The sequence below is a fragment of the Mytilus edulis genome, chromosome 7 (assembly GCF_963676685.1).
Source record: "Mytilus edulis chromosome 7, xbMytEdul2.2, whole genome shotgun sequence".
NCBI lineage: Eukaryota > Metazoa > Mollusca > Bivalvia > Mytilida > Mytilidae > Mytilus > Mytilus edulis.
In genome coordinates this window covers 4,017,726-4,161,904 of record NC_092350.1, presented here as the reverse complement: position 1 = coordinate 4,161,904, position 144,179 = coordinate 4,017,726, and the positions used below count along the sequence as shown (strand labels likewise).

At 32.1% G+C, this 144,179-nt stretch overlaps 8 protein-coding genes and 1 long non-coding RNA gene across 9 annotated transcripts; 2 read left to right on the top strand and 7 right to left on the bottom strand.

The window, feature by feature from the left end:
* Positions 1 to 16,297: 16,297 nt before the first annotated feature.
* LOC139482599 (putative leucine-rich repeat-containing protein DDB_G0290503) lies at positions 16,298 to 19,710 on the bottom strand. The gene is made up of 2 exons (XM_071266512.1): positions 18,762 to 19,710; positions 16,298 to 16,677 (listed from the first exon to the last, which is right to left on the bottom strand). The coding sequence occupies exons 1-2, from the start codon at positions 19,651 to 19,653 to the stop codon at positions 16,298 to 16,300; spliced, it is 1,272 nt and encodes a 423-aa protein (XP_071122613.1). The 5' UTR covers positions 19,654 to 19,710.
* Positions 19,711 to 30,410: 10,700 nt separating this feature from the next.
* On the bottom strand, positions 30,411 to 32,582 carry LOC139482598 (toll-like receptor 4). The gene has a single exon (XM_071266510.1). It carries the CDS (start codon positions 32,580 to 32,582, stop codon positions 30,411 to 30,413), a length of 2,172 nt encoding a protein of 723 aa, XP_071122611.1.
* Positions 32,583 to 47,054: 14,472 nt separating this feature from the next.
* Positions 47,055 to 49,559, top strand: LOC139482597 (toll-like receptor 6). Its single transcript, XM_071266509.1, has one exon. The coding sequence runs from the start codon at positions 47,055 to 47,057 to the stop codon at positions 49,557 to 49,559; it is 2,505 nt and encodes an 834-aa protein (XP_071122610.1).
* A 1,795-nt stretch (positions 49,560 to 51,354) lies between these two features.
* LOC139529761 (uncharacterized) lies at positions 51,355 to 57,494 on the bottom strand. The gene is made up of 3 exons (XR_011665885.1): positions 56,420 to 57,494; positions 55,135 to 55,215; positions 51,355 to 53,880 (listed from the first exon to the last, which is right to left on the bottom strand). It is a non-coding gene; the product is annotated as an uncharacterized lncRNA (long non-coding RNA).
* Positions 57,495 to 67,796: 10,302 nt separating this feature from the next.
* Positions 67,797 to 68,156, top strand: LOC139482595 (toll-like receptor 6). Its single transcript, XM_071266508.1, has one exon. The coding sequence runs from the start codon at positions 67,797 to 67,799 to the stop codon at positions 68,154 to 68,156; it is 360 nt and encodes a 119-aa protein (XP_071122609.1).
* A 6,880-nt stretch (positions 68,157 to 75,036) lies between these two features.
* LOC139529760 (uncharacterized) lies at positions 75,037 to 85,595 on the bottom strand. Its single transcript, XM_071325638.1, has 7 exons — positions 85,023 to 85,595; positions 83,503 to 83,687; positions 82,592 to 82,658; positions 81,610 to 82,150; positions 80,147 to 80,317; positions 78,393 to 78,477; positions 75,037 to 77,115 (listed from the first exon to the last, which is right to left on the bottom strand). The coding sequence occupies exons 1-7, from the start codon at positions 85,459 to 85,461 to the stop codon at positions 76,066 to 76,068; spliced, it is 2,538 nt and encodes an 845-aa protein (XP_071181739.1). The 5' UTR covers positions 85,462 to 85,595; the 3' UTR covers positions 75,037 to 76,065.
* A 3,947-nt stretch (positions 85,596 to 89,542) lies between these two features.
* Positions 89,543 to 91,061, bottom strand: LOC139529759 (uncharacterized). The gene has a single exon (XM_071325637.1). It carries the CDS (start codon positions 90,900 to 90,902, stop codon positions 89,886 to 89,888), a length of 1,017 nt encoding a protein of 338 aa, XP_071181738.1. The 5' UTR covers positions 90,903 to 91,061; the 3' UTR covers positions 89,543 to 89,885.
* A 14,970-nt stretch (positions 91,062 to 106,031) lies between these two features.
* Positions 106,032 to 108,206, bottom strand: LOC139482594 (toll-like receptor 3). The gene has a single exon (XM_071266507.1). It carries the CDS (start codon positions 108,204 to 108,206, stop codon positions 106,032 to 106,034), a length of 2,175 nt encoding a protein of 724 aa, XP_071122608.1.
* A 27,849-nt stretch (positions 108,207 to 136,055) lies between these two features.
* On the bottom strand, positions 136,056 to 138,229 carry LOC139482593 (uncharacterized). Its single transcript, XM_071266506.1, has 2 exons — positions 137,196 to 138,229; positions 136,056 to 136,260 (listed from the first exon to the last, which is right to left on the bottom strand). Exons 1-2 carry the CDS (start codon positions 138,227 to 138,229, stop codon positions 136,056 to 136,058), a joined length of 1,239 nt encoding a protein of 412 aa, XP_071122607.1.
* Between the last annotated feature and the right edge of the window lie 5,950 nt (positions 138,230 to 144,179).

Genomic DNA, 144,179 nt, shown 5'->3' with positions numbered 1-144,179 from the left:
TCCGGCCAATAACGCTTATCCATATTCAAACAACGAAATTAATAGAATTGAATGAGCTAATTATCTTATTGATTTATTGCATCAAAAATACATTTATTTGTTTAGTGTGTCTAAAATGTTCGTCAGTTCATTATTTACGGTTCGTTAATTAAAAGATGGGCAAAAGATACCATAGGGACAGTCACACTCATTGATCGAAAATAAACTGACAACGCCATAGCTAAAAAATTAAAAGACAAACAGACGAAAAAAAGTACACAAGACACAACATAGAAAACAAAAAACAAAGCAACCCTTACCCCATTAAAAATTGGGAGTGATCTCAGGTGCTCCGTCGGGGTTGGTAGATCCAGCTCCACGTATGGTAACCGTCGTAATGCTCATGTTAATACAAACCCGATAAATATTCTAATTCGGTAAGTCACATTCGTGATGAAAAGGGAGGTGGATTGTAGTTACGACATAAGGAACATATCCAATATCATCTGTGAAACGGTAATTCCATAACGGTCCCCCAATTCATGGTGGCGTCTGTAAAATTTACACAGGGATGATGTCTACTTCACAATTTGGAACTCTTTAATAGTTTCCTTGTGAGCAGCAGCCATCTATCAAGGATATCATGATATGAATTAAAAGCCCTGGAATACCGTATCAATTGGGATATATATACTCTGTATGCAGGCGCAGCTGAATGTTGCTACATAGAAATGGAAAGTTCACAATTAGGAAACTGAAATGATCTCTTTTGTCGTAAATGTTTTCAACCGACCATCATTGCTAATTTCTAGAAGTAAGTCAAGATATGAAGCATCCGTATGATTGCGATTGGTGCGACTGTCATACAAGTGGGATATTTAGCGCTATAAAACCAGGTTCAATCCCCCATTTTCTACATTTGGAAGTGCATGTACCAAGTCAGAAATATGACAGATGTTGTCTATTCGTTTGATGTGTTTTTCATTAGATTTTGCCTTTTTGATTAGTGACTTTTCCGTTTTGTATTTTCCTCGGAGTACAGTATTTTCGCGATTTTACTTTTTACATGTAACTGTATCTGTTGTGTCCCTTATCTCTAGTTCGATGGGATAGATGCGTTCATCATGGTCAACGAAGTTTTAACTATTTAGTGAGAGAACATCATCTATATATCCATGCAACTATATACCAGTATTCCAACATACGAAATAATATGCTTTGATCCGCCTCGTAGACTTTGGTCATATTTAAACACGTGTTCCCGTTCAATATTTATTCCATGGTTATTTTTCAACAAGATTGCACAACCCATCCTTCTTCCCTTTAACATACACAATTGCTGCTGTTTTTAGTTTATTTTTCATATTACATGGCGAACAGATTCATATGTATTGAATGTTACAATTATATTGTTATGTATCATCAAATATGTCAGATGCTTTAACAAAAAAATGTCTATCGTCATGACGTTCCGTTCTATATAGAAAGTGTGTTGGATGCTCGGTTGGATGTCATCATCAGCATGATTCAACTGGCAGTGATTTATTCAAATATCGTTCATTAAACTGTTATGGATTTGTCTAGCAGCTATACATTGTTTTGCATTCACAGTTGTTTCCCTTCAGTGACCAATTGTCATTAAGATTTAACTTGTTAGCAAGTTTGTTGACGTCAGTTGTTTGTTGGTTTATATTGCTGAATAGTGTTGAATAAATGCCTTGACAAATAATCAGCCAAATTTCAAATTTACTTGTTGTTTGTTGTTTACATAATTCCTACTTGAAATCAAACAAAACAAATATGTAGATGTATATTCATTGCGCACATTGAACATACAATAAATCAAATGAGTGTATCAATGATTTTATTTACTTATGGCCAAATAAAATAAAAATATGTATGATAAATAAAGGTTATGATATATGAATAACGTTTGGACAGCTCAATATCTGTATCTTATTCTAGAATTATTTCTTTTATAAATCTGTTTTACTAGTAATTATTCACTAAAAGTTATTTAAATCAACACAACTGACCTATTTGTTTTGGGTTTTTCCTCTACAGTTAAAAGTGACCGTTGAAGCTACTTCATGTGCATAATAGATTGATAATTTGCGGTGATGACACAGTAATGGATTTTGATATGATAGGGAGTAAAATTCAAATTCTGAGATTGATTTGAATAGACATTGTTTTTGTAATGTCTCACTCTTTCTCAATAATAAATGTTGATGTATGTTATGTGTTTAAAATAGCACATATATTCTGTTCCAACAGTACCACATATATGGGTACCACCTAATATGTGTAAAGGTAGTTATTTGTACAGAACAGAGATATTTACTTTATTACATAATTGTGTTATCAGTTATTCAGCTATTTTTTCTTTACATTCTTATGATTATCAAGTGTAACAAAATCTTACCATTATCAGACTGTGATATCAAATATGTTACTTAAAAAATCCAGGAAGTGACATCAACAGATTGTAAAAAACAAAGGACTGAATTTTATACCTCATAAGATATATCAATGAGAGATATCAATGATTTAGATCTTAGTTCGAACCAATTATCTGCTACTGAAAATGATTCTGTCGGTAATTATAAGTACTTACAGGAACTGAATTTTGGAGAAAAAATTGAATATTTATCTAGTGAGTCATTTACGTGGTAATATAATATTGCTTCTCTTGACATGTATATATTAAAATGTTTATCCCGCAGAAATATTTCTTACAGTAAAAAACTTAACAAAACTGGATATCAGAAGTAATATGCTCCATCCAATAGACTTTGATAAGGATTTTATTTATCCCGACATTGTATTTATTGTTCTGAGGGAGTTGTCATTCTTAGAAATTGATATGATACCTGTGCCACAATTTGTTAGGATTGGCAACCAATTGACAATTTGCTGATAGTGAACTCATACAACGTATATACAAATAAATGTGAATCTTGTTGTTAAGTTTAGATTAACGTACTTCAAAATTGCCATTAAAATATTAAGCGTGAAACTCGTGCTTGCACAATTCCCTCGGAAATGTGAGTTATCTTAGTTTACGTAAGTAACGTATCGGACGTACGTGTATTTAGTTAGTTATCAAAGGTACCAGGATTATAATTTAGTACGCCAGACGCGCGTTTCGTCTTCATAAGACTCATCAGTGACGCTCATATCAAAATATTTATAAATCCAAACTAGTACAAAGTTAGGATCCAAAATTCCAAAAAGTTGTGCCAAATACGGCTAAGGTAATCTATGCCTGGGATAAGACACTATTTTTCTTGATTTTCTGATATAAAAAGCGTGTATTATTTGCAATACGTTTATTTTAAAAAAGAATGCTGTTTTACAAGATAAAACAAATGCTCGTAATATTGTGGAAATGTAATACGTGCTCCCTTTGCGTTCGTTCGTTCGTTTCGTCAAAATGTAAGAAAGTTCTATCAACATGGTAAGATGTAAGAAAGCTCTATCAACACGGTTAGATGTAAGAAAGTTCTATCATTACGGTAAGATGTAAGAAAGCTCTATCAACACGGTAAGATGTAGGAAAGTTCTATCAACACGGTAAGATGTAAAAAAAGCTCTATCAACACGGTAAGATGTAAGAAAGCTCTATCAAAATTGTAAGATGTAAGAAAGTTCTATCAACATGGTAAGATGTGAGAAAGTTCTATCGACACGGTAAGATTTAAGAAAGATCTATCAACACGGTAAGACGTAAGAAAGTTCTATCAACATGGTAAGATGTACGAAAGCTCTATCAACATGGTAAGATGTACCTTAGTAATTGACTATATATTAAACTTTAAATAACTGTCCAAAATAACAAAATACAATTGAAATTGAGTATGAAGAAAGAAATAATGAATAGGTACGATATAGAGATTATAAAAGTCACGTGTAAGTTATTCATTACATCAATTTCATCAAAAGAGATACTATATATATTTTGCTTTGTTTAAGGACCATTAAAAGGTTGATAATTTATTTAACTATTTTGAATACTTGCTTTGTCTCTTGTGTATGAAATTTCATAGTTTTTCTGCAAAATTAAGAATCAGAATACTATATTAGCATGCATGTCCCCATTAAAAATTACACGGCTATTTCCCCATAGAAATTTCAAATATTTTGTCATTTGATAGAGTAAACGGTTAATAAATTTGTTACCAAGAACATACAGGAAGTCTCTTCATGTTTAGAATCAATATACTATCTTAAATAAAGTAAAAAAAATAAATACAGTTGTCCTTTAAATTGATAACAATTTGAGATGATTAAATTCCATTTTTTTACCTTTGTGTCCTACATAAAGTGGTGTTGACTTGCAAAGCAATTGTTAGAAACCATGTGAAAGTTTTTGATATCCATGTCACAAAATGGTGAGGATTATTATTTATGCATATACAACACTTAACGAAATTGGATATCAGAAGTAATATGCCTCAACCTCAGAATTATGATAAGGAATTCGACTATCCCGATTATGCGTTCCATGTTTTGAGATAATTAACTTTCTTAGGGATTAATATGATGCCTGTGCCAATCTTCGGAAGCGGATTCAGTCAAATGAAGAAACTTCGAAAGTTATACTTTCAAACTATTTATTTAGTGCGTCTATCAAATGAAACATTCCTGAAGTTTTCATCGTCTGTAGAAGAGCTTTATCTCAGAAATTGTCGATTAAACTTTGTTAAAACAGAATATGACGCTTTGGGTCCGTTTCCACATCTATGTGTACTAGATTTGTTTGGAACATTTATGCACCTATCGCGTGCCTTACTTCTTTTGCATCCATACCGTTATAGAAATATGACCACGATCAACTTAAACCATGTCAGCGACCTAATCATTGATAGTGACGACCTTCCGTTTGCTCTGACAATAACATCCGATATAAAGAAAAACCTGAAAACAATTTGCATAGAAAATCTAGATTTATCCCAGAATAGAATAGTTGATTACACACATGGCTCTTTATTTTCCTTTGATTACCCAGAGTGCCTAAAACATCTTTCATTGAAAGAAAACAGGCTTTTACTAGCTCATATAAAAAATCACGGAGAAATTGACTCTTTTTTTAGAAAAGCTTTGCGATTACAATCTTTAGATTATTCATATAATTTTGTCAACTTCTTCATAGAAAATTCAATGACCTCAGACTCTAATTTTAAAAGTTCTGGTGGCAGTTACGTTATGTTACCAGCTTCATTAACAAAATTTGATATCAGTTTCACAATAGTTAATACTTTACGCTTTCTATTTATAGTTCCGAAAAAATAATAAGCTTACTTATTTAGATATATCTTATACAAATACAACTGTTACCGTGCTTTTTGTTGAACTACGGTTAGAGACATTCATTTCTGCTGGAACAAGATACAGTTTTGGTTGGAGGGAAATGGACCGTTTTCAAGAGACCAACTTAAAAAAATTAGTATTGAAAGACGCTACTCTATCTGATGGAATTAAAACATACGGAAACAGGTTTTTCAAGAAATGTCAATCAGTCGAGTCACTTGATATATCTAAAAATAGCATTTGGTATTTTTCGGACGATGTTTTCAAACTCATGCCAAATTTGTCAAACCTTTATATAACTGACAATTTTCTCCATTCTTTTCCAGAACAACTGAATACGCAAACAAACATAAAGGTACTTGATGTTAGAAAAAATCTCCTTACGACTATTAATTAACTCATTAGAAATTGGGTAGATCAGATGCATAAAACTCATGGAATGACTATGTACCTGGGTGGCAATGCATTTATTTGCAACTGTGACAGTTAAGACTTTATACGGTGGATCCATATTACAAACGTCGATCTGGACAGTCGGTCTTATAAATGTCAATTATCAAATGGAAGCGTTACTGATACACTTACTGCCTACAACTCTTTTTCTGAATTGTTTGCTGACTGTAAGAGTACTATGTGGTTAACTTTTGCTTCAACATTGTTATCTACATGTGTTACAATCTCGTTATTGCTTCTGTTTTATATTAAGAGATGAAAGATTGCTTTCTTTATTTATGGAGTAATTCGGCGTACTATTGAAAAAAAGTTCGAAAGACATACCAGTACGACGTGTATATGTCTTATGAGGGAGAGATAATCATTTGGATAAAAAAAATGTCTTAGCACCAAAACTTGAGGATGAGTGGGGACTGACTATGTGTATAAAAGATCGAGATTTTTTAATAACAAAAGATAATATACTAAACTGATATTCCCTATGAGTGTTCATACATTTGGAATTATGTCTATGTTGTACAATGGCCGAAAGGGAAAGAAGATTTAAATGATACATGGAGACGATTGAAGATGTTGATAACAGATTGCCAAGTTCAAAACAATCAAGTAGCTTAATAGACATTTCATCATTAGGTGACAACATTATAAGACGGATGGCCAAGTTCAAAACAAACAAGTAGCTCAATAGAGATTTCATCATTAGGTGTCAACATTATAAGACGGATTGCCAAGTTCAAAACAAACACGTAGCTCAATAGACATTTCATCATTAGGTGACAACATTATAAGACGGATTGACAAGTTCAAAACAAACACGTAGCTCAATAGACATTCATCATTAGGTGACAACATTTTAAGACGGATTGCCAAGTTCCAAACAAACAAGTAGCTCAATAGAGATTTCATCATTAGGTGACAACATTATAAGACGGATGGCAAAGTTCAAAATAAACAAATAGCTCAATAGACATTTCAACATTAGGTGACAACATTATAGGACGGATGGCCAAGTTCAAAATAAACAAATAGCTCAATAGACATTTCAACATTAGGTGACAACATTATAAGACGGATTGACAAGTTCAAAACAAACACGTAGATCAATAGACATTTCATCATTAGGTGACAACATTATAATAAGGATGGCCAAGTTCAAAACAAACAAGTAGCTAGATAAACATTTCAGGACAGGTGCCAACATTATGATTTATTATCATTCGATCGGAAATGTTTGTATAAACGTCATGGAATTATAATTAGTCAATGAATCTGAAATTGAATATTTGAAGATTTTATGACGTCAGGAATATTTTTGTCGAGTTTATATGCTTTCTCAACAAATGTTCACTTTTTTTTAAATCAATCATTCATATTCATATCAAACTGTTCGATTTTTAGTAATAGATCAACCAGTCAATGTTGTATGCAACATTTTACCAAATTCTGTAGAACATGTAATAGCTAAATATACTACATGTAATCTGACTTTTATTTTTCTGTGTCGAAACTATTATTATTTCCATAAATACTGTGTTATTGAAACACAATGATTCCGTTAGATATTGCACACAACACAGGTAAATTGACATACATATTATCATACCGAATAACACGTCGCTTAGGATACAAAGCTGTCAATTTTATGTTTCGTAAGGACACAAAACAACCTTTTTATCAGGTCTCTCTAAGATTATCTTAAATGATGTAATGAAAATGACACATGATGTACAGTCTTCTGATTCCTCATTGTACTATACAAATTCAGAGAAGTTTGTTTATACTTGGTACAGTATTCTTTAACTTTCAGATATCTAAGATTACAATAATAGCTTACACTGTTGCTCTTTTTCTTAATGTAACCATAAATGTTTTAGACCATATGATGTACTTATATGTAATACCCACTTTCAAAGAAAGTTGACCATTGCAAGGTAAAATTCACATAGTTATGAGGATTTAAATTGTTCTGCTTCAAATAGTGTGTATGATTTTGTATGAGCTATATACATCGAGGAAACTCTACAAAGACTCATTTTTTGAATTAATAACCATCGATCTAATGGTAATGATCCCAATAACAGTCAATTAATCTATAATAAAATTGAGAATGAAATGGGGAATGTGTCAAAGAGACAACAACCCGACCATAGAAAAAAACAACAACAGAAGGTCACCAACAGGTAAGCATTTTAATCAGCCTGGTCATTCATTTGTTTCAATGAACGTGCGTATCATAGAGAAAACAAATGACCTTATATTGAATTCATCATATCGTCTACATAGAGAAGACTTTTGAATAAGAGAGTTGGGAACAGCCATTCACTATGGATGCAATGACAAAATTGATGATGTAGTTAATTTTTCTAGTCCAAGATGTAGTACAGTCAATAAATTACAGTTCTTTCAACACTTTTACTCGATGAAATATTATAAGTCAGTGTCACAGATGTTATTCACCACCTGCCTTTTAACCGTGACAATTGATAGTTTGTTATCGTCTGTTAAAAATTAAACTCATTAATTCACCAAATCAGTCCTTAATTATACTTCAGTCAATTATCTTAACTTTATTTACTATTCTAAGTGGCCCAAAATACTTCCGTTGTTGATTCTAATTCTGTTTTGTATAGGTTCATTGTAATAGTCAATGGAAATTGCTAACAATAGACTATTACAATTCATTACAATTACTAATAGACATTTCATCATTAGGTGAAAACATTTTAAGACAGATGGCCAAGTTCAAAACAAACAAGTAGCTAGATAGAGATTTCATCATTAGGTGACACCATTATAATAAGGATGGCCAAGTTGAAAACAAACAAGTAGCTAGATAGAGATTTCATCATTAGGTGATAACATTATAATGGATGCAATGACAAAATTTATGATGTAGTTAATTTTTCTAGTCCAAGATGTAGTACAGTCAATAAATTCAGTTATTTTTAAACTTTTACTCGATGAAATATAAGTCAGTGTCACAGATGTAATCCACCACCTGCGTTTTAACCGTGATCATTGATAGTTTGTTATCGTCTGTTTAAAATTAAACTCATTAATTCACCAAATCAGTCCTAAATTATACCTCAGTCAATTATCTTAACTTTATTTACTGTTATAAGTGGCCAAAAATACTTCCGTTGTTGATTTTTATTCTGTTTTGTATAGGTTAATTGTAATAGTCAATGGACATTGCTAACATTAGACTATTACAATCCATTACAATTACTTCCTTAAATGAGGATAAACGTATTTTTTTCTAAAGTAGAATCCGCCACTTCAGGTTAAGATGCTTTTAATATTACCAACAACCAGATCTGCTCACAAAACTGTACATGATTACATCAAAAATTCAAGCTATACCTGTAGTTTCATATACTTACACAAAGTATCATGCATCCAAAATGTTCAGCCATAACAAGGTTTTAGAGGCCTTTAACCTCAGAGATGTGCAATCCAATCCTCCGAATGGTTAATATGCATCGTTAAAATACTATAGTCAGGCTAGTCATCATTATTACTGACAACAATTTCATAGTTACCGATGACACAACAAGAAAATTGATAGCAAAATCACCAACATAAAGAATTTCCCAGCCCATCAACTGGAAGAAGAACTTCAAGTAACTGAAAGAAGAAGTTGACGACTATGGTAGAAAATTAGTGAAGCACGAACCAGACGAACCAGAATTGGAAACTTTGTCTGAAAGGATCAACTGTAGTCCGAACCAAACTTTAGAGTCTGAACTTGTTATCAATCTCTTATCAACCATTTTATACGAGTCTGATTTATGCACAATGAGTACCAATGAGACAACTCTCCGTCCAAATCACAATTATAAAAGTAAACCACTATAAGTCAAGGTACGGTCTTCAACACGGCGCCTTGGCTCACACCGAACAGTAAGCTATAAAGGGCCCAGAAACAATTACAAGTGTAAAACCATTCAAACGGGAAAACCAACGGTCTAATTTATATAAAGACTATGAATGTGTCAATGATTTACGTTAGTAATGCCGAATTAAAATTGAAAATCTGATAGAAGGCAGTTGTAATATTAATAACGAAATAGTTAGCAGGAATCCACCTAGACACTAGTAGGAATGAAGTAGGAATCTACGTAGAATCAAAGATTCCATATAGAAAGTAGGCGGACATGGCAAATGAACAAAATTCTGACTGGAAATTTTTATTTTCCTACTACTAAAATCCTACTACCTAGGTGGAATTTTAAAAGTCTGTATGGGTTTATTTCTTATTTCAAAATCTGATTTGATTATACATTTTTCTACTACATGTACAAGATTCCTACCATAAAATCTTTCTATCTGGAATCTTTTTAGTTATCTTGAACTGGATTCTTGTTTGCTAATGACACAATTTTTCCAGTGTTTAATGCAAGCAAGTTTCAGTTCACAAATTCAAAAGTTGGAGGTGAAAAGAATGAAAAGTTGTGTTGGAACACAATGCTGCAAGCTAGGGTCACACAGCTACATTATAGAAATGTAAGAACATATGACTTATGAAGACTGAAAGTAATTTTTATTCATTTAAAATTATTTTTTTATATGCTTGCTAAAAATATTTAGTAATCAATTAATTCAACAATAGTGTATAATTTCACTTATCTATTCACTTTTAATTTCATTTAGGCATATTTTTGGATAATCTTCATGTTTATATATAACACAATTTTTTGCTTACATATATTGCAGTTTCCTTATACATTTCAAAAATCCATTTTCTTAAAAATGAATGTATTCTATGAATTTCCTTTGTTCTTTGTTGTTGAGATTCATTAAATATTAAATCATTGACCCATGGCTAGTTGTGTATTTGTGAATATACACCTACATTTTGTATATTTTTATTTTTTTTCTGGGTTGAATTTTGAAAAATTCCTACCAGGTTTTCAAGTAGGAATTTCATTTTCCTACCAAATTATTCCTGCTAATTTGCATAATTCCTGCTAATTTAAATTTTTCGGCTAATTTCCGTGTGGATTCCTACTACTGTCTGACTAGAATATCGCTCTTTTCTGGTAGGAATTCACAGCAATATTCCTACTATAATCCGTGTACATTGCATATGGAACATTTCGTACAGGAATTCTACTATAATCATTTATTTAACGTCAAATTCAACCAACTTTACAATTAATTTTGGAGTTTCCCCATATTTGAAAGTGACGGTTACGGTTACTTCATCTGCAGAATAAATTGACAATAAACGGTGATGACATAGCAATATATTTATACACCAGGAAGTGAAAGTCTAATATTTCTTCATATTACTCTAAATTGTTTGTGTGATTTCTTTCCTCTCTTGTCCATGCGTTTTGTTATTTGATTTTGCCATGTGATTATGGACTTTCCGAATTGATTTTCCTCTGAGTTCAGTATTTTTGTGATTTTACTTTTCCATCAAGACCTGCTTACACTTTAATGTTGATACGATACCACATATCTTGCGTATACGTATCGAAATAAAAATAACCTGTAAATTACTGTCATTTAACTATACACTCCTAATTATCGTATATGTATGTAAATTTCGCTCAAACATATAATTACTGGTACCAGTGAAACATACAATCAACTTCACCAAAACATACGAAAATTACGCTGTATTTTTATTGATAAATTGTTAATCTAAAATAAACTCATGAAACAATCAAATATAGAAATCTATATATAACTCCCACATGACAGTACCAAACATCTAGGTACCGTACACTGCTCTAATCATACCAGCGTAGTTCTTTCTTGAAAAATTACGCCAGACTCAATATTATACAGATAGCTTTTCTATTATTTTGTTGGAAATTATTTACTTGTTTTCGAAGGTATATTTTATAAATGTAAAAATTGCATACGTAAATTGCATTAAAAGAATGGCACACATGGTCAAATCATTGTTTGGTTGTTTATAGTTTTCCTGTATTTTAAAGATCAATGTCAGACAGTGATCTTGTGTTATTGTTTAGCTCTTGTAAATTTAGGAGAACACACAATTCAGGTATGTCGTATGTAAAGAAAAACTATTCCTTATGTAAACTTAATAAGTTAATAAAAAATATTGTATTTCATCCATCCATGCAACATTAATGAAGCATGGAGACTTATATATATTTCAATGTATTTATTCGTTCGAAATAAAGCGTTGTTCGCGTTTGAAGCTGTTTGTTTTCAAGGCACTATTTGAAATCCTTTCGAGAATATACAGTTCACAAAATGACGAGGATTTCGATTTATTTAGCTATTGTATACATTTTTAAGATACATGAGTGTAAAAAAATCTTACATTTATCGGACTGTGATATTAAATACGTTATCAAAAAAACACAGGAAGTTAAACTAGCAGATTGTAAAAACAGGGGATTGAATTTTATACCTCAGAATTTACCAGGAGATATCAATGTTCTAGGTCTTAGTTCGAACCAATTAACAGCTATTGACAACGACTCTTTCGTTAATTATAAGTACTTACAGGAACTGATTTTTTGGAAACAACCAAATTGCATATTTAGCTAGTAAGTCGTTTAAAGGATTATATACTCTTGATACGCTTGGCATGTCTCATAACATGCTTGATTTATCAAAAGCATATTCAGCGGAAATATTTGTTCCAATTAAAAACTTAACAAAATTGGATATCAGAAGTAATATGCGCCAACCTATAGATTTTGATAAGGATTTTTTTTATCCCGACCATGTATTTAGTGTTCTGAGTGAGTTGTCATTCTTAGGAATTAATATGATGCCTGTGCCACAATTCGGAAGGGGATTCAGTCATATTACCAACCTTCATGAATTACACTTCCAATCATGCTATCTAGTAAGCTTGTCTAATACTACATTCCAAGCGTTTTCATATTTCGTACAGGAGCTAAGTCTTACAAACTGTCGGCTAAAGGCCGTAAGGACGGATGTTGATGTTTTGCTTCCGTTTCCAAATCTCCGTGTAATAGACTTTCATGGGACATTTATGCATCTAAGACGAGCATTGTATTTATTACACCCATTCATGCATTCAAATCTCAGTACAATTAACTTTGGTCATGTAAGTGACGCTAGTATTGATAGCAGTGAACTACCTTTTGTTACGACAATTACACTCGACATGATGAAATATCTGAAAACAATTTGCGTAGAAAATTTAGATTTATCAAATAATGGTATAGTTGATTACGAACCTTGATCTTTATTCACCTTTGATCGCCCTGAATGTTTACAAACTCTTAAAACAGAAACCGGTTTGTTATTGTTACTATGAAAACGATCAGCGATTTTAATTATTTTTGTGGAAAATCTGTTCAACTAAAATCGATAGATTATTCATATAATGCTGTCAACTATTTCATGGACAATTTTGGGAATTCTAATTTAGAGAAAGAGAGTTTTCATGGCAGTTACGTAACATTACCAAAATCACTAGAAAAACTAGATATGAGTAACACTATACTCACAACATACCCTGCAATATTGATTATAGTTCCTCTAAACAACAACCTCAAATATTTAGATGTATCTTCTTCAAGTACAAATATGCCATTAGTATTTCGGGACATTCGAGTTGAAACATTTATATCTACTGGTTCCTACAAAACTCCTTGGAGTGAAATAATGCGTTTTCCTGACCACAACTTGAAAACAGTTGTATGGAATGAGGCTTATCTTAATGAAGGGATAGAAGAAAAGGGAAACCAGATGTTCGGGGTATTAACATCTGTAGAGTCGTTGGATATATCTCGAAATAATATTTGGTATTTTCCAAACGAGCTTTTAAAACCAATGCCTAATTTATCAAATTTAAATTTAGGTAAAAATTTACTACCGCCAATTCCGGAACAACTGACTGATCATACTAAAATAAAGGTGCTTGATATGAGAAACAATCTCTTAACAACTTTGAGTTCAGTCGTTAGAAATTGGGCAGATAAGATGCAAGAACGGCATGGCAATGCATTTATGTGCAACTGTGATAATCTAGACTTGATACGATGGATTAACACTACAAAAGTTAATCTTGACAGTCATTCTTATAAATGTCAATTATCGAATGGAACCGTTACTGACACACTTACTGCCTACAACTCCTTCTCGCACTTGTTTGCGGACTGTAAGAGTACAATGTGGTTAACCTTTGCTTCAACATTGTTATCTACATGTATAACAATCTTTTAAATGCTAGTGTTATATAGCAAGAGATGGAAGATTGCCTTCTCTATCTATGGAGTATTTCAGCGTTTCATTGAGAAAAAAGTTCGGAAAAGATACAAGTACGACGTGTATATGTCTTATGCGGGAGACATTATAATATGGATAAAAGATGTATTAATACCAAGACTTGAGGCCGAATGGGGACTATGTGTATAAGAGATCGCGATTTTTTAGTTGGTGAGAGTCTTCTAGGCACTGAGACGGAATGTATTGAACAGAGTAGGTACATCATATTTCTCATCACACCTGAGTTCAAATCGTCAAACGATTGCTTGTTTGAACTCGATAGAGCAAAATACGAGAAAATAACGAAAAATCTGGACAAAATAATCGTGATTACAAAAGATATTAGAATTACCGACATTCCCCTTGAGTTTTCGTTTATTTGCAATTATGCATACTTTGTGCAATGGCCGAATGATCAAAGAGATTTAGATAATACCTGGAGACGACTGAGAATGTTAGTCACGGATGGGTCAGTAGCTAACAGACAAGTTACTCTTTAGAAACTTTAACCGTCGACTCTAACCATTTATTGTGTTTGTATTATGTATACGATTATGTTGTATCAATTACATATAAGTTCAATAAGAATGAAATTGGAGATGTAATGGTTTTATGGGAAACGTTTACAATCGGCTATTTACTCCTCTCTCTTTATCTCTTATACCATGTCTGATATCACAGTCTAATGTATGTTCAAATTTATTACAGAAAATTATAACACAAAATACTGAATAAACTATTATCCAATCCATTTTCTGATATCACTGTTTGAAATACAGTTTTTGATTGTAGGTTAGTCAACTGAAGTATGTGTTGCATATAACCTTACATAAATACGTTTCATGTTACATATTTAAACAAAACAAATTGTGTACGCATAATTAACCACTTTTGTCTGATTTGAATAGGATATGAGGAAGAAAAACTAAAATCAACAATACAACAGTTCAATAATGACCATAACCAATCTATTGTCCGATTCGGTCTGTCTTTATCCCAACTTTAATGCTATAGGTACACGTTTTCGTGGCTTATCAGATTTTAAAACACAACAACCTTCTTCTGATCTGTTGTGATCATTTCCTTTTCATTGTTGTGAAATTTTGTCTTTTGTTTTCTATGTTGTATTTTGTGTACATTGTACTATTGCTTGTCATTTTGTCTTTGTCTTTTTTGTCATGGCGTTGTCTGTTTGTTTTCGCCTCTCTTTATCTGGTTGTGGATTGGCATGGCACTGATAGATGTGTAACAAGAGATAACGTATATGTCAATGTAGCCTTTCAGTTTTAGATTTTGTGTTGACCTTAACTAGAATCAATCTAATAGGTTGATGAGATTTGATTATCCATCCGATAAAATGCGTTTGTCTCTTATGGTATCTAAAGACATGTGGCTTCTAGTATTGGTCAATTTCGGAATATTTTTCCTTTTCATTTATCCATGGTAACACATATACACATTATGAGGTTTCATATTTGTTACAATTGGTTATCATGTGATCTGGAATGCTGTGTCGCTAACGGCTGTTAATTTTACAAATACAGATTTGTTGAAATACCAATGAAATCGTGCGCTGGATTTTTAAATTATTTCATTCATCTTCCTAGTTCATATTTAGATAATTAGTTGTGGGATGCACAGTTTTATCTTACAGATTTCAATTTACCTTAATGGCTCAATGATGTTTTTATAGTTCAGTTTCAATGTTCGATTTAATTTTCAGATACAATAAGTAACAGATCATTTTTGGTGGAATATAATGATTATAAGGCGAATATTTTTGATCAGGCTCTTTGTTATTATAAGTTTTGATAAACGAATCTAATGTAATATACCTAAATAATATTATAATAAAACATTATCAACTGCGTGAGGAGATCACAGAGGATCAAATATGAGACTTAAAGAAGAGCATGCAATACCGTTTAACGATGGATCCTGCCATGGAAATCCTGGGAACTTTGGGGCAGGGTTACTAATGTGAATCTACAGACATGTTTTGTAGATTTTTTTTTTTTTTGCACAAAGGGGATCTATACTTTTGGCAAAACTAATTGCAATACTTATGTTTAAAGTAGGCTCTTTGTTGTAATTGCCTTACTTACTACAAACCCCAAAGAAGTGACACTGACAAAACTAGTCGGATACATAAGAATTTCAAAACATATCATGTCTGCATTGTACGCGTGTTTTGTGCTGTTATTACGATTTCTACCATTATCACAAGTAAACTAATTCAATTGAATAACTCCATTTTCAATATTCTGACAAATTAACCAATGTATGATCTTAACGGAGTCATTGTGAAAACAAAATTTGTTGTTTATCTAATTTGTATTATTGAGAATGCTGACTCGGACCCACCATAAACATACATCTCTGGACCATTTCTTACAAACACAGTATCATTGGTCTGTAGTCGTTCTGTAACAATGGCGGTTAATGTTATAATATACGATTGTGGATGCCTGTATGCCGTAGCTACTACTTGATTATTCTTGTAAACATAATAATATCCAGCAGCATTTGCATTTGTAGCCACATAAACAGATATAAGATATAATCCGGATTTCTCACATGTGAATTTCCCTTCATTTCTGATTGACGTTATGTCGTTAATTCCATGTGAAATATGAACTTGTTTAAACGGAATAACTGCTGAAGCTGCTACTGTTCCAACAGATGTTCTAGCCGATAATACAACTGAAAAAAAATGTTATGTTGTAAAGTAAAACATAGGCTATGACTAATACACATTATAGGATGTTCGATAAAAGATATAAAAGGAGATGTTGGGCATAAGTGAATAAGACAACCCAACAACAAACATCCAAATAATATTGAGGACAGCACATGTAGCCTTAGCAATAAATAGGTGTCTATACAATACAACTATCTGAATCATTCCGAGGCTTAAAAGGTGTATGGTATATTATTGAAGAAAGTAAGGAACAATTCTGATTAAGTCAATGCCCTAAAGGAATTAACTGTCAATCTTCTTATAGGTTATTAAAGTTGGTCTACATTGTGGGCATTCTAAGATATAAAAGCAACAACAAACATTGGAATCTAAAGTAGGTAATCCCGAATGACGTCACCTAACTAAGTTCCATAATGATTAAATCATTCCAAAACTTTTTGGTCTATTATATCTGCAGAAAAATTATCAATACGTTGATCCACTCCAATCTATGTTTCATTTGATATAGGTCATATATTCATACGAATGAGAACAGATGCATGTATTTGGTCAGTTGACGAAATCATACGAAGCAAAATTTAACAGTAAAAAAACAAACTGTAAAACTTGCAGCATTATTCTATAACAAGTTTTCGACAATAGGGTTTAGTCCTCATAAGTGTTTGGCTTTGCGTTTGAAAAACGAAGCATTGAGAAATCTTTTTTCGGACTCTGTTTTCGGTAATACCATTTGGTGTGTCTCGAAACTTATACATCCAGTTAATGTGATTGTATTATCTTTCTTTATTTGCTGGTGTGTTTTAGCGCGTCTGGCGTAAGTGTACCATTTTAGTCCTGGTATCTATGATGAGTTTATTTACAACCACTTGGTCGATGCCACTGCTGGTGGAGATTTATTTCCGCGAGGGTATCACCAGCCCAGTAGTCAGCACTTCTGTGTTGACTTGAGTTATCATTGATATGTTTATAATAATAAATTAACTGTTAACAAAACTTTGAATTTTTGAAAGACTAAAGCTTTTCTATCTCAGGAATATATCGTCTTAGCTGTATTTGGCAAAACTTTTAGGAACTTTTGGTCCTCAATGCTTTTCAGCTTCGTACTTTATTTGGCCTTTTAAACTTTTTTGATTCGAACGTCACTGATGAATCTTTTGTAGACGAAACGCGCGTTTGTAATGATAGCTGTATTCCTATATAAAACAAGGTTCACTACATCATTTTCTGCATTTGAGAATGCCTGTACCAAGTCGGGAATATGGCAGTTGTTTTCCATATGTTTGATGGGTTTTGTCATTTGATTTGACATTCGATTATAGACTTTCCGTTTTGAATTTTCCTCTGAGTTCAGTATTTTTCTTATTTTACTCCTCTTATACCTTTATAGCCTCCCTTTTTGTGAAACCGAAAAAAATCAACATGAAAAGCGAGTCTCACTTCTTAAGTAGACATAATCGAAGAGTTACCATAGCCAGTAAATTATCAAAATAACGAAAAACATGTTAACATTAAACAACCACTGACAAGGTCGCTAACTTTGGACATCACATCAGTTCTTACACAAAAAAAAAATCATTTTAAAAACTGAAAGCATAACCAGTTTAGACTACCTCAATAATCAGTTATGAAAACACGTTTGCATTAATTTAAAATTATACATATTTTTATTAAACCGTTATGAGGTTTCATTCAAAAGTTGAACGTCGATTTACAAACCGGAAATGGGATACACAATCGAGCGTCAATTTAGAAACTTACATGAACATGACATCATATCTGATGCTAATGTGAGGAACGGACGTGGATAAGAGGTCGGACGTCGATTCGAGTCCAACATATACAAGAGTTAATGTTTTTTTTACTAAATGCTTAAAATCAAAACAATTACATTTGCTGATTTTATAAGTGAGTTTCACAATCTACACTTATAGATGTTATTTCAATTTCCAACTATTTTATAAAAGAATGTTTTAGTTGACATTCAAATTGGATAAAACAAATTATTAGACTTGTCATACTAAATGTCTGAGCAAATTGCAAAATTCTTTTTAGGAATTGAATCTAACGTTCCTTCATAATAGCTTACCTCTATTTGACATTCTGTCTAATTTTGACAATGTGTCATTCAAACCAAACTGTAAATGCTGTACGTCATTCATCATGTCCTTTTTAACGGCTGTAATACTTTGGCTTATTGTACTATTCATATTGCTCTCGAGGTTATGCGTTTCATTTTTCATAAACACTTCCAATGATTTTAATTGATGGGTTGTAGCTTCAGCTTTATTCACTAAGGCTAAGACATCCTGCTGCCTACTATTGATATCGCTAACGGCCGTATTAAGTCTGCCATTTGATTTTTGTAGTTCGTTTTCTAAATGCGATGTCATATTATCAGTTGCCTTTATCCTATTCAAAAGACCAATTATATCTTGCGATCTGGCGTTGGCACTGGACATTATTGTTTGCATAGATTGTTCCGTGTTTTGCACTTTAATTTCTAAATGATTGGTCTTATTTTCTAAATTGAAAACAGTCTGTAAATCTGCCACACCCTTCAGCTGCTTTAAACCATCCATGTCATGTTGAAGACATCCTGTGGTATTCTCTGTGGTTGCTAGACGTTTATCGAGTTGTGCACATTGTAATTGTAAAGCATTGAAATCCTTTCGAAGAAAGTCTAGTTCATCTTGCAATCGGTTTGTATGGTTATTTAATTTGTCGGTTAGGTCTGGACCTTTACAATTACAACTACCTACACTGTCCACTTTACTGGTCAATTCCTGTTGAAGCCGCTGTACAAAGGTTTCTAGCTGTTCACGCGATTTTCGTTCTTCAACAAGTAAATTTAGAAGCGTTGTGAAATGCGTATCTGACATGCTGCTTCCTGCTAGGGGAAACTTTGTACTACTGTCCAGTAAAAATCCATTGATAGACACAATACGTAAGATAAATAATACAAGTATTGGTGAAAACATCTTTCTTTTACATACAATAAGAGGATGTGGTATGCTACACAGTGAGACAACTCTACAACACAGACCAAAGTACGTATACGTTTATAATTTAATGATTAAATCAACTGTTAAGATTATTGTACTACCTGTAAAACCATGTCAACACAAGAATGCAATACTTTATCAGTTTAAACTTGTCATATCTCAATATATGCTCACCTTAACTTATTTTCATAAATGAATAGGTATATTTGGATATGCTGTAATGTATTGAAGTGTTGCTAAATAATATTAACTCCAGATATGATATTTTATTCACGGTATTAGTTTTTCCTTTCCTATTTCTGTAGCCTCTCCAATTTTAAGATGAAAATTCCCAATTCAAAAGACAAAATCAAAAGCTAAAACACATCAAACGAATGGATAACACATGTCGTATTTCTGACTTATTATTTAACAAAATAACAGCAGAGATAAAGATAACGTTATTGATTTTTTATTGTTCTTTTCATTATCACCTTTGGTAAAAATAAGGGTTCTCATGTTTTCAAATTTCCATAGGAAACCATAGTTTGTTCATAACAAAATATTTATTCATTATTTGTGTTTTATCTTGATTAAGTCCTATATATACAAGAAATGAATATCAACTGTATATGTTACAACACTTCCCTGCGAAATTTGGTATCCAAAGGTCCGAAATATAGTGAGCCTAAATCTATCAATTGGAAAAACAACTTAAAAAAACTGATGGATTCAGTAGAGGATTATGCCAGGCAATTGGCTACACGTGACAAAGAAGACGTAGATACTCTTTCTGAATGGATAAAGGCTATCAGGTTGTTGATACAAATGCAATTTAAAACACTTAATGGTTCTACCAAAACCCACGCTACGTCAATTTGTCAATATTTTCCTAATTCAAAAAAATGTACATAGGTAAACAGGTTTTTATCTGAGCGTTACTGATGGGTCTTTTGAAAACGAAACGGGCTTCTGACGTATTGAATTATAAGCATGGCACCTTTGATATCTATTTACACAACTAGGTCGATGCCACTGCTGGTGAAAGTTTTGTCTCCTATGGTATCACAAGCCCAGTAGTAAGTACTTCGGTGTGGACATGAATATCAATTTTATAGTGTTTTTTTTTTATATAAATTTACTGTTTACAAATGTATGAATTATTAAAAAAAACTAGGACTTTCTTAGCCAAGGCATAGATCACCTTAACTGTATTTGACACTATTGTTTGGAAATGTGAATCCTCATTCAAGCTCTTCAACTTTGTACTTGTTTTGCTCTAACTATTTTGATCCGAGCGTCACTTATGAGTTTTATGAGGACGAAACGTTCGTTTTGCATATTTAATTATAATCTTTGATCTTTTTTATTCTTTTATTTTGCATGAGTCGATGATATTCAAAGCTGTAACTTAACTTCAACTTCGTAGTTTGTTTAGAAGAAAACGATACATGAGGAACTTTTTTTTATTTATAATCAAGCATTAAAAAACAAAAAGAATGTATGAAAAAACAGCAAACAAAAAATCATGCAAAATTATTGCCAAAAAGAATAACTAAATAGGATAATGAGACAGATAAAAGTGTACTATCGAAATTAACGACTAATCAAACACAATAAACATGGTGTAAACTGTAATATCGTGTGATCTTTCAATACCGATTAACATACTGATGGTAGAGTAACGACTCGAATAATATTTTCTAACACCAATCGAAACAAGTGTTGCATAAATAAAAGACAAATTGGTTGATTAGAGTGAGACCAAAAGACACAACAATATGAAGAGTAACAAAAAGACTACAATAAAGGCAACAGTAGTATACCGCTGTTCAAAACTCATAAATCCATGGACAGAAAACAAAATCGGGGTAACAAACTAAAACTGAGGAAAACGCATTAAATATAAGAGGTGAACAACGACACAACATTAAAATGTAACACACATAGAAACGGACTAAGCATTAGACAAAATCCTATGAGAATAACAAATATAACATCAAAACCAAATACATGAATTTGGGATAGATAAGTACCGTGACACGTCTTTTAATGTGAATTCACACTCAAAAATAAGAGAAAACAAACGACACAACGTTAAAATGAAGCACACACAGAAACGAACTATAATATAACAATGGCCATATTCCTGACTTGGTACAGGACATTTTTAAAGGAAAAAATGGTGGGTTGTATACTTATTCTCTCGAATCAACTGGTCTCGCAACATGTTCATGCGTTTCTCTCTTTTTAATCGATTGATGAGAGTTACACATCGAAGTTTTTGCTTTATACCTTCCTATATATTTGCCATTTGCACTGTGGTATGTCGAAGGCCATACGGTGACCTATAGTGGTTAATGTTTGTGTCATTTTGGTCTCTTCTGGAGAGTTGTTCTATTGGCAATCATATCACATCTTATTTTTTATATTGTTAGTTGTCTCATTTCTCACTTTATGCCACATCATCTATTCCCAAAATATGGCGGGATTGAACCTGTATAACGTGCTAAAAAACCTGCATTTTGCCTATCGAGACCGTGGATATTAAAAATTTCACAAAGTAGTAAAAATATTCAAGAAACAAAAATCGTAACATAATTTGAAAGCAGGATGCACAGATGTACGCTATTACAAACCAAATAGCAAGGTGATTGAAGCTGTGGGTTGGACACTGTCGAAATGGAAAGCAAACAAAATAGACACAACACGTCTAGCAAGTTACATGAAATCACATTATACAATTTGATTGAAATCAGCAGTATTTGTTAGAGAACAGTCTAACTTGTATGTTTATTGTCAGATCATCGAAAGGACACGCAATCTTAAAGATATATATATGTGAGCATATCTCGCCTGTAAACTAAGTCTTATGTTGGAAATAGTAAGAAAGTTTGATAGTGTTTTGATATGGGACTAGTGTTTTGATATGGGACCAAAATGTCATTAAATAACCTACCTCTATTTGATATTCTGTTCAATTTTAGTAATGTGTCATTAAGACCATTCTGTAAGTGCTCTACGTTATTCATAATATCCTTTTTCAAAGCTGTTCCATATTTTGACATTGAGTAAATGTATTCGTGAAATGTAATGCGATTGATTTTTGATATACGCCTCCAATGATTTGAGCTTATTATTTGTATCTTCTGTTTTGCTTACCAATGCTATGAAATCTTGTTTTCTACTGTTAATGTCAACGACGGCAACACCTAGCTTACTCGTTTCGGCTTTCAAACTTTTGTATCTGTGCGTCACACGTAGGTCTTGTGTGGACAAAATACACTTCTGGCGTATTAAAATTTTGAACTTGTTGCCTTTTGTTGGCTGTTGTTCGTGTGATTCTTTGTCAATTGTGTTCTCCAATTTATTTATATTGTAGTCCTGTGTTGTCATTTTGATTTTATATTTCACATGGCCATAAAAGTGCGAGGTTTGGCATGCCACAAAACCTGGTTCAACCCACCATTTTTTCCTTTAAAAATGCCCTGTACCAAGTCAGGAATATGGCCATGGTTATATTATAGTTCGTTTCTGTGTGTATTACATTATAACGTTGTGTCGTTTGTTTTCTCTTATTTTTGAGTGTAAATTCACATTGCGATAAGACGTGTCACGGAACTTGTCTATCCCAAATTCATGTATTTGGTTTTGATGTTATATATATATATGTTATATTTGTTATTCTCGTGGGATTTTGTCTATGTGTGTTACATTTTAGTGTTATGTCGTTGTTCTCCTCTTATATTTAATGCGTTTCCCTCGGTTTTAGTTTGTTACCCCGATTTAGTTTTTTGTCCATGGATTTATGAGTTTTGAACAGCGGTATACTACTATTGCCTTTATTTGTCATTTGATTTTTTAATTTCATTTTCTAAATGCAATGTCATATTATCGATTTCCCTTATTTTATTCAAAAGACCAATCATATCTTGCGATCTAACGTTTGCACTGGACAAAGTTGTTTGTATGGAGGTTTCCGTGTTTTGAACTTTAATCTCTAACATGTTTGTCTTATTTTCTAAATTAAAAACAGAATGCAAACCCGTCACACTATTTACTAGCTTCAAGCCAGTCGTGTCCTGTTTTTCTGTGATGGCTTCTGGGGTTGATAGACGTGATTCGAGCTGTGCAAATTGTAATTGCAAAGCATTGAAGTCCTTTCGAAGTAAGTCTAGGTCCTTTTGCAATTGTTCCGTATTGTTTTTTTATACATCCGTAACGTCTGTGTCTTTACAACTACAATTTTTAAAATTGTCTCCTTTGCTGATCAGTTCCTGTTTTTGCTGTTGTACAACGTTTTCCAGCCGTTCACGCGATTTTCGCTCTTCGAAGATGAAAGTCAGAAGGGTTGCAAAATGACCATTTGACATAATATTCTCTGCTTGCGGAGACTTCGTACTGCCATCCAATAACAGTCCATTAGAAGTCACAATACCTAATACCACAACAACAATACTAAGTGGAAACATGGTGTCAGTTCACCAATTTACGATTGGGATATAAACATATCTATTCGATTTTTAAAATAGATTGCGTTATCTACGGGACAATGTACAGTTTAACAGTAATTGGACAACAATGTGGTAATCTTGATTTACAAAATTATGCTTACTAAACTGAACAAATACGAGTACGAAAGTTTTATTTTGACTCAGTGTATATATAACATATAACAATTCCAACATAAGCTCTTTAGAGCAATACACCTATTCCTTTACATAATAAATACTAGTGAAAACCACATCACTAGTTAGGTGATAATTGGTTGGAATTTTGACGGCAACAGTAATGACTTATTATTCCGATTGTGAACTTTTCATTTTTCAAGCAACATGTCGACATGACATTTATACAAATTATATACATTTCTTAGCTAATGTGTTTCTTAAGGTGTGCATAGCTTAGATTTTATTGAAAACTTGGTTGCTGATGAATAAGCTTCGAAACGGCAATTAGACTCTTCACAATGTAAGACTATCATAACTAATGATTGTTTTATTATTTATTGTTCTGTTCGTCTTTTGCGGTTCCTTTGTCTGCAGATATTCATTGTCGTTTTTGGATATTGCATAAAAGGATGCTATATTCCGCGAAAAACGATCTAAGTGATCTGTATCAAGGTATTTTGTATCTTAAACATGCATTGTGGTATAAAGAACAATTGAATCAAACCGTTTTGTCAGTCAGTGATTAAAAGGAATAAATATACAAGGTGTATTGCTGTTTTTAGTCGTCTAACGTAATGTTCATCTTGTCTGTATGATGAACAAATGAGATCCAATGTTCTGAACAGCTATTTCCGGTTCATTTTCTTTAACTGTATTTCCTTTTTGTATAAAAAAAAGAAGGTGTGACATGATTGCAAATTGAGACAACTCTCAACCAGAGACCAAATGACACGGAAATTAGCAACTATAGGTCACTGTACGGCCTTCAACAATAAACTTAAAGCCACACACAGCTTTGATGATGATGAAATTAATTATATATTTAAATGAATAAATACAATTAAGGCTGAGACCTAGGGAAAAAAATATTGCTTTTTGATATCTGTGTCTGTTGTTTCAATGCAAAATCTAGAGTTTTTGTACATTTTCTAAAGAAGAATTTACATTTGTTCTGTTTACATGGTAATGGTGGCAATCCACTTTGGAACATTGCCGGTATTATATTTTCACTAGGTTTGATAAATGCTTGAACGGTAATCAACTGATCGTAGTTAACATCATTTAAATCGGGTACGACAGGCGAGAGTTTCGTCTGCAAAAGACTATTTAATGACGCTCAAATTATAAGGCGAAAAAGACCATATAAAGTACGAAGATATTTTAATTTTCTAATATTTTACCCTGAGTGCATTTATAAAGATCAATTGAAATTGCCGATTCGGAAGTCATTTAGGTGCACACTTGGTCTCATCCTTATTTGACTTTAAATGAATCAATAAATTATAAATATTGAAGGATTAAATAGTTTAGCAAAAGTTCCTTGCATATAAAAAAAAAGTGGTTGCTGTGTTTTTCGTTCATATTTTTGAACATTAATTGGGACGTTAGTTTTCACATCTTTTTAATTGTTTAACATTTGTCATTTCATGGACTTTTATTATAGCTGACTGTGCGGTATTGGTTTTGCGCATTGTTTCAGACCGTTGGGTTACATATAGCTGTTAATTATAGTGTCATTTGGTCTCTTGTTGAGAGTGTTCTCATTTGCAATACTGTCACATCATCGTTTTTATATATTATTCAACGTCGACCACATGGATGGGTTATTATACAACAGGTAGAAGGGTACCGGTGATCGGTATTTTTATTAAATGAAGTTGTATACTATTTATGAGATAATAAAAAAAATGTGTAATGTAATTCTTAAACAGATGCTTAAACACATACTGATTATATTGATATACTTTGATTCCGGCAAAATTCAAAATATGAACCATTATAAAAAATCAAGACGGTAAAACAGGTGTTACAATAACTCAACGATAAAATATCAATCATAAATCTATGTGGTGGAACAAACATTGCGATAAAGATCTTAAACAGCTGATCATGCCGTGATCTCATAATTTGTTAACATTCATCTAAAAATTAACAGCAAGTTAGAGTTCTATAGAAATTTTGTGATTAGGAATAAAAAATGGTAATGAAGGTTATAATGTTAGAGAACTACTATAAGTTAATTAGTACAGATTTCCTAAAACCATATTGATCTTGAAGGTGATGTGATAGTGCGTGAAAGTTCAAGAAACGATAGAGATGCAAAATGGACCGAAATATGTAAATAAGCCAATGGACTTTTTGTCAGTCAATATGCTGATTGTACACGTGGTATCTACTTGTTTCATAAAATGTGATTAAGAATTTGTTGTATCATTTTCTGTTCCTGCAGTTTTTGTAAAAAGTTTGTGAATTTCTAGTAAGAATGTTTTTACATGTTTTCTTTGTGAGACCTGTAACAGTTGATTGTACGGTATGGGTTTATTTTTTTAAAGCTGTACGCTGACCTTTTGCTTAGATTTCAACCGTGTCATCTGAACTCTGATTGGTCCTTGTCTCAATGGAAATTATGTCTCATCGTTTTAAAAAGAAAACATGATCATCACTCTAAGAATCCACTCCAAATGTCTCTTTTTTTTCTACATCAATAACCTATAGTTTTCACTATTTCAATAATTTCTTTTTTTATTAACAGGGCAGTAGAAAAAAAACTTACTAAAAGCTATTATCTTATATGCAGGATAATGTGTCTCCCGTCATCTTTTTCTCCTTTTAACCACTATTCTCACAACTATAGACAGTGTATTACTTACAAACACATTTCATATACCTTTTCAATATATGTTTGAATGTTCTATGCATAAAATAGTACATTGTGGTTTGATATTGCAATGTAAACACAATTCGAAAAATGTCAAAAGAATGTATTTCTGCAGTTTTAAAGCTAAATTCAAGACTACCTTGCTCATTGTTCATTTTTTTTTAAGTACGACCTAATGTTTTAATTCTTTATATTAATATAATTTTAAATTTTAGATATGTAAGTATGCTATCCTTCACGATGAATTTTTGTTTACACATCGTTGTCAATAAATGGAATTGTATGCGTGTGTCATACAAGTAAGAAGTTTAGATAAGTAAAAAATTAGGTCCAATTCACCGTTTTCAACAAACGAAACTGGCTGTACCAAGTCAGGCATATGGCAATTGTTATCCTTTCGTTTGTTGTGTTTTATATTTTGATTTTGCTATTTGCTTAGGGACTTTCCGTTTGGAATTTTCATCCATATCCAACTAAGTTAGACATCACGTGACTTTTGTGACGTATTATAGCCGCCATTTTGTATTACATTTCCCCATATAAAATGCATGGATGCTTCGATAAAGTTTAATTTTCTCATAAACCTGACCCGTTTTCTAACTTTTGCAAATCAATCCTTGATATTCAAACATATTTCTATCAAACAATGTTGGTCCTAACAGTTTAATTTTTGATTAAAGTCTACCACTTTAGAATTGTAAAAACATGCACTTTTCTCGTCATTTCTCCGTTGCCTCCATGATAAATTACCGATACCCATGTCTACTTGTACAACAACTAAAGAAATTCCGTACATAAAAAACAAACTTTGCAAATCGATTAAGTATATTAAAACATATATCTGGCGAAGAATACTACTTAAACAATTAAATTTCAAGTCAGAGTCAAGTCAAACATCGATTTAAAAAAGGGAATTTTTCGGGATTTTTCAAAATGGCGGATGATGTGATATTCGGATGCTGTATATGGAAATGTTGCATCAAGTCAAGGATTTGTATAGTTAGACTTTCCTAGAAGTTATATGAATACTTTCATGCAGAATCTCTGATGTTTCTGTTCTTTTCTTTATTCTTGATAAAAAAAAAATATTTTTTTGACAGATATCCTGGATATACTGTTACCAGAAAATAGTTTACAATAAAAATTTTCTCTTCATTTTTTAAAAGTGTTTTTCTGTATATTTTATCTTTCTTTAGAAATATATTTATACATTCCTTTTAGAAAAAAAAATGTTTTCATCCCAAGAGAAAAAAAACCCTATGCCCAACAATTATTATATATATAGATTATAAATATTCTATGCCTTTACAATTTCATCCCTTTACAGAACAGGTGAACTCTGACTTGGGTTATAATGTTACATAACAATATATTGTCAGGTAGACGTGTAAACCAAAAGCAACCAGGTGACATTAAATTTTGCGATATACAAAACTTTTCATAAATTTACAAATAAACTTTCTCTTAATTTCCCGTGTCAAATCAGAAGAAGTATCTTTCATAATAAACTTTAAGAAAATATGAATATTATGAAAATGTCTTTAAAAAAATAATTTTGCTTAAAAGATATTCAAATAGTTATGTTTCCATAATTATTTTAAAGAAATATTATGATTCAAATTTTAAATGGATTTTTTTTTATTTTATAGGAAATTCAGCGAGATTTCATTGCATACATATTTTTTTTTTTAATTCAATATTTTAAGCTAAATCCAGGCATTCAATGAATCGATATAAAGTTTAACATTTGTAAAAAATATTTTATTGTATACATTTCAACAAAGACGTATAATACGATTGCTCTGATTTCAACAATATTGTATACCCTATAATATCTATCGACAGAATTATCGGTCCTGAATAGGACTTATTTAGTTGGGTATGGGAGTTCAGTATTTTTGTTATAATACTGTTTATTGTGATCTAAATGTCTTTACTTTTCATTCGGCTAAATCTTACACTCACACAGAGTACATGGTTATGAAGACTGTTCCTAATAATCTGTACATAATGTAAAACATATTATTTAGACTTTGAATCAACGGATGTGAAGCAAGCAACAATCAACCGATCCCCTAGCTAAAACACATGCAATTACTAGATAAACAATTACAATAAATTTATTATTTATCAATTTGGTCGTTAAAAAAATATAAAGGAAAATTATCAACATTTTATGATAATGATATACGTAGTTTAACTGTTTACATATTTGTAAAATTTGACAAAGATTTTTCGAAAATGTCTGATCCATTTGTCTATTTGAACAATTAGTTATGTTTAAGCTATAACAACTTCATAACTAATATAGTATTTATTTATAATTACACGAGACAGCTTAGGTATATTTTCAAAGCTGGAAAATTAAATTGGCGAGAGGAATAACTAAACACTAGTGAAAGAAAATTAAAAATACAGATATCTGTATTATTTGTAATAAAACAATTTGTCTCTAGCAGCGTGTATTCTAAAATCTCATTTTATGTAGTCTGTTCCTCCAAATAAAGCTACTGTCATCTTTTATAATAAAATAAAAAACTATATTGAAGCAACTATAAATTACAAAATGAAGAAAGCGCAATAACTCCAATTTGTATTTACATATATGTAGTCGAGAGCCCAGATAGCGTATTAATTATTTTTCTGATAATGTAATGGATATTCAATATTACTTTGTTTTGTATCAGCATTTTGTAACATTCAATGTTACTAATTGTAAAGCATCGGGTGGTTTTCTTTCAAAATCAATACCTCTTCGTTTATGTTCGAAGCCATAAACATATGGTGAACACGAAATGTGTTGTCAATACAATAACTACTTTGTACGACTTATAGGTTGAAAGCGGACCCGATGTGTGGATGTGCGACGATTGGCCATATGAGTGAATGTAAAAACCCTACGTCATATGTGTTCGCATGATGGGCACGAATATATGTTATTAGGGTTGGACATATAAACATTAATTATTTGACGATGATAGTGTTAAGTGAAGGTCGGAATCATGTACCACTGTTCTTGATTCATCGTCATTAGGTGCTTCATCTATTTGCGAAATATTAAAATCTTAATCAAAATTAAATATTCCAAACCATGAAAGTTGTCCTAGTGTATTAGTCTAAGATAAATTAAATATATTATACAAAAATTACAAAGCAAAAATACAAGTGTTTATTTTCAAATCAAGGATTGTTTATGGCACAACAAAAGAGAGGAGGAAAACTAAAGACTGAGCCACATGAAACTCAACAAAAAACAAAGGTTAGTGTGTAACCCAGATTTGTTTTCTCTTAATCGATTAAAAACTTTGAAACAGGGGTATACTACTGTTGCCTTTATCTATAATAGAAATCTAGTATCATGCAGCCATTGTACTGCAAATTAAATTTATTTCATGGATATTGAATTTGATTTTTTATAAAGAGGTTTACTGGTAAGAAACAGAGCCATCTGTGAGAAAAATTGATAACTTCCGCCATGTATCATCCAAATGTTCAGGATCATTAGGCCATTGAACAAGATAAGCATAATTCCAAATGAAGGAGAACTCTACTGGAATATCAGTTATTGTTATATCTTTTGTGATGACTATAATACGCTCAAGATTTTTTGTTATCTTCTCATATTTTGCTCTGTCGAGTTCAAACAAGCAATCATGGGAGGACTTAAATTCAGGCGTGATGACAAATATAATACATCGGCTTTTTTTTATACTCGCTGCCTCGATATCTGCTAGGCTCGTGCCACTTAAAAAATCTCGATCTTTTATGCACATTGCCAGTCCCCACTCATCCTCAAGTTTTGGTATTAACACATCTTTAATCCAAACAACAACCTCTCCTTCATATGACACATAAACATCATATTGATAACTCTTCCGGACTTTACGTTCCACTGTACGGTGAATTATTCCATAGACCGAGAATAAAATCTTCCATCTCTTACTGTACACCACAAGCAGCAGTGATATCGTGACAAATGTAGATAATAGTGATGACGCCAAAGTTAACCACATTGTACTCTCACAGTCCGCAAACAAGTCGTTTAAAGAATTGTAAGCAATAAGTGTATCAATAACTGTTCCATTTGATAACTTACATATATATGATCGGCTGTCAAGATTAACCTTGGTTGTTTGAATCCACCTTATGAAGTCAATAGTATCACAGTTGCATTCAAATGCATTACCATCGAGATTTAATGTCATTCCATGAAGTTCTTGCATCCGATCTGCCCAGTGTGTAAGAGTAGAACTTACACGTGTGAGTAGATTGTTTCTAACATCAAGTGTGTTTATATAAGAGTGACCAGTTAATTGGATCGGAACAGACGGAAGTAGGTTTTGGCTTAAGTACAGATAGGTCAAATTCGTCATTGGCTTTAACAGCTCATCTGTAAAATACCAAATGTCATTTTGGGATATATCTAATGACACCACAGATGCTAGATATTTGAAAAACCGATCACCGTACTTTCTTATCCCATTATTTATGTGCGCGTTTTTCAGAACAATATTTTTCAAACTGCTATTTTGGAGTTTTTTTAATTCATGCCAAGCAAAATCGTACCTCGTCCCGGCAGAAATAAAAGTCTTAAGTTGAATATAAGGAATAGACATGAACAAAGTTGTATTGGAATAAGATATATCTAGAAATGTAAGGTTGTTATTTTCCGGAACTATCAACCATACTGCAGGTACGGTATTTAGTACTGTATAACTAATGTCTAATTTTTCCAGTGATGTTGGTAAAAATACGTAACTTGCATCAGCACTTAATAAACTCATGTTTGGAGTTACTGATTTCTTCATATTATAGTTAACAGCGTTAAATGAATAATCTAAATATTTCAATCGTATAGCTTTTTTGAAAAACAAATTTATCTCATCACGCTTTTCCAAGTTATAAAGAACAAACCTGTTTCCTTTGAATGAAAGATGACGTAAACATTTTGGGTGATCAAAAGAGAACAAAGATCCAAGTTCGTAATCAACTATTCCATTCTCTGATAAATCTAGATTTTCTACGCATATTGTTTTCAGATGCTTGATTATATCGGATGTAATTGTTAAAGAGAAAGGGAGGTCAATGAAATCTCTCATTGGGTAACTTACACGACCAAAATTTATTGTCGTTATGTTTGCGTAACGGTATGGGTTCAAAAGTTGCAATGCTGGCTTCAAATGCATAAATGTTCCAAAAAAATCTATAACACGAAGATTTGGAAACGGAAGCAAAGCATCAATTTCAGTAGTCACAAAGTATAACAAACAATTTCTGAGATTAAGAACTTCTACAGAGGAGGAAAATCTCTGGAACGTTTTATTCTCTAGACGTTTTAGATAACAAGATTGAAAATGTAATTCTTTCAGATTATTTAATCGACTGAATCCACTTCCGAATTGAGACAAGGGCATCATGTCAATTGCTAGGAAAGACAACTCTCTCAGAACACTAATTGCATGATCGGGATAATTATAACCTGTACCATTATCTGATTGATTCATATTATAACTTATATCCAATGCCGTTAAATTTTGAATTGGAAGAAATAACTCTGCTGAATAATCCTGAGATAAATCAAGCATATTGTGAGACATGTTCAGCACAGAAAGTTTGCCTAATCCTTGAAAAGTTTTGTTTGATAAAGAATTCAGTTTATTATTTGTCAAGTTGAGTACTTGAAGATCTGAAAAATTCCCAAAAGCATTTGTGTCAATTTTACTTAAATCATTTGAACTCAGATCTAATACGTTGATATGACTCGGTATATTTTGAGGTATAGTCGTCAGTCCACTGTTATTACAATAAGCTATCGTGACTTTCTTAATAAAATCGTATTGTATATCGCATTGAAATACTCTTGGTAATTCAGCACACTGAATAAAAATACACATTACTGAATAAACTATAAATCTCGTCATATTTTTCTCTTAATATCAGAGACAGTTAAACTGTTCTTGTTAATTATTAATATCGTTGTTACAACTCGCATTTTATATCCAACAAATACAGTTCAATAAATGAATGTAGTTAAATCAATATTCATTAAGGTTCAGCTATTCATTCGCCTAAATTTAAAGTTCAAGTTATAGAACTTCCTTATTTTAACTCGTTTACATGGTTCCCCTATTCTCTAAATAAGGCGAAAGAAACCGTAGATAATTTGAACTCGTAAATCGAAAACAAACTGAAAATTACCATACACAGATCATAACATAGAGAACGTAAAACTGAGGAACATGAATCAGACCTCAGAACCAGCGATAATCACCTGTATTCTGGTATTCATGTACTTCCTCTCATGTTGTGCGGCTCATGGTCAGTTTAATATTGATATTACTTACTTTTTTTAAAAATGTGAACAGGGTTTGATACTCGTAAATGCGATCTTATAGAATGAAAAAAAAAACGATTTGCGGTATGACTGCCAATGAGTCAACTTTCACAAGAGACCAACATGACACAGAAACCAACAACTACAAATCACTGTACGGCCTTCAACAATAAACAAAGAATATGCTGCATTGTCAGCTATAAACAGTCCTAGAAATGACAACTGTAAAACAATCTTGTCTATCCGCCTCAATTTATCAATGAAATACACTCGTCTCTATTCTTACACCAAAAACAACCATCATGACATGTATCAGACGTAAAAGAAGAGTCTATCTAAATCATCAGTTCGGAATCCCTTGTTGGGTCGCTTGATATTTTTGCTAATAAAATATCAAGAAATCAAGACCAAAAAATCATTATTGTATATATATGACTCTCAGGTATTCAGGATATGTGGTTTGGGTGCATGTGGCAACTGTTGTGTTTCGCATGTCAGTACAAAAACAGTGATACATCCTGTTAGGAAGGTCACATTAGAGAGAAGATAAAAAATCAGACATGAGTGTGGCAAATTCAAATTAAGCGCTATACAATATGACAACGATTAAGAGTTGTTTTTACAAATGTTAATCAATAAAAAGTTTCAAGAAATCTCGAAAACTATGTCTTTATAAGTGAAAAACAATTTCTGGATACTATCTTATAAGCATAAACCCAACAGTAGTATACCGCTGTTCGAAAGTCATAAATGATAGAGAGAAAACAAATCCTGATTACAAACTAAAAATGAGGGAAATACATCAAATATCAGGGGAAAACAACAAATCAACAAAAACACTTAACTGGACCAAAACACCAAACGACAATGCAACACACACAGAAAAGAACTGTAAGATAACAATTGCCATTTTTCTGACTTGGTACATGGTATTTCATGAAAACAAAGGTGGGTTGAGCCCGGTTTTGTAGCTAGCCAGACTTCTCGCTGTTATTGCAATGTTAAAGATAACACTAAAATGACAATATTACATGACAGGACAACAATGCAAATAAATGTAAGAACATAAACAAGCTGATGTCAAAGTGTTTTGCAAATCCAAGATAGTTGTTTTAGATTTATGAGTTTGATTGTCCTTTTGGTATCTTTCGTCCCTCTTTTAAAGAAATTTATCAACATTTTTTTAAATTTTAAGCATAGGGTGAATGTTATGTTAACTGTTAGAAAAACTACCTTCATTTTTAAGGGGTAAAATGAATAAACAGAATCTTTCTTTACAATAATTAATTATAGATACTATCTTATGATCATGAATAATGTTTTGTCCAAGGTTGGTGCAAATCCAGGATAATTTGGAAAAAAAAATTAAAATTTCAAAAAGTGATATTTGTGGCCGCCGTTGTCGACAACGAAATGTAAGGTCACTATGTCTCGTTTATTCGACAAAAGTCACCTGCTCGACAAAAAGTGATAAACAGGATTTTTATTTTATAAAATTTACTTCTGGATACTTTGTGATGTTGACAAACTAGCTTCTGGTACACATCCAGGATAGTTTCAGAAAGTTGTTAAAATTTTATGAAATTAAACCATAGAATGAATGTTATGAAAAAAAAAGTCCATTTATAAGTAAAAACGGATACAAAGGATTTTTTCTAACAAAAGTCGCAGACACGAAAAACAGTTACAATGTATAATGTGAGACCCAAACTTTCTTATCGAAACCCTTTTTCTTTATAAAAGTTATACAAAACAATTTCCTTTTTGCTTTTTGTTTATTTGTAAATCGTTTATAAATAAGTAGAAGCTTTCAACAGAAAGAAAATTGTGATGATTGAATAGAAACATGAGACTTAAGATACTAAGGAAATATTTAGAAATAAAAAAAAACTGAAAGGAACTAACAACGTCATCGGAGTTGTTAACTACAGTTTCTGATTAAACTTTTCTCTTTATCAAGTTTTTAATTTCTTTACAAACAGGTTTATGATATTTTTAGTAATTAAAGATTTACATTGAAAAGTGAAAGGTACAATTACAAAATCTGATATTAAAAGTTTACCTATGCAAATATTTGACTGTCAACTTCCTGATATTTGATACCTAATATTCGATACCTGAACTTGTCACCACCCTCTATTGTTAATGTGTTACGGACATAAAGATTGTGTCACCTTTTCAGAGTTATTTAAGATTCTTCAAAAGAATGGTAAAGAAATAAGGAAGAACACCACATGAATGAAAAAAGAAATGTCGTCATGCATGACATAACACAAATCGCATATATCATTTCCACATGATATCAATTGTGATAATTGGTAACATTTCTATATCACATTATTCCTTCTTTACTGTGTATAGTATTAGTTTGTAAATTTAGTTAATCTGGTTCATTACTGAATTTTAAGCTTAAGATCTACTAAACATGGTCATAAATATTGCAAATCGATTGAGCAAATATTTATCTTTGGTATTATAGTTTGTTATGTGTGATACTTATACTCATCTTTGTTGAAATTAATGTTTTTTTTCATACCATGAATCTGATGAATATTTCTTAATAATAATTTTATACACAATATTATACACCAATGTCTTATCCGTAACTAGACTGAAACTTAATTTACATCTTTTGTTTTATTTATTTAACAGGTTAATGAACAGAATGTTACACGATTCCGTTGAAACAGACCCTTACTTGCCAAGTAAGATCATTTATTTAAAATGAAATATTGAAACGTCGGGTACTAAATCATACAAATTTAAACTACTTTGATAAATCCTTGGGTTTCAAATACCAGTAACCATTTTCACCCAATCTTAAGTATAAATGTATCGTAAGTCATAAATATTCCTTAACATTTCAACAAATTATTTTATTCGTAAGATTAATTTTACACTTCAGATTTTTTGTGAAAAGGTTTACAGGCTTTCAGCGTCCCGGATAAATATAAATCGAAAAAAGCGCTTGTGACGCATTAAATCTACAACATGTCATTTTGATTTTTTAAAACAAATGATTGAGCTGGTTCATGATCATAGTTGACCTGGAGTGGTGATTGGGGTTTCGATGAGTTTACATTTCTCCAATAGGGAACTTAGTACTATCTGTTTGTATGTATGATGCCGTTTTGATTTATTTCCCGCTCAGAATTTGTGTTGTTTTCGTCATTTAATGGTATACTACTGTTGCCCTTCTCTGCGTATTAAAGAGCTATGTATTAGGAGGAATAAAAAAATACGTTTTATGATTTTTTGGCAATTTTTGCTGACATAGGCAAACAGTTTTGTATTAAAAGATGAAATTACAAAAATACCAGATCTCCAAGGGAAATTCGAAACGGAAAGTCCCAAGTTTATAAAATGGAAAGATCAAAAGCTTAAGCACAAAGGTAATATATCAGATCTTTTATTCTTTTTATTCATACGAGCGAAACATGATACACATATCGGTTAATAAAAAGGGAAGATTTCACTTTCAACGTCCCTATGTTCATTTAGTTGCTGTGTCACACTGTATAGTTCATTTTGTTATGTACATTGAATAACTGTTAACACCGGATTTACCGACTGGGGGAAATTTAGGATGAATTTCATATTGCAAAATTCATATATTTGAAACCGTATGCATTTTTTTCAAAAAAGATTAACTGATAAGAAGTTCAGGTATAGCATTCATACTACTCCTCCTTTTTATATATTAAACCACGCATGAACAATGATGAATTATCAGTTTCATTTCACGTTTGGTTTTTCTTTTGTTTTTTTCTTCATTTTATTTACTAGTAGTTGTTTCTTCTATAACTATAAATCATTTATTTTATTTTAATTTTATTATTCCCTCTTTTGATAATTTAACAATTATGTCTATTTATTTAGCATTAATCGGTATCTCAACATCCCAACCATATTTCTAGCAGGAAGTGTATATGATACAATCGAAGTCTTTTTTAAATACTGTTATTGATGTGAATTACTAGTACTCGGGAAATATATATCGCGTTTAATTATCCTATAAGTCAATGCAAGTACTAATAGTTCGAATGACGTGTATATAACACAATATTCGTATGTTTTCAAATCGCAATTGATATTTATAACAGTCGTGCCCGAAAACAATGATAGTATGTATCCTTTTTTGTTCTAAGGGTAACACCATCAAATTCGTAAGTTATTTACCATTAAATGTAAGAAATTGTAAATATCTATCTGTATTTAAGAATCATATGATTTAGTTTATTTATACATTTTTGATGGATGTCGAAAAGGTCAAATTCGTCACGCATGACTAAGAATGAATAGTACTTCTTTAAACTGTCACTTCTTTCCAATAAACATTTTTTTAACAGTTTGTTCATTATATTCTGACATAAGAGAAAACATGATAATATCCTTCGGCATCCTAGAATTAACGATACCAAGAGACACCGAATAACTATTAAATGGCTCTAATATGATTTCAAATGAAGAAACCATTAGTTTATTTCTCATGGTACAAAGGTTCATTATTAAATCTAAAGGTTTATAAACTAATTATTCACACAATAAACCTGTAAGCATTTCTTCATATAAGTTGCATTTTTTTCTTTTTTCTTTCCAGTTTATTACGTCAATTATTATCAATATTTGCAGAATGTAAAATGTAAAATCACAAAAATATTGAACTACGGAAAATCCCTAATCAAATGGCAAAATCAAAAGCTCAAACACACCAAACAAATGGATAACAACGGTCATATTCCTGACTTGGTACAAGCATTTTCTGGTGTACACAATACAACAGATGGAAGGTTTTAACGACATTGCCTGCCTATACAGCCCTTGTACCGTCGGTAAAAGTGTAAAAAATGTTGAATTGAGCATTGTTTTATAGCTAGCTTAACCTATCACTTGTATGACAGTCGCATCAAATTCCATTATATTGACAACAATGCGTGAACAACACAAACCGACATACAGTACTTGCAACCTTAGGCGTTACTGTTTTAGCGTTCAATCAGCGGTCATCGATCAGTCACCTATCAGTCAAGTTCGCGTAAAACTCACGTCATCAATCCGTCAGACTTATAGTAAAAGTAATTGACTGATCGGACTGATCGGACTGATAGTACCGATTGACCTTACTGACGGATTGAACTTTAATACGTCACATGATAAACTAATACAAATTACGGAATCTTAGTTTCGTTTAATCTAATTAAAATGGCGACCCGTGAAATACGAACGTTCAAGTACAACTAATAAATTTTTTATTAATTATTTAGCAAAGTTTTATGAATTGAAATGAAAAGAAATGTACAGATAAAATCTACATTAAAATATCATCATTAAAGAATGGTCTTTTTCATTATTATATTTTCAAACCCGGCGAGTTCTTAAATGGTATCTATATCGCGATTTTGATTTTATTATTTTCCAAAAATACTCCAGAAAACGAAATGAAGGGATCAGTTATTGAAAATTTTAGCCTATTATTTTCAATATTTTAAATTTTAGTATTCTTATAATCATAAAATTCAGTAAAAAAACTCACAATCACGGCCTTTCTATATTCTTGTCACAATAGAAGCCAAAAAATAACAAATTACAAAATATGCTGTTTTTTTTAACAAGAAATATGAATAATTTTGAACAATGCAAACAACATTACATTATATTTTACTGATAGTCTTTTTTGCCTTATTAAAAAGTAACCATTCCTAAACAATAAAAAGTACAAAAATCCAAAGGCAGTCAATATATTCCATGAAAATGAAGAATAATTTCATGTTTATTTAACAAACAAAAAACGTTAACTTTAAGCAAATTTATTCTTGAATTATTCACATTTTGTACAAAGTACATATGAAATATATTTATAACAACTCATTGCAATTGAAGTTACAATATTTTCAAATATGAGAAGGAATATTTGCATTTTAGGCAACGCGTACAAAAATTTAATATCTTTTTCCTTTAAGTAAACATAATTTATGAAGAACAACCAATCCTGATGAACAAAAAGTATTGAAATCATATGGCGGTTAATAATTTGTATCAAAATAAAGCAATAACTGCATTCTTATTCCACCAAAAAAAAGTTTAAGTATTTTAATTCTTATTATATCCTATTCGAATTAAAAGACTTGTCTTGAGATGTTAAAAATAACTGATTTTCAATAAAATAGTACTATCTTTAATAAAATCAAGAATAGTTTTGGTAATTTTAAACAATTGAGAACAAAATTTTAGCATGATTTTTCTGACATTCTTTTAATTCTATGACAAACAGCCTACTCTAAACTATAAAAAATACAAAAATCCAATGGCGGTCAATAATTTCAGTAAAATATAGAAATATTTGCATTTTAGGCAAGACGTACAAAAATTTAGTATCTTTTTCCTTAAAGTAAACATATTTTATGAAAAACAACCAATCCTGTTGAAAAATTGTACTGAAATCATATGGTGGTTAATAATAAGTATGAAAATAAAGCAATAACTGCATTCTTATTACACAAAAACTGAAAATGATTTAGAACTCAAGCTAGCTAAATTACTTGAAAATTATGAAATAGACCCCTCAGAATTATTAAATTCAGAAATTAAAATTTTAGAAAATGAACTTGTTCAACACAGAGAGAAAATAGTAACAGGTATTATGGCAAGAGCAAAGGCAAGATGGGTAGCAGAAGGTGAAAAATGTACTAACTATTTTTGTAATCTTGAAAAAAGAAATTATAATGAAAAGATAATTCCAAAATTAATTAATGATAATGGGGAGGAAATTTTCAACCAAAGTGAAATTTTAGAAGAACAAAAATCATTTTATGAAAAACTGTACTCCTCAACAAATCCTATTCTTCATCAAGAACATAAAAATCTATTTTTTGATGAAAATAATCCTTTTATCCGCAAACTTTCTGATGAACAGAGGTTACAGGCAGAGGGTAATTTGAATACTAATGAATGCTTAAAAACATTGAAAAATATGAAAAATGGTAAATCTCCAGGGATGGATGGATTTACAACAGAATTTTATAAATTTTTTTGGATAGACCTCCATGAGTTTATTATAAAATCTTTTAATTATAGCTTAGAAACTGGATCTTTTTCGGTTAGTCAGAAACAAGGAGTAATAACATGCATTCCAAAAGAGGGTAAATCAAAATTTCAATTAAAAAACTGGAGACCTATCACTTTATTAAATGTTGATACAAAAATTGCATCAGCTGCATTAGCAAATAGAATAAAACCTTTTCTTGGGGATATAATTAGTGAAACACAGCAAGGTTTCATAAAGGGGAGGTATATTGGAGAATGTACCAGGCTTATTTTTGACATTATGGAAAAGGCAGAAGATGATAATCTACCAGGTCTTTTACTTTTATTAGACTTTGAGAAAGCTTTTGATACTCTTGAGTGGTCATTTATAGACTTGGCTTTGTCTTTTCTAGGATTTGGTCCTATTTTCTGTAGATGGGTCAAGACCTTATATTCAGAATCTCAGAGCTGTATTATAAATAATGGACATTGCTCTCAATTTTTTAATATTGGTCGGGGTGTTAGACAAGGTGATCCTCTATCTCCATATCTCTTTATATTATCTTTAGAACTTATGAGTGCTGCACTTAAAAATAACCCAGATATAAATGGTATGAAAATAAATGATTCTGAGTATCTACTAAGCCAGTATGCAGATGACTCATGTCTCTTATTAGACGAGGATGAGAAATCTTTAGATAAATGTTTATATACTTTAGAAAAATTTTCTGAGTGTGCGGGACTTAGGGCTAATTTTGATAAAACAGAAGCCATATGGATTGGGTCAAAGATTCACTCAAGGGATAAACTAACAACTACAAGAAATTTGAACTGGAATCATTCAGGAAAATTTAAACTTTTAGGAATAAAATTTGATCTGTTCAGTGAAAATAAAACGCTTGTAAATTTTGAAGAAAAAATAAAAAAAATACAGAGCCTGCTAAATTCCTGGGTTTATAGAGATTTAACATATACGGGAAAGATCACTGTCATTAAATCACTTGCTCTACCTATTCTAATTCAATCATTGACAGTTTTGCCAAATCCTCCGGATGATAAAATAAAAGAAATTCAAAATATTTTTTTTAGTTTCTTGTGGTCAGGAAAACCAGACAAGATTAAAAGAAAAGTTATGATAGGGTTATTTGAAAATGGGGGGTTGAAAATGCCAGATATAAGATCCTTTTGTTATTCATTAAAGATGACATGGATAAATAAACTTTTAGACCCCTTGAATATATCCCCATGGAAAACATTGTTAATAGATCAATACAACAGATTAGGAGCAGACAAAATATGGTTGATGACCCCTGATGGTATCCAAAAGATTTCTTCAAATTTTAATAATTTCTGGAAAGATATTTTACTAAACTGGAATATCCTAAACACTGTCACTAATGGCACTGCTGAAGGGATCATGAAACAATCCATATGGCTAAACAAGAGTTTGAAAATTAATAATAAAACTGTCTTTTACCAGAGGTGGGTTGAATCCGGAGTTTTCTTTATAGGTGATTTACTTGATGAAAACAGTAATTTTTTTACTTTAAAAGAATTCTGCGAAAAATATAATCTTAATATTAATTTCTTGGAATACCATTCTTTGCTGCATATGATACCAAAAGACTGGAAAAATTTAATCACTACTTCAGAGAAAATTACTCACATATCTAACGATAAATTTGAATTTATAAAAAACAATAAAAAGTCATGTCAGTTCTTTTATACAAAATTCTTGTCAATGTATACAGAACGTCCTACAAAACAAGAAGACAAAATGTGTAAGGAACTAGGCACTCATATAGAAAATTGGGATTTCTTTTATAGTTTACCTTTTTGTTGCACTAAAAACAACAAATTTAGTATGTTCCAGTTTAAGATTTTACATAGAACTCTCGCTACAAATGCATTATTGCAGAAATACGGGTTAAAAGAAACTAACTTATGTAGTTTCTGTAATGAAACTAAAGAAACTATAAGTCACCTTTTCTGGGAATGTATGCTAGTTAGAAATTTGTGGTTAGAAATTGCAGCACTTTTTCTAGTTGAAAATAATTTAACTTTAATTCTTAATGTGGAAAATATTGTTCTTGGGTCAGAGTCTTGGGATATTTCCCTAAACTTATTCACTATTCTGGTTAAATATTATATTTATACATGTCGCTTTAATGCTTCATTACCGACTCTTAAAGGTGTCATAGCTATGATTAAAAATTCCTACCAAATAGAAAAAATATCTACCTCCTTTTACAGATCCCCTAGAGCAAGAGAGAAATTTGATAGTAAATGGGAATTAATTAAAAACTTTGTTCACATGTGAGGAGAGATCTTTCTATTTATGTACTTACTTAAGGCTTTATAATAGTTCATGTAGAATTAATAATATGTTGATGCACATCACAACTGGACAGTGATTTGTGTGCATCTTAAAAGTACTATCTATGTTTATTGCTATTGTTATATATATATATTGATATACTAGTTTTTGTTTGATTGTATCTGAATTATCTCCCCTTGACTTAGGTTGACATTTATTATGTGACTCTGTCCAACATGTTGTCCAATATGTTATCTGTTAATGATCTCTGGTGGCCTCTCCTGGTACCTCTCATGTTTTACATCACTGTATAGGCAGTGATGCATGTGGCTATAGGAGAGGGCTGATGCAATCATTAAACCTTATCAGCATATTCAGGTATTCTAATCCAGAGTGATAAAGGATGTGTATGATCCAGTAGAAAATTTAGAACAATTAGCATAACTAACTTTTTAATTTTAGACTGTTATTGAAAAATTTAATATCATTATATGTATTATGAATTAATTATATAATTATGTATCACAATATATACTTGGTGTATTTTCAGATGAAATAAAAATAAATTACAAAAAAAACTGCATTCTTATTCCACAAAAAAGAAGTTTAAGTATTTTCATTCTTATTATATCCTATTCTAATTAAAAGACTTGTCTTGAGATGTTAAAAATAACTGATGTTAAATGAAATAGTATCATTTTTGATAAAAAGAAGAATAATTTTGGTAGTTCTAAACAATGCGAACAAAATTTTAGTATGGTTTTTCTGACATTCTTTTAATTCTATTGCAAACTACCTACTCTAAACTATAAAAAGTACAAAAATCCAATGGCGGTCAATAATTTCAGTAAAATATAGAAATATTTGCATTTTAGGCAAGACGTACAAAAATTTAGTATCGTTATCCTTAAAGTAAACATATTTTATGAAAAACAACCAATCCTGTTGAAAAATTGTACTGAAATCATATGGTGGTTAATAATTAGTATGAAAATAAAGCAATAACTGCATTCTTATTCCACAAAAAAGAAGTTTAAGTATTTTCATTCTTATTATATCCTATTCTAATTAAAAGACTTGTCTTGAGATGTTAAAAATAACTGATGTTAAATAAAATAGTATCATTTTTGATAAAAAGAAGAATAATTTTGGTAGTTCTAAACAATGCGAACAAAATTTTAGTATGGTTTTTCTGACATTCTTTTAATTCTATTGCAAACTACCTACTCTAAACTATAAAAAGTACAAAAATCCAATGGCGGTCGATAAATTCAGTAAAATGAAGACATATTTGCATTTTAAGCAACACGTACACAAATTAGATACCTTTTCCTTTAAGTAAACATATTTTATGAAAAACAACCAATCCTGATGAACAAAAAGTAATGAATTCATATGGCGGTTAATAATTTGTATCAAAATAAAGCAATAACTGCATTCTTATGCCACAAAAATAAAAGTTTAAGTATTTTAATTATTATTATATCAAATTTAATTAAAAGACTTGTCTTGAGATGTTAAAAATAACTGATGTTAAATAAAATAGTAACATTTTTGATATAAAGAAGAATAATTTTGGTAGTTCTAAACAATGCAAACAAAATTTTAATATGATTTCTTTGACATTCTTTTAATTTTATAAAAAAAAAAGCTTCTAAAATATAAAAAGTTCAAAAATCCAATGGCGGTCAGTTATTACCATTTTCGTAGGAAGAAGTTCATGTTAGCAGAGACATATAATACAATTATGTATTATATGTCTCTGATGTTAACAATATTTAATACAAAACTATTTATCAACACCAACAATTTAACGCTCTAAGCATCTTATACTGTTATACTATTTTTACTTTTTTATTGCAACCAATTTTTTTAAAAATAATCGTGTAAATTAAGGTCTCTCAGTAGAGGTCCGCGTTCATCGATTGTAAACACTGTTGAGTTCGGTTTACATAAGAATTTTAAATATATACGCATCCGTCCGATCCATGCATCAATTTAATTTACTAATCGATCGATGACCGTTGTCACGGTAACTCTCACATATGTTATTTGACTTATCTGACGGATCCTATGGGTCACCAATCACCGATCACTCATCGATCAGTCAAACATCCGTCACCGATCATTCACCGATCAGTCAAGTTCACGTCAAACAGTAACGCCTAAGATTGCAAGTACTGTAATAGATAAAAAAAAAAAGTTTAAAAAATACAGCAGTCAAGATTTTTGTGAAAAAATCTTACTCACTTAAACACAAACAAATATTTAAATTAACTCATCATAGATACCAGGATAAAGTTTTGTTTTTACGCTAGACGCGCGTTTCGTCTAAAAAAGACTCATCAGGGACGCTCGAATCCCAAAAATATAAAAAGGCCAAATAAAGTACGAGGTTGAAGAGCATTAAAGGACCAAAAGTCATAATAGTTTTGTCAAATACAGATAAGGTATTATATTCCTGAGGTAGAAAAGCCATAGTAACAAATAGGAACAAAAATGGCAAATAGACCAATCATACATTGTATTAGCACACATTAAAGACAAGAATACATACATTTACCATAGTACAATAACAAAATAACGGGATGTATAAATACAGGGCCACGTCATATATGTTACAAAGCATCATGAACAATAATGACAGGATTTACAAGTACCACAAGTATCTAAATCACAATAAAAACATACAAATATTTAACAAGAAGCACGGGCACAAAAAGTCATATATCAAATTCAACAACCTCATTCATTGCTTTCTTATTTTTGAATTTGTATTTATGCATGCCAATTTCACTCATAAATGACCGAAAGACCTTTAGCACTTGGACCGAATGGCCAGACTAACATTGATTCTAATGTAGAACCGCGCGCTAATTAAACAGAGCATGCTTTTTTTATTGCTTTAATGTATTTATTTATTACGGAAACAGATTAATATAAACACTTGTTGCTTGTTTCTGAATCCATTTTGTGAAATTGAATATAAAATGTACTTGTATGATGCATAATAAAATATTGTTACCACCAATGACACGTGTCATACAGACAAAACGAACATATTATGTTTTCATTGAAGTTGCAAACTATTGAATAGTTGCCTTTCGTATATGTGAAAGAAAATAATCAAATGGTACAACTGTTATCGTTGATATCCTATCTAAGATAATCCGAAAATAGCTTAGATGTGCATGCTGAGACATGTCGTAAGTCGGTCCTAACTTTATGATAATGACTGTCCTAAGAATACCTTATAGGATTATTTTAGGACCGTTTCGATAAACAGGCCCTAGTTTTCATAAGGTTGTTATGTAACAAAGATTTTTTAATTAAAATGAATAAATGTCGCATTTATATTTTAGGCATTAAGCTTATTGTCTGCACACTTTCCAGGAATTAAGCTTAAATCATGGGATTTAAGACTAATGCCTAACATCATATAGGCAATAGACTTACTGCCTAGGCATTTGCTTATTGCCTAGGATTTAAGCTTAATGCCTAATTTCACTTATTGCCACTAACATATACACTACATATAAAACAATATTTGACTTAAAACCACCGACTGAAGTCTGAGACTGCAACATAAATGTGTACATATTCTACAAATAGACAATTCAGTCAATCCAAAATCTATTTAACATACAGAAGAATTGATACATTGTTATACCTTAATGATGTGGCTGTGTGTTGCAACTCCGGATCACGACTGTTTTATTTTTATCATCTGTGTATATCGAATATTTCTTTTTAGGGCAAATTTTGCAAAACAGGGGGTAAATAATCAGAAGTCAGAAGCTCAAACACATCAAACAGATGGATGACAACTGTCATATTTCTGACTTGGTACGGGCATTTTCTGTCGTAGAATATGGTGGATTTAACCTGGTTTTCTAGCTTGCTTAACCTTTTATTTGTATTACTTTCAAATTCAATTACATTACATTGACAACGATGAGTGAACAAAAAAAATAGACGTAAAATGTACAAATGTCAAAAAAGAGGTATAGCAGTCAACATTGTGTTATTATCTTATTCATCTTAATAATAAACAAATGTGTAACAAAGAAACACAAAAAGGCATAGAAAAGAAATTACAAATTAGATAATGTGTTTTATTGATGCGTGCAAAAGTACTGTCATTACATGACTGTGTTTAAATGTGTAACTTAAAACCTATCTGTGTATGATAGAATACGATGTAAACTACAGAGAATTACTTAACAGCTAGTTCTTTAAGAAGTGTATTTCAGATATTCAGGTCACAATATGGAGGGGATTACTTAACATCTAGTACTTCACGAAGTGTATTTCAGATATTCAGGTCACAATATGGAGAGGATTACTTAACATCTAGTACTTCGCGAAGTGTATTTCAGATATTCAGGTCACAATATGGAGGAGATTATACTGTATTCAGTATTATCTATTATCATCATCTGTAATGAATTCGTACATGCATCAGTCTGCGATATCAAATATGAATTGAAGGAAAATGAGGAAGTAAAAATAGCAGATTGTAAAAACAAAGGACTGACTTTTATACCTCAGAATTTACCGGGAGATATTAAAGTTTTAGATATGAGTTTTAATCTGCTACGAATGATTGGGAACAATTCTTTTGTTAATTATAAATACTTGCAAGAACTTTTCTTGAGACAAAATCAACTTGATTATTTATCTAACAACTCATTTCAAGGACTACACAAACTTACAATACTGGACATGTCTGAAAATATACTTAATCTATCTAACGTTTATTCCGCAGAACTATTTCATCCAATTAAAAACTTAACGAAATTGGATATCAGGAGAAATATGCCTCAACCGATAGACTTTGATGCTGATTATAATTATCCCGATCATGCATTCGGTATTCTGACGGAGTTGTCGTTCTTAGGAATCGATATGATGCCTTTGCCACACTTTGGAAGTGGATTCGGTCACATGATCACTCTTAAAGAATTACACTTCGACTCATGTTATTTAGTTCGCTTGTCGAATGAAATCTTTCAGAGGTTTTCATCCTCTGTAGAACAGCTGACTATCAGAAATTGTCGGTTGCACTTTGTTGTCACAGACAATAACGCATTGCTGCAGTTTCCAAATCTTCATGTTATAGATTTTTCTGGAACATTCATGCATTTGAAGCATGCATTGCAGCTGTTACAACCATACCGTAATAAAAGTATTACGACAATAAACTTCGGTCATGTGAGTGACGTTAGTATTGACAGGGTTGATATCCCGTATGTTCTGACAATTACAGTGGACATAATGAAGAACCTGAAAACAATTTGTGTAGAAAATCTAGATTTATCAGAAAATGGAATAGTTGATTATGAGCCTGGATCTTTGTTTTCCCTCGATCACCCGAAATGTTTACGACATATTTCCTTTAAAGGGAACAGGTTTTTGCTTTTTAGCGAGAAGAAACTAAATGAGATACAATATTTTCTCCGTAAAACTGTTAGATTAAAATCGTTCGACTATTCATATAATGCTGTCAACTATGGTATAAAATATTCAGGTACTTCAAATTTAGATTTTAATTGTTCATTTCACAGTTGTGTGATATTACCAAAGTCACTTGAAAAATTAGATGTCAGTTACACAATAGCATATACTTTCCCTGCAATTTATTTATTAGTTCCTAAAAATAACAGCCTTACATATCTGGATGTATCTTATTCAAACATAAATGCTCCTATGATTGATTTTCAAATTCGACTGGAAACATTTATTTCTACTGGTGGAGATTATTCATTTGCATGGAATCAATTAAAACGTTCTCCCTATCACACTCTGAAAACGATTGTATGGAAAAACGCCGACCTAGATACTGCAATAAGACTATACGGAAATCAATTCTTTAACAGTATAAGATCTATCGAGTCAATGGATATATCTGAAAATGATATTTGGTTTTTTCCAGACGACTTATTAAATCCAATGCCTAACTTGACATATCTTTATTTAAGTAAAAATTCATTTCAGTCTATTCCGATACAACTGCGTGATCATACTAAAGTACAAATGCTGGACGTAAGGAAGAATCGATTAACAAGTGTAAGTTCAGCTATCAGAGACTGGGCAGATAAGATGCAAGAACTCCATGGAATGACTTTACATCTCACTGATAATGCATTTGAGTGCAATTGTGACAATATAGACTTTATAAGGTGGATACAGACTACAAAAGTTGATCTAGACAGCCGATCGTATAAATGTAAATTGTCCAACGGCACAGTAATTGATACATTTATTGCGTACAACTCTTTATATGAGTTGTTTGCTGACTGTAAGAATACTATGTGGTTAACTTTTGCATCAACATTATTATCGACATTTATGACGATCTCACTGTTACTTTTTGCCTATAACAGGAGATGGAAAATCATCTTCTCTATCTATGGAGTAATTCGCCGTGTTGTTGAGCGCAAAGTCCGGAGGATTTACCAATATGACGTGTATATATCATATGAAGGGGATATTGTCATTTGGATTAAAAATGTATTAATACCTAAACTTGAGATCGAGTGGGGACTGACGATGTGTATTAAAGATCGAGATTTTTTAGTTGGACCGAGTCAAGCGGACAACGAGGCAGAGAGCATTCAAAACAGCAGGTCCATTATATTTCTGATCACGCCCGAATTCCTATCGTCACATGATTGCATGTTCGAACTTGACAGGGCAAAACATGAAAGAATTACAAAGAATCTGGAGCGTATTATTATCATTACAAAAGATATAACAATTACTGATATTCCTGTAGAGTTTTCGTACATTTGGAATTATGCATTTATTGTACAATGGCCGGAAAATCTAGAGGATTTGGATGATACTTGGAGGAAACTGAGGATGCTGCTCACTGATGGGTTGATTACAAACACATAATATCGTTATAAAAATTATTAAGACAATGCATATACCATAAAAGTTCATTGAAACACATAATGATGTTGAAATTATGCACTTCAAAAAAAGTACACAGAACGTTTTTTGTTTTGTTTTTTTTTTTCACAAAAGTAATTAATTTTAACAATAATTTTGTTAGTTGATAAACTCGTGCAAATTACCATTGTATTTTATACATTCATGTATTTTCAAAGTAAAGGGATGCATACAACAATAGCACAGGTATAAATAAAAATCACTGGTACTGCATGTCCATACTGCAATGATAATACATGCAAAGCAATGTTATAAATATCAGGAAGTAGAAAGGCAACACATTGTCACTGCTAACATATAAATTATTGAGTATATGATATTTGTCTTGCAGATCTGCTTTAAAGCTTGCAGTTCGGTGTCAGCCAAGGCTCCGTATTGACGACCGTACTTAGGCCTACAGTGGTTTAATTTTATAAATTGTGCCTTGGGTCGAGATTTGTTTCATTGACACTCATACTACATCTTCCTATATCTATATAGAAAAGTTAAGAGCAATACTTGTCAATACAACTTAAACAGAACTTTAAAATAGTCTAATGTATCTGAGGCAAACTCAGCCGTACCAAGTTAGAACGTAATTTTCTACATAATTTCTCAAATGCAAACCGACTGTCCAGATCAAATGTTTAAATTAGAAATTTCAGTATGCATTCAACTTCATAATAGGTAAGATTTTTTAATCTTTATTTATTACCAATGCTCATGCATTCGTCGAGCTATCAGTATGTCAAAATGAGGAGCATGCATTCTGTTTAAGAATCGGAAATATGATTCATATGTCTCAAATGTGTTAAATGTTTTTGAATTAAAGGATGAAGTCCGGCATAAATTAATTGTCCAGATTTGGCTCTATTCATCATCTCATTTGATTGAACCAGCTCTTTTTACCTTTGTATTTAGATTTTGTTTTTTAAATATTTCAGTCCCAATCATCATTGGACAGTAGTTTATTGTCAAAACTCGTACCGAATGCATTTCATTTGATAAATAAATGTGATGTTTATAACTGCATGGTGGTGTTTTATATATATTACAAATAGATGCGTTCTATTAGAAAAATTGTTCTCCGGCCAATAACGCTTATCCATATTCAAACAACGAAATTAATAGAATTGAATGAGCTAATTATCTTATTGGTTTATTGCATCAAAAATACATTTATTTGTTTAGTGTGTCTAAAATGTTCTTCAGTTCATTATTTACGGTTCGTCAATTAAAAGATGGGCAAAAGATACCATAGGGACAGTCACACTCATTGATCGAAAATAAACTGACAACGCCATAGCTAAAAAATTAAAAGACAAACAGACGAATAATAGTACACAAGACACTACATAGAAAACAAAAAACAAAGCAACCCTTACCCCATTAAAAACTGGGAGTGATCTCAGGTGCTCCGTCGGGGTTGGTAGATCCAGCTCCTTATATGGTAACCGTCGTAATGCTCATATTAATACAAACCCGATAAATATTCTAATTCGGTAAGTCACATTCGTGGTGAAAAGGGAGGTGGATTGTAGTTACGACATAAGGAACATATCCAATATCATCTGTGAAACGGTAATTCCATAACGGTCCCCCAATTCATGGTGGCGTCTGTAAAATTTACACAGGGATGATGTCTACTTCACAATTTGGAACTCTTTAATAGTTTCCTTGTGAGCAGCAACCATCTATCAAGGATATCATGATAATTAAAAGCCCTGGAATACTGTATCAATTGGGATATATATATATATATATATATATATATATATATACTCTGTATGCAGGCGCAGCTGAATGTTGCTACATAGAAATGGAAAGTTCACAATTAGGAAACTGAAATGATCTCTTTTGTCGTAAATGTTTTCAACCGACCATCATTGCTAATTTCTAGAAGTAAGTCAAGATATGAAGCATCCGTATGATTGCGATTGGTGCGACTGTCATACAAGTGGGATATTTAGCGCTATAAAAGCAGGTTCAATCCCCCATTATCTACATTTGAAAGTGCCTGTATACCAAGTCAGAAATATGACAGATGTTGTCCATTCGTTTGATGTGTTTTTTCATTGTTACATGTAACTGTATCTGTTGTGTCCCTTATCTCTAGTTCGATGGGATAGATGCGTTCATCATGGTCAACGAAGTTTTAACAATTTAGTGAGAGAACATCATCTATATATCCTTGCAACTATATACCAGTATTCCAACATACGAAATAATATGCTTTGATGCGCCTCGTAGACTTTGGTCATATTTAAACACGTGTTCCCGTTCAATATTTATTCCATGGTTATTTTTCAACAAGATTGCACAACCCATCCTTCTTCCCTTTAACATACACAATTGCTGCTGTGTTTAGTTTATTTTACAGATTACATTGTGAATTGTTTCATATGTATTGAATGTTACAATTATATTGTTATGTATACACTAGTAAATGTGCCACGCATGATAATCGTGCGAAAATCATGCGTAAATCATGCGTATTTTTCGCACGGAAAACGCCCAAATCGAGCTACATCCGATAATCGTGCGTAAACTTTACGCATGATTTTCGCATGATTCCCGCACGAAAATTAAATATCTGATTATACATGTTAAACACGTGCTCAATACCCATGCTTTTTGTGATTTGTTTACTATAAGGTGACAATCAGTAAAACTCGGCTTCAAAATACGGCATTGAATGAGCAGCCATATTTGTTAAATCATAACAAACAGAGAGAAAAAAAATTGACGATTATATGATATATTTGCGAAAATAATGATAAAATCGTGCACAGAGGACTTACTTTATGATATATACATGCATTGGTTCAAGAATTAGATAAACATTATTTTTCACCACTCATTCGTTTCATATGACTTTAATAGGCAAAATTGTTAAAATACACCATTTATAGGAAATATTAAACTCATGAATATAACATGTAACTGTTGTCATTTGTTGCCATCCATATGATACTTCATGCATTTAATAAAAGAACAACCTTTCAATGTACCTCGCCAATGGATGAATAAATTTGCTGTCAAAAAGCAATAAAAACTACATTTTTTTTCTCTTTTCTTATAAACTTTTTCTTAAAAATCTACAAGAAATGTTAACCTGTGTGGGATTGCTTGCAATGCATTTTTCCTTACAATTTATATTCAGTATATCAGACATAGCTCCTGTCAACATATTTGATAGCACTTAGTTCAAAACTCATACAAGACCATGCTGATATACATTTTGTAGATAGACCTACGATATGAATTACAAAAATATCTGACAAAAAAGATACCTTGTCATACCAACAACTGGTTTTAGAATATATGTGTTTAAATTCTGTCAAAAGACCCTATAGGTTAATCAATATTAAAGCCAAAATATGCAATCTTTAATGACCTGACAAGAGTATGGCAACTATATATCCCTTCTTAATAAGTCTGATTAAAAGTTTTGTTAGCTTTTGAGGTGAATGCTGACATTTTTGTGCTTTGTAAAGAATATTATCATAAAAGATTGGATGTGAAATACCTGAACGTATAGGATGTCTGCATGTTGAGTGATAAATATTTAAGAATAATTTAATTTTGGATGTAACACGTCTCCTGATTGGCTGACGTTATTTTGTTATCAGCCCATAGACATAATTTGGTCACGTCACCGTGACGTCATCAACGTTTTTTCATGGTTTTCTACGGTTTAAAATGGAATTTAGAATTAAATTACAAGAAATGACTGTATTATTTTTTCTGTCTATTCGAAATAACATAAAAAATGTGGTGCACACTGTTAAATAACCTGCTACGCGCGTTATTCAGTGTGCACCAAATTTTTTATGTTATTTCTTCATAGACAGAAAAAATATTACAGTCATTCCTTAAATGAATTCCTTATACCGATGATAAAATGTTTTGACTAGTTTGTGATATATCGAAAAACCCTGGTGTAATAATTTTTCACATGTGGGCACCGGACATTTGTATTCGATAATTCGTCCCTCCAAAATTTATTTTGTCAGACGGGCATATAAAAAATCTTTGAAACTACATGTACAGAGTGTGACAAGAAAAAAATATTCAAACAAAGTTTTACATTTCATTACATACCTCTCATCACAAAATTATTCCTTGACTGCTGCTCCTCATATGCACATAAATCAATATGACGATCTATGACTATACTATCTATTTAATCTAGAAAGCAATGCCTAAAATGAATTCTGTTCTGTTGCTATAGCCATGTTACCTTCTCCTACTTCTTGAAGGACTTGTATTTTCATTGAAAGTGCTAAAAGAAATAATGTTCAATAAAATGAAGTAAAAATATCTCCTGCCAAAATTGCCTTAAAATATTTTAATATGGCAAACTGGCTTATTATGACTTTTTAAACAAGACCACCAAAGTTGCCTTGAAAAAGTTTTACCATTTTGATCTTTTAAATAAAACCACCAAACTTGCCATGAAAAAGTTTGACTATACAAAAACATTCATTGGAATGTTCTTGTCAATAAAATAAAATCAATATGACCATGATGACCCTTGAATGAAAAGCTGTCAGAACAAAAGTGGTTTTATTTTAGCTCTAAATCCGACATGATACATGTATATAATGCCAATCTTTGGGCAAAACTGTAAACAAACTTATTTTACTTTTGTGAGTAGAAAAATAACGAGAATATAAATCGCGAAAATGTAAAGCTTGGATCTTTCATAATTAAACTACATCAGGTAAATTACAAAATTGCGAAATTAAATTGGCACGAAGTGGACAAGAAAGGCTGAAACGCGAAATAAAGTATCCGCGAAAATTAGTTGGTTTACAGTAAGTCATTTTAATAATCATGATACATGCATGATCATGTACTTTGAAATTTGAAGTTATTCATAATTACACCAAAAGTCTTTTTATTGGCTTTGAACTAGCTGTTGGTACATGTAACTCAGGGAGTACTCTCAGATATGTACTTAAGTCTTTTTTGTTAAGGGGATGTGTAATATGTCTTTCTGCTTTGTTTAGATTGATGAGTTAGGCCTTGTTCACGATAATATCCCCAGATAGATGGGTTTGGCATCACAAAACTACTAGTCTAGCCCCATCACATTCTGTACATGAGTATCAGCCTGTAATTCAGTGGTTTGGTTTGTTGCTGTATATCATATTTTGTTTTTTTGTTCTTTTTTTGTACATAAATTAGTCTAGTTAGATTTCTTGTTTGAAATGTTTTACAAATTTATCATTTTCATTTGGGGTCTTTTATAGCTGACTATTAGATATGGGCTTTGCTCATTGTTGAAGGATGTAAGGTGACCTATAGTCATGATAGCTGTTAACTTCTATTTAATCTCTGGTGAAGAGTTGTCTTTTCTCATTAGTGTAAACAATATTGTATTTTGAAAATAATGTAAACATTACAATATCATGTGAATCTTGACAGTTTTATTAGGATTGGAAAACAAGTGAATTTTCATTTGTACAAATTTCTCTTTTTTCTCATTGGCAATCATACCACCTTTTCTTATTTATATATTTACATTACGTACTATTAAATAGACCTTTCATCTCCTCCAGGGGTCCACTTCCCATGTACAACACATGTAGCCTGACAGCATGATTTCGAGTTGCTATAAAAAAAATTAAAAAAATGAGATATTTTGGCATTTCATTTGTTCATCATGTTAATATATTTAAACCTCTGCCTGCTTTAAATTTCCATATATTAAGGTATGAATGTTTAAACATACATGTAGCATTTATTCAAAGATGCCCAAAGTTGACAAATAGCAAAAAAGAATCCCAATGTGTTTTTTTACAAAGTTTAAAACATAATTTTTTTTTTTTATCAATTTGTTCTAGTCTTCTAAATATTATGTTTATTGGACCTCATTGACCTAAATCAAAGACATAACAGGGTCTTATTGCAATAATCATGATAATCAAATAAATTGATTGCTGTTCCTACATTTTTGTCATTACCTTTTGTTATATATATTTCATTTTGGCCTAAAAATTAGCCCTAAAATATAGTATTTTTGTCTTGGACAATTTTTTAAAATCTTAATTGTTATAACCTTTTGATTAAAAAAATTATGGCGCCAATGAATTTCTTTATTTTGTGCTCTTTCACAATAATATATTTTTTTCTGTACTTCATATTTTGGCTGACCTTTATAACATTGTTACCCATTTAACAGCATGAACAGTGTTCTTTTGACTTTTCTTTAGTATTCATCTGGATTTTACTCATTTTCACAAGTGGGGATTTGGCAGGAGTATATTTGACAGGATTTATCATTAAACACTTTTCATGTAGTGGGGGGATTTTTTTAAACTGTTAAAAGTGGGGCGAGTTGGTGAAAAGGTGGGGAGATTTGTCGGCAGGTCGAGTTGTCTTGCTTCCGTTCTTGGACTGATAAAAGGGTTTTACATGCATCACAGGGGTTTGTTACACTTTGCCGTGTTTACTATGCAACCCCAATTTTTCGGGGTTCGTATGGATGGATAGTGAACCCGGCAAATTGTAACAAACAGAAACCCCTGTGCATGCATAACCATCAGTGGCAGATCCAGAAATTTTCATAAGTGGGGGCCCACTGACTGACCTAAGAGGGGGCCCGCTCCAGTCACGCTTCAGTGGTTCCCTATATAAGCAACCAAATTTTTTCCCAAAAAGGGGGGGCCCGGGCCCCCTGGGCCCCCCCCCCCTAAATCCGCCTATGACCATGATAACATTTGACATGTTGTACGCCGGTATAAAGTCAAAAGACTGTAAACTATAGCACTAGCATCTGCTTTTATCCATTTAAAACATTGTAAGATAATATTTACCTTTCGTTGCGCTTTCCAAGTACAAAATAGTAGGTACATAAATCCGTAAATGTTCCGGTTGGTTTGACTTTCATCATGTTCATTTCAATTTTTTGTTCGCCGGTTTCTTCCAGTTAATCGACAATTAATAATACATTTATACTAAATTTTTGACCTCTCAGTTTGAAAAAATACAGTGTCTTGTATAATCTTTCTGGCTGTCTCTGTCTAATCTTTTTAAAATACTGTAAAAAAAAAAATCAAATCAGCAGACGCACGAGCGTCCATGGATTTTGCGTCATAGTATAAAAAAATGGCAACGGTGAAAAGTTTCCGGGTTTTCGTGTTCAACGTGCAAAGCCGTTTACGTAATTTTCTAGTTTGGTTTACGGATGGATATATGAGCATTGATTATGAGTCTGGAATCAATAATGGGGATATACATTGTATAGAGAATAATGACCAAAAAAAGTGAAGAAGAAAGAACAAAAAGAATTGATATTAAATAAGCAATATTTATATAATATCATATAGCCTGACTGATTATCATTTATTTCTCTTAAGTCATTCACTTATTTTGCATTTTTTTCCATGATTCAGAATCAAATTACTCTGCTGAGGGGTTGGCATTCTTCTGTAACTCCTTTTGTGATGTGGGATGGAATTTGGGAAAATTGACAAACGAGAAATTAATCCAATCAGAGAATTTAGAAATCTCAGTTAGAGTGTAAATAAATAAAATACAACACATAGGAATACTCTTGGTTTGTTAGTGTTCCTGCGGAAGATCTCTCCAGCTTCCTCCATTAATAAAAACTTACCACCTTCGAGAAATAGTCAATACTGCTGACAGTGGCGCAAAAATGAACAATCGATAAGTCTTAGATGCAGATATAAACATTTAATAAGTGAATTATACATTTTACTAATCTGAATTTAAAAATGTATTATATTATTAGGAAATATACTTTAAGTTTGCTACTGTCTCTGTGACTTAGAATTGCACACTCTACAAAGCTCTACACAAATTATAGCCAGTGCTAGCCTACCGACCTACATTATCAGCATAGTCGATCCTTGAAATGGCTAAATTTTAGACTCGATCTATTGGTCAAAGGCTATAAACCGGCAATATTTTTTTCTTTTATAATAATCAACTCATGGATTTATTAAGTATGCATATACTTTTAACACTATCTCTTAAATTCCACGAAAAGCTCGCCAAACCGTATGCTCACATGTTAGTATAATAGTCCCAGCTTCATTTGCAATTTTACTAAAAGCTACTGAAGCTAGATTGCCACATGTTGACGGCAGAAAGTTCCGAACTGTTAACCATGTATAGTACTTAAGTTCACCCATGTATTTTGGAGATTCGTGTTCCACAAAGAAGGCAATGGATTATATATGGAACCACTAAAGCATGACTAAAGCGGAAAATCTTTAGCAGTCAGTGCCCTCCCCCTTTTAAAGTTTTCAAAATTTCTGGATCCGTCACTGGCGCAATCGTTAGTTTCTTTGTAATGGCCCGTAATGTAAAGTTATTGGTGTTTTACTGCATGAACATTTTATATTTTTAATAGGCTTTCTCGCGTTTTATTGGATTTATGGTAGTATAAGTTACCAGATTAATTTGTATCCTTCTTTGATTTCACGGTTAACAAGAGACACACAGCTAAAGACCCTGTATTGTTATTTTTTATCTTATCTTTTCTTACCCAATTTTATTTTCACCTGTAGGCTGGAGAAATCTATCAAAATTTCTTACCAAGTCTGTTTTGGTATACATAACAATTTTAAAATGTGTTCACATTTGATCTTAACTAACGACTTCTTTGCAATACTTTAATCAAAATCCGTTCCGTGAATGTTTCCTGCACACTGGTATTTATGAATGCCTCGAACATTGATATTTTTTGTTTTCTTTATATATGTATAGAATAGAGAATCGAAGAGTTATGAACTTTGACTCGGAAAACCATAAGCACGGGTAACTTTTGAAACCACCCGCAGGACATGCAGGACATGCAGGAGGTGGTCACAAATGGAAGTTTATACATGTAAGAGTACCCGCCCCCCCCCAAAAAAAATGCTTGCTTAAAACACAAATAGAATAGAAGCAGGTAGTTATGTCCTTTGCTTTTTATATTCCACTCTAAAGAAGAAGAAATATATGATTAATTTATAATGGTACATTATTCTGTCATTGTATATGGACTATAAGGGACGAAGTTACACACCATGTAAAGTGATTTTTGTTTGTCGTGATTTAAACATGATAAAAGTGTTTCTTTCCCCTAAATCTTAAGAGCCTCATTGAACAGGATAAAAACTCAGACCTCAAACAATCTGAAACTTTTCAAGTACTTTCTATATGCTCATGTGCATTTTCTTGTTAGCATAGTTTTGTACTTGAACAGATAATCAGAATGATCAGCTATCGAGTATGGTCTCGTTTGTTTGAACAACCAATGATCAGGTAATTTGTAATTCAGCCTTATGTCAGTGATTTAGAATAAGAAAATCCTAGATAACATATGCAAATGGGTAGTTTAATTTGATTATAGTCATAACTGTATGAAGCACCTTTTAAAGACTAAAAAAAAATACATCTATATGTAACTGCCATTTGGTCAAAGATTGGGGGAGGGGGGTAGTTGGCACACATGTACATATGAAAAAAAGTGATGTAAGGTATTGTACTAAACTTTTGAGAAAGTTATATATACTCGATAACAATATTAACACAACACAACACATCTAGATATTCCAAGTTCTATATCATTAGTTTAAACTTTTTTTTCCAAAGTATTGAAGAACAAAAGATCTGTCATTAACATGTTAACACCAAATTCTTCAAATAAAGAAACACATTGACAGATCCACCATTACTTTAGTTGTTTGTTGGGAAGACACTAGGCACTTTTTGTTACTCAGGTACACGCATTAACTTCAAATTTAAAAGAAAGATTTTTTCAATTACATACAACATGTACAATGTACAGGAAAAACTTATTCTTTAAATCAACATTGTTTTAATGCAAAATAATTTGACCATGTTGACCCCTTTTCTAGATTTTTTTCTTAAGAGATGTTTTTGGTAGATCATGTTGATGGTACAACCATATTTTAAATTAAATAAATGGATGACTACATGAAGAAATTTAAAAAAATCAGCATTAAGAAAATGAAGAAACTCACTGTCTTTTCATCATATAAAATAATGTGAAACTGTTGTCAAGAGATTCTGTCCATTTTATTTTGTATATATATATTACCATACCCTTTTCATTAAATTGCTCTATATATATTAAATTATTTCATATTTTTAATTAAATTAGATTAATCATGTGGTCTTTGCTGGAAAGAAATGACTCCATTTGTACTCATATATGCCAATATTTAAAGATAAAAGCTTTAAGCAGAGATTTACAATATGCATGTACATCTGCCATGATCTGGCATGCAGAATATTAAAAGCAAGTAAAGAATTGACTTTATATGTGCAATATCTATCATGATTTATATACAACACATGAGATTTACAACTATTACATAAATCAGATGAGTCGAGCATGATACACAAATAACTTTCTCATGTACTTAGCTTTCATGCGTAAATCATGCGTTTACAATATATGTGATACACACATGTATTTATTACGTGCGAAAACCGCATGTGAAGATCATGCGTTTAACGCATGTATTTATTACATGCCAAAACCGCATGAGAAGATCATGCGTTTAACGCATGTATTTATTACATGCGAAAACCGCATGTGAAGATCATGCGTTTAACGCATACTTCAGATACCGCATGATTTTCACACGATTCACACATGATTTACGCATGTAATAGCCTTTATGCGTAAATCATGCGTTTAAGAAATCATGCGATACACGCATGTTTAAAACATGCGAAAACCGCATGTGAAGATCATGCGATTTACGCATACTTCATATTTCGCATGATTCACGCATAATCCACGCATGACTTTCGCATGTAATGGCCTTCATGCGTATATCATGCGTGGCACTTTTGCCTGTGTATCATCAAATATGTCAGATGCTTTAACAAAAAAAAATGTCTATCGTCATGACGTTCCGTTCTATATAGAAAGTGTGTTGGATGTCATCATCAGCATGATTCAACTGGCAGTGATTTATTCAAATATCGTTCATTAAACTGTTATGGATTTGTCTAGCAGCTAGACATTGTTTTGCATTCACAGTTGTTTCCCTTCAGTGACCAATTGTCATTAAGCTTTAACTTGTTAGCAAGTTTGTTGACGTCAGTTGTTTGTTGGTTTATATTGCTGAATAGTGTTGAATAAATGACATGACATATAAACACGAAATTTCAAATGTACTTGTTGTTTGTTGTTTATATAATTCCTGCTTGAAATGAACCAAAACAAATATGTAGTTGCGCACATTGAACATACAATAAATCAAATGAGGGTATCAATGATTTTATTTACTTATGGCCAAATAAAATAAAAATATGTATGATAAATAAAGGTTATGATATATGAATAACGTTTAGACAGCTCAATATCTGTATTTTATACTAGGATTATTTCTTTTATAAATCTGTTATATTAGTAGTTATTCACTAAAAGTAATTGAAGGTTCATGTGGACCCTTTGGCTAAAATGGCCGTATTTTCACCTTAAAATTTACTCTGAGTACTGACAAACCTGTGCATCTAGACAAGTTTTAAGGCATAGCATGCCCTAGATAAATAGAATGCAGAACTCAGAGAAAATTTTGAGGTGAAAAAAACGGCCATTTTAGTCAAAGGGTCCATATGAACCTTAAATCAACACAACTGACCTATTTGTTTGGGGGTTTTCCTCTACAGGTAAAAGTGACCGTTAAAGCTACTTCCTGTGCATAATGCATTGATATTATACGGTGATGACACATCAGTAGATTTTGATATGAAGTGAAATTCAAATAATGAGATTGCTTTGAATAGACATTGTTTTTGTAATTTCCAATTATCTTTCATAAATAAATGATGATGCATGTTATGTGTCAAACAGTACCACATATCTTAGTACGACCTAATATATTTATAGGTAGCTATTCGTACAAAGATTAAACCATATTACATAATTTCGTTATCATTTATTTAGCTATTTTTTACATTCCTAAGATTATTGAGAGTAACACAATCTTACCTTTATCAGACTGTGATATTAAATATGGTATGAGAAAAATCCAGGAAGTGACATTATCCTATTGTAAAAACAGAGGACTGAATGGTATACCTCAGAATTTACCGGGAGATATTAATGTTTTAGATCTTAGTTCGAACCAATTAACAGACAATAACAATCAAAACCAAGGAGTAAACAAAGACTCACAAAAACCAATGGACATTTACATCAACAGTTATAAATAATAATTAAGAAACGACACGAACTCCACTAAAAACCGGGAGTGAAATCAGGTGCTCCGGAAGGGTAAGCATTTCCTGCACCGTATACCACACCCTTCGTGTTATTTCTTCGTTCATTCCGGTAATGATGGAAGGTTATTATGACTGAGGAAGAATATCAGATATGATTTCTGACACACTTTTGTCATAATGGCCAATCAGTTCATGATGGTGACCGTAAAATTTCTTGAGTGATGACCTTAATTTGATTGATTCATAGCCCTGTCTTAGTAACTTTTGAAAAAGCAGTATTCCTCGTTCAACAAAATCAGCGTACTTTGAGCTAGCTCTAGAGTAACGTATCAATTGAGACACATATACTCCATATGCTGGTGCCACTTGGATCTGTTTAAAACGATTCTTTAGTTAATTATAAGTACTTACAGGAACTCAGTTTTTAAGAAAATAAAATGAAAATTAGCCTAGTGTCTCATTTAAGGGCATACGATACAGTGGGGATCCCTCGTTGATTTTTTCTTTAAATTTTGGTATAAGGTCAATTTCAATGTTTTCTTTTTAAATATGCAAAGAAGAAATTACCTTCATGACTTAATTTTTGAGATAATTTGGTTCGAAATGTGCATATTTGGAAGAAAATCTCTGAAATTTCATTAATAACGACTTTTAAAGAAAGTAACAATACATTTGAACGAAAAGTCGTAACCGTTTTTTTTGGTAAAATGTTTCCTTGATCCATGGCATCAACATGAAGTTATGGTTAAACCAAATTATTATTTTCCGGATTTGGATTGCTTCATGCGAAATAAAGAAATTAATTGATCATATTTTTTCGTCTATCGGAAGTGCAGAAAAAAAATGATCGTTGTTTTTTTCTTGAAATTTTGGCAATGTGTTCTTGAAACAGTACTTGATAGATTGCGAAAGAAAAAAATAGGGGTCCATGCGTTTGTTTTTTCAATAAAAGCCATATATCTTGATTTTCTATGACGCTTGTCAGTATGGCGCTAAATTACGTTATATTAAGTTTTATTCGCAACAATGTCGTGTAATCATTCCCGCCGTACACGACTACGCTGTAAAGTATATGCAGGTGTTTTCAAGAGCGTTGATATTTATCATAAAAATTAATAAGATGGTTACTCGTAGATGGCAAAACATTTACGAAATTTGAACAGGAACATTTTCATAACAAACAAAAAAAAAATAAAAAAAGATTCTAGCAGATTACTTTTTCAGATGTCATCAAAGAAGAAATATCTGATAGAGGTATTAAGGTGCATCTCCGTCCGACATTCATCCTGTATTTCTGCATGTACTGAAAGCGGATAGACAACATAATTTCAAAAGCCCTGACATGGCAAAATGTGAACCAACTATAAATTAAGTGGAGTGATATCATTAATTGACAACCGTACAACCTTCAACAATGACAAAACCGATACCGTATCGTCAGCTTTAAAAGACCCCGACGTGCAATTTCATGTCATTATTGCCTCAATCGACCGAAAATGAAGTTGTAGTATAACATTTCATAGGAAGTACAGCAGCCGGTATTAGAGAATAATATTAAACGATGTGTTTATCAATAGATAAGTTACTTTACCTTTTATACGGCATATATGTATGATAATTGGCTTATTTGTTTGTCTAGAAGTAGAGCTATATTGCAAACACTTTGTTTGTTCTTCTGTCCGATCGTATAACACTATGTTCGTTACTTTTCTCAGGAACAACCTTACTGAATGACTTCATATTTGCTCATCAGCTTGACAGCGACGAGTTTTAACGTGTGTACACTTTCTAATCTGTCTGTCTGCAATTCGTAATTAATAAACATTTGCCGATACTTTAATTTTTATCTCTCAATATGTTAAAGTACAATAGGGAAATGCTTATACAAATAAGAAGATGTGATATGATAACCAATGAGGCCAATCTCAACCAGAGACCAAATGACATATAAGTAAACGACAATAGGATATCGGACGGCCCTCAACAATGAGTAAAACCCATACCGCAGATTCAGCTATAAAAGGCCCCTACATGACAAATGCGAAACAACTCAAACGGGAAACTTTCGGCCTGATTTCAGTATAAAACAATGAACGAAATGCAAATATGATTTACAATAACAAACGACAACCATTGAATTATTTTAACAACATGTGAACAGGCGTTTTCATGTTTTATTCCAATAAATTCAATTTGATATAGTTCACACACAAAAAATACAACCAATTAAAAAACTAAATTCTGCATCTATTGCTACCAATTTGCTTAAAATCCAACTAAAAAATGACATCAATGTGGTTTTTTTTTAAATCTTGTTAACGTACTGTTGTTGACAGTTTTTCTATATACACATAATATTATATATTTTTAAAATATCAATTAAACTCGGTAATTGTTTTAATTTTATACCAATTTTAAGCCAAGAACAGGATGAGACACCCTCTTTATTTATTGTTTTATTTATGAATAGAGGTGTTATACGACCTGATATATTCATGAGGGCCTCGCACATGTAGTCGCTTTTGTTATTATATTGATAGTCTGTTAAATTTTGCAGTACAATGACAATTCTCTATACAATTTGGAGTATGTCAAATGCTTTACAAGAAAAATAAAAAAATACACACAATATTTTTATTCTGTTTTTTTTTTTTTCAATTCAAGATAGTGTTATAGACTTCATTATCTAAGAATACAAATAACTATTCTCGTCATTTAAAACATTGCACAAATTTGTAGCGGATAATTGTTTTCTCGGTAATTCTTGGAGTTCCATTTATACGTTGTTCTGTGAAGACTTGCTGTACACCACGGTAGTAATGACTTTCGGGTATGGATTTAAAATCTTCCAACACCACACCCGATTAAGCCACCCTACGCTCCATAGATGTCTCATTAATCACGGGTTCATACGTGTTCTCATTTCTTTTAGTTTCAGTAAAATAACATGTTGATGTCATAAATGTACAATTTAATAATTGCCGCTGGACGTTAAGCAGCTACATGTATTAATACTCATAATAAGCTATTGCAGCTTCTGTGTAGATGTCAAAAATAGCAGATCCTTTTGTTCCGTAATGTGTCTTAATTGTTAAAATATTATTCAGCATGTTACAGTTTAAGCAACGAATAGTAAGACAGCTCCCAAATCCTTGCATTTTTCTTTCTTAACGTTGAGTAGATTCTGCTAGGCCGTGAAGTTCTGACAGTTATTCAGTTCTTTTTCCAGACTAATAAGCTCCTAAACTCTTAGAAAGAAAGTTCTAACAACACAGTAAGATGTAAGAAAGTTCTATCAACACGGTAAGATGTAGGAAAGTTCTATCAACATGGTAATATGTAAGAAAGTTCTAACAACACGGTAAGATGTAAGAAAGTTCTAACAACATAGTAAGATGTAAGAAAGTTCTATCAATACGGTAAGATGGACCTTAGTAATTGACTATATATTAAACTTTCAAAAACTGTCCAAAATAACAAAATATAATTGAAATTGAGTATGAGGAAAGAAATAGTGAATAGGTACGATGTAGAGATTATAAAAGTCACGTGTAAGTAATTTATTACATCAATTTCATAAAGAGAGATACTATATATATATTGCTTTGTTTTAGGAATAATAAAAGGTTGATAATTTATTTAACTATTTTGAATGCTTGCTTTGTCTCTTGTGTCTGAAATTTCATATTTTTTCTACAAAATTATGAATCAGAATGCTATATTAACATGCATGTCCCAATTAAAAATTACACGGCTGTTTCCCCATAGAAAATTCAAATATTGTGTCATTTGATAGACTAAACAGTTAATAAATTTGTTAACAAGAACATGCAGGAAGTCTCTTCATGTTAAAAATCAATATACTATCTAAAATAAAGTTAAAAAAAAATACATTTGTCCTTTATATTGATAAAAATTTGAGATGATTAAATTCCATTTGTTGACCTTTGTGTCCTAGATAGAGTGGTGTTGACTTGCAAAGCAATTGTTAGAAACCATGTGAAAGTTTTTAATATCCATGTCACAAAATGGTTAGGATTATGATAATTTACACAGTAATTTGTATTGTTATTCAGTGTGATGTAATTTCTCGGTCATCAGATTGTGATATCGAATATGTATTTAATGGAAAACTTGGAGTTAAGATAGCTGATGGACTGCAGTCGGTTCCTCAAGATTTACCAAGGAATACAATTGGTCTAGATATGTCTTCAAATCAGTTAAGGAGTATAGAAAACAGTTCGCTGATTATTTATAAACATTTACAGGAATTTAATGTGAGACAAAATCAGCTTAAACAATTTTCTAAGGAGTCATTCCAGGGATTACATAATCTTGTCGTGCTTGATATGTCTCACAATTTGCTTGATGTATCTTATGCATATTCAGCGGAACTTTTCCTTCCAATTCAACACCTAACAAAATTGGATATCAGGAATAATATGCCTCAACCTGACATTTATGATAAGGAATTCAACTATCCCGATTATGCGTTCGGTGTTCTAAGAAAATTGACTTTCTTAGGAATTGATATGATGCCTGTGCCAATCTTTGGAAGTGGATTCAGTTCAATGAAAAAACTTCAGAAATTATATTTTCAATCTTGTTATTTAGTACACCTATCAAATGAAACATTTCAGAAGTTTTCATCTTCTGTAGAAGAGCTGTATCTCAGAAATTGTCGGTTAAACTTGGTGAAAACAGAACATGATGTTTTGAGTCCGTTTCCACATCTACGTATACTAGATTTGTTTGAAACGTTTATGCACCTCACACGTGCCTTACTTCTTTTGCATCCATACCGTTATCGAAATATGACCACGATTAACTTAGGCCATGTCAGTGACCTAACTATTGATAGTGACGACCTCCCGTACTCTTTTTTTAGAAAAGCTTTGCGATTGCATTCTTTGGATTATTCATATAATTTCGTCAACTTCTTCATAGAAAATTCAATGACCTCAGATTCTTATTTTAAAAGTTCTGGGGGCAGTCACGTAATTTTGACAGCATCATTAGAAAAAATAGATATTAGTTTCACAATAGTTAATACTTTACGCTTTTTATTAATAGTGCCGAAAAACAATAACCTTACTTATTTAGATATATCTTATACAACTACAACTGTTACCATGATTTTTGTTGAACTACGGTTAGAGACATTTATTTCTTTTGGAACAAGGTACAGTTTTGGTTGGAGGGAAATTGACCGTTTTCAAGAGACCAACTTAAAAAAATTAGTATTGAAAGACGCTACTCTAACTGATGGAATTGAAATATACGGAAACAGATTTTTCAAGAAATGCCAATCAGTCGAGTCACTGGATATATCTAAAAATAGCATTTGCCATTTTTCGGACGATATTTTCAAACCAATGCCAAATTTGTCAAACCTTTATTTAACTGACAATTTTCTCCAATCTATTCCAGAACAACTGAATACGCATACAAACATAAAGGTACTTGATGTTAGAAAAAATCTCCTTACGACTATAAATTCAGTCATTAAAAATTGGGCAGATCAGATCGTGAAATCCATGGAATGACTGTGTACCTGGACGGCAATGCATTCATTTGCAACTGTGACAATTTAAATAGACTTTATACGGTGTATCCATACTACAAAAGTCAATCTGGACAGTCGGTCTTATAAATGTCAATTATCAAATGGAAGCGTAACTGATACACTTACTGCCTACAACTCTTTTTCCGAATTGTTCGCTGACTGTAAGAGTACTATGTGGTTAACCTTTGCTTCAACATTGTTATCTACATGTTTTACAATCTCGTTACTGCTTCTGTTGTATAGTAAGAGATGGAAGATTGCCTTCTCTATTTAAGGTGTAATTCGGCGTACTATTGAAAAAAAAAATTCGAAAGACATACCAGTACGACGTGTATATTTCTTATGAAGGTGAGCTAGTCATTTGGATAAAAGATGTCTTAGCACCAAAACTTGAGGATGAGTGGGGACTGACCATGTGTATAAAAGATCGAGATTTACTAATTGGTGAGAGTCTGTTGGATAATGAGGCTGAATGTATCAAAAACAGTAGGTATATTATTTTCCTCATCACTCCTGAGTTCAAAACGTCACGTGATTGCTTGTTTGAATTCGACAGAGCAAAATATGAAGAAGTAACAAAAAATCTAGACAAAATTATTGTAATAACAAAAGATATCATAGTAACTGATATTCCCTATGCGTTTTCGTATATTTGGAATTATGCCTATGTTGTACAATGGCCGAAAGAGGAAGAAGATTTAAAGGATGCATGGAGACGATTGGAGATGTTGATAACGGATTGCCAAGTTCAGAACAAACAAATAGCAAGATAGAGATTTCAAGTAGCTCAAAAAAGTTTTCAACATTAGGTGATAACATTATTATCTTATTTCATTCAAACGGACATTTTTGTATCAACTTCATGACATTAAAAGAATCAATTAGTTTGAAATTGAAGATTTTATGACGTCAAGAATATTTTCGGCGATTGTATGTGCTTTCTATACAAATGTTCACCTTTATTGTTTATGAAAAATTAAATCATTAATATTAAGATCATAAAATATATCAATTGTTTATATTAGGTCATGTACCTTTCAACTTTCAGATATTTAAGATTTCAATATTGCTCTTTTTCTAGATATAACCATAAATATTGTAAAACATGACTACCTTTTGATGGTCAATTTGCTTTGAAAGTGGGTACAATATATAAGTCTATCACATGTTCTACATTTCGAATTTTGTCTACATAATATTCATCAGTGAGGCTAAAATCAAAATAGTAATAAAGCAAAAATGCGTTTTCGTTGATGCGAATTACTTAATTTAAACGATTTAAACTGAGGTATGGACACTTTCTAAATTGTTGTTCGAATTAGATTATGTTATAGATAATGCATATTTTAAGGTTTTTCTTGTCGTAGAACACACCGAGGATTGATCAAATGAAAGACCGACCAGAGGGTGTGCTCTACGACAAGAAAAACCTTAAAATATGCATTATCTGACTTATATACCGTCAACAAAATAAAAATTTAGTATCCTATTTTACCGACAACACTAAAGTGGGATACTCCTTTCTAATGCGTTCAGGTTTTAATACGCCCTGCGGCTCATTTAGAATGTGAAATAAAACTCACTAAATAATTTAGATATGAACCTTTTAAAAATTATTATCCATACACAATAAAAATATTACTATAACTGCATGAAGTAAGACACAAATGTATTGTTACCATCCGATAACGGTGTATGACAAATACAAGACACAATGTAAGTAATTTATTGTACCACTTAGCTTATGGAAAAGGGGGAGGGGGTATGTTTTTTTTCTATTTGTTATGCTATTTCAATCGCGGAAAAGTGGTTATTTTTTTTTTTACAATTTTACTTGAATCGAATGAAAAATTCAGAGATTGTCTTTTGAATAGCATTACATTTTATTAAAAGATAATCCGGATATAATCATATACCCTCCGCACCCGACCCTTTCGTGAGTTACGTTAATGTTATTCAATAGAATATAAGATTATCTTATTAGTTGATCATTTGATAGAGTGAAAGGTATACATACATTTTAAAAAGTTAACATTGACACGAAGACGAATATTAATACATGAAGGTCATAGTATGATTTCCTATTCAGTGTGTATCGTTCTGAACATGCATGAAACATTTGCCACTGGACGTTAAGCAAGCAACCAAAAATCAATCAACCTATTCAGTTTGATTGACTAAGATTTTCAAAATCTTACACACGAATATGTTAAATCTGGATTTATTTTATGAAAGTCTGACATATATGATAATGTTTCTTTATATGTTTATTGTAGCGATAAATTAACAAAACTTCACGTTATTTGTTTCTAAAATTAAACTGCGGGACTACAATGACGGTATCTTTTACACCTATCATCGATTGAACTTTAAAAAATAAATTTCCAAATCGGCAACAAAAAACTATTAGACGAATAAAGTTTTGAAGTAAATCATAGATTCCATGTTTATCAAGGAAAATAATGACCTCACACAGGTCATTATTTTATGCCTTGGAGCATATATCATTGAAACATGGTATCGTCCGGGTTGATTCTGAAAAAGAATGACCTGTCGTTCTGAAAGAAAATAACTCTATATAGGTATATAAAACTAATTAACTGATAACGCGATATTAAACTAAACGACGTTCGGACAGTAAAACAAATCTGGCGCGCATTGCAATTCGTATTTGAATTTACATTCGGATATAAAACGTTTCGGTTGAGAATGAAACTAATTCGAATTAGTTAATGCGAATTGGATTCGAATTACGTGTTAACGCAGGATTATTGGCAGTCGGTTCAGATCGACATGTGTGTATCAGGAGATCCTAATCGTCTACATATAAAAGTATGGCTGAACGTCATATCAAAAATAGATCAGATCATAACGGAGGGACATTGAAACTCATAAATCAAAAACAAAAACTGCCATCGCCACGGCTAAAAAGTAAAACTAACAAAAGAGGGACGAGAGATACCAAAGGGACAGTCAAACTCATAAATCTAAAACAAACTGACAACGCCATGGCTAAAAATGAAAAGGACAAACAAACAACAGCACACACGACACAACATAGAAAACTAAAGAATAAACAACACGAACCCCACCAAAAAACTAGGGGTGATTTCAGGTGCTCCGGAAGGGTAAGTAGATCCTGCTCCACATGTGGCACCCGTCGTGTTGCTTATGTGATAACAAATCCGGTAAATAGTCTAATTTGGTAGGTCACATTCATGAAAGGGAAGGGGATTATAGTTACGACGTAAGGAACATATCCGATATCATTTGTGAAACGGTTATTCCATAACGGTCAACCAACTCGTGATGGCGTCCGTAAAAATTACGAAGGGATGATTTCAACTTCACCATTTGGAACTCTTGGTTTAATAGCTTCCTTGTGAGCAGCAACCCTCTATAAAGAAAATCATGATAGGAAATGCAAGCACGGGAATATCGTATCAGTTGGGAGATATATACCCCGTATGCAGGTGCTGCTGGAATGTTGCTACTTAGAAATGGAAAGTTCACAATTGGAAAGCTGAAATCATCTCTTTTTGTCGTAAAGTTTTGTTTTCAACCGACCCTCATTGTCAATTTCTGGATGTAAGTCAAGATATGAGGCCGACTTAACTGTATCTGTAGTATCCTTTATCTCTAGCTCGATTGGATAGATGCGTTGCACATAGTCATCAAATTTTGAATTATTTAGTGAAAGTACATCATCTATGTAGCGAAAAGTAGAGTTAAAGGATATTGGTAACTTCTTATCTTTCTTCCAAAGAAGTTCCTGCATGAAGTCAGCCTCATAATAATAAAGAAACATGTCGGCAAGTAGAGGGGCACAGTTTGTTCCCATTGGAATGCCGACCATCTGTTGAAAAACACGTCCTCTGAACGCAACAAATATGTTGTCAATCAAGAAATCAAGCATCTTGATAATATCATTTTCAGAGAATTTTTTGTTAGAATCAGAGTGATACTTTACGAAGTAGGATTTATCCCTCCCTAAGACAAGATACTTGTATCTACGTTGGCCATTCTTTTTAACGAAGCAAAGCAATACCAACTCTTTCAATTGGTCTTTTAGTTTGGAATGTGGAATACTAGTGTAAAGAGTAGAAAAGTCAAATGTTTTAATACTGTTACACGATGAAAGAGAGTTAGATTGTATGTACTCTAAAAGATCTTTGGAATTTTTAAGTATCCACATCTGATTCACACCCCCTCTTGAATAGGCAGTTTCACAATAACTTTGACGCCCGTCTTTGATTGCTGATAAAATAGATGTTAATAATTTCGAAAGAGGTTTCGTGGAGCATTTGGAAGACCCAGCAATATACCGATGTTTGTAAGGACACTTATGTAGTTTAGGTATCCAATATAGTGATGGAAGATCCCTTTCTTCATCTTTGGTTGAAATTCTAAAGGAACACAGAACAGACCTATGATTATCCAGGATTTCCTCTTTGGTAAGTGTCGTGAGGGTATATGTTGAGTTTCCAAGTGAATTGTCAATGCCTAATTCGTTTATCAAGCAGTTAATGTAATGAGTTTTACACACAAAAACGATTTTGTTTGGGGCTTTGTCTGCGGGGACAACAACATATTTGTCATGGAGGTAGGATAGGTGCTTTGCAACATTTGGGTCTTTAAAGATTGGCGTAGCATGGGCATTGACAAGAGACGTAAGATAAGAGAGGGACAGCCAAACTATAGATTAAGCAACACCAACCTAACAAAATTCGAGGTAATCTCATGTGCTCCAAAAGTGTAACCAGATCCTGCTCCAGAAGTGGCACTAGTAATGTTGATAATTTTATTACACACCAGGTAAATTGTCTACTTCGGTAAGTCACATAAGTGGGATGGGAACGGGATTGTAGTTACAACGTACATGTACGGAACATATTCGATATCATCAATAAAACGGACATTCCGTATACGTAACAGTCAACAACTTCATGATAGTGTCCATTAAATTGACAAAGGGGTGTTTTCAAATTCACCATATGGAACTCTTGATTTAACAGCGTCCTGTAGCAACCCTCTATCAAAGAAATCTTGATTGGAAATACAAGCCCAGTATTATCGTATCAATTGGGAGATATATACTTCATATGCAGGCGTTGCTGGAATGTTGCTACAAAGAAATGGAAAGTTCACAAGTGGGAAGCTGTTATCATCTCTTTTGTCGTAAAGTTTTGTTTTCAACCGATTTTCATTGCCAATTTCTAGATGTAAGTCAAGATATGCGGTATCGGTTATATCCTGTATCTCTAGTCACTACTATCCCACTCATATATTATAGGACTACTGGATTAGACAATTGGGAACTGCGACACCTTATGGTTGCAATGACAAACTTGATGGCATAGGTATGATATCTAGTCTTTCATGTAACTCGGTGAATGTGGTGTATATTTTCAACTCGACTCCTCGACGTAGACGCAGACATGGTCATCGTCATTAGTTTAAACATATTTTATTGTTCCAAAAAAGAGACAAATGGATTAGACACAAGTTTTTCAACTTAGTAACGTCTTCTCCAATATATACATAAATATACACATGAATGAACATTACATAAATATGACTTTAACCAATTATTATTTTAGCATGAAGATATAAAAATAAATTACATATAAAGTTTAAGAGTCGAATCAATGGATATTTACCACTTAATATAACCAATCGAATGCGCCTATTTTCAGAACAAATAAATGCAAACACACCGAACTGTGTAAATTAAATATGTTAGTGTACATGACAAGTGACTTAAGTCATGTGTGTATGAGTTTGTTTGAATGTAAATTACACACTCATAGTTTATAGTTACGGATTAACAGAAAAACGGAATAAATATACACGTAATTGTAAGTATCAATTTTGTTTTTTACTTAAGGTGGCACCCTACAGATATAGCAATTTTTTTTTCCCCATTAAATTTTTTTTAAAATTTGCATACATATACTATGCAATAGCCTCTATAAAATTTTGAGTTAAAAATAGTATGTCACCAGACTCGTTTCCATGGTAACGGCTATCAAAGTTGGTGCCTTACGGGTATGCATAAATACATACCTGATGTAGAAACTATGGATTTTTTTCAAGCTTTTGAAAGTATTTTGAAAGGTTTGTTCTTCATTTATTACAAAATTATTATCAAAAATGTAAATAAACCACAAATAATGGAAGTTTTATTCATATTTATTAATTTTGCTACAATTTTATCAACACTGCTGCAAACAAAAAAAACAGATTTTGTTAAAAATTTCTATTTTTCTGAAATTTCCAAAAAAATGGCCCATTGAATATTTTTTTAAATTTGACACAAGATGGTCATAACAATTCACTTTAAAAAAAAATAAAAAAAAATATGGGTCACCAGACTATTTTTTTACCGAAAAACGTTTTTGTGACCCCTAACGACAGTGATCAACAGCAGTTATTTGAATAGTTTCCAAATTGCGTGTACAAAGTGTGACACATGTTGTCATATCCTTTGATAAACTTACACAGAATGATACAGTTACACAAGACAATCAAATAAATGTATTTTTTTTTGTTTCTACAAACAGCGGTTACCATGGAAACAGGACAAGAAGTTGACAAATTCAAGTTTTTTGCATTCTCCTGATGTGCAAAAGTTACTACCTAACAGACAAAAAGAGATCAAATACCAAATTAAGATGAAAGATCTGTTCTGTATATTAAACACAATTAGTGTATAAGTAAAAAAAATATAAACAATGACAGTAGTATGTATATTAAGTCATACTGACAAAGACACAATCACCATAGCAACACACCAAATAACTAAGATTTTGGTATAAATTTCTCATTTCCTCGATTACAAAAAAAATTCATTGAATTCTTCTACAAATTTGATATGTTATAGCCAAAACAATGAGCTTTCAAATAATAATAGAAAAATATGAATATTCTGGCTTTTTTAAGAATTATGTGGATGTTTGTAGTCTCATAACAAAAGTAGCATTTTTTTGTTTTTTTAATTATTATGTACAGAATATGGTACGTATGGTAAATTTTCTCATATACTAATAGGATGTAATGCTATGTGAGGATAAAATGAGAATCAGATAAATGAAAACAGGCAATTGATATGCCCCTCTACGTTTTGCCACTGGTGTAACAACCAAGAACAGTGCTCTATTCCCTCTGCCTCTTACACCACATTTAGAAGTTACATGAAAACCAAATTTTGCCAACAAAGTATTGGCAAACAGGATGTTGATTTCTTAGGTTGTGTATTGCAAGAGTGTAAAGTTTCAATATCTATTAAGCTGTTAAGGAGGAGTTCCATTTACAAGACCTTATAGCTTGTTGTTTGGTGGGAGCCAAGGCTCCGTGTTGAAGGCCTTACATTGACCATTATAAATTGTTATTTGGATGGAGAGATGTCTTATTGGCACTCATATCACATCTTCCTATATCTATCTGTTACCACATATAAACTATGTAAGTTCAATTATCTCCCTTGAAATTTTTCAGACCAGTTTTATTTTCCCTCAGTCACATTCACAGGTTGTGTACTGCAAGTGTGAAAAGTTTCATCAATATGTGTCAATTTGTTTAGGAGAAAACTTTGTTTGTGGGGGTATAATACACCATGACTGAGTCTGAGGAATTCATACAATTAACAAAGAATATTTATGATATACCCAATCAAATGACATATGAATTTATAAAAATAGTCTAGATATACAAAAAGCAAGATTTGATTTGCAGCAGGTCAAGTTTACGAGTTTATTCCATCTACGCCAGTGACTTACAACCTTACAACTTTTCACAGTGTGCCAGAGGGTTGCATCCTGTTCTGCAAATCATGTTTCACATGTACAATTAATTTTTTCACCAAAAGTTAAATACGCCAAAATGATTTTTGTCAGAGTTACATAAATGTTGCTCAACTTTCCTAAAATATATGTCATTTGAAAAAGATATAATTTTATTAAATATAGTGCTTAATAATATATATATATATATATATATATATATATAGCAGTCAAATCAGATTTCTAGAATAACAATAAATTCATTTTATACATAAACATAGTGCTTCAATGAACAAGAATGCATTAGTTCAACATACTGCGAAAAAAACTCTCAATAAATTAAGGTAGCATATACCCTGACACTTCTTATATTTTAAAATGTGTTGATTTAACCAAAATTGATAAAGGTCTTTAAAGTAGATATTTTTGTTAATTATGCTGGGCATTTTGAATTATATCATGGTAAAACTGAAAAAGGGGATAACTGTAAATGTAAATTAATTACCCAAACAGCCCCTAAAATAGACTGTTAATTATTTCAACAAAAACTGGGACACTGTCCACCACATGATGATATAGTCAACTATACACATTTATGACAAAATAGCATACTTCCATAACAACATACAAATTATCATATTTCTTTTCCATTCAAACATGCAAACATAGAATTAAAAAATTGAATCATCCACACACACAAATACTACAGCATAGTAAGGATCAATGGAAACATGTTATGAGTTTAGCTTGGTTAATCATGTTTGCTAAGGTGGAAATTCTTTAATATACATTTGTAAGAAATAGGAAAGAAAGTAATTAAAGGCAGTTTCTGTAGTGTACCAACAAACATAAAAAATTCAACATTCTTTTGATTTCGGTTTTATCAATCAAAGTTCACTTATTATTCCTCTGACTCTGTTAAATGTTGAATTATAGAACCAACATATTTACTGTTTACTCTGTTTTCTGTCAAAATAACTTTAATTCCATTAATGTCTCTTGTCTTTGCAATTTTCAAGTGAGATAAAGTTATTCCACTTCTAGCTAATTTGAAAGATATTGAAGTATTGATGACTTTTTTATCGACTAGAGGCTTCAAAGATAGTCTAGAATGATAAAAGTTAACATGGTGCAAATCATCATCAGTACAATTTTCACGTAGTTTCTGGTAAAAAAGTTCCTTCAAAGATAGAACATCCTCTTTAGCATTATGGGCATGATATTCTGTTCCTAATACTTCCTTTACAAGTGTCTGCTGCTTGTAATTGCCAACCTTATCTTTTGGAAACACTCGCTTGGAAAGTTTCAATGTGTCTATGAATCCTTTCACATGAGCAGAAAATGTAGCAAACAAACTAAATTCTCTTAATCTGTTTTCCAAAACCATCATATCAAAATTGGTTATATTGTGTCCTACAAGAACAGGTTTGTTTTGTAATTTTAAGAAATCAATAAAATCTAACAGTGCTTGTTCAATAGCACAAGTCTGAACTATGGTTCCATTTAGGTACATTTTATTTGTAGAGTGTGAAAATGTAAGACCTGTGATTTTACTTGCTTCGTGTGTGATTTCACATCTTGGCATTATATATCTTTGAAATATATTTGACCCACTTGATGCAGCAATCTGTGTGATGTCACTATTACGAGATAAACCTGTTGTTTCTAAATCAAAGATTATGAATTCTTCAGAATCATTTATAGTAAGACGAGAAGGTATTTGCTGAATATCAGATATTGCATCATTCACTTCTGTTTCATTTTCATAGGTGGTTCCTTCTTTAATCTGTGATCTGAATTCTGACTTTTTTTTCAACTTTCGAAGTTGAATCCTTCTTCTTTTGAAATGAGTGGTTTTTTGGTTAATTCTATGTCTGTTTAATCTTCTGTCCATTTGCTTCGCTAGTTTTAAAGTATGTTGCCCTGGAGACAAAAGTGATGCTTCATTGACCTGAAGTATAATTAATATATGTGTCACCAGGTGAGATAACATAATTTGATATTTTTCAAAATAAATTACCTTGAAAAACTTTTACCTCAAAATACACCTATGATACATACAATATGACAGATAGAAATAATGTGGATCCATACTATCTATAAACTATGGACATGCCAAGTTTGTTTACAGTTGACAAAACAAGTGAAACTGCGAGCTACTGCTCACTGATGATACCCCCGCCGCAAGTGGATAATATTAATAGTGTAAAAATATGCAAGTGTTTGATAAACAGGAAGTTGTCGAGTGATGAATCTGAAAACGCATCACACGGTAAAGCTGACTTATAAAAATCCTGAAACCAAATTTCAGAAATCCTTGTATTGTAGTTCCTGAGAAAAATGTGACAAAATTTTCAACTTGGTTATCATGTGTAAAATCATACAAGTGTTCGGTAAACAGGAAGTTGTCGAGTGATGAATCTGAAAACGCATCACACGGTATAGCTGACTTATATAAATCCTGAAACCAAATTTCAGAAATCCTGGTATTGTAGTTCCTGAGAAAAATGTGACGAAAATTTTCAACTTGGCTATCATGTGTAAAATCAGACAAGTGTTCGGTAAACAGGAAGTTGTCAAGTGATGAATCTGAAAACGCATCACACGGTATGGCTGACATATATAAATGTTGATACCAAATTACAGAAAGGGTGGATGTGTAGTTCCTGAGAAAAATGTGACGAAAGTTTCATGGGACGGACTGACTGACGGACGGACGGACGGATGGACAGACAGAGGTAAAACAGTATACCCCCCCTTTTTTAAAGCGGGGGTATAATTATTTCATATAAAAGATAGTGTAATAAGGGCAATGCAAAGCATGGCTGTGTAAATATTAGACTCTATGATCTTCACCTTTGATCTTGAATTTATAAGGTTACTTAGTATGTATACTGTACCAAGTTTGGTCAACACTTACTGAAGGATGTTGATCCTAGTGTGTTCAAAAGTGTGTTGGCAATAGAATAATAAAGTGACTGATAAACTAAATCAGTGAATAGTTTAATGTGGTATTCAATGTTCTGAAAAACTGGCCTAATCAGGAAAACTTGTCGTAAAATTAACAGTCACATTAAACATGAATGTAAGGTCAACTACATCTGACATGAAACAGTTAGAAAACTTGAAACATAATGCCTGTGTGGGTGTTTTAGGTCTACTACCTTTTGAGTTATAAAGATTTTGAAAAGTTTTTATAAACAAAAATGGTTCTAATTTAAAATTTACCTTTGACAACCATGTATAGCCCTCATTCTTTTGTAAAACTGAAGCAGATAACCTGTTGCTCAAAGATGAGGATCCACCATAAGACCTATAAATAGATATAAATGTTAGCTACATATATTTTACAAGTCACGTATTTACAAAAGGTAATAATTACATTGGTTGCAATGAATTACATTGATTTCCCAGTTAAATAAAAAACAATAATTTAACATTTCTACACGCATTCATGAATTAATCTGTTGTTTTCGGGCACTCGTTGAATATTTTTCTCTATTTGAATTCTTCAATTAGTTATTCTATAAATATTATGTGCTTCACAAAGCCACAAGTCTCTTTAAAAAAGCAATCTATAAATGTACATATAAAATACATGATTAGACTGTTGGTTTTCCTGTTTGAATGGTTTTACACCAGTAATTTTGGAGCCCTTTATAGCTTGGTGTTCAATGTGAGACAAGGCTCAGTGTTGAAGGCTGTACATTGACCTATAATGGTTAACTTTAATAAATCGTTGTTTAGATAGTGAGTTGTCTCATTTGCACTCACACCACATCTTCCTATATCTATGAACATTCATTATCAGAAAATTTGATATTGATTTTACCCAATGTCAAATTTATGGTCATAAGCCAAAATCTACATTTTACCCCTATGTTCTATTTTTTGCCATGGCGGCCATCTTAGTTGGTTGGCCTTGACACCAGACACATTTTTTTTATACTAGCTACCCGAATGATGATTGTGGCCAAGTTTAATTAAATTTGGCCCAGTAGTTTCAGAGGAGAAGATTTTTGTTAAAAGTTAACAATGAAGGACAACAAGTGATGAGAAAAGCTAACTTAGACCTCTGGGCCAGGTGAGCTAAAAAGCATAATTTAAAAAAAAATGTTTTTGTTCTAATCTATAGCAATATGCCCTTTAAATACCCATAAAAAAGTCACGTAAAATCTAGCATTTTTAATTTCTTATGGAAATTAACATTGGAAGGGGTGATAACTCTTGCAAAAATTAGTCTTTTTTGGTCAGTTTTTAGTTGTTTTTCTTGAAATTTATGTTAAGTATGGTTCTTTGAGGGGCTTTTAAGTTTGTATTTGACTAAATTATATAATCTTCTGCTCATGAAATGTACATTACTGAAGTGTTATGAGTAGTTTCATATTTTGTGCATTTTTTATTCAAGAAATTGCATATTTGAAGCTTTGTGACCATTTTAAAAAAATAATGTTAAAAATTTGGTATTGTTTATATCTGAATATTAAATTTTTCAGCAAATTACTTACCTAAAGAAACTTTAAACAACAAAAAGAAGAATACATGCTTAATTATTTTGATTAAATTTGAGATTCTTTACCTTGACATGTTGAAAAATTCAATAAATGCTCAACTAATGAATTACAAAATCTAGATTATAGCTTGATTAAAGATATGAAAACACCTTTAGAGTTGTTTGTTATACTCTAAAGACTGCTAAAAATTAAGAATCAATACATTCTAATGAATAGAAGCGGTAAAGTTATCATTTTTTATTGATATTTCTGCCTTTTTTTGCAAGAGTTATCTCCCTTTTCAATGCAAATCTCCATAGGAGTTTTAAATGGTGATTTTTTCAGTCTTACTCAAGTTAGATTTTATGGGACTTTTTTCTGTGTATATTTGGGGTATAATGCTAAAGATTAAAACTTAAAAATCTTCTCTTGCAATTACTTTCGGGTTAGGGTCAAATGTATGCTAGAATGACTGGACTAATAACGTACCTTGATTTTGGAGCTTTGCTTGCAACTATGTGGTTAAAATTTTCATTGGCCTGGGTAGATCCCATATTCTGCAATGTGTTTGCCCTCCTTTCATATTTCCCCACCACTTCACTTAACTCCTGTTTCAGGGCATCATTTGACAAACATTCACCATTTGGCAAACTGCTATACCTAGTAATAAAAAGAAAGTTAGTATCCACATGAAAAGGATGATTGTTCAAACATGTATTTTTTTTCAACAATTTGTGCCAATTTTACATATATGATACTTGTCCTTGCTGATTTTCATAATGACTGGTCCTTAAAATAATAACACTCGGTAGTTATTATCAAGGGCATAATCAAAAAGGTCATACATGTATACATAACTAAAGGAGCAAGTTCGGTAAGTGCCATATTTGGCCCCAATTATAAAGTTCATGGTTACAAGACAATAATTGTTTTAAGTTGCCTTAAAGACATGTGAGAATGTTAAACAGAGCTGTTTTTGTCAAAGTTTAATTCTAACACGTTGATTTTTACATCCCCAAAAGGTCAAGATAAGGGATTTTGGTAAAATTTGACAAAATCAGCTGGATTTCAACCAAATAAAGGACCAGGAAACATAGAGCGCATGCGTCGACAAGCTTTATATTCAAATAAGACATGTTAAATGTCTTCACAAACATTATTTTAAAAAATCTTTGTTGTCGACGTATGCGCTCTATGTTTCCTGTCAAATAATCTTTGGAAATTTACCCATTTTCATGGATTTTTTCGTGAAAAATCAATATGAGTACAACTTGTGACGTCATAATGAAACGCAGAAACGTAAAATTTTCAACAAAATGGCTTATATCCTATCTAGTCAATGTATTAGCTATAATTTATTGTGATATTAGTCAATAAATTCCAATTTGAAATTTACGCTAAAAAAGGGGGCCATTTTAGGACCTTATCGAACATACTCCTTTGAAAATGATCTGTAATTTATTCATCTGAACCTAATATCAAAATTTAAACCAAATTAGAATTTAAAGATGTATGTATCAACTCACTTAACCAGTATCACAAGCAAAAGCTATGCCTGAACCAAGTATTTGGTCAAAATCAAGTGCAGTTTTCATTATGCACAATTTTCATGAATGACAACAGTGGATATTGCCTCATGACATATACATATATAATATACTTATTTGTTTTTCATTGCTAATTTTGTACATGAATCTGGCTGTTTTTTTTATTTTGGGGCCATTTATGGATAACTTTGTGGTTTGAGTCAAGGGTCCACATTGAAGGCTATGTTGTGATCTACATGTATAATTGCTTATAGTTATATTAACTGTTTTAGGTCCTGGATAGAGATTTGTCTTATTGTCAATCATACCAGATCCTCTAGTGTTTTTATTAGGTAAACCCGCATTTTAATTATTATAATTATCCATATCAGTCCTTTCATTGTAATGCATTTAAAAATATCTTACTTAAAATTGAATGGATCTTTTGCATATGTGCACCATTCTGCATTTTCACACAAGGTGTGGTCTCCAAATATGTGTAAAACCATTCTCTTCAACGCTAGCTGAATGTTTTCCACAGATCCAGTGTTTTCTTTGACAGCATACATAAAGCATCTCACTATATACGGGATGACATCAGGGTGTTTCAACTCTTTAAATTTCTTTGACAGTTCATATAACTTCTTTGAAAATCCTTTTTTAACATGATTTTGGTCATCCTTTTTTTCTAGGTCATCAAAATCTACTTTCAGTCTAGAAGTAGTTGTAGAATCATTGTCAGCATGTAACACTTGTATTTGGCATCCTGAATCTTTAAGGTTGTGGGTCATTTCAACTGCCATGTCTGGTTCCATACCTTTGCTCGATCCATACCAATTTTTGCTACAGTCATGTGCAGGAACAATTTCTTTTCTTTGCTGATGGTATTCACATACTTTGCAGATGCGGCTCCTAAGACTGAAGTCCATGACTTTTCCAGTGATTGACCCAATCATACTAGCATGACCTATAAATATTATAATTTCTGATTAAAACTATGCTGTAAATACTGAATGGCATGAACATTAAATGCTAACATAACTGATTATTGACCTTCTGCTGTTGTTTTTTTCTTTGGTCGGGTTGTTGTCTCTTTGACACATTCCCCATTTCCATTCTAAATTTTATTGTATGTAAAAATCTCCTCCATAATTGCAATCCTAAAATAACAGATATACAAATACAAATATACAAATATAAATATTCTATTGGCACAAACTCAATGACAATAATTGGCAACGGCCCATACAACTAGCATAAAATAGTAATGATGCAGCAATTAAACAATACTACAAAGCATATCATTGCACGTTTTCTCTTGTTTGAAGAAATAAGATATCTTGAATTGGAATAAAATAGTAGAGCTAAAACAGTTGTCCACATTATAAGAGTATGATAATTTGTATACCTGTATTGCTGTCATAGTGCCAGCCACTACCCCGCTTTTGCCATCCGCCATCGAAACTGACTTCAATCTAAATAAACGGACAGAATAAATAAATAAATAAATTATTTATATTTGTTTTTTTCAAAAAACTGCATACTAAGTTAAAGTAATGAGGACCAATTTTAAAAATCTAAATACACAGCTTAATTTGGCATATCACTTAACCCCAAGAATTAGATATTTGATTAAAAAAAACAAATATAAAGTATAATTTTGGACCCTTTGGAACTCAATGTCCAACAATTAAACAATAGGCCCCAAATTCCAAAATATAAATACATGTAGCAGTGGCGGATCCAGGGGGGGTTCCGGGGGTGCGCACCCCCCCTTTATTTTTGCCAATCAATACATTTGTATCGGGACATATGTCTTGCACCCCCCCTGCACCCCCCTTTGCCGTGGGTTAGCACCCCCCCTTTCGAAAATTCCTGCATCCGCCCCTGTGTAGAGTTGTCTCATTGGGACTTACACCACTTCTTCCTATATCTATGTAGTGTATGCCCTTACATTTTTCAGTAATTGGTTGTTTTCTTGTGATAGAGCTTTCACATGTTTATTTGGATTGACAGTGGTCTCATTGGCACTTATACCTTATCTTCCTATATTTAAATTCATAATATTAAAAAAAAACTAGATTAATCAAGACTTGATATTAAATCCAAGTGAAATGGGTTAAGAAATAGGTAAATAAACCCATCATAGATAGCAGGACTAAATTATATATATATGCCAGATGCGCGTTTCGTCTACAAAAGGCTCATCAGTGATGCTCGAATCCAAAAAAAGTTAAAAAGGCCAATTTATACAAAGTTTAAGAAAAGTCTTGTTTTATGCACCTTACTAGTCACTGTATATGAACCAAAAAATCTTACCTTTCCATTACTTAAATTTTTTTCTTGCTGTTGAACTGTTTTACATGATTCAATGGCAGCTTCATGTATTTTCTTTCCAACTTCATTTTCTTTCTTCTTGATTGTTGATGGATTGACTGAAGGGACATTTAAACCAGAAAGAAAGTTGTTCACATGTGTAGACCCTATTCCTGCATGTATCATCCCTGAAAAGGTAGCATAGTATGATACAGAATTGTAATGTTGTTTTATATATTTACATTTTCAGTGCTAATAGATATAGGAAGATGTGGTGTGAGTGCCAATGAGACAACTCTCCATCCAAGTAACAATTTAAAAAGTCAACCATTATAGGTTAAATTACGGCCTTCAACACGGAGCCTTGGCACATAAGTACATATATACAGATGTAATTTTGTTTCAGGCTGGAAAACAACATGATTCAAGAAATGCAAAAACGAGTTGAAAAAAGTGTTTCAAATTAGCTTACTATACAGAATATGTTTCACTCATTGTTGAAGACCATATATTGCATACTATTGGGATTTTTTTACTCTAATGAATTATGAAAAAAGACTCTAATACATTACTGAAGGGGCAATTTCTTACAAAGCACACAAACTTATAAGATAATTTAAAAATTAAGACAATATCTTAAAATTGCATAAGATTAATTATATAACTTAAATATAAATGAAATGAAAGAAAATATACAGCAAAACATTTAACACAACAGTTGGCGAAACTTCCATCAAATAATAACTTAGATATCATATACATTGTAATACAATGTACATGTATGCTAAGAAAAATTAGTGTGAATGGACCTACTAAAGCGAACAAGAAGTAGAGAAAATGGGTCGTACATGTAGGTCAATCAAGAATCAGCGTATGGACCCACATTGGTCTTGGACCTAGAACAGAAGCTTTGGTTTAATCTAGAAAAATGGATTCATGGCTAGTAACACTACAGATATGTCGTTCAGTAGTCCAAATATTTATGACATCTTGAAAAACTCTTATAATTTTTTTCTTTGACACCGTACATTGAAGTAAGGCGTCAAATAAAAAATTATTATAGCCTTTCAAGATGTCATAGTTATTTGGACTAGTCATTCAGTAGCATAGTGCTTTTAGCATGTTTAGTGAAAAGATTTAAATGAACTTGATGCAGATTCTTTTTATGACAAAGGAGAAATATTCAGTTGTTACCAATTATGTAATTTGTAAATCAATTGAATCTGATCTTATACTCTTTATGCAATGTATGGGCCCTGTGGCCGTAATTTGGGAAATAAAAATATTCTATTCTGAACACATACAAGATGGGTATAGTTACCAGAATGAATCATACTTTAAAAAATTTGGACAGCACTTCCCCTGCACGCAGCACTTTCAAAATACCCCCCTACCCCATTTCCCCAGGCCAATATAAGGGATTAAGAAAGAGTAGAGAAGGCATTGGACAAACTCATTTATAATCAGACATGAGCTTTTACCTTCTCATTGAATTTTTAGTGTTGAAATAAAATGAATCTTACCAATTGCAGCTTTTGAATTTACGATAAATGCTCCTTTTCCATTCCTTTTTCCTGTCTCAACACTGTTGCATGCCTTGCAACTACTGCAAGGAATGTACAAAACGCTTCCGAGGCCGTATTTCCGCTCCCCTACAGTATCCAGTAATTGGAGAGGACAGTTGCACATCTTACAATAGAGGTTTTCAGCAAGGTGAAGCAATTCAACTACTCTTCTTCCTTCTTTCCAACTGTCGTCGTGCGATGGATCGTTTGATACAGTTACAGATGCTCCTACGTCAAGTTCACAATTACTTATAATTTCATGATCATCTTGTAAACTGTCAGTAAATTTCCCATATGGATGGTCGTCGGTACATATCTTGTTCATGTATTTCATCTTTGATGACCGTACGAAGTTTATTTTTCTGTTAAACTTCCCGTTCTTCCGGAAACGAGCCATCGCGGTTGTTTACTCGTTACCAGACGACACTATAACTGTTCCCAGGTCTCCGATTTCTAAGCGTCATATTCGCGCGTAAATATTGGGAACCAGTCGTAATTGGGTTACTTCCCTTAGTGTCGGGATCTACCTTAAATCCATTGAAACTTTTCAGAATACAAAAGTCAATCATAAAGATCATTCGATTATCGTACCCAAAAGAGCATACATACATTGATCATGTTCTAGTAAGATCTGTTACAGAATAAGGTTGTCAAATGTGAGAAAAACGCTTGGTACTTTTTATATACTTTTGTACAGATAGAAAAACAATATCATTTTCTTCAGAACTCAAAGACTCATCACCAGAGAGCAATAACTCAATTGTAATATTGACAGCAAAAACATTGATTTCATTTATCATTAAAAGCCTTTGTGATGAAAAATTGTTACAATATAATAAATAATGTTTAGCATCTTCATTGATGAAGCCACATAAACAATTGGCATCTTGTACTAAGTTTGCATTAAACAAATCAGATTGAAGAGTGCTACAATGGTTTCGCAACCTTGCATGTAATACAGATAGTAAGCGGTCTCCAGAGCAAAAATGCCTCGGAGGTTTTTTATTCTTATAGTATAACATGTGCAATTTGCTTTTAAATGATGAAAATGTAGGACTCTGTCTCATAATAATATCTAAAGTGTTCCACAATGTTATGGATGCTGGGAAATAAGAATGTTGATAAACCGACAAACGATTCACTGGAATAGTGATATTGTGTCTGTTTCGTAAATTGTAATTACTAATATCAGACACTAATTCTGGAACCAAGTCATGTAAATAATCTGGAGCCTGATTGTTAATAATTTTATAAAACATGGCTAACTTTTTTACCTCCCGCCTTACGCTTAATTTTTCCCATCCCGTCTCCCTGTAAATAGCGTTTCGGCTAGCATAACTTGGTAATCCAGTAACTATGCGAGCAGCCTCGATTTGAATATTTTCTATCCGATCAGAACTTGTGTTCCCACAATTATCCCAAACTTCTGATGAATACTCAAGTATCGGACGAATAAAAACCGTATAAATTTTTTCCAAATAATCCCTTTTTAATCGATATTTTAGTTTGCGTAAAACATTAAGCTGCTTCGTAGTTTTCTCAATCAGTTTATCAACATGCTTATTCCATTTACAATCATTACTAAATATGACACCTAGGTGTTTGTGCGCACTAACTGGTTTCAATGTAGCACCTCCAAAATCAAAAGTAATATCACTGTATATATTTTTCAAACAAAATATCATAATATCAGTTTTATTAGGGTTAAACTTCACTAGCCATTTTTCTGACCACTTACTTAAATAATCAAGATCTCTACTGATTGAATTTTTCAAAGTGGATTCATCAGGTGCAGTATGACCTATTGAAGTATCATCTGCAAAAAGCCTTCCGAATCCAGACATACCATCAGCTATATCATTTATGTATATTAAAAACAACAAGGGTCCTAATACTGACCCCTGAGGCACACCAGCGTTAAGTTTTCCAATGTTTGATAACGAATCTTTTATGACAACTCTCTGAGATCGTCTAGACAAGTAACTTGTCAACCAACATAGCAAGTCTCCTTTTATACCATATTTTTCAAGTTTATGCAATAAAGCCTTAATCCAAACAGTATCAAATGCTTTGCTTATATCAGCAAATGTAATGCTTGTTAAAAGCTTTTCATTTAGTGCACTCAAAATTTTGTTATACAATTCTATCAACTGATGCGAAGTTGAGTATCCTGGAATAAATCCGGATTGATACTTGTATAATAATTTATTTCCATGTAAATGGTTAAAAATATTTTTGAAAACAATCTTTTCTAAGACTTTACTCACACATGACAATAAGGAGACTGGCTTGTAGTTAGACGGTAATGACTTGTCACCACTTTTGAATAAGGGAATAACATGTGCAATCTTCCATTGGTCTGGAAATATTTTATCATTTAAAGATTTGTTAAAATGTAGACATAATGGTTTGGAAATTTCATTTTTAACGGCAAGTAACATTCTGTTGCTAACGATATCTGGCCCAACAACTTTATTAACATCGAGCGTTGAAAGAATATCAAGTACATCTTGTTCACTAACTACAATTTGTGAAATAAATTCAAGACATCGGTCGTCAAATTCCGGCAAATCTTTACTAGCGCCATCTAAATTAGAAATTGAACAAAAATATTTATTTAAAATGTCGGACTTTTCGGTTCCCTCATACGCAAGTTTAAAGTTGTGATCAGGGTCCGTCATGGGTGGTAAATCATGAGACGGTGTATCACTTTTAATTAACATGTTAACCGTTTTCCAGTATTGTTTACAGTTGGTAACTTTTAGTTCATCTAAATTTTCATTAATACTGGTAAAAAAATATTTTTTAGCTTGCTTTTTCAAGTTATTTACTTTGTTTCTTTGTTGTTTAAATTTCTTTTCTGCGGATGTACTATTTGAGCGAATAAAAATATTACGAAGCCTGTCGCGTTTTCTCGTTTCACGCCGCAAATTTGAATCATACCAAACTTTATCGTCACATCTTATAGTTACTTCCCTTGTAGGTATTCACTCGGAGGCTATATTAAGAAATGAGTTCGTGAAATTAGTCGCAGCAACATGAACATCACTTGCATCAGAAATTAAAAATTCACAATTTGTTTCAACTACTTTTTGTTTCATAAGGTCATAATCACCTTTTTTGTAATCCCATATCGATCTATTATAAGTTCGTCTTTTACTAAAACCACAATTAATTGTGACGTATGTTCCATCATGATCACTAATACCTCTATCAAAAGGTATTGTGTCTTTATCTAAAACCGGTATCGAATCAGTGACTAAAATAGGATCAAGTAAAGACGTGCTACCTGTTCGTGTGTCAAAATGAGTAGCTTTGTCAATTATGTTAACAAGGCCATTGATGAAAAAAATATCTCTTATATTTGACGGTAGATCTGACATAAAGTTTTTATTCAGGTCACCTAAGCAAATTATGTTATTATTTTCATCCAGGGCATTTTTCAACATTTGATCAAAATACTGCCAGAAATAAACTGAAGATTGCCGTTCCGACCTATAATTGATGTTTATCAATATTGATCGCAATTTAGTTTTTAACTCAAACCACATACTCTCAAGTTGGCAATTCTCCAAATCATGTCGACGAGTTATGCGAACGTAACTTCCTAATACATAATAATTCCACCCCCATGAGAATTTCTATCTTTTCGAACTGGTATTTCAAAACCGGATATATATAAATCAGAATCTGTAATATTTGAGTCTAAATGGGTTTCTGTCAAGAATACGACATCGTAATCTTCAATAATATCGACAATATAATTCAGTTTATTTCTAAGGCTTCTTATATTACCATGGAAAATTGACAATGTTTTCTCAGATATTTCTGGTGTGCGCTCAGGACCCGGGTTCGGTTCGATGTCACCACATATTTGCAACAACCATAATAACAGTATGTACAATGACATCATATAAGCAGAAGATCTGTATAAATTAAAAATACATGATAGTTTGAGTCTTGAAATATTCGTAAATAAAACGGCAAGTAATTCATACACTGAGAAAGATACAAATGTTTTTCTCAAACAACCCAGACTTATCTTGTGATAAAACAGTCCTATTGTCATTCTATATGCTACGATGTCATTACACATTGTCAAATACAAGACAATACATGTAAATGACAATTAGAAAATCGGACTGCTTTGTAAAACATGATGCAAGATATAAACACATATAAATCGAATGATCATTCATGAAATTCAGGAAAATAAAAAATAAGGGACAACAAAAATGTATGTACAAAAGGCAAAATTGGAACATCATAAGAATGTTCGATGCAATTGTAATGAAATCAGAGAGATCAATTTAGTTAAGATGAATTTAGTTTCGATGTCATTTGAGGGGGCGGAAACAATAATCAAATAAATCAGAAAACAAAATGTGAAGTTTTTTAAAAACGGAAGATCATTTGTGAAGTGTTAATATAAGGTAAATAGATTAATCTATCTTTTCATTTAATCAACACAGGTAAGCTATAAAAACGTTTGAAGAACGATCATTATTAAAGTTACAGGAGCGTAACAAGTTCACGTGTATGTAAGTTATTTAAATCACTCAAGTGTAAAGAGTTGAGTTATAATTTCATGTCACATGTTTTAAATTGCAAATAAATGAAATATAAATAAACAAACACAGACACGTGATACTTAACACGTGTAGCGAGAAAAGAAATATTCAGCACAGCAATACATAGAAAACGAATATAATTAACTATACAAGACTAGTGTATATAATCAAATTGATAAAACAATTTAAGAATCGTGTTATTTATACAAATGACAGTCAACGGTCATAAGACTATGATGTAACGGAATGTCTAATCCTCTTTCTGGTCATCACCTTCAAGGACTTCCCCACCAAGCTTATATATGTCCTGCCTAGAAATTACCACTTTCGGACGAGAATTCTCAGATTGTTTAATCAATATGGACCCGTCATGTGTCCAAAACGAATTTATTTGACCTTTCTCACGCAATGTGTTAAGTCTGTGCAGAAGATTGTATCTGTGTTTTGTAAGGTTTTCAGCAATGAAAGTTTTGTTTGTGTTTCCTTTTAATTTGCGTTTATTGCTGAAAACCAACTGCCTTTGACGATACGACAGGAACCGTACAATGATGGAAATTTTCCCGTCTTTAATCTCACCTATGGGATGGGATCTGCCAATATCTCTCGTGTCTAACTTCAATTTCAATTGCTTATGGCAAATACCAAGGATAAGGGAATCTGTGTCTATAGGCTTGATAATATCGCCTTTATCGTCAGTTGGTGCAGGAACAGTATGGAATCGTAAACTGGTTCTTCGAGAATACTGTTCCTGTTCCTCGACTCTGGCTTCGATCTTATCTAATTTGCGATTTAAAGAATTTATTTGATCTTTTTGATTGTTAAGTTCAACATCTTTCAAAATAAGTGCTTCTTTATTGTGTTTAATAGTAAGTAAATGAGGCTGAATACATTCGTCAACGATCAGTGCAATTTTAGGTTTGACCATTTCAATTACTTTTTCAGTGATGAGAGGAATGATGGAGTCTAAAAACTCTTGATTTTTTAGCGTAGCACAAACAACATCAGATAGCTTGAATACAGTTTCATTTTCAATTGATGATATTATCTGTTCAGAACTGTCATGTTCAGAAACGATAGAGCCACTGATAGATGAATCAAGGTTGGCTGTTCTTGCTACCTTTTCAACTTGTTGCATAGATGGCGATAAATTGTCAGGACTACTGGATGGTTGTAACCTTTTACCACTATGTTTTGGTGTATTTTTAAAATAACTATCTAAGTTTGATTGTTGTTGTTGTTGTTTGTCTTTCGTTACCTGGTCAGCCATTTTGTGTGTTGTGAACTCCGATTCAATCACTTTCGAAAATCTTTACAAAAGTCACTATTTGGTCACTAAAAATTCGAATAAACTATAACAGCTTCACACATAATGTCTATTCTGATAAAGAATCAGAAAAAATCTCAACATAAAACACTGGAAAATATATTTTTTCTCTCTTTTTAGTCTCCCAAGATTTTCACACCTTCATACTCAAGGGCACATAACCTCGTCATTATACATCACCTTCTCTGCATGCTGTCTCTATTAATGAATTGCTGCCATTTATACAAAAGCCGTTAGGTATTCATCACATTCGCACGAAATTTTATTCATTACCCCTTTCAAAACTTTATTCTCTGTTCAATTTATTTTTGGAATCCACTGATACAAACCCTCATGCAAACCAATACAAACTTGAAGTTATAATTTCGGATATTGCAACCGACCGTGCGAGGGCTGTATAGCCAGTCAAGGTCGTTAAACACTTCCATTTGTTGGATATTGCAAGTCACAGACTTTTCAAGGCAGTCCGCATTGGAAAAGATCAAAAAAAGAAAAGATCTTTCCTTAATCTTTCCTTTGCCAACAAAGGTTTCGATGGCGTCAACTTAGGCAATATCATAAATTAGTTCAATCGTAAATACCTCCTTATTTCAAAGACCAGTCTGTACCATTCATTTCTTATACCTATACTAAACCTATTGAAACTAAAATTTTCAATTACAAACACGTTTTGCAGGATCTCGATATTGACGACTTCAAGTCTAAACCTCCTGATTGCACTTGTGCTAGTTCCCATTTCACATATAATCCGGCTGGCCACGTTAATACCGTTAATAACACTTCTCTACGAAATGTGTTATCGAAAGGTCACAAATATTGGGAGCCTAAATCCCTCAATTGGAAATACAACTTTATAATTTTGTTGGATTCAGTCGACGATTATGCCAGGCAATGGGCTAAAAAGTAAAATCATAAAAATACTGAACTTAGAGGAAAATCAATTCGGAAAGTCCGTAATCACAGTCATTGCAAAATCAAATAACAAAACACATCAAAAGCGAATGGACAAGAACTGTCATATTCCTGACTTGGTACAGGCATTTTTAAATGTAGAAAATGGTAGATTAAACCTGGTTTTATAGCGCTAACCCTCTGACTTTGATGACAGTCTCATCAAATTCCGTTATATTTACAATGATGCATTAACTAAACAGACACTATCAATAAAATAGTCAAAATATGGATACAACCGTCATCATCGTGTAACAATTTTAAAAGGAACAATTTAACAGACCACAAAAACATCTATCTACAAACACATTCATTGATTTTGCGTGTCTAACGTCAGAAAATTTTATACGTCACATATATTTGTCGTTCAATGTACATACAAGGGCGAGAAGGAAGACGTAGACACTCTTTCCGAATGGATTAAGGCAATGAGGTCGTTGATACAAATCAGAATTTAGAAACTGAATAGGTCTATCAATGCCCATGCTACGTCAATCTTTAAAGACCGAAATGTTGCAAAACACTTATCCTACCTCCATGACAAATATGTTGTTGTCTCCGCAGATAAAGCCCCAAACAACACCGTTTTTGTGTGTAAAACCCATTACATTAACTGCTTTATAAACGAACTAGGTATTAACAATTCACTTGGAAACGCAACATATACCCTCACGACACATACCAAAGAGGAAATCCTGGATAATCATAGGTCTGTTCTATGTTCCTTAGAATTTCAACCAAAGATGAAGAACTGGATCTTCCACCACTGTATTGGATACCCAAAACTACATAAGTGTCCTTACAAACAACGGTTTATTGCTGGGTCTTCCAAGTGCTCCGCGAAACCTCTTTCTAAATTATTAATATCTATTCTTATCAGCAATCAAAGACGGGCTTCAAAGTTATTGTGAAACTGCCTATTCAAGAGGTGGCGTGAATCAGATGTGGATACTTAAAAATTCCAAAGATCTTTTAGAGTAAATACAATCTAACTCTCTTTCATCTTGTAACAGTATTAAAACGTTTTACTTTTCTACTCTTTACACAAGTATTCCACATTCTAAACTAAAAGACAAATTAAAAGAGTTGGTATTGTTTTGCTTCGTTAAAAAGAATGGCCAACGTAGATACAAGTATCTTGGAGGGATAAATCCTACTTTGTAAAGGATCACTCTGATTCAAACAAAAAATTCTCTGAAACTGATATTATCAAGATACTTGATTTCTTGATTGACAACATATTTGTTACCTTCGGAGGACGTGTTTTTCACTTAAAACTATTATTCAGGTATTTAAAGGAGAAAAATATGTTTTTGTCGTTTTGAATTTGTAAAAAGACAACATTCAAATGTTTTAATATGAAAACAATCTCATACACAAATATAAATAACAGCAACCATTAATGTTTATCAGTGCATTAAAATTAAAAGTGTACCATCTTTACAATAGCAAAGTGATATTACTATATACAAAGTGTTTCATACAGACTACTATAGATACAAACATGTCAATTTGAACCATGTATTGACAGATGAAAGGACAGTTCAGTGACACTAGTATTTGTTCAAACATATCTATATATTTAACATTTAACAGTAAAGGTAGTAGAGGATTTTTTTTCATTGAAACTGTCAGATATAAATGACACATCAGAAATATCAATAAAACGTTCAGACTAACATTTTGAAATAGTTCATATAAGAGGCGGTTTTACATAATAATAAATTAGAAATCAAATAATAATAACGATACATTCATGAAAATGCTGATGTCTTAGGATTACATTATAACCAATTGGTCATCTGCTATTTCGTGTAGTTTTATATATCACTTGATAAATTTAGTAACGCCAATAATAGGATTAACACGACACATGTAAGTGCAGCATATGCTCATCATTAAGGAACACATGCGATCCCATTCAGTTTTTAGTGGGGTTTGTTTAGTTCAGTTTTGAATTTTCTATGTTTTTCCGAAGACTGTTGGATTTTTTTTCAATGACATTGCCATATTGTTACAATTTATGAGTTATCCCTTTCGTATCTCCTGTTTCTTTTTCCAAGAATATAAAATCAGTTGAGATTTAAATAAATAAAAACTAAATACACGGTGATGTGCCTGATCCTAGTAAATATTTGTCAAGTAAGGCATTTTGGTATAACTAATCTCTGAAATTAAGATCCATTAGTTCTCGATCCAATGGTATAAGATGTATAATATTATATGTTGTGTCATGAATACTATTGTTTGTCTGTTTGACTTTTTCATTTTTAGCCATGGCGTTGTCATAAAGTAATTCATTGTTTAAAACCACGTTTGAATTCCATGCATTATTTAGCATGCTTAGTTTTTAATTTGAGGAAAATTATATTCGTTTAACTCATTCATTACAATAATGTAACGTAAGATGTGTTAATGTTGAATGCGCTACTGTAACCCCGTTAACAATGACAAGTTAGCTGTGTAAGTGTTGAATGCGATACTGTTACCGCCGTTACAACTGTCATGTAAGATGTGTCAGTGTGATATGCGTTACAGCAATCGCTGTTTCAAATGTCAAGTTAGATGTCAGTGTTGCATTCGTTACTGCAACCGATCTTACAGATGTCAAGTAAGATGTGTCAATGATGTATGCATAACTATGAAATGTCAAGTAAAGCAGTGTAAGTGTTGTATGTGCTACAGCAATCGCTATTTCAAATGTCAAATAAAACATTGTAAGTGTTGTATGTGCTACAGCAATCGCAATCAAATGTCAAGTAAGACAGTGTAAGTGTTGTATGTGCTACAACAATCGCAATCAAATGTCAAATAAAACATTGTCAGTGTTGTATGTGCTACAGCAATCGCAATCAAATGTCAAATAAAACATTGTCAGTGTTGTATGTGCTACAGCAATCGCAATCAAATGTCAAATAAAACATTGTCAGTGTTGTATGTGCTACAGCAATCGCTATTTCTAATGACAAGTTAGCTGTGAAAGTGTTGTATGCGATACTGTTACCGCCGTTACAACTGCCAGGTAAGGTGTGTCATTTATTCTGGCAAGTCAACAGTGAAAGTGTTATATGCGTTCCCAGAACCACCGTAACAACTGTCCAGTAAGATGTGTCATTTCATCTGTCAAGTTAACAGTGAAAGTGTTATATGCGATACAAGAACAGCCGTAACAACTGTCCAGTAAGATGTGTCAGTGTTGAATATGGTAACAACTGTCAAGTTAGCTGTGTCAGTGTTGTTTACGTTATGAATTATCATTGATATGGTCATATTTATAAATTAACTGTTTACAAAACTTTTGAATTTTTGAAATACTAATACTACCTCAGGAATAGATTACCGTAGTTGTATTCGGTAAAACCTTTTAGGTCCTCAATGCTTATCAACCTTTTTTATACTTTATTTGGCCTTTTTTAAACTTTTTCAGATTCGAGCGTCACTGATGAGTCTTTTGTAGACGAAACGCGCGTCTGGCGAAATACCAAATTTAATCCTAATATTATGATGAGTTTATTTACAGTTACCGCTGTTAAATGAGGTCAAGTAAGATGTGTAAGCGTTGTATGCGTTACTGTGACTATTGTTAGAAAAACTGAAATGTTAATACGGACGTAGAAGAGCTGAAAAAAAAACCAAATAAGATCAAACAATCAAAGCCAAATCCGGACATATGTGAGGTAAATATTACCTTTGATTAAAATATTATTTTACAAAATTTTAAGACATACAGAATAATTGTCTTGTTTCTTGATATTTCAGCAGAGTTTACTGAACTTATTATACTGAGCAATGACTTTCAATGAAATCGATGGAAACATATTTCTGATTTTTAAAACTTAAAGGGAAACTTCGCAAAAAAATCAAAAATTGATATTATGTTCATTCTGTATAAAAATGCTCAAATTCATAGATATGAAAGTTTTATTCCGCTAGATAAGCGATCACCATCGATTTTAAATTTAGAGTATCAATTCAATTCTCTGCGATCCGCCATTTTGTCTTCTTTCCCGATTAATAAAAACGATATGTCTATAAACCACAAAGAAACAAAACTACAGTAACCGATGTAGTCGTAATTGCGTGTCGATATCTTGTCAATCGTACAGTTGTTTTATCCGACTAACTAACTTGATACGAAAATATTCTTACTTTTTTTAAATTACCATGGTCTGTTGCTTTTAAACTGTTGATATTGGAATTAGGTGAAAAGTCAAAGTTGAAATCATAAATAAGTGTTCCGCGAAAATTGTTTTCGAAAATCTAATTTGTTCATAATTCTTTAAAGTAATAAACAAATATATTTTGATCTTCCCTCATCTGATCACCAGCATGGCTAAAGGTATTACTTCCAAAGGTATTGTGAGGGGTGTGAGGTGACACGTCCAGGTATTCAAGCGATTTCCTGTCGGGCTTGCAAGTTCATGCATCGTTTCACTTCTGCAGGTATTGATCAGTGTACACGGCTGATAACTTATAACTTATAACTTTCCATTTTGAACTATCAGATGAATAATATACAACTCTGTCTTACTTGTCATTACTAAACTCATACGCTTGTTTATAAATAACATTTCTGGTGTAAAGAATATAATTCATAAACATATAAATAATACCCACAAAATAAGATTTGATGAAATTAAAATCTATTTAAATATTTTTTCCAAGGGTGAATTTGGGAAAATGTAATATATAGTCATTGTCAATAGTGAAGGACAGATTGGAACAGACCAGAAATATTGATTTAAAAAAATGTACGCACTTGCCGACGATTCGTTTATACGACTGGATAGAAAGTTACGGAACTATAGCGCAATTTAAAATATATACATGTATACATTGAACATAAGAAAAAAACATATATTTTGAATAAATAGGGGTAAAAGTGTTGTAAATAGACTAGTCCACGTATGCCAACAGTATGTAATCATCGAATGTCGATAAACTATTGTATACCAGAAGAAGAAGAGAACCAATTTGATTTAAATACAGGTCGATGTAAAACTTTTGCTTTGGTTCATTGAAGCTGTGGACCTAGGAAAATCACAAATTTATATTTCAATAAGATTGTTCTCGAACAAAGGAAGTAATTCGTCATCACAATTGTTATATATGCCACTGGACGAACACTAATTATCCCCAGGGAATGTGAATATTTTGCTGGGAAACTTTTGAGTATCAAAGTTTCAAATTAATAACCGGATTTATTTTCTTTCTTGGTATTCAATAACAGAAAAAAGAATAAATTACTTGTTCGCTAAATAGGGGTATTCTTGTCAGATAAAAGACTTTTAGTTATATTTAAAAAATAGGGAAATATGACATTAAATTGGTTCTGTCTTTTTTTTAAACATCGTTAAAAAGATGTGTGTCTAAGGTGAACGCCACAAGAACCCTGTAATACTAATACGAGAGTATAGCATGTAAACATTCCTTCTCATAATATGGTTGTATTGGAAATCTTTTCATACAGATTGACAACTCATTGTCCGAAATGCATGTAATATTTGCCACATGACGCCCATAGTTCTTTCTACCATCATCATCTTATTCTGTGATATTGCTGTAAACATCGATGGTTCACACCCAAACAAAATGGGAGTAATGGACCTTCAGAGCTTCTCCGTGTTATACACTTGTGAAATATACAGTACTTGCAACCTTAGGCGTTACTATTTCAGCGATCAATCAGCGGTCATCGATCAGTCACCGATCAGTCAAGTTCGCGTCAAACTCACGTCAGCAATCTGTCAGACTTATAGTAAAAGTAATTGACTGATCGGACTGATCGGACGGATAGTACCGATCGACCTTGATGACGGATTGAACTTTAATACGTCACATGATGAACTAATACAAATTACGGAATCTTGGTTTCGTTTAATTTTTATTAAAATGGCGACTCGTGAAAATCGAACGTTCAATGATACATTTTGTTTATTAATTATTCAGCAAAGTTTTATGAATTGAAATGAAAAGAAATGTACAGATAAAACCTAAATAAAAATATCATCATTAAATAATGGTCTTTTTCGTTTTATTTAGGTTATATATTTTCAAACCCGGCGAGTGTCTACATCGCGAAATTGATTTTATTATTTTCCAAACATACTCGGGAAAAACAAAATGAAAGGATCAGTTATTGAAAAATGTAGTCTATTTTTTTCAATATTTTAAATTTTTGTATCCTTATCATCATAAAATTAAAATCATAATCATGGACTTTCTATATTCTCGTCACAATCGAAGCCTTTAAAATAACAAATTACAAAAATAACTACTCCTAAACAATAAAAAGTACAAAAATCCAATGGTGGTAAACATAAATACATTCCTTAAAAAGAAAAAAATAATTTTAAGCAGATTTATTCTTGAATAATTCACATTTTCTACAAAAATCATATGAAAATCACTTATAACAACTGATTGCAATTGAAATTACAATATTTTCCAATATGAGAAGAAATATTTGCATTTTGGCAACGCGTACAAAAAAATAATATCTTTTTCCTTAAAGTAAACATAATTTATGAAGAACAACCAATCCTGATGAACAAAAAGTAATGAAATCATATGGCGGTTAATAATTTATATCATAATAAAGCAATAACTGCATTCTTATTCCACAAAAATAAAAGTTTAAGCATTTTAAGTCTCATTATATCTCAATTCTGATTAGAAGACTTGTCTCAAGATGTTAAAAATAACTGATTTCAAATAAAATAGTATCATTTTTGATAAAAAGAAGAATAGTTTTGGTTATTATAAACAATGCGAACAAAATTTTAGTATGATTTTTCTGATATTCTTTTAATTTTATGTAAAAAACTATTCTAAACTATAAAAAGTACAAAAATTTAATGGCGGTCAATAATTTTCAGTAAAATGAAGAAATATTTGCATTTTAGGCAACGCGTACAAAAATTTAGTATCTTTTTCCTTAAAGTAAGCATATTTTATGAAGAACAGCCAATCTTGATGTACAATTAGTACTAAAATCATATGACGGTTAATAATTTGTATCAAAATAAATCAATAACTGCATTCTTATTCCACAAAAATAAAAGTTTAAGTATTTTAATTCTCAGTATATCTCAATTCTGATTAGAAGACTTGTCTCAAGATGTTAAAAATAACTGATTTCAAATAGAATAGTATCATTTTTGATAAAAAGAATAATAATTTTGGTTATTTTATACAATGCGAACAAAATTTTAGTATGATTTTTCTGATATTCTTTTAATTTTATGAAAAAAAAACTATTCCAAACTATAAAAAGTACAAAAATTTATAAGGGGTCAATAATTTTCAGTAAAATGAAGAAATATTTGCATTTTAGGCAATGCGTACAAAAATTTAGTATCTTTTTCGTTTAAGTAAGCATATTTTATGAAGAACAGCCAATCTTGAAGTACAAAAAGTACTCAAATCATATGACGGTTAATAAATTGTATCAAAATAAATCAATAACTGCATTCTTATTCCACAAAAATAAAAGTTTAAGTATTTTAATTCTCATTATATCTCAAATCTGATTAGAAGACTTGTCTCAAGATGGTAAAAATAACTGATTTCAAATGAAATAGCATCATTTTTGATAAAAAGAAGAATAGTTTTGGTTATTTTAAACAATGCGAACAAAATTTTAGTATGATTTTTCTGATATTCTTTTAATTTCACGAAAAAAAACTATTCTAAACTATAAAAAGTACAAAAATTTAATGGCGGTCAATAATTTTCAGTAAAATGAAGAAATATTTGCATTTTAGGCAACGCCTACAAAAATTTAGTATCTTTTTCCTTAAAGTAAGCATATTTTATGAAAAACAACCAATCTTGATGTACAATTAGTACTAAAATCATATGACGGTTAATAATTTGTATCAAAATAAATCAATAACTGCATTCTTAATCCACAAAAATAAAAGTTTAAGTATTTTGATTCTCATTATATCTCAATTCTGATTAGAAGACTTGTCTCAAGATGGTAAAAATAACTGATTTCAAATAAAATAGTATCATTTTTGATAAAAGGAAGAATAGTTTTGGTTATTTTAAACAATGCAAACAAAATTTTAGTATGATTTTTCTGATATTCTTTTAATTTTATGTAAAAAACTATTCTAAACTATAAAAAGTACAAAAATTTAATGGCGGTCAATAATTTTCAGTAAAATGAAGAAATATTTGCATTTTAGGCAACGCGTACAAAAATTTAGTATCCTTTTCCTTAAAGTAAGCATATTTTATGAAGAACAGCCAATCTTGATGTACAATAAGTACTCAAATCATATGACCGTTAATAATTTGTATCAAAATAAATCAATAACTGCATTCTTATTCCACAAAAATAAAAGTTTAAGTATTTTAATTCTCATTATATCTCAATTCTGATTAGAAGACTTGTCTCAAGATGGTAAAAATAACTGATTTCAAATAAAATAGTATTATTTTTGATAAAAAGAAGAACAATTTGGTAATTCTAAACAATGCGAAAAAAAATTTAATATTATTTCTTTGATATTCTTTTAATTTCACGAAAAAACAACCTATTCGAAACTATAAAAAGTTCAAAAATCGAATGGCGGTCTATAATAACCATTTGCGTAGGAATAAGTTTATGTTAACAGAGTCATATAATACAATATGATGTTAACAATATTTAATACAAAACTATTAATCAACACAAACAATTTAACGCTCTAAGCATATTATTCTGTATACTATTTTCACTTTTTTATTGCAACCAATTTTATTACAAATTAACGTGTAAATTAAGGTGTCTTCGTAGAGGTCCGCGTTCAGCGTTTGTAAGTCGAGTTCGGTTTACATAAGAATTTTAAATATATACGTATCCGTCCGATCCGTGCATAAATTTAATTTACTGATCGATCGGTCAAACATCCGTCACCGATCATTCACCGATCAGTCAAGTTCACGTCAAACAGTAACGCCTAAGGTTGCAAGTACTGTATAGACGAAATTTCTGTATTGAAATGAATCTACATCTCACAAACAGGATTTTCAAATAACGATTGTGAGTAATCACCTTACAAACCAATATAAACGTATGGCAAGATATAACCATGAAGGAATTTAGTTTTTGTCAGACGCAAGAACTCATCACTATATATATCATAAACGTATACGTATATATATGCATACAGTTTCAAATATTAAGAACAAGCGGTCGATGTCGATAGTCTGTTTTCTAACTGTTCAGAGTTAGACATGTCACTTGTTCATTCTTGGAAGCCTTCATATTCCCCGTCTAACGATGGGAACTCTTTCTGATTGTGTAAATGCTTGTATGGTAATTCTGTCGTTTACCTGTACAAGCGGTTGCATTTCCTCTCCTTTCCCAACAAACAAACGAACGAAACGCCACTAGTCTGATTTCTCTGGAGCTCATCCTTACATGTATACTAATAATGATTGTTTCAAGAACAACGATGTATGGACGAACTATTATAAATTCGTCAATATCAGTTATGCATGACTAAAATATAACTTTTATTACAACTACTGTATTACTTATTTGGATTAATGACGGCTATCATGTTCAACATTGCACAAATATTATCATAGAATTTTAAAAAAAATCCTCAAAAATCCTCAAAAGAAATAATGCCTTAGCTTAGATAATTGATATTCTTTTCACAAAAAGTTCGTGTAAATGATTGTCAAATGAATTTAATTATGTAAGAATAAAATGTTAAAAAGAAACTAAAAAAAAATCATGCATGTTGTATTTTTTTGTCAATTAAAAACTTTAAAATTGCAATAGTTTTATTAGCATTTAAACACAGCCAGATTTGAATACAAGTTAAGAAATTCCGGTAAAGTCAATGATATCAAACAGATGTACAATGGTATATCAAATTGGGTAATATTGCATTTAGTTTTTATAAAAGATTAAAACTACTATTTTTTGCTTCATATTTGAATCTTTACGCCAATTGCCGCTAAGAAAGTAATCAAAAATTGTTTCCTTTTATTTTTATACACTTTCGGAATTACGAAACTGAATTTTATTTTAAATTAATTTACACAATTTAATTATTGTATCTTTATTCTCATCGTGTATTAAATCTTAGTGTACTAACATCGTGACAGCATACTCTTTCTAATCCTTTCTGTTTATCCTTTCCAAATAACAACATTTATACCTGTGTACGCTTGAACTCACACCTGCGGCTAAATAGCTACAAGGTAAACGAATTGACCTCAAGCCGAGAAATATACAGTGACCTTTACAAAATAATATACACACTCTGCTCACACATTAGTTGCATTGAAATGATTATCAAAACAATAACGGTAAATAGAACTGAAATATTTTCAGTTCAATATCAGTAAAAATGTTCAATAAATATTTTATGAAAAAAATCTCAACAATAATTAATTAAATTTATTCAAAAACATTTACTAGAGATAATTTTATAGGAGTTTAATTCAATCAATACAAAACGGTATATGCATATTCATTTTCGTTCATTCTTATATTGTGGTTCATAACTTCGACCATTCGTCAGCTGTGCGCTTTTAATTACGTATATTGTCGATAAGCTATAAGAGTTAAACAGATTTTATTTTTTCCCAGAATTCAATAAATCGGGCTAATACGTCACGACCCACTCGAGATTTCAACCGAAAAAGTTACAAATACTTGATTTTCTCCGTTATTAGAAGGAATATAAATTTAAAACTTTGCAAATGTGTTTTTTATGTTAAGATGAACATAATTAGATGATAAGTAAAAAATCGCGGAATTTCCCTTTAAGGCATTTTCCTCATTTTGATATATACTTTATTACGTCCATCTTAGTTTCTATGTGTCTATAATTCTTTGCTTTCAAACGGTTGTGGCGTGATTTCCTGATGAAATTAAATTCATAAAAGTGCATCGGACGTCAGAAATCTGCTTAATATTATTTTTATCATATTATGCATAATCAAAGTGATTGTAACAATTGTTGCCGCTGTATTCCCTGTTCTAGATGATTTTTCAGAATTTTTTGTTATAAGTCTTAATTAATAAAGTTTGATTCACTGAAATTTAGATAAATCTCATTACAAAACAGGTTTTTAATTATTGTTCCGTTTTAACACCTAGGCTAAACTGTCTGCAAGATAAAACCCACATGTTCAATGATTTATACGTTCGCAGTGACACAATGATTTATACGTGCGGAGTGACAATATTTGTTTTTCTACTTCCTGATAGTTATTACACTGCTTAACCATCACCATATAATCTCAATATATAAAAAAGAAGATGTGGTATGATAGTATAAGGCAGTATCAGTAATCTTTATTACACTGCTTAACCATATGCATCATTAACGTAAATAATTCAGCGCTCTCTGTCCACTACTTTTCTCGAGGAGGGATCGTAGTGATCGTAACATAACGACTGGATTATTCGGAATAAACCATCATCATATAGGGGTAAATTCAGTAAATAAATATACGTCATCAGGGACCGCCCATTTAGGGGAGAGCTTTCTGTATAACACTGAAGTCATATGCTCTTCTGATTGGTAGATAATGTTTGTAATAAATATTTTTTGGCAGATGGATCAAAACTAGAGTTGAAAAAAAAAATAATAAATGCTGAATGTACTAATTTTTTTTACTACAGGGTTGAAAAGTAATGGGGGTCAGTATAGGAATTCAGTGCGAATCTACATTGTTTGTAAACAAGGCCATGTGAATGCCCAAAAATGCCGCATGACCCTATGTTTTTATTAGTGCAAAAGATAGGGCTACATTTGTACTTTCATGAAAGTTTCCAATTTCTAAAGGTAAATCAGGTATAAATTTAATTCCATACATAGATTAGCATTAAAGTCAATGGGAGATTTTTTACTGAATTTACCCCTATAGGAAAATATGCACTCTTTCACTGTACTTGTCCAAGGCCACACAATAATCCACACACTCATTTCCTGTAAATTTTAATGTAATGGAAGGATTTTGGAACCATTTGAAGTTGTTTTTTACACAAATTTCTATCTTAGCCACGGCTATTCAGGATGCACTGAGTGTACTGTGAGAGGAAGCATGGGGTATATGTTAAAAATCAGTTTTTGTGTGCAGATTGAAAGAAACAATAGAAATGACACTTTAGAGTTATGATAGCAATGAAAGGCACAAATATCCTCCCCATTTACATCACATTTTGCACATATTTCTCCTCATAATATATATAAAATCATATGAAAAATGAATTACCTCCCTTTGACATAGTGATATTTTTTTTAGCTGTGTTCCCCATGTCAAGTTGTAGAACAAGTGGTAAATAAGCACTTTTCTAGTATTTTAACACTAAAATAATCTGACCGCATGAAGATATTCATTTATTTTCACATAACGCATTGCGATTCTTTATTTAAAAACTATACTAGACAACTTTTCATGATTACATGTCCTTCATCTAGGAAACTAGTGTTGAAATGTTTGTAATTGGATTTTTTTGTTGAATAATTGCTTTTAAATATTCTAAATTGTTACTTTAATCTTCCAAATGCAAAGTTTGGTTATATTTAGACTTATTTATTCATATTTGGCACTTTTTTCTACTTCAGTTTTGGCTGTCTAGTTTAGGCGAAGAATCCATCCTGATGTTGGGGTAACAGGAATTTCTGCAGAGTGATTGTCAATGACATTTTGTGAACTTTACAAGTAATTAAAACACAGATTTAGTATAATGAAACATAATTGTTGTTTTTTTTTGGTTTCAAACTGCTTAAAAAAGCCTTTAAAAAGTCCTTTTGTGCTCTTTTCAGGGTATTTAATCAAAAACTTCCATATAAGGAAAAATTTAACTAAGAGTACACTAAGTCTTTAGTTTCTAGGTGTACTTGCAATACTGGTCAAAGCAAATACAGAAAACAATTCATATTTATTAAACATAGTATTTTACACCATTTTTTTAAAAACAGTCAATGTGCAACTTTATATACCAAATATACATTGGCCGCAGTATGGGCTGTAGTATAAATTTTGCTCTATCTTTACAAATTCAGCATTTATGAATGTTGTATTGAAACTGGAACTTGAAAATTGGATACCTTACATGTTTATTACAAAAAAAGTGGGAAAAGAAGTAAAAAAGTCCCTTATAATCTCAATATAGTATGGAAAGCAGTATCGGTGATCTTTATGTATACATGGATTATAACTTAATTATATTCTTTAAATTGGATGAGTTTCCCTGAACTTTAATAATATATAAATGTAAAGACTACAATGTTATTTTGCATGGGTATTTCAATCAACAAAAATTGCTTGAAATGAATTATTTATATTAAAAAAAAGAAACTTTATCATGTTTATGTATACATATATGAAATATATTTATTATATATAAAGGCAACAGTAGTATACCGCTGTTCCAAATTCTTATCGATAGAGAAAACACAAATCCGGGTAACAAACTAAAACTGAGGGAAACGCATCAAATATAAGAGAACTACAACACATCAGAAACACAACATTAAAATGTAACAAACACAGAAACGAACTATAATACAACAATGGCCTTTTTCCTGACTTGGTACAGGGCATTTTAAGAAAATAAATGGTGGGTTGAACCTGGTTTTGTGGCATACCAAACCTCCCGCTTTACTTGCAATGTTAATCATAACATTACAATGACAACATTACATAATATGATTTAGGAAAGGATTTGGGCTGATACTAGAGTATTATTAAAACAAATTGATACAGACCCAACTTTGATGATACATCACGCATTGTTGTCAATATAATGGAATTTGATGCGACTGTCAAACAAGTTAAAGGCTTCGCTAGCTATAAAACCCAGTTCAATCTACCATTGAAAATGTCTGTACCAAGTCAGGAATGTACAGTTGTTATCCATTCGTTTGATGTGTTTGAGCTTTTAATTTTGCCATTTGATTAGGAACTTTCAGTGTTGAATTTTCCTCGGAGTTCAATATGTTAATGGTATTACTTATCACTAAATTCCAAAGAATGGTAATACAATTCTGAAACAATATCAAAGTAGCAACTGCAAAACTTCAGCATCATTATGTGTTTCAGTGAACTTTAATGGTATGTACGTAAACATTGTCTTAATAATTTCTATCAATTTGTTTATTTTTCAGCAATTAAACCATCTGTAAGACATATCCTCAGTTTCCTCCAAGTATCATTCAAGTCCTCTAGATTTTTCGGCCATTGTATAATAAATGCATAATTCCAAATGTACGAAAACTCTACAGGAATATCAGTAACTGTTATATCTTTTGTAATGATAATGATACGCTCCAGATTTTTTGTAATTCTCTCATATTTTGCCCGGTCAAGTTCAAACTTACAATCAGGTGACGATATGAATTCAGGCGTGATGAGAAATATAATAGACCTGCTGTTTTGGATGCTTTCTGCCTCATTGTCCGCTTGGCTCGGTCCACTTAAAAAATCTCGATCTTTTATACACATCGTCAGTCCCCACTCGGTCTCAAGTTTTGATATTAATACATTTTTAATCCAAATGACAATGTCTCCTTCATATGATATATACACGTCATATTGGAAGCACTTCCTGACTTTACGCTCAACAACACGGTGAATTACTCCATAGATTGGGAAGATGATTTTCCATCTCTTGCTATAGGCTACAAGTAGCATTGAGATCGTTATGAATGTCGATAATAATGTTGATGCAAAAGTTAACCACATAGTATTCTTACAGTCCGCAAATAAGTCATATAAAGAGTTGTACGCAATAAGTGTATCGATAACTGTTCCGTTGGATAATTCACATTTATATGATCGACTGTCCAGATTAACCTTTGTAGTCTGAATCCACCTTATAAAGGCTATATTGTCACAATTGCACTCAAACGCATTATCAGTGAGATGTAAAGTCATTCCATGTAGGTCCTGCATCTTATCTGCCCAGTCTCTGATAGCTGAACTTACACTTGTTAATCTATTCTTCCTTACGTCCAGCGTTTGTACTTCAGCATGATCACTCAGTTGTACCGGAAAAGCCTGAAGTGAATTTTTACTTAAAGACAGATTTGTCAAGTTTGGCATTGGCTTAAATAGGTCGTCCGGGATATACCAAATGCTATTTCCAGATATATCTATTGACTCGACAGATCTAGTACTTTTGAAAAACCGATTACCGAATAGTCTAAATGCATTATCCAGTTCGGCGTTTTTCCATATAATTGTTTTTACGGTGTTATAAGAAGAACGTTGTATTTGATTCCATGCAAATATATAGTCTACACCATCAGCAACAAATGTTTCCAATCGAATTTGAAGAATGATTATGGCAATATTTGATCTTGAATACGATACATCTAGATATGTAAGACTGTTATTTTTAGGTGCTATAAGAATTATTTCAGGGAAAGTATTTGCTATGGTGTAACTGACATCTATTTTTTCAAGTGACTTTGGTAATATCACACAACTGTGAAATGAACAATTTAAATCTGAATTTGAAGAAACTGAATTATGTTTAAAATAGTTGACAGTATTATATGAATAGTCGAACGATTTTAATCTAACAGTTCTATAAAAGAAATGTTTTATCTCATTTAGATTTTTCTCGCTTGCAAGCAAAAACCTGTTTTCTTTAAAAGAAATATGTTGTAAACATTCAGGGTGATCAAAGGAGAACAAAGATCCAGGCTCGTAATCTACTATACCATTCTGCGATAAATCTAAATTTTCTACACAAATAGTTTTCAGGTTCTTCATTATGTCAACTGTAATTGTCAGAATATACGTGAGATCTTTGCTGTCAATACTAACGTCACTCACATGACCAAAGTTTATTGTCGATATATTGGCATTACGGTATGGGTGTAATAGCTGCAATGCATGCTTCAGATGCATAAACGTTCCAGAAAAATCTATCACATGGAGACTTGGAAACGGCAGTAATGCGTTATATTCTGTGACAACAAAGTGTAACCGACAATTTCTGAGAGTCAGCTGTTCCACAGACGATGAAAATCTCTGAAAGGTTTCATTCGACAAGCGACCTAAATAACATGATTCAAAGTGTAATTCCTTAAGAGTGGTCATGTGACCGAATCCACTTCCAAAGTGTGGCAAAGGCATCATATCGATAGCTAAGAAAGACAACTCCGTCATAATACCGAATGCATGATCTGGATAATTATAATCCACAACAAAGTCTATCGGTTGAAGCATATTTCTTCTTATATCCAACTTAGTTAGGTTTTTAATTGGGTGAAATAGTTCTGCTGAATACACGTTAGATAGATTACGGATATTTCCAGACATGTCAAGTATTGTAAGTTTATGTTATCATTGAAATGATTTGCTAGATAAATAACGTAGTTGGTTGCGACTCAGGTAAAGTTCTTTTAGATCTCTATAATTAACGAAAGAATTTTTCCCAATAATTTGAAGCCGATTAAAACTCATATCTAAAACTTCTATATCTCCCGGTAAATCCTGAGGTATAAAATTCAGTCCTTTGTTTTTACAATCTGCTATTTTTACTTCCTCCTTCTCTTTTAAATCATATTTGATATCACAGCCGTCTGATGCCTGCACAAAATCATTACAGTAAATGATAATAGAAAATACTGAATAAATTATATTCCTCATTCTGATGTGATATGAATATATAAATACCGTTCTGAAAGTGCTATATGTCCATTAAGTTATTCGTACTGTGTATTGCACTTTATTATACAAAAATAATCTTCAAGTAGTTTCAATACTGTTTTCAAGTATCAATAAAAACACAGGTATCAATAAAACACAATCAATCAAGGCTCAAACGTTCATGATTACAATATATAGAAAGAGAAAACTAAAAGCGGCAATACAGTACGATACATTAATGATCACGATATATTATAAAGAAAACTAAAATCGGCAATACAGTACGATACTTTAATGGTCACTATAAAAAATTCATGATCACGATATATAGAAAGAGAAAACTAAAATCGGCAATACAGTACCATACTGTAATGGTCACTATAACACAACCAATCAAGACTCAAACATTCATGATCACGATATATAGAAAGAGAAAACTAAAATCGGCAATACAGTACCATACTTTAATGGTCACTATAAAACATTCATGATCACGATATTTAGAAAGAGAAAACTAAAATCGGCAATACAGTACCATACTTTAATGGTCACTAGAACACATTAATTGTCCGATTCTAAATTCAGTAGAAACATGTTTGACTGAATCTTTACTTACCTTAATTATTGTCTGATCTATACATGTAGAGATTATGCTATTCATGGTTGTGGTATTTTGGCTGATTGTAAATGTACATACAGGGTGAAGCATAGCTAAAGACGCCTTACATGTCCAAGAACCAAGTTTTCTCCATTTGAAGTTCAAGAATTTGTTTTGTCTTGATTAGCATTTTTGAAAGGATTGATTAGATCTCGACATGATCACCTTATTTTGTCTCTAATGTTATCTAAAGAAATATGGCTTTTTGAGAAAGACTCAACCAGTTTAATTTCTGTATATTTTCCTGTTTATGTAAAAACATAAACATGTTATGAGGTTTTTTATTTTTTTGACACGGTTTTAGCATGTTAATCTAGAAAGCGTTGTCAATGATAGCAGTCATTATTTTTTACATATCCTTTATTTTGTATACCTGACAATTAAAACAGATTTGGTCATATCCCTTTGATATTTAGAATTTCTTGTAAGGTGTTCATTTTTTTCTTACAGATTTCATCCCGTCATTATCCTTTTTTTTTTCAAAGCTCATTTTTCTTTGTTTGATTTAATTTTCTGATAAAATAATTAAACACTCATTGATTTATTGAACAGAATTATGTTTATGTGAATTGGTTATCTCAATTTATTAACCATTGTTCAATGTAAAGTTTTTATAAACATACAATTTTATTTATTATCTTAGTTATTTAGTCAACTCGTTTTGCTGAACAACAGGATGCAATTACTGATACTTCAGATACACTTCCTGGTAAAGATAAGGTTACGATAAGTATGGTTAATAGCTATATTACTGATACTTCAGATACACTTCCTGGTAAAGATAAGGTTACGATAAGTATGGTTAATAGCTATATTACTGATACTTCAGATACACTTCCTGGTAAAGATAAGGTTACGATAAGTATGATTAATAGCTATATTACTGATACTTCAGATACACTTCCTGGTAAAGATAAGGTTACGATAAGTATGGTTAATAGCTATATTACTGATACTTCAGATACACTTCCTGATAAAGATAAGGTTACGATAAGTATGGTTAATAGCTATATTACTGATACTTCAGATACACCTCCTGGTAAAGATAATGTTACGATAAGTATGGTTAATAGCTATATTTAATGTTGTCTTGCGAATAGAAAAGATCTGTCTACAAACATGTATTCTGTTACATTAACGTTCTATTTATGTTACTGTGACATTTTGGTCTCTTGTGTAGAGTTGTCTCATTGGCAAACTTACCTTCTTCTTTTCATATTAAGTTATAGATCACTTGGTGTTCTTCTTTTGCAATATATAAGAATTTGCGTCTTCCAAGATCTTTCTCCGACTTGGAAGAATTGAATAATAATTACAAATTTAAAAAATGGGAAAAACTCAAGTGACAAACAGCAAATAGATTAGATTTTTAAAATCTAAAGTTAAAAATTATCTGGAAAAATTATCAATAACAGATTACGATGGAATTTTGTGAAGAATAATATTTACTAACATAACTTGCCTAATCAGAAAAGATTTCATCAAAATAGAAGTACGATGAAACAAATAAACAGACTTGAAAGCTATTTCCAAAAATTATTTTGTTTCTTACTTACAGAACACAATTCAAAATAGTGCACCTCAATGGAATCGTATCAGTCGTACATTAGTAAATACAATGATAAAACGATCTTCCAACATGCTTTAATCATTGTTCTATTTCAAAATCTTCAGACAACAGTACTTTTTGATTAGGTGTTGGGAATATTGGTTATATTCAAAGCTGAATACAGATATCTTGACATTATTCAGACATGGTGTAATAAATAGGGATTAACCATAGTAAGATAAATAACAACGAGCCAATACCTTTCCACTGCGTCACTTTCATATCATTCAAATTAGATAAATTAAAAACGATACTACAGTGCTTAGTTTCCTCTAATTTAATTTACAGCCAAATACTCTTTTTTATATTTTTTTAAATATCGCCTGAAATCAATTTGAACGTGCCATATTGGTTTGTATATTTTACATACATTTGTTTTACTTCGACTGGTACGAGTATCGGTTTTAATTTATCTTTCTAGTATTAATTTATACAGTACTAACAGTAGTGTGCTGCTGTTGCTTCTGAAGTAATAAGCAAAACTGAATTGACTCCATAATACTGTTTGTTTTAAAACCATACATGTAGTTTTTAATGAAACACAATATGGGCATTATAGTAATACACGTAGAAATGTTAAAAAGGTAATGAATAATTTATAATTTTATCATTTCTGGCATATTTTGAATAATTTATTAAATGATTTACAGTCATGTAAAAAGTTAGAAAACCGAGTGGGATAATCATGCAACCACCAGTGCATCATTTACATGTTACAGAACAAAGACAAAAAGAAGAAAAAAAACATCTAATTCAGTGCACAAAACACTACACATATTTATGCACTCTTACATTCATCTGAATAAAAAAAAAATACTACATCTTTCTAGTATTTTTTTTTTCAACCTTTATCCTGACAGGTGTAGAAAATAAACGGGTGTCTTCTATCCCGTTCGCACTTTTAGGGAAAGTAAATTCTATATTTAGAATCATGGTTGAAACTGAAACTACACATGTATGATATAAATAGAACATGTTATTTTTGCTTTATCAAATCTAAATTTCGAAGGGATAGCAAAATTCGTTATTTTTCTTTTGTTGTGCTTTTGTCATGTTTGTGTATCTTTCCGAATTTTTTTATCAAATGTCATTTTGAAATAAATATAAAAAAGAAAGTGTGGTTTTATTGCAAGTGACAAGTGAAAATGTTTCTTCTCAAGTCTCAATTCAAGATTATTACTGAATAGAGTAATAATTCTCTATAATAAGTGACCCAAAAAAATATGTTGTGTCATGTTTACTATTGTTTTTCTGTTTGTCTTTTTCATTTTTTAAGCCATGGCAATGTCAGTTTGTTTTAGATTTATGAGTTTGACTGTCCCTTTGGTATCTTTCGTCCCCCTTTTTGTAACTGTCGTGCTTGAACTAAAAACAGTTGTATCTAATTTTCATAACCTCTTCAGAACTTCTAAAAAAGTTCTATGTTTAACGAACTTGACTTCACAGTACAAGGATTTTACACAGTCAGCTCTATTTCATCCCTCATGAGCCGTGGTTCTTTGCACGAATATTTTTGTTCTTAAGTTTTGAATTGTATTTTTTTTAATCTGTAGACCAATAAATTGAAAATCGTGATCATGTAAAGCTTCTGCCAACTTTAAAGCTTTTTCCTATGTATCATATGTATTTTTTGTGTCAGGCTTTTAATTTAAACAGCTCGTATCTCAAATCAAAAATCAGTTACATCATTTTTTTGCCCCTGCAACTGAAAAGGGTTTTTTTTTTTACCCCTGTCCGTCTGTCCTTCCGTCTGTCCCATTATTGATATACAGTTATTTGGCATAACTTCTCCTACTGTTTGATTCCTAGGTTAAGGAAGTTTTCACTTTGCTGTCTGTTGGGTAGTTCATTACATACACTGCATGAGCTTCACTAGAAACTATTCCTTTTTCAAACAATTTTATGTGACTAATTGTCCATTATGTATTCCTGGTGCATGGAAATTGTTGACATGTCACAAAATATGTCTATATTGTTGTATGGTCGAATAAAGCTTGTGTAATATGATTTTTTTAAATAAATATGAATTCATAACTACATAAAAGACATGGCCGGTACAAGTGTGTTTTACCAAAAACACAATTATTGTCCTCGAGGTCAAAGTTCAAGGTCACATGAAGGTCAAAATTTTAGGAAGGCACAACACCTAACTATGATACATCCACATGTCAAAGATGTTAGGCCTAGGTCAAAAGGCTAAGAAGTTATGGCCTACATGGTTGTGTTTTTCACGAAAAAACAACAAAAAGTTGACCTTGAGGTTACATTTGAAGGTCACACAAAGACTTAGATGATCATGATACAAGACACTAAACCCCGTGATGATACATCCACATGCATTTATATCTAAGGCCTAGTTCAAAAGACGAAAACAAATATGGCCATTATGTACTTTTTAAATAGATTTTGCTCTTATTTAATGAACCAATTTGACGGTGGGGCGTATTTTAAACTTAAATACCAAAAAATCTAACGGTTTAATTTTTTTTTAAATTTGCAAGAACAACCGCCTAGTATTTAGCACTCCAAATGCTTCGTTTTTTTAAAAAATTAAACGACACTTTTTTTTTCAAAAAAAAATATTCTTCTTCAAATACTAGAAGCACAGCATTCACTTTTCGGGGCTGATTCTGATACCCCCTTTTATAGTTCGGGCAAAATTTTAAATCTGGAATAAAAAAAACTACAAGAAAAGGGTATCAGTGAACTAATATTCACCTCAGCTATCATTATTAGCTATGTTATTGTCAATTTTAGATTACATTTTAAATTTTTAACATATTTAACCCTATACCCATATTTCAGAAACTTCCAATTTTGGCCGATACTAGTATGTAAAATATGCCATATTTGATTTGCTAAATCTTTCAAACCTAAGGTTTAAATCTTTTAAAAATTTTTACAAGATGTTTATGTTGGCCTAGTTTATCAATGAAAAAAAAATTGGGATATACTGTTGGGTACCCCCTTAAAAAAGTAAATATTATTGTGTTAAGTTTTTTGAGAACGCTGCTGAAATTCAATTCTTTATTTACCAAATGTGTACAGCTTATTATAGGAACACATGTTGGAGTCATTCACGTATTGATGATCGTTTATATCGAACAAAGAACTTCTCACCAACTTCACACACGTGTAACACTGAAACGTATCAACACGTGTTCCCTTTTTAGCTCACCGGGTGAGATAATACCATCACTTTGCGTCCGTCGTCGTCGTCTGTCGTCGTTACTATTTAAAAAATCTTTTCCTCTGAAACAACTTGGTCAAATACATTTAAACTTTTTAAAACTTAATGTGTCTTAGGAACGACATCAAAAGATCAATGAAGGATAAAAAAACTTATTTCAAATAGTTTGGGGGTTTAGGGTTAAATTGCTGCAAGTTTTGTTTAATTGACATCAATTTTACATATATCCTTATCGGTCAATCAATTTTTCCCAAATTGATTTAAGGGGGGGGAGTTAGGGGGGGGGGGGGGGTAAAGAAAAAAATATGTGAATTAAGTGTTTTATCCTACATTGAACTTTTGATGTCGTCCCTTAGGGTATCTAGTTTATAAATTGTATCTGAAATTTTGATCCATAGACAAACATGGCCCCCATGTACCAGGTAGAAGCTAGCGAACAATAGCTAGCGAACAACAAGCCAGCGAACAATAAGGCGAACTATCGAGAAACAAAAAAAAATGAATAAGACAGTAACGGCCGTTAAATTAAAAAATATTCAAAAAGGCAGAAAATCAGTCCAAATATTGCAATTTCAACTCAATCTTGAAATGGTTTTTATACCATTTATTGATTAAACAAGTCAAGAAACAGGCGCTTCTTTTGCGCAAGGTATCGAGAGCGCTATGTTCAAAAATCTAAAACAAGAGCTCAAAATTTGAAAAAAAATGCTAAAAAACAGGGGGGTCGGCCTATTCCAGGGCTTCTAGACAAAAATAATGAGGAGTGTCACGGGGTATGACTATATAGTTGTTGTAGAGGAGAAACAGGCACTTCTTTTACGCAAGGTATCGAAGGGCGTTATGTTCAAAAATCTGAAACTAGAGCCCAAAATTTGAAAAAAAATGGTAAAAAAATAGGGGGGTCGGCCTATTCCAGGGCTCCTAGAGAAAAATTATGAAGGGTGTCACGGGGTATGACGATATAGGTGTTGTAGAGGAGAAACATGCGCTTCTTCTGCGCAAGGTATCGAAGGGCGCTATGTTCAAAAATCTGAAACTAGAGCTAAACATTTGAAAAAAAATGGTAAAAAACAGGGGGGTCGACCTATTCCAGGGCTTCTAGAGAAAAATACTGAGGAGTGTCACGGTGTATGACTAATAGGTTTTGTAGAGGAGAAACAGGCGCTTCTTTTGCGCAAGGTATTAAAGGGGGCTATGTTCATAAATATGTAACTAGAGCTCAAAATTTGAAAACAAATGGTAAAAAACAGGGGGGTCGGTCTATTCCAGGGTTTCTAGAAAAAAATAATGAGGGGTGTCATGGGGTATTACTACGTAGGTGTTGTAGAGGAGAAACAGGCGCTTTTTGCGCAAGGTATCGAAGGGCGCTATGTTCAAAAATCTTAAACTAGTGCCCAAAATTTGAAAAAAAGGTAAAAAATAGGGGGGTCGGCCTACCCCAGGGCTCCTAGAGAAAAATAATGAGGAGTGTCACGGGGTATGACTATATAGATGTTGTAGAGCTGAAACAGGCGCTTCTTTTGCGCAAGGTATCGAAGGGCGCTATGTTCAAAAATATGTAACTAGAGCTCGAAATTTGAAAACAAATGGTAAAAAACAGGGGGGTCGGCCTATTCCAGGGCTTCTACAGAAAAATATTGAGGGGGGTCACGGGGTATGACTATATAAATGTTGTAGAGGAGAAACAGGCGCTTCTTTTGCGATAGGTATCGAAGGGCGCTATGTTCAAAAATCTGAAACTAGAGCCCAAAATTTGAAAAAAAAAATGGTAAAAAATAGGGGGGTCGGCCTATTCCAGGGCTCCTAGAGAAAAATAATGAGTGGTGTCACTGGGTATGACTATATAGTTGTTGTAGAGGAGAAACAGGCACTTCTTCTGCGCAAGGTATCGAAGGGCGTTATGTTCAAAAATCTGAAACAAGAGTCCAAAATTTGAAAAAAATGGTAAAAAAAGGGGGTCGGTCTATTCCAGGGCTCCTAGAAAAAATAATGAGGGGTGTCACGGGGTATGAATATATATAGGTGTTATAGAGGAGAAATATGCGCTTCTTTTGCGCAGGGTATCGAAGGGGGCTATGTTCAAAAATATAAAACTAGAGCCCAAAATTTGAAAACAAATGGAAAAAAACAGGCCTATTCCAGGGCTTCTAGAAAAAATAATGAGGGGTGTCACGGGGTATGACTATATAGGTCTGATAGAAGAGAAACAGGCGCTTCTTTTGTGCACGGTACCGATCGGCGCTATGTTCAAAAATCTGAAACTAAAATTTGAAAAAAATTGGAAAAAAATAGGGGGGTCGGCCTATTCCAGGGCTCATAGAGAAAAATAATGGGGGGTGTCACGGGGTATGACTATGTAGGTGTTGTAAAGGAGAAACAGGCGCTTTTTTGCGCAAGGTATCGAAGGACGCTATGTTCAAAAATCTTGAGCTAGTGACCAAAATTTGAAAAAAATGGTAAAAAAATAGGGGGGTCGGCCTACTCCAGGACTCCTCCAGAAAAATAATGAGGGGTGTCACGGGGTATGACTATAAAAGTCTTGTAGAGGAGAAACATGCACTTCTTTTGTGCAAGGTTTCGAAGGGCGCTATGTTACAAAAACTGAAACTAGAGCTCAAATTTGAAAAAAAATGGTAAAAACAGGGGGGTTGGCCTGTTCCAGGGCTTCTAGAAAAAAATAATGAGGGATGTCATTTGGTATGACTATATAGGTGTTGTAGAAGAGAAACAGGCGCTTCTTTTGCGCAAGGTATCGAAGGGTGCGATATTCAAAAATCTGAAACTAGAGCCCAAAATTTATAAAAAAATAGTAAAAAATAGGGGGGGGTCGGCCGATTCCAGGGCTCCTAGAGAAAAATAATGAGCGGTGTCACGGGGTATGACTATATAGTTGTTGTAGAGGAGAAACAGGCACTTCTTTTGCGCAAGGTATCGAAGGGCGTTATGTTCAAAAATCTGAAACTAGAGCCCAAAATTTGAAGAAAATGGTAAAAAAATAGGGGAGTCGGCCTATTCCAGGGTTTCTAGAGAAAAATAATGAGGGGTGTCACGGGATATGACTATGTAGGTGTTGTAGAGGAGAAACAGGCGCTTTTTTGCCCAAGGTATCGAAGGGCGCTATGTCCAAAAATCTTAAACTAGTGCCAAAAATTTGAAAAAAATGGTAAGAAATAGGGGGTCGGCCTATTCCAGGGCTCCTAGAGAAAATAATGAGGGATGTCACGGGGTATGACTTTATAGTTGTTGTAGAGGAGAAACAGGCACTTCTTTTACGCAAGGTATCGAAGGGCGTTATGTTCAAAAATCTGAAACTAGAGCCCAAAATTTGAAAAAAATGGTAAAAAAATAGGGGGGTCGGCCTATTCCAGGGCTCCTAGAGAAAAATTATGAGGGGTGTCACGGGGTATGACTATATAGGTGTTGTAGAGGAGAAACATGCGCTTCTTCTGTGCAAGGTATCGAAGGCCGCTATGTTCAAAAATCTGAAACTAGAGCTAAAAAATTGAAAAAAAAATGGTAAAAAACAGGGGGGGTCGACCTATTCCAGGGCTTCTAGAGAAAAATAATGAGGGGTGTCATGGGGTATGACTATATAGGTTTGTAGAGGAGAAACAGGCGCTTCTTTAGTGCAAGGTATCGATCGGCGCTATGTTCAAAAATCTGAATCTAGAGCCCAAAAGTTGAAAAAAAATGGTAAAAAAATATGGGGGTCGGCCTATTCCAGGGCTCATAGAGAAAAATAATAGGGGGTGTCACGGGGTATGACTATGTAGGTGTTGTAGAGGAGAAACAGGCGCTTTTTTGCGCAAGGTATCGAAGGGCGCTATGTTCAAAAATCTTAAACTAGTGCCCAAAATTTGAAAAAAATAGTAAAAAATAGGGGGGTCGGCCTACACCAGGGCTCCTAGAGAAAAAAATTGAGGGGTATCACGGGGTATGACTATACAGGTGTTGTAGAGGAGAAACATGCGCTTCTATTGCACAAGGTATCGAAGGGTGCTATGTTAAAAAAAAATGAAACTAGAGCTCAAATTTGAAAAAAAATGGTAAAAAACAAGGGGGGTCGGCATGTTCCAGGGCTTCTAGAAAAAAATAATGAGGGGTGTCATTTGGTATGACTATATAGGTGTTGTAGAGGAGAAACAGGCGCTCCTTTGGCGCAAGGTATCGAAGGGCGCTATTTTCAAAAATCTGAAACTAGAGCCCAAAATTTATAAAAAATGGTAAAAAATAGAGGGGGTCGGCCTATTCCAGGGCTCCTAGAGAAAAATACGAGGGGTGTCACGGGGTATGACTATATAGTTGTTGTAGAGAAGAAACAGGCACTTCTTTTGCGCAAGGTATCGAAGGGCGTTATGTTCAAAAACCTTAAACTAGTGCCCAAAATTTGAAAAAAATGGTAAAAAATAGGGGGTCGCCCTACTCCAGGGCTCCTAGAGAAAAATAATGGGGGGTGTCATGGGGTATGACTATGTAGGTGTTGTAGAGGAGAAACAGGCGCTTTTTTGCGCAAGGTATCGAAGGGCGCTATGTTCAAAAATCTTAAACTAGTGCCCAAAATTTGAAAAAAATGGTAAAAAATAGGGGGGTCGGCCTACTCCAGGGCTCCTAGAGAAAAATAATGAGGGGTGTCACGGGGTATGACTATATAGTTGTTGTAGAGGAGAAACAGGCACTTCTTTTACGCAAGGTATCGAAGGGCGTTATGTTCAAAAATCTGAAACTAGAGCCCAAAATTTGAAAAAAATGGTAAAAAAATAGGGGGGTCGGCCTATTCCAGGGCTCCTAGAGAAAAAATATGAGGGGTGTCACGGGGTATGACTATATAGGTGTTGTAGAGGAGAAACATGCGCTTCTTTTGCGCAAGGTATCGAAGGGCGCTATGTTCAAAAATCTGAAACTAGAGCTAAATTTTTTAAAAAAATGGTAAAAAACAGGGGGGGGGGGGGTCGACCTATTCGAGGGCTTCTAGAGACAAATAATGAGGAGTGTCACGGTGTATGACTAATAGGTTTTGTAGAGGAGAAACAGGCGCTTCTTTTGCGCAAGGTATTGAAGGGGGCTATGTTCAAAAATATGTAACTAGAGCTCAAAATTTGAAAACAAATGATAAAAAACAGGGGGCTTCTAGAAAAAAAAATGAGGGGTGTCATGGGGTATGACTATATAGGTCTTATAGGAGAGAAACAGGCGCTTCTTTTGTGCAAGGTATCGATCGGCGCTATGTTCAAAAATCTGAAACTAGAGCCCAAAATTTGAAAAAAAATTGGTAAAAAACAGGGGGGTCGACCTATTTCAGGGCTTCTAGAGTAAAATAATGAGGAGTGTCACGGGGTATGACTATATAGGTGTTGTAGAGCTGAAACAGGCGCTTTTTTGCCCAAGGTATCGAAGGGCGCTATGTTAAAAAAAATGAAACTAGAGCTCAAATTTGAAAAAAAATGGTAAAAAACAGGGGGGCTCGGCCTGTTCCAGGGCTTCTAGAAAAAAATAATGAGGGGTGTCATTTGGTATGACTATATAGGTGTTGTAGAGGAGAAACAGGCGCTTCTTTTGCGCAACGTATCGAAGGTCGCTATGTTCAACAATCTGAAACTAGAGCTCAAATTTAAAAAAAATGGTAAAAAACAGGGGGGTCGGCCTATTCCAGGGAATCTAGAGAAAAATAATGAGGGGTGTCACGGGGTATGACTATTCAGGTCTTATAGGAGAGCAACAGGCGCTTCTTTTGTGCAAGGTATCGATCGGCGCTATGTTCAAAAATCTGAAACTAGAGCCCAAAATTTGAAAAAAATGGTAAAAAAATAGGGAGGTCGGCCTATTCTAGGGCTCATAGAGAAAAATAATGGGGGGTGTCATGGGGTATGACTATGTAGGTGTTGTAGAGGAGAAACGGGCGCTTTTTTGCGCAAGGTATCGAAGGGCGCTATGTTCAAAAATCTTAAACTAGTGCCCAAAATTTGAAAAAAATGGTAAAAAACAGGGGGTCGGCCTACTCCAGGGCTCCTAGAGAAAAATAATGAGGGGTGTCACGGGGTATGACTATAAAGGTGTTGTAGAGGAGAAACATGCGCTTCTTTTGCGCAAGGTATCGAAGGGTGCTATGTTAAAAAATCTGAAACTAGAGCTCAAAATTTGAAAAAAATTGGTAAAAAAACAGGGGGGTTGGCCTATTCCAGGGCTTCTAGAGAAAAATAATGAGGGGTGTCATGGGATATGACTATATAGTTCTCCTCTACAACACCAATATAGTCATGCCCCTCATTATTTTTCTCTAGGAGCCCTTGAATAGGCCGACCCCCCTGTTTTTTACCATTTTTTTCAAATTTTGGGCTCTAGTTTTAGATTTTTAAATATAGCCCCTTCGATACCTTGCGCAAAAGAAGCGCATGTTTCTCCTCATTGAGACTGGATCTGCTACCTTTTGAGCAATCGAGATCATCATATGTTTGGGTGCAGTTCGTGTTGCTCAGTTTTTTTTTCCAATGTTGTGTTTTTCATACTGTTGTTTGACTATTTTACAGCTTCTGAGTTAGAATGACCCTTTGGTATCTTTCGCATCTCTTTCATCTAATACATGTTTTAAGAGTTGTTTGTTTAGCTGTTGTTGATCATTGATTGCTTATGAATATGCTTCGTAATTAAAATTTTACTCTTCACAAAGAAAATTTTTGATGACAATACAAACCAAAAACGTTTTATTTTGAATGAGATTATGCGATAAATTGAGCATATAGAATAGTAGTGTTCGTTGTAGAATTGTTACAAGTTTTGCTTTACATTGTGATTTAAGATTGTGCAATATTTCATCAAGTGATAAGTTACTGTAGACTGATGCCTACACGAACACCTTGATAACCTGGCTATTTGTTGTTATCTAAAAAAATGATAATAAAACCGTGTCCCTCTTATGCTTAAAAAGCTGTGTTATATGTTTCTTGTCTTTATTCTTTTATTATTTGTTTTCTACTGTTTAAAGCGGGATCTTTTGTGTGGGGGTATTTATCAACATTTTAGTTTTATAATGCATATGTGTGCGGTAAATAAAATAGTTGAAGTAACGATGAGAGGGTAAAATATGTCTCGTAGAACCGTTTGAAAATGTTTTCGTAAGTTGATGAAAATGACAAATATACAAGGTTAAGTGCTATGTTTATTTTTCTAATATAATATTTATTATATCTGTATAATAGATAAATGAGATCCCATATTTTGGACAGATATTGCCGGTCCGTTTTTGATAAACACTTTATCTCCTTTATTTAAGTTTGTCACTATAGTAGCACTACTTGTGTGTTGATATGATTCAGTATCTGTATAGGCATAAACAATATCTTTTCCCTTTATATTGATGTAATAATATCCATTAACGTTTGAGCTCGTTGATACAAAAACAGATATCAAATATATTCCTGCAACTTCGCATGTGAATTTTCCATTTGATTTTACACTGGTTAGATTTTTTAATCCATGAGATGTAGATACCGTTTTAAATGGTATAACGTTACCATAAGGAACATTCCCAGCTACTACTTCTACGGACAAGACAGCTGTAATAATTAATGTTTATTGAAAACAAATCATAAATATATAAATAATTAAAGTGGTTCTTTGACCATGTTAACTCCTGTAAAGCATGCGCTTTATTAGGATGAGATATGTCAATTTTAATTTGTACACCAACTTCATTTGGTTGATGTTTGTAATATCATTTGAATTTTTACATCAAATAAAAACTCACGATGATGGTACTTACATAAATGGGTATCGCCTTCATGTTTCGTTTATAAAATATTTTTCATTTATTTCTATGACTAATTTGTCCATCTTATCTCAAATTATGTAGTTCTAAATAATGACCTAACATTGAGACCATTACAGTTCATCTGATAGCTGTAATCGCAATTTAACAATGTTTATATCTGCAAAGTAAACAACGTTTCTTTACTTCTTGATTGTAATGTTCTATTTCGGAATATACTTTTTTTCATAACTTCATTTAGAACTTATATTTTAACAGTAGATGGTGACAGTTTTACTATAAGTATCAGGTGCCTTTAAAAGGATATTATAGCTTGGATGTAATATAACATAACTAAAACCGATTTCGTAGTGATTATGATAATTCGTTATTCAAAAAAATAGATAAATAGGAGAACAGATTAAAAATTTACCTCTGTTTGCTAGCTGTGTTAATTGAGTTCTTGCCCAATCCAGGGTTATTTGTACGTTATCTAAGGAAGAATTCAGAGTGCCTTGCAATGTCTGCATTCGATTCTCGAGTCTTCTATTTAAATTAGAAGCAGTAAGATTGAGTCTATTATTAGTATTGTGTAGTTCACTTTGTAGTTCAATAGTCCTATTATCACTTATTTTGAGTTTACTCAACAGAGCTAGAAAATCTTGTGATCTAGCATTTGCTGATGATAGTAGCGATTGTAACGTATTTTCGGTTTGTTGTTGTTTCGTTTCTATATTGGTAGTTTTGTTTTGTAACACCAGGATCGTTTGGAGATCTGATACACTTTGTAATTGTTTAAGTCCTGTTATGTCTTTCTCTAATCTTCTAGAACTATTTTCTGTCAAGATCTGTTTGAGCTGGATTTGTGCATTTATAACCTGCACGGAATGGACGGTTTGTTGTAAAACGTCTACTTTATATTCCAATTGTGCGGTCGTATTGTTAATGACATTGACATTCACGTCTTGTTTATTACAGTTACAATGGCTAAACTTTTCATTTATATTGGCTATTTCTTGTTGATTTTGTTTCACAATTTGTTCCAACTGTTCACGAGTATTTCGTTCGTCCACCAGCAAATTCAGAAGCATGCTAAAGTGAGAATCAGTCATTACAGTTCCAGCTTTAGGCAACGGCGTACTCCCATCTAGAAGAAACCCTTGGCTTGTTACAAAACACAAAAGGAGCAATACAACCATGGCTTAATATATAAACATAAACCAACCTGATATACTGAAGATGTAAATTCAACTGATAATTTAATATGGTAACTACAGTTTTAAAAGTCTTCTGCGATAAACAATATAAAACAATACGTTTAAAAAGAGTTTTAATTTTCAATGAAGCAACTAAACGTAGTCTGTATATTAGCAAATAGTAGTTTCTCCAGTTGAAAATAAATCGATATTAGTTTTGATTATGTACTAGTTTGAATCATTCAGTGAACTACTTAGAACACGAACTTGTATATCTGAAAGCTTATTGTGGACGGGTACTACATATTTATGTTGTTAGAACATGTTCATTTGTATCATGTTTATCTCATCTGGTAAATAAACCAAACCTATGTCAAGAAGTGTTATCTCGATAAAGGTTGATTTTAGTATCATAATACATGTACAGAATGTATTTCAGAATTGCAAACAATAGTGGACGTCACCTAGGTACCGATATATTTACAAGGACGCAACGGAAAATTAAAGGGGAGACACATATGGAGAACCAAAAAAACAAAAGACAACAAACTTCAAATGTAGATATTCATTTTTTGAAAATAAAAACCATACAACAGTAAATGAAGGCAACACTTGAGCCTCATGACTATGACGGAGTGCGTCAACAAATGCAACGCTTCTACTTGTTATATACATGCATCACCGCAATGAATTTAAACTCATTATATATTGATTCGGACATGACAATCTGGCTACTAGACTACTATTCTGATACTTTAGTTCAAATATTTCTCTTGTGCGTTGAAATCATGGTAAAATTATATTACCATTTATCATCCTTCCCTACCGCTATATCAGCTTCCTCAACATATCCATAAAACTCGTATCAAGTTAGCACGTGCAAGTGAGGAGACATTATCAAGTGAACAGGACTTATCAACAAATTCTCCCAACATATTACATTGTATTGTAATGGTGACAAGTCATCAAATATATTCTTTTAATAAAACAAATTACACTTGCAGTACTTATTTTACAATAGACCATTTCTTTTTTCCTAAAATTACTTTACATTCTGAAACGAGATGTTGATAAAACGGTGTCGACGGCAGTCTTGATAAGTTTTGCCGGGACTACTTTTTTCAGAACTGAACTATTTGACCTGATTTGAACTATTGATCTGACCTGTATTGAGATCAATCTATCGATACAAATGTCAACAATGCGGGGGTGGCAGTTTAAATTATTAAAAAACCGTATAGTGAATATCAAATTCACAGTAAAATTAATAATAAAAATTGATTAATTAAATGCATATGTTATATACACTCTAGATTGAACGTTTCATTTTAAATAAGAAAATGGCCCAAAAAAAATCTACAGCAATACAACAACCCCTTTCTGACAAGTCTAAGGTCTTATTTTCGTCTGTTAAAACAAAACAAAACAAACATACAAAATGGCTACTGACAAAAATGATGCTTTTGAAGACCAATCAAATAGACATTTATACATCAATTCGGGGGAAATTCAGCACATGAAAGTCAAAGTCAAAATGATGATGATGCAATATGGGAATCGGAAGAAGACACAAATGAACTCTTAAGTGAAATGGATAGCCCATGTTGTAATTATTGGGACTTTTCAAAACCTAGATCAATTGAGCGGTATAAAAATCTCCCGGTAAACATCCAATCCAATCAAATTACACAAAAACAACACGATGACAATGTACACCCAGAAAAAGAAATTGAAGATATCGCAGCAAAAAATGTAAACAAAAAACAAGCAACCACTACATCAACGTTAACAGACCATCAAAGATTCAGAGATGTAACAGATGCTGAATTAGAATCATTCATAAAAGAACAAGAAAGCAAACATACCTGCAATAAAACCAAATCTGATCTCAACATCTTTCAATCATATTTGAAAACTAAACATAATGATACCAGAAAAATTGATGAAATCCCTCCACATGAATTGGACCGCTTTTTAGGTTTCTTTTTTATCAGTGCCATAAAAGAAAGACAAACCAATGGCACTATGGAGTACGAACCGACATCGTTGAAATCCATCCAACAAAGTATCAGTCAGTATTTAAAAGACAGCAACTACCAATGCAACATCATGACGGATGATGAATTTTATAAAAGCAGACAAACATTAAGTGCAAAATTTTAAAATTTGAAGTCTCTTGGATTGGGAAATAAACCAAATGCTGCTGACCCATTAACAGACGATGACATTAATAAGTTCTACTCTAAAAATGAAATGGGTGCAACAAGTCCGCGCTCTCTAATGAATACAATATATATAAATAACAACTACCACTTTGGTCTACGGGGTGTTACAGAACATTACAATTTATGTTGGAGGGACATAACATTAAAGGTGGACACAAATGGAGATGAATATCTCCAGTATTGTCGCGAACGACAAACAAAAACAAGGCAGGGTGACAATCTTTCCAATTTACGGAAGACAGGACCCATTGCAATGGAGAATAAAAATGACCACTCTAGATGTCCAGTATTCGCATACAAACTTTATCGACAGAAAAAACCAGAAACAATGAAAAAAGATGATTCCCCATTTTATATACAAGCCACAACATTCCAAGACGTTAATTATGGCTCAAAATGACTTTGGTACAAAGCTCAAAGGCTCGGTACAAAATCAATTTCAAAAATAATAAAAAGTATGGCAACTGAAGCACTGCCTAATAATGACAAGAGGCTCACAGGTCACAGTGCAAGGAAAGGGTCTATACAAAAACAAAAAGATGCAGGAGTTCAGGACACTGAAATTGTTCAAAGGACAGGACATAAAAATGTGAACAGTCTCTTATCATATTCAAATACTAGCTTAGAGCAGCAGAAAAAGACTTCATTAATGTTATCAACAAATAATCCAAAAATATCAAACAGTGAAACACATACTATTACTAAACCTGTCGAAACAATAACACAGTCTCAGTCGGCAGAAGTTATTAGTAACAGTAACAGTAATCAGTCGATCTATCATGGGAATTTCAATTTTCCTAACGTGCATCCTGCAATGAGTGGTCTCTTTACAAATGCAACCTTTCATGGTGGAAATTTTAACTTTACTTTTAACAATGGAACATCCGATCAGCAACCCTCTAATAAGAACAACTTGAACAAAGTGAACAAACGAAAACGTACTTGTATTATTGACAGTGATAGTGATAGTGATAACTAAAACCGAAATCATTCATATTCTATATTTCATTTATGCATCAGTATAAAAACTGATAATTTAAAATACTTTGTTCAAATCTGAAATTAAAGTGATATCAATACATTAATTTAATGTTCATTGTTCACCTTACTTGGTTTTCTATGATTATCAATTAGCATGTATAAGTTGTCAGGTTCTCTATTGATACATGTATAAAATATCAGTTCAAGTTATAAAATATCAGTTCAAGTTACAAAATATCAGTTCAAGTTACAAAATATCAAGTTCAAGTTACAATGTGAAAACTGGTGTAGATCATATTTATATTGGCTATATATGTACATTGATCATTCACATGAGATTGACTCAAGTAGGCTCAAGATTCGCTCGTGTATGTAACAATGTTTTAGATTTTAACGAGAGAAATTTATGTATTACTGAAAAATTATTACACCAGGGTTTTCGATATCACAAACTAGTCAAAACATTTACTAAATTTTATCATCGGTATAAAGACATCATTGATTTCGTAAATATAGCTCAACATGCAGACTTCTTATACGTTCAGGTATTTCACATCCAATTTTTTATGGAAATATTCTTTATAAAGCACAAAGGTGTCAGTATTCACCTCAGAAACTTAAAAAACCTTTGAATAGACTTATTAAGAAGGGATATAATTACGATACTGTTGTCAAGTCATTAAAGATTGCATATTTTGGCGTTAATATTGAGTCACTGATAAGGTCTTTGCGTCGGAACTAAACACATTTATTCTAAAAACAGTTGTTGGCATGACACGGGTTATGTTCTTCTCATATATGTTATGATGGTATGATACTAAACCCCTAACGGGAAGGATTGTGCCTGATGTACATATGATGAAATCATAATCTTTCAGTCAGTTTAATTGAAGTCTGGAGCTGGCATGTCAGTTAACTGCTAGTAGTCTGTTGTTATTTATGTATTATTGTCATTTTGTTTATTTTCTTTGGTTACATCTTCTGACATCAGACTCGGACTTCTCTTGAACTGAATTTTAATGTGCGTATTGTTATGCGTTTACTTTTCTACATTGGTTAGAGGTATAGGGGGAGGGTTGAGATCTCACAAACATGTTTAACCCCGCCGCATTTTTGCGCCTGTCCCAAGTCAGGAGCCTCTGGCCTTTGTTAGTCTTGTATTATTTTAATGTTAGTTTCTTGTGTACAATTTGGAAATTAGTATGGCGTTCATTATCACTGAACTAGTATATATATTTGTTTAGGGGCCAGCTGAAGGACGCCTCCGGGTGCGGGAATTTCTCGCTACATTGAAGACCTGTTGGTGACCTTCTGCTGTTGTTTTTTTTTTTTTGTCGGGTTGTTGTCTCTTTGACACATTCCCCATTTCCATTCTCAATTTTAAAATATTAATTGATGAATACATGTTTAGATTCCATTTATAGGATTTAACTGCTTCAGTGCAACTAAGTTAGGATTTGAACCTAAGACCTTCTCATAGAGATGCTCTGACCCCTGAGCTACCTAGTTGAATACACTGAAAGCATATATACATATTTCAAGAATCATAAAAATGATATATCTTATCAATTATTCTCCAAGTTACCAAAAGAATGATACAAAAAAAAAGTCATGACATGTATATTAATGTACATTGACCAACAGTATGCAGCGAAGCAATATTGAAAAAACATTCCATAATTTCAGGTGATCTGGTTGTTTTTGTTCCTCAGTGAAGAAAATACCCCCGGAAAATATGTTTTTCTCAATGATGACATTAGGCAAAGCACGTATAGGAAATAGTACTACTCAATAACTTGAACCTAATACCGTCCCACTGCAATTTGGTGGGGAAGTCGGTATAAAAATAACACCTACCTTCCATATCTTCTCACGTACAAATGGCGGGTACAAGGTGCGAGATGTCGAGGTATTACATACAAAAAGGTCAATTTACTAATATCCGTCTTTCTCAAATTAACTTCTCCTTAGCCAGTTACGACTACTAAATATTTAAGTACTCTCAGACTTAATACAAACAACATTTTGATGCGATATTTCTGGATTTTTTTTTGTGAAGCGTATGCTTAAAAGTTGTTCGGCAGTCAGCGAGTAGATATTTTCTTCTTCTGGTGATATGAAATACTTTTGTTTTCAATCTTTCATTAAGCCTTGTTTCTTTTTTTTTTTTGTATCATCTTCAAATATTATTCACCCATATATGAATTATCATGTACAAAAAACATTTTTCTTCATGTAGTTAATGGGAATATTTTACCCTGCGTATTTTGGCCGCAAGGTGTTCCGCGGTTTAATATGTCGATGACGTGTGTTGCCTAGTAACAACAGAGAAACTCCGGTAAGAACAATTCCCGCAAAATTATTAAAAGAGGAAATTTTGATTAAAAAAATTGCTTTGAAAGATGATAAAAATGTTATCTAAATGTGGAATGTATAGATATTGAAAAATATCAGCCCACTCGACAGAATATGAAGCTAAATGGTTCGTTCGCTACGCTCACTCGACATTTAGCTTCATATTCTGGCTCGTGGGCTGATATTTTTCTATATCTATATATCCACATCCAGATAACATGTACTTAGATTGCTGATCATCAGCAATGATATAGTACAGTCGTGTTTATATTTGAGAATTGAAAAAAAAATATATCTTAATATAGACAAATAGACAAATAGTGATTTAGTTTTAGGTCAAACACTACCCGTGTAGATATGCAAGAGTACCCTTAATCAGCGTTTTCAAATTTCGTGATTGTCATCCATATTTAATTATAAAAACAAAAGGGTTTGTCCTCTGTATGTTGGTTTTCGTGTTATTTCGTCGATTTATCATTTGTCCCAACTCTCCCTTTATTCATAATAACAAGTTGAACGCTCACAAACACACATGTGTTTCTTTAATATGTTTATGTGTAAGTTTTTACCAACAAAAGAAAGCTGCATGACCAACTATGAGTAAAACCCATGTATACTGCATTTCATGTTTTTAAACAATCCAATTGGAAAAAAAGTCAACGAACTGTTCTAAAGTAAAAAGCAACATATAATAAATAATAAATAAAGTAACAAACGGTAGTGAGTAATAAGCTTCTGGCCAAGGACAAAAAAACACTGACGGTGGTGTGGACAATACATTTGACAATGGAAATAAGGAATATATAAAAAAACAACAACCCAATCAAAGAGCAGACAACAGTCAAAGGCAACCAATGTCTCTTCAACGCAGCGAGGAAATCCCACACCCGGAGGTGGTCCTCAACTGGCTCTTTACACAGGCAAAATTTGCCCACATGAATTTCACATGAATCTCACATGAAATTCACATGAAAAATTTCACGTGAAATTCACCTCAATCGAGCTTATACATCAAACACACGTGAACATTTTCATGTGAATTTCACGTCAATTGAGATTCACCTGAATCTGATGTGAAATTTTTCACATGAATTTTATAACAAAAACATTTGATATTTTTCATGATTTTAATTAAATTTGAAAATGTAGATGTTATTTGAAATACTCTATTTTAAAAACTCATATGAATTCCATATGGAAATTTTTTACATGATTTCCAGGTGCAATTCACATAAATTTCACATGAGAATCACATGAAACTCACAAAAACTGATTTCACGTGAGTTTCACGTATAAGCTCGTTTGAGGTGAAATTAATGTGAATTTCACGAGAGATTCACATGAATTTGAATTCACGTAAATTTGATGTGAGTGAAATTTGACTGTGTAATACAATTGTGTACTAGTTCAGTAAAATTGACTCCTAAACATATAAATGAAAAAAAAATAATAAACATACAAGACAAAAAAAGGCAAGAGGCTGCTGACTTGGGACAGTCGCAAACATGCGGCGGGGTTAATAGATATATGAAGATTTTCGTATGAGTACCAATGAGAGAACTCTCCATCTGAGTAATAGGTCAAGGCACGGTCTTCCACACGTAGCCTGGGCTCACACTGAACAGCAAGCTATAGAGGGCCCCAACAAATACTAGAGTAGAACCATTCGAACGGGGAAACCAACGGTCTTATCTAAATAAAAAATGAGGAACACTTATGAACCACATACATAAACAAACGCAAATCACTGAACGCAAGATTCCTGAATTAGGACAGGTGCAAACAATATTAAACATGTCTTGTGAGATCTCAACCCACTATTATATTATAATATACCTATAGTCAATAGTCAATGTAGAATAAACAAACACATAGCTAAACGCACAGTAAAACTCAGTTTAAAAGAAGTCCCAGTCAGATATCAGAATAGGTATCGAAAGACACTAAGCAAAATTACAATGATGCATAACATAAATAAACGAAGGGCTACTAGATAGCAGTTACTGACATGCCAGCTCCAGATCTCAATTAAATTGATTAAAAGATTATGTCTTCATCATATGAACATTGTAGTGGTGCCTCTCTCTTTGAACAGTTATGTAAGTAAGTAAGTAAGTAAATTATTTATTTTAGTGACATGTGTTTTTCACAAAATATTATGTAATACAGTGGGATCTCAAAACAATAATTATAACACCCGACCATTTATGGTTATAAGTCACTTTAAACATAAATGTCAATTGTACAACGAACAAAAATAAATAGATTTTATCAAACAAATTGTATATAAAAAGATTTTTCTCTTACTGAAATCTTGCAATAGATATTTAGCAGTTATTCTCGGATGTTGACATACTAAATATGAAACTGTTCTTAGTTTGATAGTATACATGAATTGTCTATTTGTGAGAAATGTTGCAGTCGCAGATTTTAAAAGTAAGAGTCTATGAGGAAATGAAATTCGTTTTCCACACAGTTATCACTACACATTTTACACAAACGGTCACATTCGTTTTCACCTACAAAACGCACGCATAAAAAATTATGGATTTCAGGGTTTTAGCAAAACTAGAAAGCGTTTCGGACGCGCTAGATTTAAAAAAAAAATGTTATTTTAATTTTCAAATATTTTACCCTCAGTGCATTATTAAGATCAACTGAAATTCGTAATTAGGAAGTCACTATAGTACGCACTATTGTTGCTGTGTTATATATATTCGTTTTCCGTTCAAGTTTTGAACATTAATAAGGCCGTTAGTTTTCTCGTTTGAATGGTGTTACATTTGTGATTTCAGACTATGCGGTTTTGGCTTTGCTAATTGTTGAGAGCCGTATGGAACCTGTAGCTTTTAATTTCTGTGTCATTTGGTCTCTTGTGGAGAGTTGTCTCATTGGCAATCATGGCACATCATCTTTTTGTTATAAATGCCACAGGTATTAGGGAACTAGTGATGGGTATTGTTTTTTTATCAATGTAGTAGAATGTTATATATGACATAATATAATGCATGCAATGTAATTTTTTAACAGGTGCTCAAACACATACTGGTAATATTGATATACATTGATTCTGGCAAAATTTAAAAGATGAACCATTATAAATATTAAAGACTGTTAAACAGGTGTTACAATAACTCAACGATAAAATATCAATATGAAATCTATGTGGCGAAACAAAAATAAGATAAAGATAAAAATCTAAAACAGCTGATCACACCGTGGTCTTATAACTTGTTAAAATTCATCTTATAATTAACAGTAAGTTAGAGTTCTATAGAAATTATGTGATTAGGAATAAAAATGTTTATGAAGGTTATATATCTAATTTAAGAAAAAATACTTAGTTAATTAGTACGGATTACCTAAAAATATATCGATCTCAAAGGTGATGCGATAGTCCGTGAAAGTTCAAGAAACGATAACGCTGCAAATATATAAATATGTAAATATGTCAATTACCTGTTTATCAGTCGAGATCCTGATTGTATATCTTATCTACTTGTTTCATAATATGTGATTAAGAATTTGTTGTATCCATTCTGTTCCTGCTGTTTTTGTTAAAAGCTTGTTAATTTCTAGTTAGAATGTTTTTACATAACAGCTGATTGTACGTTATGTGTTTAGTTAATGTTTTCAGGCTGTACGGTGACCTTTTGCTGAGATTTCAACCGTGTCATCTGAACCTCGGATGGCCAGTGTCTCAATTGAAGTTATTCCTCATTTGATTATTTTTAATTGACGTATCTAATCCAACGATAAAAAACTGCTTACCTTAATTTGTCTTCAAATTTATTATTTGATTCATATTATAGAATTGGACAGGCTATCTTTTTGACTACATAAAAATTATCAATGACAATTGGATCAATACAGTTGGGATGTCAATAAATAAAAGAGCCTTCAAAACCCGACCGATTCCTAAAAAGATGTACAAAAAAGGGTAAGGCTACAACATCCTTTGTGTTTCATACAATTCAATATTTAAAAAATATGACAAATCACAAATCTATGTCAACATAAAAATGCTGACTGCTATGCTGTTGTTTACCCTTGAAAATACATCGATTGCTAATTTAAGTTTGTAGCACTGCAGCTATTTAATTTGAACTCGAAAAGTTTAAATATTCAAGTCAGTTAGTTATAATTCAATAATCGAAGTTTGTGTACATAACTATTGGGTAAATGTCATAAATAATAGATACATATATCTAGAAATAAATAGAACTATAATTATTATAGTTATTTTTTTATTATCAAATACATGTTTAAATTGTGTCACAAAGATAATTACAATTCGTTTATCTGTTGTTTGGTCTGATAATTTGTTATCAAAGAGGAAAAGTACAAAAGCGCACTACGATTAGATTAGTATGGTTATAGGACTGTTAAAGATTGAATAAAACAAAGATATGTGTTAACTATTAATACGACTAAATCACAATGCTGGTTTTGTAAGATAACACGGAAGTAATTATCCAAAAGTGGACAAGGAAAGTATTGTAGTGTCCTGCGTTATCAATATATACAATGCATTTCAAAAAGTTTTAAATTTTTAAATTTTACCACCTTCAGTTTTTAATAAAAAAAAAAGCAAACCATTGATAATGTCGCAGTTTTTTTTAAAGCCATTTATATGGGTACTGTATGGTTCAAGTATTTTCGAAATAGTATGCATACAGAACCTTTGCTTGATTTTAAAAAGAAAAACATGATCATCACACAAAGAATACCCTCCAAGTATCTCGGTTTTTTTTACATCCATAACCTAAATTTTCACTATTTCAGCAATTTACTATTTTTATTAACAGGGCAGTAGAAAATAAACTTACTAAAAGCTATTATCTTATATTCATGAATATGTGTCTCTTGTCATCTTTTTCTCCTTTCAACATTCGTTTGATGTGTTTGAGCTTTTGATATAGCTATTTGCTTAGGGACTTTTGTCTTTTGAACTATTATTTACGTTTAAGCTATAACACATACATAATTAATATAGTATTCATAATTACACGAGAGAGCTTGGGTATATTTTCAAAGCTGGAAAATTTAAAGGACTAGAGTAATAACTAAACACTAGTGAAAGAAAATCAAAAATACAGATATATTTTTTTCTCTGTGTTCTAAAATCTCATTTCATGTAGTCTTTTCCTCCAAATGAAACTACTGTTATCTTTTGTAAAAAACTTTAATTGAATAGTTTGTTGCATATTGTAAGCAACTACAAATTACAAAATGAAAAAAGCGCCATAACTCCAAATTGTATTTACATCTATGTTGTCGAGAGCCGAAATACCATATCAAATCTATGGTTGTCAAATTAATGGATATTCAATATAATTATTTTTCTGAATCAATATATTACTAATTGTATTGCAGAGGGTGTTCTTTTCAAAATCAATACCTCTTCGTGTATGTTCGAAGCCATAATCTATGGTGAATACGAAATGTGTTGTCATGGCATTAACATCTTTGTATAGTTTTTAGGTTGAAAGCGGAACCGATGTGTTGATGTGCGACGATTTCCCATTTATGTGTGAATGTAAATGACTATACGTCAAATGTAAGCACATTATCTTCTATGAAATTGCTCAGTCAGGGTTATATTTTAAATGATCATCTTTTCTCCAACAGGTAGTTCGATAGTACGTATTTGACAAAATACCAGCAACATTGTTACGTTTGCGTATTATTACTGGGTTTGACTAGGAAGTTTGTTTACACAATCCATCTCATCGAATTTGTATAACTGGCTTTTTTTCTCTCAAGTCTTTTCATTACTTTTGAGTTGTATTGTGTATTTATTATTGTGTTTATTGTATTATTGTATATTTTTTTTCCTGTAAACCATTTTATCAATTAATAACTTACAGGAGATGTGATAAATATTTACAATGAGACATCGATTTAAAACAGATAACAACAATACCATAAAATGTCTGTTATAATTGAATGATTCACTATCCATCTTCTAGTATTTGCAAACTTGTGAAATTACATAAAAAGAAGATCAAAACGAACAGATTTATATTCAAATGGTGTGTTACTGTTTTATTGCTACAAGACACTTTATTTGGCTTTGAAACGTTTTTGATTTGATCGTCACTTATGATTAATTTGTAGATGAAACGCGTGCCAGGCGTTTAACATGTCAAGCATACAATATTCAGAGATTTTTTTTACAGTCTATATATTCGATTGAAGAAAATATTGTGTGAATAGTATATTTCAATTGACAGCTACTTAGATCTTAAAATAGTAATGCTACTTCTATCTACACATACCAAAATAGTAATGCTACTTCTATCAATAAAGACCCAAATAGTAATGCTACTTCTATCTACAAATACCCAAAGAGTAATGCTACTTTTATCCACAGAGACCCAAGTATTAATGATACTTCTATCTATAAAAACCCACATAATAATGCTACTTCTATCTACAAAGACCCAAATAGTAATGATACTTCTATCTACAAAGACCCAAATAGTAATACCACTTCTATCTACAAAGACCCAAATACTGCTAAACACCTGTTCATCCCCAATGACAAATATGTTGTACTTTTAGGCAAAGCCCCCAAACAAAAGTGTTTTCTTTATCATATTACATAGTGGTACAATAGAGAAAGTAGTTATTGATAATTTCCTTGTTACCTCACCATATACCTAAACGACACATATTACGTACATGTATGTTCTATTTGGTATGCCATAAGCATGATAACGAAGCAAAGTTGAATTTCTAGTTAAAACACTATGTTAACTTTGACGAATTTTGACCGGACTAAAATATCGAATTCTTTGAGCACTTTTAACCCTTCTATCAGAAATTGAAAAAAATCAAATATTCAAAACGACGAATGTTGCCCTAATGTATTTTTTCTAAGTCAAATAAAATACATTATACATGAAATTACAAAGCAAACACCCTAAATTTTATAATCAAATCGACGATTGTTTACTGCACAGCAAAAGAGAAGTGTAAGTAACTTAATAACAAGTCACAATAAAGGTAAAAACGCAAGGAAAAAAATACAAGCAGACAAACAGGGGTACACAAAACACAACATGGAAAACTAGAGACTGAGCAACATGAAACCCAACAAAAAAACGAAGAAAACCATTGTAATGCAATAGACCACTTTCGAGTTCATCCGTCACCGAAAAAGACTCGTCAATTATGCGCGCCTTTGTGACGTCATTTACCGGATAGAGGGTATCGACTGTATCCCTGCACTATTAACGTTCACCAAGCGTCTTAGTGATCGCCATTGTGCAAGATAACAAATAAAGTTTGTTCAGTAGGTACTCAATTACAATTCCCTAATGACAGCGGTGCTGAGTGGATTGTCAATTATGAGAATTTAATTTGCCGAATAGTTCATGCAATATAGCTTTATAGTTTTCCAAACACTCGCTCAACATTGGAACGGAAGTGACGATGCCCCTAAACGCACACGTGACGTTCACTAAAACTAAAGTTTTTGATGGAAATGCATCGAATCGAAAGTTGTCTATTCAAATTTATTCCATGAGCACTGCATTTATAATTTTTATATAGTTGTTTATTGGTTAGAAACAAATCCATCTGTGAGCAGAATCTCTAACTGCCGCCATATATCATCCAAATCTCTAGGATCATTAGGCCATTGAATAAGATAAGCATAACTCCAAATGTAGGAAAACTGAACTGGAATATCAGTTATTGTTATATCTTTTGTGATGAGAATAATTCGCTGAAGATTTTTTGTTATCTTCTCATATTTTGCTCTGTCGAGTTCAAATAAGCAATCATGGGATAACTTAAATTCAGGCGTGATGAGAAATATAATGGACCTGCTGCTTTCAATACTCTCTGCCTCGGTATCTGCTAGACTCGTGCCACTTAAGAAATCTCGATCTTTTATGCACATTGTCAGTCCCCACTCATCCACAAGGTTTGGTATTAACACATCTTTAATCCAAACAACAACCTCTCCTTCATATGACACATAAACATCATATTGTTAACTCTTCCTGACTTCACGTTCCACTGTACGGCGAATTATTTCATAGATAGAGAATAAAATGTGCCATCTCTTACCATATACCACAAGCAGCAGAGATACCGTGACAAATGTAGATAATAGTGATGACGCCAAAGTTAACCACATTGTACTCTTACAGTCCGCAAACAAGTCATATAAAGAATTGTACGCAATAAGTGTATCAATAACTGTTCCATTAGATAACTTACATATATATGATCGGCTGTCAAGATTCACCTTGGTTGTTTCAATCCACCTTATGAAGTCAATAGTTTCACAGTTGCATTCAAATGCATTACCAACGAGATGTAATGTCATTCCATGAAGTTCTTGCATCCGATCTGCCCAATGTATAATATCAGAACTTACACGTGTGAGTAGATGTGTCTAACATCAAGTATGTTTATATAAGAATGACCAATTAATTGTATCGGAACAGAGGGAAGAAGGTTTTGGCTTAAGTACAGCTATGTCAAATTCGTCATTGGCTTTAACAGCTCATCTGTTAAATACCAAATGTCATTTTGAGATATATCTAATGACACCACAGATGCGAGATCTTTGAAAAACCGATCACCGTACTTTCTTATCCCATTATTTATGTGCGCGTTTTTCAGAACAATATTTTTCAAACTGCTATTTTGAAATTTTTTTAATTCATGCCAAGCAAAATCGTACCTCGTTCCGGCAGAAATATAAGTTGTCAGTTGAATATTAGGAATAGATATGAACAATGTTGTATTTGAATAAGATATATCTAGAAATATAAGGTTGTTATTTTCAGGAACTATCAACCATACTGCAGGTACGGTGTTTATCACTGTATAACTAATGTCTAATTTTTCCAGTGATGTTGGTAAAAACACGTAACTTGCATCAGCACTTAATAAACTCATGTTTGGAGTTACTGATTTCTTCTTCATATTATAATTAACAGCGTTAAATGAATAATCTAAATATTTCAATCGTATAGCTTTTTTGAAAAACAAATTAATCTCATCACGCTTTTCCAAGTTATAAAGAACAAACCTGTTTCCTTTGAATGAAAGATGACGTAAACATTTTGGGTGATCAAAAGAGAACAAAGATCCAAGTTCGTAATCAACTATTCCATTCTCTGATAAATCTAGATTTTCTACGCATATTGTTTTCAGATGCTTGATTATATCGGATGTAATTGTTAAAGAGAAAGGGAGGTCAATGAAATCTCTCATTGGGTAACTTACACGACCAAAATTTATTGTCGTTATGTTTGCGTAACGGTATGGGTTCAAAAGTTGCAATGCTGGCTTCAAATGCATAAATGTTCCAAAAAAATCTATAACACGAAGATTTGGAAACGGAAGCAAAGCATCAATTTCAGTAGTCACAAAGTATAACAAACAATTTCTGAGAGTAAGAACTTCTACAGAGGAGGAAAATCTCTGGAACGTTTTATTCTCTAGACGTTTTAGATAACAAGATTGAAAATGTAATTCTTTCAGATTATTTAATCGACTGAATCCACTTCCGAATTGAGACAAGGGCATCATGTCAATTGCTAGGAAAGACAACTCTCTCAGAACACTAATTGCATGATCGGGATAATTATAACCTGTACCATTATCTGGTTGATTCATATTATAACTTATATCCAATGCCGTTAAATTTTGAATTGGAAGAAATAACTCTGCTGAATAATCCTGAGATAAATCAAGCATATTGTGAGACATGTTCAGCACAGAAAGTTTGCCTAATCCTTGAAAAGTTTTGTTTGATAAAGAATTCAGTTTATTATTTGTCAAGTTGAGTACTTGAAGATCTGAAAAATTCCCAAAAGCATTTGTGTCAATTTTACTTAAATCATTTGAACTCAGATCTAATACGTTGATATGACTCGGTATATTTTGAGGTATAGTCGTCAGTCCACTGTTATTACAATAAGCTATCGTGACTTTCTTAATAAAATCGTATTGTATATCGCATTGAAATACTCTTGGTAATTCAGCACACTGAATAAAAATACACATTACTGAATAAACTATGAATCTCGTCATATTTTTCTCTTAATATCAGAGACAGTTAAACTGTTCTTGTTAATTATTATTATCGTTGTTACAACTCGCATTTTATATCCAACAAATACAGTTCAATAAATGAATGTAGTTAAATCAATATTCATTAAGGTTCAGCTATTCATTCGCCTAAATTTAAAGTTCAAGTTATAGAACTTCCTTATTTTAACTCGTTTACATGGTTCCCCTATTCTCTAAATAAGGCGAAAAAAACCGTAGATAATTTGAACTCGTAAATCGGAAACAAACTGAAAATAACCATACACAGATCATAACATAGAGAACGTTAAACTGAGGAACATGAATCAGACCTCAGAACCAGCGATAATCACCTGTATTCTGGTATTCATGTACTTCTCCTCATGTTGTGCGGCTCATGATCAGTTTAATACTGCATATTCTGAGTTCTTGAAGAATGCGCTTGTCAAGTTTAAAACTTAATTTTCATTGCATACATAGATGCAGTTTAAGTAGTTGTTCAGTTATGATTACACGTCCAGTATTTTGTTTGAGAAAGTGATGCCTATTTTCATGAAAGCTCGAATAGTTTTCCTTTAGTATTTTTTGTTTCAACAGTTCTTTTTATCGGCAATTTGTACATTTTCCCATTGATATTACTTACTTTTTTTAAAAATGTGAACAGGGTTTGATACTCGTAAATGCGATCTTATAGAAAAAAAAAGGATTTGCGGTATGACTGTCAATGAGGCAACTTTCACAGGAGACCAAATGACACAGAAATTAACAACTTCAGATCACTGTACGGTCTTCAACAATAAACAAAGACTATGCTGCATTGTCAGCTATAAACAATCCCAGAAATGACAACTGTAAAACAATCTTGTCTATCCGCCTCAATTTATCAATGAAATACACTCGTCTCTATTCTAACACCAAAAAAACAACCATTATGACATGTATTAGACGTAAAAGAAGAGTCTAACTAAATCATTTCATCAGCTCGGAATCCCTTGTTGGCTCGCTTGATATTTTTGCTAATAATGTATCAAGAAATCAAGACCAAAAAAGTCATTATTGTATATATATATATGACTCTCAGGTATTAAGGATATGTGGTTTGGGTGCATGTGGCAACTGTTGTGTTTCGCATGTCAGTACAAAAACAGTGATACATGTGATTTTACTTTTTATCCTATTATGAAGGTCACATAAGAGAGAGAAAAAAATCAGACATGAGTATGGCAAATTCAAATTAAGCGCTATACAATATGACAACGATTAAGAGTTGTTTTTACAAATGTTAATCAATAAAAAGTTTCAAGAAATCTCGAAAACTATGTCTTTATAAGTGAAAAACAATTTCTGGATACTATCTTATAAGCATAAACCCAACAGTAGTATACCGCTGTTCGAAAGTCATAAATGATAGAGAGAAAACAAATCCTGATTACAAACTAAAAATGAGGGAAATACATCAAATATCAGGGGAAAACAACAAATCAACAAAAACACTTAACTGGACCAAAACACCAAACGACAATGCAACACACACAGAAAAGAACTGTAAGATAACAATTGCCATTTTTCTGACTTGGTACATGGTATTTCAAGAAAACAAAGGTGGGTTGAGCCCGGTTTTGTAGCTAGCCAGACTTCTCGCTGTTATTGCAATGTTAAAGATAACACTAAAATGACAATATTACATGACAGGACAACAATACAAATAAATGTAAGAACATAAACAAGCTGATGTCAAAGTGTTTTGCAAATCCAAGATAGTTGTTTTAGATTTATGAGTTTGATGTCCTTTTGGTATCTTTCGTCCCTCTTTTAAAGAAATTTATCAACATTTTTTTAAATTTTAAGCATAGGGTGAATGTTATGTTAACTGTTAGAAAAACTACCTTCATTTTTAAGGGGTAAAATGAATAAACAGAATCTTTCTTTACAATAATTAATTATAGATACTATCTTATGATCATGAATAATGTTTTGTCCAAGGTTGGTGCAAATCCAGGATAATTTGGAAAAAAAAATTAAAATTTCAAAAAGTGATATTTGTGGCCGCCGTTGTCGACAACGAAATGTAAGGTAACTATGTCTCGTTTTTTCGACAAAAGTCACCTGCTCGACAAAAAGTGATAAACAGGATTTTTATTTTATAAAATTTACTTCTGGATACTTTGTGATGTTGACAAACTAGCTTCTGGTACACATCCAGGATAGTTTCAGAAAGTTGTTAAAATTTTATGAAATTAAACCATAGAATGAATGTTATGAAAAAAAAGTCCATTTATAAGTAAAAACGGATACAAAGGATTTTTTCTAACAAAAGTCGCAGACACGAAAAACAGTTACAATGTATAATGTGAGACCCAAACTTTCTTATCGAAACCCTTTTTCTTTATAAAAGTTATACAAAACAATTTCCTTTTTGCTTTTTGTTTATTTGTAAATCGTTTATAAATAAGTAGAAGCTTTCAACAGAAAGAAAATTGTGATGATTGAATAGAAACATGAGACTTAAGATACTAAGGAAATATTTAAAAATAAAAAAAAACTGAAAGGAACTAACAACGTCATCGGAGTTGTTAACTACAGTTTCTGATTAAACTTTTCTCTTTATCAAGTTTTTAATTTCTTTACAAACAGGTTTATGATATTTTTAGTAATTAAAGATTTACATTGAAAAGTGAAAGGTACAATTACAAAATCTGATATTGAAAGTTTACCTATGCAAATATTTGACTGTCAACTTCCTGATATTTGATACCTAATATTCGATACCTGAACTTGTCACCACCCTCTATTGTTAATGTGTTACGGACATAAAGATTGTGTCACCTTTTCAGAGTTATTTAAGATTCTTCAAAAGAATGGTAAAGAAATAAGGAAGAACACCACATGAATGAAAAAAGAAATGTCGTCATGCATGACATAACACAAATCGCATATATCATTTCCACATGATATCAATTGTGATAATTGGTAACATTTCTATATCACATTATTCCTTCTTTACTGTGTATAGTATTAGTTTGTAAATTTAGTTAATCTGGTTCATTACTGAATTTAAAGCTTAAGATCTACTAAACATGGTCATAAATGTTGCAAATCGATTGAGCAAATATTTATCTTTGGTATTATAGTTTGTTATGTGTGATACTTATACTCATCTTTGTTGAAATTAATGTTTTTTTTCATACCATGAATCTGATGAATATTTCTGAATAATAATTTTATACACAATATTATACACCAATGTCTTATCCGTAACTAGACTGAAACTTAATTTACATCTTTTGTTTTATTTATTTAACAGGTTAATGAACAGAATGTTACACGATTCCGTTGAAACAGACCCTTACTTGCCAAGTAAGATCATTTATTTAAAATGAAATATTGAAACGTCGGGTACTAAATCATACAAATTTTAACTACTTTGATAAATCCTTGGGTTTCAAATACCAGTAGCCATTTTCACCCAATCTTAAGTATAAATGTATCGTAAGTCATAAATATTCCTTAACATTTCAACAAATTATTTTATTCGTAAGATTAATTTTACACTTCAGATTTTTTGTGAAAAGGTTTACAGGCTTTCAGCGTCCCGGATAAATATAAATCGAAAAAAGCGCTTGTGACGCATTAAATCTACAACATGTCATTTTGATTTTTTAAAACAAATGATTGAGCTGGTTCATGATCATAGTTGACCTGGAGTGGTGATTGGGGTTTCGATGAGTTTACTTTTCTCCAATAGGGAACTTAGTACTATCTGTTTTTATGTATGATGCCGTTTTGATTTATTTCCCGCTCAGAATTTGTGTTGTTTTCGTCATTTAATGGTATACTACTGTTGCCCTTCTCTGCGTATTAAAGAGCTATGTATTAGGAGGAATAAAAAAATACGTTTTATGATTTTTTGGCAATTTTTGCTGACATAGGCAAACAGTTTTGTATTAAAAGATGAAATTACAAAAATACCAGATCTCCAAGGGAAATTCGAAACGGAAAGTCCCAAGTTTATAAAATGGAAAGATCAAAAGCTTAAGCACAAAGGTAATATATCAGATCTTTTATTCTTTTTATTCATACGAGCGAAACATGATACACATATCGGTTAATAAAAAGGGAAGATTTCACTTTCAACGTCCCTATGTTCATTTAGTTGCTGTGTCACACTGTATAGTTCATTTTGTTATGTACATTGAATAACTGTTAACACCGGATTTACCGACTGGGGGAAATTTAGGATGAATTTCATATTGCAAAATTCATATATTTGAAACCGTATGCATTTTTTTCAAAAAAGATTAACTGATAAGAAGTTCAGGTATAGCATTTATACTACTCCTCCTTTTTATATATTAAACCACGCATGAACAATGATGAATTATCAGTTTCATTTCACGTTTGGTTTTTCTTTTGTTTTTTTCTTCATTTTATTTACTAGTAGTTGTTTCTTCTATAACTATAAATCATTTATTTTATTTTAATTTTATTATTCCCTCTTTTGATAATTTAACAATTATGTCTATTTATTTAGCATTAATCGGTATCTCAACATCCCAACCATATTTCTAGCAGGAAGTGTATATGATACAATCGAAGTCTTTTTTAAATACTGTTATTGATGTGAATTACTAGTACTCGGGAAATATATATCGCGTTTAATTATCCTATAAGTCAATGCAAGTACTAATAGTTCGAATGACGTGTATATAACACAATATTCGTATGTTTTCAAATCGCAATTGATATTTATAACAGTCGTGCCCGAAAACAATGATAGTATGTATCCTTTTTTGTTCTAAGGGTAACACCATCAAATTCGTAAGTTATTTACCATTAAATGTAAGAAATTGTAAATATCTATCTGTATTTAAGAATCATATGATTTAGTTTATTTATACATTTTTGATGGATGCCGAAAAGGTCAAATTCGTCACGCATGACTAAGAATGAATAGTACTTCTTTAAACTGTCACTTCTTTCCAATAAACATTTTTTTAACAGTTTGTTCATTATATTCTGACATAAGAGAAAACATGATAATATCCTTCGGCATCCTAGAATTAACGATACCAAGAGACACCGAATAACTATTAAATGGCTCTAATATGATTTCAAATGAAGAAACCATTAGTTTATTTCTCATGGTACAAAGGTTCATTATTAAATCTAAAGGTTTATAAACTAATTATTCACACAATAAACCTGTAAGCATTTCTTCATATAAGTTGCATTTTTTTCTTTTTTCTTTCCAGTTTATTACGTCAATTATTATCAATATTTGCAGAATGTAAAATGTAAAATCACAAAAATATTGAACTACGGAAAATCCCTAATCAAATGGCAAAATCAAAAGCTCAAACACACCAAACAAATGGATAACAACGGTCATATTCCTGACTTGGTACAAGCATTTTCTGGTGTACACAATACAACAGATGGAAGGTTTTAACGACATTGCCTGCCTATACAGCCCTTGTACCGTCGGTAAAAGTGTAAAAAATGTTGAATTGAGCATTGTTTTATAGCTAGCTTAACCTATCACTTGTATGACAGTCGCATCAAATTCCATTATATTGACAACAATGCGTGAACAACACAAACCGACATACAGTACTTGCAACCTTAGGCG

What these genes read in the sequence shown, in the direction of transcription:
- LOC139482594 (XM_071266507.1), bottom strand. Translation starts at nt 108,206, where the DNA reads ATGTCTGGAAATATCCGTAATCTATCTAACGTGTATTCAGCAGAACTA.
- LOC139482599 (XM_071266512.1), bottom strand. Translation starts at nt 19,653, where the DNA reads ATGTTTTCACCAATACTTGTATTATTTATCTTACGTATTGTGTCTATC. An exon ending in AGACAGAATGTCAAATAGAG is followed by an intron (nt 16,678 to 18,761) that starts GTAAGCTATTAT and finishes ATTTTTTTTCAG; the next exon opens with TTGTATTATCGGCTAGAACA.
- LOC139482597 (XM_071266509.1), top strand. Translation starts at nt 47,055, where the DNA reads ATGGAGGAGATTATACTGTATTCAGTATTATCTATTATCATCATCTGT.
- LOC139529759 (XM_071325637.1), bottom strand. Translation starts at nt 90,902, where the DNA reads ATGGCTGACCAGGTAACGAAAGACAAACAACAACAACAACAATCAAAC.
- LOC139482593 (XM_071266506.1), bottom strand. Translation starts at nt 138,229, where the DNA reads ATGTCTCACAATATGCTTGATTTATCTCAGGATTATTCAGCAGAGTTA. An exon ending in TATATTTCTGCCGGAACGAG is followed by an intron (nt 136,261 to 137,195) that starts GTACGATTTTGC and finishes TGAACTCGACAG; the next exon opens with AGCAAAATATGAGAAGATAA.
- LOC139482598 (XM_071266510.1), bottom strand. Translation starts at nt 32,582, where the DNA reads ATGTCTCACAATATGCTTGATTTATCTCAGGATTATTCAGCAGAGTTA.
- LOC139482595 (XM_071266508.1), top strand. Translation starts at nt 67,797, where the DNA reads ATGTGTATAAAAGATCGAGATTTACTAATTGGTGAGAGTCTGTTGGAT.
- LOC139529760 (XM_071325638.1), bottom strand. Translation starts at nt 85,461, where the DNA reads ATGGCTCGTTTCCGGAAGAACGGGAAGTTTAACAGAAAAATAAACTTC. An exon ending in GCACTATGACAGCAATACAG is followed by an intron (nt 82,151 to 82,591) that starts GTATACAAATTA and finishes TAATATTTATAG; the next exon opens with GTCATGCTAGTATGATTGGG. An exon ending in GCTATACATGGTTGTCAAAG is followed by an intron (nt 77,116 to 78,392) that starts GTAAATTTTAAA and finishes ATTATACTTCAG; the next exon opens with GTCAATGAAGCATCACTTTT.